Source organism: Ranitomeya imitator, chromosome 6, assembly GCF_032444005.1.
Source record: "Ranitomeya imitator isolate aRanImi1 chromosome 6, aRanImi1.pri, whole genome shotgun sequence".
Taxonomy (NCBI): Eukaryota; Metazoa; Chordata; class Amphibia; order Anura; family Dendrobatidae; genus Ranitomeya; species Ranitomeya imitator.
In genome coordinates, this window is record NC_091287.1 from 376,582,023 (window position 1) to 376,724,282 (window position 142,260).

General features: G+C 44.6%; 1 protein-coding gene across 1 annotated transcript; it reads left to right on the top strand.

The window, feature by feature from the left end:
• The first annotated feature begins 10,710 nt into the window (after nucleotides 1–10,710).
• Nucleotides 10,711–108,219, top strand: PTPN2 (protein tyrosine phosphatase non-receptor type 2). Its single transcript, XM_069731010.1, has 10 exons — nucleotides 10,711–10,950; nucleotides 51,713–51,803; nucleotides 73,105–73,205; nucleotides 74,495–74,593; nucleotides 83,712–83,849; nucleotides 83,968–84,177; nucleotides 85,198–85,341; nucleotides 86,221–86,387; nucleotides 94,116–94,217; nucleotides 107,862–108,219. Exons 1-10 carry the CDS (start codon nucleotides 10,894–10,896, stop codon nucleotides 107,881–107,883), a joined length of 1,131 nt encoding a protein of 376 aa, XP_069587111.1. The 5' UTR covers nucleotides 10,711–10,893; the 3' UTR covers nucleotides 107,884–108,219.
• The last annotated feature ends 34,041 nt before the right edge of the window (nucleotides 108,220–142,260 follow it).

Below are 142,260 nucleotides of genomic sequence, written 5' to 3' on the forward strand. Positions count from 1 at the left end.
CTGAGGAGGGTTACAAGGAATTGTCTCCTCATGGGACTTACGAGTGTCCAGTTTGCTCCGTGGAGCAAAACTACCCAAATCCAGGCTATACAGTCTTTTGAGTCCCTAGACATGCCATGAAGGACTATATTGTGGAAAGTCTTGCCAAAGGACATATCAGACCTTCCTCTTCCTCCGTTGCTACAGGTTTCTTTTTATGACAAGAAAAAAGATGGGAGTCTGCATTGTCTGGATTTTCGGGAGATAAATTGTATTACCATCCAAGACCCTTATCCCTACCGATCATTCCAGATTTGTTTAATCATAGTGTTGAAGCAAAATCGTTCTCCAAGTTGGACCTTAGAGGGGCCTATAATCTGACTAGAATCAGAGACGAGTGGAAAACAGAGTTTAACACCCCTGAAGGGCATTTCGAGAACCTCCTCATGCCATTTAGTCTGACTAATGCCCCCTCTGTTTTTCAACATTTTTTCAATGATCTTGTCGGTCATCTGGTGGGCAAATTTGTGGTGGTATATCTCAACGATATTTTCATTTACTCACCTGATTTTGGGACATGTGAGACAGGTACTAGAGATATTGCCTGTATGCTAAGCCTGAGAAATGTGAGTTCACCTTTCAAGAGGTGCAATTCCTGGGTTAGGCTACTTTCGCACTAGCGTCGTACGACGCACGTCGCAATGCGTTGTTTTGGTGAAAAACCGCATCCTGCAAAGTTGGCTGCAGGATGCATTTTTTCCCCATAGACTAACATTAGCGACGCATTGCCACACGTCACAACCGTCGTGCGATGGTTGCGTCGTGTTGTGGCGGACCATCGAAACAAAAAACGTTACATGTAACTTTTTTTGTGCATCGTGTCTGCCATTTCCGACCGCGCATGCGCTGCCGGAACTCCGCCCCATCCTCCCCGCAACTCAATGGGGCAGCGGATGCGTTGTAATAATGCATCTGCTGCCCCCGTTGTGCTGCGTTGTCACAGGATGCGTCGGTACGTAGGTAGTGTGAAAGTAGCCTTATGTGGTGTTGGCTTCAGGTTTCTGGATGGATCCTGAGAAGGTCCGCGCGGTACTGGAATGGGACCTTACAGAGAATCTTAAAACCCTGCAACGCTTTCTGGGGTTTGCTAATTATTATCAGAAGTTTATCTGGAACTTCTCGTTCATCGTCAAACCACTCACGGACATGACCAGCAAAGGGACAGATTTCTCCGATTGGTCTGACCCTGCCTGTCAGGAATTTAACTGTCTAAAAAAAGTTTTTCCTCAGCCTAAGAACTCATTGAGCCTGATGTTTCACTGCAGTTTATTGTAGAGGTAGACATGTCTGAGGTGGGGGTTGGGCCTTCTTATCACAGGGATTATCACCTGGGAAATTGCTCCCACACGCATTCTTCTGTAAGACTGGGGTCACACTAGCAACTAAAACGGACGAGTGCAATGCGATAAAAAAATCGCATTGCACTCTGAAAAATATTAAACTATGGGGCAGTTCCCAGCAGCCATTTTTTGTCGGCCGTTTTCCTCGGTCCGAGACAATCGCTGCGATTGTCACAGACACTCGCCCGACTCTTGGCTCACTCACACCCATATAAGCCTATGGGTGTGAGTGAGACAACGCACATCACTCGGATATCATCCGAGTGATGTGCGTTAAACGCTGACTCCGGCAATGGAGAAATTAGTTTCTTCGCCTCCTCTGCAGCTGTGTTCCGATCCGCTCTGTGCGAGAGGCTCGGACCACAGACACATGACACTCAGCTCCCACTCGCAGCAGAGCAGGAGCCTAGGGTCATTAGCATATTGCATCCAATGCTCTCGCATCGGCTGCAATACGCTAGTGTGACCCCGCCTAAGAAGCTGTCACCGGCAGAAATAAACTATGACATACAGGTGCTTCTCGCAAAATTAGAATATTGTCAAAAAGTTCATTTATTACAGCTCTTCAATACAAAAAGTGAAACAAGGCGGATTGTGGGCACATAGCCGCCTTTGGGAAATCCAGAGCATGACTGTGTCAAAGCCACGCGTTTCCGCAGTAGGGGGACTAGTACATACGGCACAGTCCGGCAGCAGCGGAGAATGACCGGGCGGCGCCATGTATGGTCCTCCACCTCGTATGACCGCGTCTCCTCTGGCTCTTGCCATCTACATGTGCCCATATCACAAGCTCCACCCGAGATGCATAAAGACATGGGTGGATCAGTGGCCCCTGTAAGGCTGCCGTTGCACTAGCAGTATTTGGTCAGTATTTTACATCAGTATTTGTAAGACACATCCAGGAGCGGGTGATAAATGCAGAAGTGGTGCATATGTTTTTATTATACTTTTCCTCTAATTGTTCCACTCCTGGTTTTGGCTTACAAATACTGATGTAAAATACTGACCAAATACTGCTAGTGTGACAGCAGCCTAAGGAGGAAGACCGGACCGTGGGGACCTGTACCGAGCTGGGTCCGGAACTGTTGAGGCAGCTTCCCTTGTTGCCTGAGGGAAGAAATGAGGAGCGGCACCCTCCTCAGTACCCGGGTAGGAGGGGCAGCTTAGGCTAGTTTCAAAATTTGCGTTAGAATTGCGCAGCGTTTAATCCGCATCTGCAAGTGCAGGAAAAAACGCATAGAAACACCTACAAACGCGGCGTTTTTTAGACGCATGCGGTTAAAAAAACGCCGCGTTCCACGCTTTTCCATGCGTTTTTTTCTGCGTTTGCATTTTTGGTGCGCATGGTGACAAATTTTACAGGAGAAAAATCTAGATAACCAGACACCGTGTTATGACCTGGTGGTTAGGACAATAATGGACCTAGTGTGTAAGAGCACACGGAATGACCTGATAGTTACTAATAATATAGGACGAGCTCTGAGACGTGGGAACTCTGCTGACCGCAATCCCTAATCCTATCACACACACTAGAAATAGCCGTGGATTGCTCCTAACGCTCCCTATGCAACTCGACACAGCCTAAGAAACTAGCTAGCCCTAGAGATAGAAAAATAAAGCCTACCTTGCCTCAGAGAAATTCCCCAAAGGAACAGGCAGCCCCCCACATATAATGACTGTGAGTAAAGATGAAAATTACAAACACAGAGATGAAATAGATTTAGCACAGTGAGGCCCTACTTACTGAACAGACAGAGGATAGGAAAGGTAACTTTGCGGTCAGCACAAAAACCTACAAAGACCACGCAGAGGGTGCAAAAAGACCCTCCGCACCGACTCACGGTGCGGAGGCGCTCCCTCTGCGTCCCAGAGCTTCCAGCAAGCAAGACAAAATCAAAATAGCAAGCTGGACAGAAAAATAGCAAACCAGAGAAAAACAAGCAGTAACTTAGCTTCAGCTGGGAAGACAGGTCACAAGAACGATCCAGGAGAGAGCTAGACCAATACTGGAACATTGACAAGTGGGATGGAGCAATGATCTAGGTGGAGTTAAATAGAGCAGCCAGCTAACGAATTAACCTCGTCACCTGTAGAAGGAAACTCAGAAGCCGCAGCTCCACTCACACCCACCAGAGGAAGCCCATGGACAGAACCAGCCGAAGTACCATTCATGACCACAGGAGGGAGCTTGACAACAGAATTCACAACACACCGCCAATGTGACTACAGAGGGCGTGTATTATGGGATATCTTTATATAGACCCTTGAACAGCAGAAATCTTCAGATTTTGCTCCTGTATCCTGTGTCATGATGGATCTTCGCATGGAGAGCTTTTATTTCAACCTGAATTTAAGCATCAAGCTGTTTCTTGCCTGTGCGTTTGCTTGGGAGCAAGACAGAAATCGCGAAAGATGGAGGAGACGTCTAGGCGTTTTTGGAGACACCCCATTATTGAAGTACGTGAGAGATGTGGAGCCTACCACACGCTGTATGGCGAGCTTAATGCCAACCCGGACAAATTCCGGGAATATACAAGGATGTCGCAAGACTCCTTCCGGGATTTGCTTGCTCGTGTCCAAGAAGCTATACGGAGATAGGACACCCAGCGCTCCATCGAGCGATTCCACCAGAGGTACGTCTGCTGGTTACATTAAGGTACGTAACAAATCTAAACAAATGGCAGTGCTAACTTTTGGGTGTTCTGACATGTATTTTTTTGGTATTTTCCTTTAAGTCTTTAGCATAACAACACCATACATAGAATTGATTTTATTTATTTTTTTTTTATTCCAGATTTCTGGCAACTGGAGAGTGTTTATCATCCCTCCACTTCCAATACCAGCTTGGAATTTCCACCCTGTCTGTAATAGTTGCGGACACCTGCCGGGCTTTGTAGAATGTTCTCCGGGATGAGTTTATACCCCTACACACCGCGGACATGTGGATGGCAATTGCTGAAAAATTCTGGAGTGTGTGTGATTTCACCAACTGTTTGGGAGCGGTGGATGGAAAGCACATACACATTATCAAACCAGCCAGAACAGGATCGGAGTACTTCAATTATAAAAAATATTTTTCTGTTATCCTCGTGGCAATAGCCAATGCGGACTGTCGCTTCATCGCCGTGGACATTGGAGCTTTTGGTCGTGGCAACGATTCCCAGACTTTTGAAAACTCGGATATGGGCCGCCGTTTGTATGGCAAAAATTTTAATTTTCCACGGCCACGACCTCTCCCCAACACTCAAGGTCCACCGATGCCATTTGTTATGGTTGGGGATGAGGCCTTTCAGATGTGTGAAAACCTACTGAAGCCATATTACAGTCTGGACTTGAACCACACTAAAAGGATCTTTAACTACAGACTGACCAGGGCCCGAAGAACTGTAGAGTGTACCTTTGGGATTCTAGTCTCAAAATGGCGCTTTCTTGCATCAGCCATTAATCTAAAAATGGAGACATTCGACGAGGTGGTCAAAGCCTGTGTGGTACTGCACAATTACATAATGGCTAAGGAGCGGCCCAACACTGAACTGGATGAACCAGTTGCACACCCATTGCCAGATTACCAGCATCACCCGCTGCGGTCAACTGCTGAAGTTGGCCACATGCGGGACCAATTTGCTGCCTTTTTTTAATCAGATATGGGATGTGGCAGGAGAATGTTGTGTAAATGTCCTTTTGGGATTTTATCTGTACCAGTTATTTTCTTAAATGTTACTAATATTTCTCGTTAATAAACTTTATTTTTGGTATCTTGACCGTGTCTCCTATGTAGTTCCTCTACAAACCAAGGCTGTCCTCACACTAGCAGTATTTGGTCAGTATTTAATATCAGTATTTGTAAGCCAAAACCAGGAGTGGGTGATAAATGCTGAGGTGCTAAATATGTTAATATTATACTTTTCCTCTAATTGTTCCACTCCTTGTTTTGGCTTACAAATACTGATATAAAATACTGACCACATACAGTACTGCTAGTGTGACAGCAGCCATGTAGTTTTAGTGGTAAAGTTGTTGACGTCATTGCGTCCTGATTCTGTTCTGCAGTATCCATTGGACGCAGACTGAAGAGACAATGGCTGTAATACAAAACAGATCTATACTCAAGTCAGGTGTCAGAAATAATGAATTCATGATGCACGTATAACAGCCTCATGAATTCATCATTTCTGACACATGTCCAGGTGAGCATAGATATGCCGTGTGCGACCGCCATCGTCCCTTCACTTTGTGTGAAATAGATTACGTACACAGAAGACAAAATGGAGGTTATACAAGGCAGTTCTCTACTCACCAGGTCAGGTGTCCAAACTAATGAGTTTTTGGACACCTGACCTGTTGAGTAAATATCTGCATTGTATTGCCACCATTTTCTCTTCAGTCTGCAACTCTAGTCACAGACTAAGGGTACCGTCACACTATACGATTTACCTACGATCACGACCAGCGATATGACCTGGCCGTGATCGTTGGTAAATCATAGTGTGGTCGCTGGGGAGCTGTCACACAGACAGCTCTCCAGCGACCAACGATGCCGAGGTCCCTGGGTAACCAGGGTAAACATCGGGTAACTAAGCGCAGGACCGCGCTTAGTTACCCGATGTTTACCCTGGTTACAAGCGTTAAACTAAAAAAAAACAAACAGCACATACTTACATTCTGGTGTCCGTCAGGTCCCTTGCAGTCTGCTTCCCGCACTCAGTGACTGCCGGCCGTAAAGTGAAAGCACAGCCGCTGTGCTCTGCTTTCACTTTACGGCCGGCAGTCACAGTGCGGGAAGCAGAGACGGTAAGGGACCTGACGGACACCAGAATGTAAGTATGTGCTGTTTGTTTTTTTTTAGTTTAACGCTTGTAACCAGGGTAAACATCGGGTAACTAAGCGCGGTCCTGCGCTTAGTTACCCGATGTTTACCCTGGTTACAAGCGAACGCATCGCTGGATCGCATCGCTAGATCGGTGTCACGCACACCGATCTAGCGATGACAGCGGGAGATCCAGCGATGAAAGAAAGTTCCATACGATCTGCTACGACGTACGATTCTCAGCAGGATCCCTGATCGCTGCTGCGTGTCAGACACAGCGATATCGTAACGATATCGCTGGAACGTCACGAATCGTACCGTCGTAGCGATCGAAATGTTATAGTGTGACGGTACCCTTAGCAGAACGAAGAGATATGGAGAAAATACAAGTCTTAATTGTTTTGCCAACTTCATATATCTATACTAAAGACACAGAAAGCTGCAGTTTTTTACTTGCTAAGTACAAGAGCTATGATGTGGCCAAAAAAATTGGTGTGCGGCGAACGGTGTGTATTGCCGGCAGCGAAAGACACAATTAAACCACACATAATTGAGGGCAAAAAACAATATTATTTATTTTCTTAGAAACCAAACTTTTTTAATTAACTGTGCCTGCTTGGGGTAGAGTGATCGAAATGGGAAGGGGGGGGGGGGGGGTGAAGCTGTGAGGCCTGGCTAAGTGTGGACGACACAGGGGTGGCAAAAGAAGGGGCAATGAAACTATTGGGGTCTGGTAGTTCTGGGATAGGGCTTGACACATGAGAGGCCTGAGACAAACCTGACATTACAGACACACTGGGAGGTGAGGGGGGAGGAATACTGATAGTACGCTGTTTTTTATTTTTTCTCCCTCTCTGGGATCGCCGGGTTCTGGGAAGCCTCGGTGGGCTCATGGTCGTGGTGGGTGACCTGTCAGGGTCCGGCTGCACTGTGCTCGTAGAGCGTGCAGCCATGCCAGAGTCCATAGTGCTCGTAGAGCGTGCAGCCATGCCAGAGTCCATAGTGCTCGTAGAGCGTGCAGCCATGCCAGAGTCCATAGCGCTCGTAGAGTGGAAAGCCATGCTAGGGTCCATTGTGCTCGTAGAGCGGAGGGCCATGCCTGGGTCCTGCTGCATCGTGGTGGTGGTGGAGCGGAAAGCCATGCCAGGGTCCATTGTGCTTGTAGAGCGGAAGGCTATGCCTGGGTCCTGCTGCATCGTTGAGGGGAAGGCCATGCCAGGGTCCTGCTGCTGCATCATGGTGTCAGTGGAGGAGGTCCAACCAGGAGCAGCGGTTGTCATGGTGGTGGCGGTGGGCTGTCCTACAGCACTCGGCATGGTGGTGGTGCTGTACTGGTGTCCGGCAGTGCTAGGAATAGAGGTGGCCGTGCAGTGGTATGCAGCAGAGGTCGGCATTGAGGTTAATCGTGACAGTGAAGGCACAGGTGGATATGCCGCCACTGTCTGCTGAAAATACCGACTCTGCTGCATAGCCTGCACATAAGCAGCATTGCAGGCCTGCATGACACTAAGCTGAAGATCAGGAGTAAGGTGTTCCGACATGCCCTGTTATATTTGGTTAAAAAAATTATGTGCTGGCCTCTGGAAGTCGGCTTTTACTTGGTCAAGGATTTTGGTGACCTCCTGGATGTGTATTCATGTGGCTAATGGTAATATCCATTTGGTCACCCAAAGCCTTGAGTCCATCGTGAAAAACCGAGCTCAAGTGAAAAAACTCGGGCATGAGGGATCTGTTCGATGCCCTCTGCCGCTGCCGGGAGGCGCCCCCCCAAAAAAAGGGGAAGAGGCAGAGGACTGGGAAAGGGGAACACCTGATGGACCAACTTCCTGGTCTCCAGTTAGTGTGGCAGACCCACTTGCTGCAGTGCTGCTGGATGGCTGGGATGGGTCCGTGGCTGTCTGATGAAGGACCGCTCCAGAACCTGGGCCAACAGTGCTGCTCCATGTGCTGTGAAAAAAAGGAAAAAAAAAATGAATACCAAAAATTTACCAAATGCCAACTCCTGTTGAATAGAAACATACAGATTGTGACAATACAACACAACCAAATGCACAGGAGAAATACTTACGTTCTCTGGGCAAGGACTGGTTTTAAAAATGCCAGAACGCGATGGTATTTGTACTTTCGGATCCTTGCTCCTGAACCACTGGGAACACGGTTCTCTTGACGCAGGTCCTTGTTGAAGCGGTCCTTCATCGAACAAAGTTGTAGTGAGCACGGCCAAGGTCTCTGCTGCTTCACACTGCAGTGCAATACTTACAAAATGCATTTCGGACCCTAGAAGGGGCGTTGTCCCAGCCATCCCACATCGCTTTGGCCACCTCATTCCATAGGCGCCGGATCGTCACATTGTCCGAGTGCTGTGGAACCCGGGTGTCCAACAACGAGACTCGCTCCTGGACCAGGGAGATGAGGAGGTCATTTTCTATGAGGGCTTCATCCCGTTCTGGAACCTAAAAAATAAATAAAGACATTAATGTTGGATACATTAACAAAGAAAAGAAAGAAAACAGAGGATGAGAAATGGCATGAAGAAGGAAAGTCAAGATACAAAAGGAGTGCAGAAGAAAAATGTAAAGAAAGAGTAAGGCCGGCGTCACACTAGTGTATTGCATCCGATGCAGGAGCATCGGATGCAATATGCTAATGACCCTCGGCTCCTGCTTGCAGCAGAGCAGGAGCCGAGTGTCATGCGTCTGTGCTCCGATTCTCTCGCACAGGGAGGATCGGAGCACAGCTGCGGAGGAGGCGGAGAAATGACTTTCTCCATCTCCTCCATTGCTGGGGTCCGCTTATAGCGCACATCACTCGGATGATATCCGAGTGGTGTGCGCTGTCTCACTCGCACCCATAGGCTTATATGGGTGCGAGTGAGCCGCGAGTTTTCCTTGGTCCGAGACAATCGCAGTCTGCTGTGTAGTGACCTGCAACTGTCCACTCCCTCCCTTTATCACCTTGTATGTGGGGGGTGGCTTATCAGTGTTTAGACATGTTTTTCTCTGGTGCAACGCATGCGTTCACGAACGCAAGCGAACACATGTACTTGCGGCAGCATGCGTTCACACAGACAGCAATGCGTTTTTTTGGCGCATTTCTTCCGCTAACAACCGCATACGTTTCTAGTCGGCAAATTGACGCCTCTAAAATTACTACATGTAGCGTTTACAGCGCCAAACCGCAGACGACGAAACGACGCATGCGTCGTCAAACGCGGCAAAACGCAATCAAACGCAGACACTTGCGTTCCTAATGTTAAATATAGGAAAACACAACGCATGCGGATTATTGCGGATGAAACGCTGCTGACACAACCGCAAATGTGAATCCAGCCTTAAAAAGCAAAGCGCGCGCAGCGGGGTGAGCGGCGTGCTCCGTCCTCTGAGCATCAGTGCCACGACGGGCTGTATTGTTTGGTCCCCACCGCAGAGAGAAGTGCCGTGCGCTCCGTGACTGTGAGTACCGCGTGCGTGCAGAGGAGGCCGAGGACCGGACAGACTTTCGTGGCCTAACCTGCCACATGCTTCTCACTCATTTACATGTGGCTCTGAGAGTGCCGTGGCCTTGTTACGGCCGCACGTGCTTATGGACCATTGCTTAAAGAACCCCATCTGAGGACATCGCCCGGCCGCTGCCGATTCTACAACCTTCCCTGTTGCGGGCTCAGCCGCTGCAGAGGACCATACAGGACACCATACGTTCTCTCATCAGACTGCTATTGTTTTAAGGTACCGTCACACTCAGCAACTTTGCAACAAGAACGACAACGATCCGTGACGTCGCAGCGTGTTTGACACGCAGCAGCGATCTGGATCCCGCTGTGCCATCGCTGGTCGGAGCTAGAAGGCCAGAACTTTATTTCGTCGCCAGGACGGCGTGTATCGTCATGTTTGACATCAAAAGCAAAGACGCCAGCAACAAGCGTAGGGCCCCTAGATGTGTGTCGGATCGGTACACTCCGGCTGTTTGACATGGAGCTAACAACCAGTGAGAACGAGAAGTGAGTCGCCCGTTCAGCTGTTGCCGGTGTTTGACGTCTCTACAGCGACCTAAACAGGCTCCAGCGATCGGCTCGTTGTCTATATCGCTGCAGCGTCGCTTAATGTAACGGTACCTTTACAGTTGCTACCCCATTATCTCTCCTTTAACCATTAACCCTTGCTCTGTCTCTTGTCTGTTACTGCACCCTGCTTACAGCCCCACACATTGTTCTGTCGCTGTGGCCTCCTGTGATCCTCCACATGAAAGCACTAAACTTCATCGCTAATCCGAGACATTTCTCAGCGATAGTCCCACAACACTGCGCCCCCTAACGGCCCCAGCATCGGCCAGGAGCGCGCAGGGAGCCGGCAGCAATGGCCGCTCTCTACCTGCAGCCAGAGCTAGCTCATACTTCACCCCGTACTCCAAGGGATCTCCAACTGGGCGGGGCATCAGCAGGAACCGCCCCTAATGTCACAGCGCGCTGCTCATTGGTGCAGGGCACAGCAGCCGGTTGCCAACTTAGGTGTGATGCTTGGAATGGGGCGTGGAGCTAACCGGAAGAAGGCGTGGCTTTGGAGGCCGGTGCCGCGGTTGGTGTCGCAGGTCGGGTTGTTGTTTGTTTCCTCTTCTGTTCCCGTAAATATCGCCTCAGTGACCCGGGGCCGTGCGGAGAGCAATGCGGCAGCGCGGGGAGCTGTGAGCGCGGCACCTCCGGCAGCGGGAGACATGGAGAACGAGTTCAAGAGCATTGACGAGGAGAACCGCTGGAGCCCGCTGTATGGAGTGAGTAGTGCTGTCACCGTGCGACAGTGGCCGTCACCCGGAATTGCCCTCTGTCTCCAACGCGTGCGGCCATATAGTGTGTGTGTGTGTGTGTGTGTGTGGCCATTCAGTGTGTGTGCGGCCATACAGTGTGTGTGTGCGGCCATACAGTGTGTGTGTGCGGGTGTGTGTGTGTGTGGGGCCATACAGTGTGTGTGTGCGGCCATACAGTGTGTGTGTGCGGGTGTGTGTGTGTGCGGCCATACAGTGTGTGTGTGCGGCCATACAGTGTGTGTGTGCGGGTGTGTGTGTGTGTGGCCATACAGTGTGTGTGTGCGGCCATACAGTGTGTGTGTGTGTGTGCGGCCATACAGTGTGTGTGTGTGTGTGCGGCCATACAGTGTGTGTGTGCGGGTGTGTGTGTGTGTGTGTGTGTGTGTGGCCATACAGTGTGTGTGTGTGGCCATACAGTGTGTGTGTGTGGCCATACAGTGTGTGTGTGTGTGTGTGTGCGGCCATACAGTGTGTGTGTGCGGGTGTGTGTGTGTGTGGCCATACAGTGTGTGTGTGGCCATACAGTGTGTGTGTGTGTGTGTGTGGCCATACAGTGTGTGTGTGGCCATACAGTGTGTGTGTGTGTGGCCATACAGTGTGTGTGTGTGGCCATACAGTGTGTGTGTGGCCATACAGTGTGTGTGTGTGTGTGGCCATACAGTGTGTGTGTGTGTGTGCGCGGCCATACAGTGTGTGTGTGCGGGTGTGTGTGTGTGTGTGTGGCCATACAGTGTGTGGGTCATACAGTGTGTGTGTGTGGCCATACAGTGTGTGTGTGGCCATACAGTGTGTGTGTGGCCATACAGTGTGTGTGTGGCCATACAGTGTGTGTGTGGCCATACAGTGTGTGTGTGGCCATACAGTGTGTGTGCGGCCATACAGTGTGTGTGTGTGTGTGCGGCCATACAGTGTGTGTGTGTGTGTGTGCGGCCATATAGTGTGTGTGTGTGTGGCCAAAAAGTGTGTGTGTGTGTGCGCGGCCATACAGTGCTCACATGTAGAGTGTGTGTGGCCATATAGTGTGTGTGTGTGTGGCCATATAGTGTGTGTGTGTGTGTGTGTGCGCGGCCATACAGTGCTCACATGTAGAGTGCGTGCGGCCATATAGTGTGTGTGTGCGTGGCCATACAGTGCTCACATGTAGAGTGCGTGCGGCCATATAGTGTGTGTGTGCACGGCCATATAGTGTGTGTGTGTGTGGCCATACAGTGCTCACATGTAGAGTGCGTGCGGCCATATAGTGTGTGTGTGCACGGCCATATAGTGTGTGTGTGTGTGTGTGCGGCCATACAGTGCTCACATGTAGAGTGTGTGCGCGGCCATACGCAGCGCTCGCGTGTAGCGCGTGTGTGTGTGTGCGCGCGCAGCCATACACGGCGCGCGCGGCCATACACGGCGCTCGCGTGTAGCGTGTGCGCGGCCATACACGGCGCTCGCGTGTAGCGTGTGCCCTAACCGCATATGTCCATTTAGTGCCTGCATATACAGTAAAGTGCAAAGCTTTAATCTGCTGTAAAAAGACTTTAAAAAATAGAAGTGGTAATAGTGTTTTTTTTTATCAGTGAGCAAAATAGAAGATTAATTCACAAAAGCAATGTACCGTATATACTCGAGTATAAGCCGACCCGAGTATAAGCCGACCCCCCTAATTTTGCCACAAAAAACTGGGAAAACTTATTGACTCGAGTATAAGCCTAGGGTGGAAATGCAGCATTTACCGGTGAATTTCAAAAATAAAAATAGATCATTATTTCCCCATAGCTGTGCCATATAGTGCTCTGCACCGTTCATATTTCCCCATAGGTGTGAACCATATAGTGCTCTGCACCGTTCATTGTGCCCCCTAGCTGTGCCATATACGGTGCTCTGCACCATTCATTGTGCCCCCTAGATGTGCCATATACGGTGCTCTGCACCGTTCACTGTGCCCCATAGCTGTGCCATATACGGTGCTCTGCACCGTTCACTGTGCCCCATAGCTGTGCTGTGCCATATACGGTGCTCTGCACCGTTCACTGTGCCCCATAGCTGTGCTGTGCCATATACGGTGCTCTGCACCGTTCACTGTGCCCCATAGCTGTGCTGTGCCATATACGGTGCTCTGCACCGTTCACTGTGCCCCATAGCTGTGCTGTGCCATATACGGTGCTCTGCACCGTTCACTGTGCCCCATAGCTGTGCTGTGCCATATACGGTGCTCTGCACCGTTCACTGTGCCCCATAGCTGTGCTGTGCCATATACGGTGCTCTGCACCGTTCACTGTGCCCCATAGCTGTGCTGTGCCATATACGGTGCTCTGCACCGTTCACTGTGCCCCATAGCTGTGCTGTGCCATATACGGTGCTCTGCACCGTTCACTGTGCCCCATAGCTGTGCTGTGCCATATACGGTGCTCTGCACCGTTCACTGTGCCCCATAGCTGTGCTGTGCCATATACGGTGCTCTGCACCGTTCACTGTGCCCCATAGCTGTGCTGTGCCATATACGGTGCTCTGCACCGTTCACTGTGCCCCATAGCTGTGCTGTGCCATATACGGTGCTCTGCACCGTTCACTGTGCCCCATAGCTGTGCTGTGCCATATACGGTGCTCTGCACCGTTCACTGTGCCCCATAGCTGTGCTGTGCCATATACGGTGCTCTGCACCGTTCACTGTGCCCCATAGCTGTGCTGTGCCATATACGGTGCTCTGCACCGTTCACTGTGCCCCATAGCTGTGCTGTGCCATATACGGTGCTCTGCACCGTTCACTGTGCCCCATAGCTGTGCTGTGCCATATACGGTGCTCTGCACCGTTCACTGTGCCCCATAGCTGTGCTGTGCCATATACGGTGCTCTGCACCGTTCACTGTGCCCCATAGCTGTGCTGTGCCATATACGGTGCTCTGCACCGTTCACTGTGCCCCATAGATGTTCCACATAAATTTGTGCCGCCGCTGCCGCAATAAAGAAAAAAAAACACATACTCACCTCCCTTGATTGCAGCTCCCGGCGTCTCGTTCCGGCGCCTCCATCTTCCCGGCGTCTCTGCTCTGACTGATCAGGCAGAGGGCGCCGCGCACACTGTAGGCGTCATCGCGCCCTCTGCCTGAACAGTCAGAGAGCAGAGACGCCGGGAAGATGGAGGCGCCGGCCGGGAAGATGGATCGGCGCCCGGCGGCTGGAACGAGGACAGGTGAATATGCTATACTCACCTAGTCCTGGCGATCCTCGCGCTGTCCCCTCCTGTCTTCGGTGCCGCAGCTTCTTTCTCTATCAGCGGTCACCGGCACCGCTGATTAGAGAAATGAATAAGCGGCTCCGCCCCTATGGGAGGTGGAGCCGCTTATTCATTTCTGTAATGAGCGGTCCCACGTGACCGCTGAAGAGAGGAAGAAGCTGCAGCGCCGAAGCCCGTGGGACGGCAGGGACAGCGCGAGGATCGCTGGGACTAGGTAAGTATACCTCAGCGCCCTCACCCCCTCACCTGCCGACCCCACCGCTACCGTGACTCGAGTATAAGCCGAGGGGGGCACTTTCAGCCCAAAAATTTGGGCTGAAAATCTCGGCTTATACTCGAGTATATACGGTAAATGACATCAATATTTGCCATCAGCAGTTCTTCTAGATACACTTGCTTACAAAGGAAGTGGCAGGGAGGGTGAGCTAAACATCTTGGAGCACTAACCACAGACCTGTGTACGGTATATAGACTTGTGCATATCCTTGTCTCTCCATGTAATCCTGGGCAGACTCCTTGAGGAGGTCAGGGCTCTCTGCCGTAATAACATTGGCTGTATGCTTGGGGTTGTTGTGCTGGTGCAGAATAAATTAGTCATTCGCCCCCCTGATGAGATTGCATGATGGATACCTTTCTGACAGTGTCAGTATTTCTCAACATTAACCCCTTCATGACCATGGGATTTTTCATTTTTCCGTGTTCGTTTTTCGCTCCCCTCATTCCCAGAGTCATAACTTTTTTATTTTTCCGTCAATTTGGCCATGTGAGGGCTTGTTTTTTGCGGGACGAGTTGTACTTTTGAACGACATCATTGGTTTTAGCATGTCGTGTACTAGAAAACGGGAAAAAAATTCCAAGTGCGGTGAAATTGCAAAACAAGTGCAATCCCACACTTGTTTTTTGTTTGGTTTTTTTGCTAGGTTCACTAAATGCTAAAACTGACCTGCCATTGTGATTCTCCAGGTCATTACGAGTTCATAGACACCTAACATGACTAGGTTATTTTTTATCTAAGTGGTGAAAAAAAATTCCAAACTTTGCTAAAAAAAAAAAAAAAAATTGCGCCATTTTCCAATACTCGTAGCGTCTCCATTTTTCGTGATCTGGGGTCGGTTGAGGGCTTATTTTTTGCGTGCCGAGATGACGTTTTTAATGATAGCATTTTGGTGCAGATACGTTCTTTTGATCACCCGTTATTGCATTTTAATGCAATGTCGCGGCGACCTAAAAAATGTAATTCTGGCGTTTTTTAATTTTTTTCTCGCTACGCCGTTTAGCGATCAGGTTAATGCTTTTTTTTAGTTGATAGATCGGGCGGTTCTGAGCGCGGCGATACCAAATATGTGTAGATTTTATTTTTTTTTTATTGATTTATTTTGATTGGGGCGAAAGGGGGGTGATTTAAACTTTTATATTTTTTTTATTTTTTTCACATTTTTTTTTACTTTTTTTTTTTTACTTTTGCCATGCTTCAATAGCCTCCATGGGAGGCTAGAAGCAGGCACAGCACGATCGGCTCTGCTACATAGCAGCGATCTGCTGATCGCTGCTATGTAGCAGAATTGCACGTGTGCTGTGAGCGCCGACCACAGGGTGGCGCTCACAGCGACGGGCGATCAGTAACCATAGAGGTCTCAAGGACCTCTATGGTTACAATGGAGATGCATCGCCGACCCCCGATCATGTGACGGGGGTCGGCGATGACGTCATTTCCGGCCGCCCGGCCGGATGCGGTAGTTAAATGCCGCTGTCTGCGATTGACGGCGGCATTTAACTAATTAATAGGTGCGGGCAGATCGCGATTCTGCCCGCACCTATTGCGGGCACATGTCAGCTGTTCAAAACAGCTGACATGTCCCGGCTTTGATGCGGGCTCACCGCGGAGCCCTGCATCAAAGCTGGGGATCTGACCTCGGACGTACTATCCCGTCCGAGGTCAGAAAGGGGTTAAGGACAGGATACCAAGAAATGGGCAACGTTGAGGACTATAGATGCAGTGGTCGTCAAAGAAAACTTTGTTCTGCCATCACTTTTCAAAATGTGTAGATTTCCCGCAGTGTCTTCCCCTCAGAATTGGCAGCGACCACCTTGGACCCAGGTGCACCTGTCTACTGTGGCCAGAAGTGGTCTTCATGGAAAAATTGTGGTCAAAAACCACACCTGCTATGGGGAAAAAGACCACGTGGCTTGTGTGTGCATGAAAACATAGGAACTGTGGTGCACAAAAATGGCAGCAGATGCTTGGCTGTAACAGAATGTCACCAAAGAGGTGGATAGTGGCACAATGAGTGTCTGCTGGCAACCATGAAGCATAACGGAGGTTGCAAGTTTGGGGACACATTTCAAATGGAGTTGGGCCCACCAAATATTGATGTAATTCAGCTTTGTTTTTGTTCACAAACCGCTGTCACTCCAGCTCTGTTCTCTGCTCCTGGATGCCTTTTCTTTACTTCATGCAATGGAGGCAGTAGTGAATTAGGAGGCTGGGCGTGGATAATGGAGCTGGAGTGAGAGAGGCTTTAGATCAACAAATACAGGGGCATGAAAAAGTTTCAGCACCCCTGGTCAAAATTACTGTTAGGCTGGGTTCACATTGCGTTAGTGGCAGGCCGCAAACGGAATCCGTTACATAGCGCAACTAACGCAATGTAATGGATCCGTTAGCGCACCCATTGACCGCAATGTATCTAACGCATCGCTAACGTATGCCATTTTTGGCATGCGTTAGCAATGTCCCGTTATTTTCTGACGGACCTCGAACGCTGCTTGCAGCGTTTTTGGGTCCGTTCTTGCTAGCGCAGATGGGCATCTGTGCTAGCGGGATCGCTAAACGCAATCCCTTTTTGTACATTGCGTTAGCGCATTCCGTTAGCGTATGCGCTAAACGGATTGCGCTAAACGGATTGCACTAACGCAATGTGAACCTAGGCTTATTGTGAACAGTTAATCAAGTTGAAGATTAAATGATCTCTAAAAGGCCTAAAGTTAAGGCCCCGTCACACATAGCGAGATCGCTAGCGAGATCGCTGCTGAGTCACAAGTTTTGTGACGCAACAGCGATCTCAGTAGCGATCTCGCTATGTGTGACACGTAGCAGCGATCAGGCCCCTGCTGTGAGATCGCTGCTCGTGTCGGAATGGCCTGGGCCATTTTTTGATCGTTGAGGTCCCGCTGACATCGCTGAATCGGCGTGTGTGACGCCGATTCAGCGATGTCTTCGCTGGTAACCAGGGTAAACATCGGGTTACTAAGCGCAGGGCCGCGCTTAGTAACCCGATGTTTACCCTGGTTACCATCGTTAAAGTAAAAAAAAAAAAACGCTACATACTTACCTACCGCTGTCTGTCCCCGGCGCTCTGCTTCTCTGGTCTGGCTGTGAGCGGCGGGCAGCCGGAAAGCAGAGCTGTGACATCACCGCTGTGCTTTCCGGCCGCTGTGCTCACAGCCAGACCAGAGAAGCACAGCGCCGGGGACAGACAGCGGTAGGTAAGTATGTAGCGTTTTTTTTTACTTTAACGATGGTAACCAGGGTAAACATCGGGTTACTAAGCGCGGCCCTGCGCTTAGTAACCCGATGTTTACCCTGGTTACCAGGGACCTCGGGATCATTGGTCGCTGGAGAGCTGTCTGGGCGACCAAACAGCGACGCTGCAGCGATCCGGATCGTTGTCGGTATCGCTGCAGCGTCGCTAAAGTGTGACGGTACCTTAAAAGTGAACCAGTCAGCAGGGTTCTACTAAGTAAACCACAGGCATTGTCAGGTTGGCAGTGTTAAACTGATTAAAATGATACCCGTTTTTCATCTCAGAAATGGGCTAAAAACGCTATGGAATCCGTATTCAAGCTTACTCAATGACAATCCTGAAGTGTTGTGCACATGATCAGTAAATTTCCTTGAGTATTTTCAGCGAGGTTTTTTTTTTTCTGCAGCATGTCAATTCTTTGCGTTTCTGCAGCGTTTTCCACACGGACGTCAATTGTCAGTGAAATCCGCAGCAAAAACACAGGTGTAAAAAGGCTTGCGCATTTGCTGTGGATTTGCAGAGTTTTATGCCACGGTGACAACCTTCTTGAATGCAAGATTAACGAATTGGCACAGGAGGCAGCGGGAGGAAACTGGAGGGCACCTGGTAGGGCGACTACATGACAGATGTATGGTGACTTCTCAGTGCCAGGCTGGAGAGTCGCTTTAGCTACATATAACTACGTTTCTGCTCACAATCTCTGCAAATTATCGTGTGTTCACCTGGAGCAAATACAAGTATTAATAAGCTGAAAAAGAGAATGGACCGCACCTCCAAAAATCATACATTGATCTAATGCAGCTAGGCAAAATATTAATAATAAAAAAAAGTATTAATATCCAACAAGTGTTTTCTCCAGTATTTGCAGCAGAGATCCCAGGCATCTACCACGGCTCAGCTCAGGCATTATCCCTATAAAAGGAACCTGTTACCAGTTTTGTGACATAGCAGCTAAAAAAAAATCACCTTATTCAGTGTCTGCGCTGCACTCCCTAAATTCTTATATAATCCCCTGTCTCCCCTTGTGTACTCCTGAAAAACATTTTTAATGTCTCCCGCGCTGTATGGTAATCTTAGTCCGGTCCGATGGGCGTGTTTTCCGGCTTCTACATCACTCCCATCGGCTTTTGCTTGCCGTCCTACTTCATTGATGACGCCTCTTGCACCGTGCAAAATCTCGCGCCTGCTCAGAAATATTGCGTTTTGCACCTGCACAGTATGCTTTGGCCAACTGCCGGCAAAGCAGAAAAACAGAAGTGTTATGCACCAACACACGTACTTCTGGCTCATGTACCGCAACTACGTTTGCCAGCGCCTGCGCACTTCGGTTTTTCTGCTTTGCCCACAGTTGGCCAAAGCATAATGCGCAGGAGCGAAAGGCAATATTTCTGAGCGGGCGCGAGATGTTGCACGGTGTAAGAGTCAGTGAAAAGAGGGAGACACAAAAGCGCAAATAGGGTCTTATCAAACGTTACACAAAGTTGCCCACCAAGAGAACTACTCACCTGGGGAGATTGAAGGAAGGACATATATTAATGGCGGCTGCTGCAGATCCACAGGTCAGTGCAGGACCTGATTGAAGCACACACTTAGATAGGAGAAAAAAGGATCATCCCTGCGCTGCCGCAAGAAGAATTTCAAAAATTGTAGAGGCTTTCAATGTGGTTTATTCTACGCGTTTCAGGGTTCAGGTGACCCCTTCATCAGGACATACCACAAATATTGTACCATATTTGTGGTATGTCCTGATGAAGGGGTCACATGAACCCTGAAACGCGTAGAATAAACCACATTGAAAACCTCTACAATTTTTGAAATTCTTCTTGCAGCAGCGCGGGGATGATCCTTTTTTCTCCTATCTAACGGTGTAAGAGTCGTCATCCATGAAACAAGCAAGCAATGGGAGTGATATAGAAGCCTGAAAACACGCTCATCGGACCGGACTGAGAAGATTACCATACAGCGCAGGAGACATTAAAGGTTTTTTTTCGGGAGTATACAAGGGGAGTCAGGGGGTTATATAAGGATGTAGGGAATGCAGCGCAGACGCTGAATAAGGTGGTATTTTTAGCTGCTATGTCACAAAACTGGTGACAGGTTCCCTTTAACGAAAATTGCAAATATTTTTAAAAATGCTGGATACACAGGTCATTGTTTTTTTTCTTTATAGGAATAGGCTCATTCTGCATAAATTAGTTCCTTTTTCTCTAGTCACCTTCCACGACAGCAGTATCGGAGGATGTCTCCCCGCCCTAATAAGGGACCGGAAACAAAGAGGTTAAATACCCCTCCCCTTCCTGCAACCACCAGTGTTTTTCCTGTTCCCTATGGGGCATGAAGAGGTTTTCTGATAGTGCTGCCGTGGCCGGCAATCGGGAGCGCTGTTACCTTGAAGCCGGGCAGTCGAGGTCGGGGGCTCCGCTCTCCTCCTCCTTTAGACTGCTCCCATCTCCGCATCCACCGCGCGACTTGGGACCTTCACCCGCCCTACCTGCGCCTTTTTCGGGAGGCAAAGCAGGGCGGTGTAGTGCTCCGGGGTCCTCCTGCAGCTCCCCGACTTCCTCCTTCCCCCACGCTGCTTCTGCTGCTGGTGGTGGCGCGCGCGTATCGGAAGTGACGCGCACCCAAACTTCCTGTTTTCTCGGTCCCTTACGCGGCAGCTCCTGCGCGCGCCGTCCGACGTCCCTGCCCCTAGGACATCCAGCGGCAGCCATGACTGGCGTCTCTGACACCCCCCCCCCCCCTCACGGACTCTAATGAGGAGGAGGGGCACCGAATTTGCTGGGAGCCTCGGTAAAGTATTTATTCCTGGCTGGGGAAGCCTCTAGGTAAGACCTTCTGTCTGTGACCCTCTCTATCTGGACCACTGACCATATGGACGGCGACAAACCCCTACATTCTGCTCCTGCGGAGCCCAGCGTGCCCCCCCTACTGTAAGTAGTGGGATGATGTCCCTTGCTGTCCATTTAAATTTAAGTGACTTAGTCCCCCTTTCTCTCTCGTTCTAGGGAGACAAGGTCCCTGCCCCTAGGAAAGATAAGATGCCCAGCCGCAAGTGTGCTGCATGTGCGTCCAAGCTTCTCTCCGCATATAAAAAGAACCTCTGCCAACCATGCACAGACTAAGTTCTGCGTAGTGAACAGCCCTCACTCATGGACGGCATCAGAACCCTCATCAGACAAGAGGTTCAGTCCTCCATGGCGGACTTTTCTCAGACCCCAACACCGCAGCGTCCACCTCCTAAGAAAAGGAAGATGGCTCCGGTAGTTTCGGACTCTGACTCAGGCAAGATACATACCTCGGGTTTAGAGGACATTTGGGAGAATGAGGGTTCTACTTCTCCCAAATCTGACAATAAAAAATATCTCTTCTCCGAGGATATGGAAGAGTTAGTTTCCATGCTGAGGGGCACCATGGGAGTAGAAAAGGAGGTAGAGGGCCATTCCGTACAGGATGACATGTTTGGGGGTTTGAAACCTTAGACTGTGAAGGGATTCCCCATGCACGAAAATATCGAAAACCTTATCCTCCATGAGTGGGGCCTACCGGAAAAGTTGTTAAACGTCCCATCGGAGTTTAAGAATCGTTTCCCCCTTGAGGGAGACTGTTCTCTACTGGAAATACCCAAAGTAGATGTTCAATTGTCAAGGGTAACCAAAAAAACGGACTAACCTTTGAAGATTCCTCTCAGCTGAAAGATCCCATGGATCGGAAAACTGAGAGCTTATTGAGAAAATCTTGGGTCACTTCAACTAATTTACTGAGATCTAACGTGGCCTCAACATGTGTAGCCAGATCCTTGTTTCTATGGCTACGTACCTTAGAGAATCACCTCGTACAAGGTACGTCTAGGGATGAGATTCTTAATTCTCTCCCACTGCTTCAAAAGGCGCTGTCCTCACTAATCCGGCTAGAAGGGCCTTATTGCTTAAATCCTGGGGAAGCGATATTACCTCAAAGTCCAAGCTTTGTGGTATTCCCTTCCAAGGTCATTATGTATTTGGGCCAGTCCTGGATGAAATCTTGGACAAAGCCTCAGATAGAAAGTCCTTCCGGAACAAAGGAACCCTAGGAAACGTTTTTTTTTTTCGTTCCGTGACCAAGCCCCCCAACAACATTTCAGGGGTAAGGGCAAATCGGGATGGTGGAGCTACCTCAAGGGAGGGAAAGTCAGAAATATTCTGGTCCCCCAACCTCAGCAGACCTCTGAGAAGCAATGACTGCTCTCCGGTCGGAGGATGACTCTCGGGTTTCCTCTCCCAATGGCAGACGATCACCACGGATCAGGGGGTCCTGCGTACCATATGGGAGGGCCTAAGATTAGAATTCGAGAGTTCTCCTCTTCACCGTCTAACCATCACTTCCCTACAGTCTCCAGGTATTTGGGAATCTCTGATGCCGGGTATTCTAAGCCTGCTTCAAGCAGAGGTGATTTCCCATGTACCACATCGGGAAATAGGAGGTGGTCACTATTCCCACCTTTTTCTGGTGAAAAAACCCTCTGGAAAACACCGTATCATCATAAACCTGAAACCTCTAAATCAGGTAATAAAATACCGAAGATACAAAATGGAATTGATCAGATCAGCAATCCCGCTGATTCGTCAGCACTGGGTAATGGCGACGTTGGATCTGAGGGACGCGTACTACCATGTGCAAAATACATCCTAGACCACAGCAGGTTCCTCAGATTCGCAATTTCCCAAAACAAGCGGGTCAGCCATTACCAATTCAATGTCCTTCCTTTCAGAGTCTCGTCTTCACCAAGATCATGTCAGAAGCGGTAATCTTTATCCGACAACAGGGGGTTTGTCATTCCATACTTGGACGACTTTCTCATCATCGCCCCATCCGTTTCACGCCTCAATCAGGACCTGAAGAAGGTCCTCGATATTCTAAGGTCACTCGGGTGGATCCCGAATTTGGCAAAATCAGATCTCCGGCCATCTCCACGGAAGAAATTCCTAGGAGTTCTTCTGGACTCGGCGAAAAGGATGTCCTTTCTACCCTAGAACCGTCGGATTCATCTTGTCCACAGGATCTCCAGGTTCAGAAGCCAAAAAACACTGACTCTAAGAGACTCTATGTCAATCCTGGGTTCATTAACATCCAGGCAGTCTCCTGGGCCCAAGCCCGTACGAGAATCCTTCAGTCTCACATCCTAAAGTTAACTGCTGGAAGGATTTTTTCCTGGGCGGAGAATCACCTTCTGTCCATCTCCACAGTACATATAAAGGGATTGGACAATTCCCAGGCGGATTACCTCAGCAGGAGGGACTTCCATCCAGGAGAGTGGTCTCTAAACCAGGATGTATTCCTATCCTTGGTCCGGAGGTGGGGAACTCCCGATGTGGACCTGTTCGCCAACAATCGGAATACAAAATCAAACGCCTTCTTCTCCCTGACCTCTTCAAATGAGGCGCAGGGACTGGACGCTATCTCCCACCCCTGGGAGTTTGCCCTAGCATATGCCTTCCCGCCAATCCCATTGTTACCCAGAACACTACAGAAGATCCAGATAGATCAAGTTACAACGATTCTGGTAGCCCCATTGTGGCCAGGGAGAAGCTGGTTCAGCACATTAACAGGCATGTGTCCAGAAGGCCCGATTCTGCTTCCCCAAAGACGCGACCTTCTTCAACAGGGTCCCCTTCTTCATCCGGACCTACACAAGCTGAAGTTGGCAGCCTGGTTACTGAAGCCGAGATCCTGAAAGCCAGAGGACTCTCTCAGAACGTGATTGAAACCTTACAAAAGAGTAGGAAGCCAATAACTAATGCCATTTATGGCAAAATATGGAAAAAATTCTTATCATGGTGTTCCCCGAACAAACCGGATCCATTCAACCCAAATATTGCACAGATCATTCAATTCCTCCAGAAGGGCTTGGAACTGGGGCTTTCCCCTAGTACACTAAAGGTTCAGGTGTCAGCTCTTGGGTGTTTCTTCGACCAAGATCTAGCAAACCACTGGTGGATCAAACGATTCATAACATCGGCAACTAGAATCCGTCCGAGACTTCACGTCCACACCCCTCCTTGGGACTTGAACCTTGTTTTAAAAGGTCTGACCGATGACCCCTTTGAACCCCTTTCAGCCTCCAGCTTAAAAATCCTGACCCTTAAAACCGTCTTCCTGGTAGCTATCACTACTGCCAGGCGTATAGGAGAACTACAGGCCTTGTCAGTCCAGGAGCCATTCCTGACCATAACCATGGATAGTATAATCCTCAAATTAGACCCTCCCTTTATGCCTAAGGTAGTTTCAGACTACCACAGAAATCAAGACATCATTTTACCCTCATTCTGTCCAAATCCCTCTAATCCAAAAGAGGCCTTTAACACCCTGGACATCCGACGAGTGGTCCTTTTCTACCTCCAACAGACAGAAAGTTGGAGGTTGGACCAAAACCTGTTCGTCCAGTGGTCAGGACGAAATAAGGGCAAGAAAGCAGCCAGAAGCATTATCGCTAATTAGATTAAAAAAGCAATTAGTCTTGCATACTCATCCCAGAAGTTTACACCTCCAGCTTCACTAAAAGCCAACTCCACCCATTCAGTCTCGACTTCCTGGGCAGAGAGGGGAAACGCATCATCGGAGCAGATATGCAGAGCAGCCACCTGGTCGTCAGTTCATACTTTCACCAGGCACTACAGGCTCAGCTTCAATAGGGACCTATCGTTTGGCAGATGCGTTCTCCAAGCGGTTGTCCCTCCCTTAAGAAAATAGCGGTTGGTATCACTCCGATACTGCTGTCGTGGAAGGTGACTGGAGAAAATAGAATTAGACTTACCGGTAATTCGGTTTCTAGAAACCTTCCACGACAGCACTAATTTCCCTCCCTATCTGATTTATTAGATGATTCCTGCACTTAAGTGGTAACTATACATGCTGCTGTGTCCAGAAAAAAACACTGGTGGTTGCAGGAAGGGGAGGGGTATTTAACCTCTTTGTTTCATGTCCCCTATTAGGGCGGGGAGACATCCTCCGATACTGCTGTCGTGGAAGGTTCCTAGAAACCGAATTACCGGTAAGTCTAAATCTATTTTTTTTTTTTGCTAATATACTTTGCTGTAAACAATATGAACGGGAATTATTAGGCTGATCGGGAATCTTATGCCATTAAAACGGTGAATGAAAGTCTCCTGTCTATTAGAAGCAGCACTAATACATTCATTTGTAATAAGAAAAGGGTTAATATAGTAGTACCATGTTTTACCTGGTTCCATTGCTGTTTTCCAGGTTTTTTTTCCACCCCCTTCCTGTGCGTCTTTGTATCTTTAGACTGTGTTCAGATTTCTGTTTTATTCCCTAATAAAAGGACCCAACTCTTCCAGGCTTGTGATTGAAGTCTGCAGTAACTTTGTGACTAGTGAATGATGGCAGTGCACGGTGTGGTGGGAGGGCGGACCATAAATATGCACTTTGCATACTTTAGACGTGCAAGGCCTTACACAACATAAGTGAAGTGAGCAAAGCTGAATCTGAATGTGGCCGAAGTAATCAAAGTATACTTGTGGTCACATGACCTCCTGGCGCTAGCACTGTGCGCTGTGAGGATCCGCAGGTCTGCAGTCACATAGTGCATGGACTGCCCCTTTGGATTAATGTACAGATCCACAAATACGCTTTTTTGTGCACATTTATGCACAGGTAGCCCTATCTATAGATGGGTGTGCCGTATAACAGGGCCTAATTCTCACATCCTGACAAAAGATGAATTGCATCTACTAGTCCGTGGAATCAGTCATTGTATCGGCTCCTTGCTGACTTCTAGCTTTTGAATCTGATTCATGAACCTGAGGGAGATTTTTCCAGTTCTGATTAAAAGATGGTAAATATTCCTGTAAGTTTCCTGCGTAGGAAATCTCCCATATTTCTGGTTATCGCACTGTAAGATGTCTTTAAAAGCATTATTTGTTCTCAGAAAATAGGGCACTAAAGGGAACTGGGTGCTTGTAAAACGTACGGTAACTTAATATTTAATTGCTGATGGGTCTGAGCTTCCTTCTTGAACACCGTAAAAAAGTCAGTACGGTAATATAAATGTCTCTGTAGGCCAAGATGGGCAACTCCCCAGAGCTCGTGGAAACCTGCGGCGGGCGCCTCACTTTTTGGCTTGTTTTCTGTGGAGTGACGCTTCGTTGCTGAAGCGCCAACATTTTCTTTTCTCTGATTAGTCTTTATAACCTCGGTTACTGCGCGGCTTAATATAGAGAAATAAATCTGACAAGTGACCGAAACGTTTGCACCATTTGTCAAGGACTCGCTGATGTGTGACCGAGTCCAGCTCAGGAGCCATGTCTTCCAATACAAGAACGCCCCATTGTTCACAGGTGGATGGGATTGGGCTTATTCATAGACCACAATATTTGTCACTTGTTGTCTGACAGCCAAAGATCACTGTATTTTGGATTTGTTAGAAATGGTTGACAATAAATTGCATCAGGGTGGTCTTCAGTTAAGACATTGGTAAAATTGCAAAGTGCTTGGAAATCCATGCAAGTTTTACATTTACTTATTTAAAGGCATTTTTCAATGTATAGTGTACAGTTGATTGCACCCTGCAATCGTAGAGTGACCAGTTACCTTTGTAAGGAGGGCTTCCTGGACCGCTCCAGGACTGGCCGGATCGCTGGACACAACCCATTTCGGTGCTTCTGCGTTTTTTTGCTCATTGCATAGGAAAAGGAGCGACCATGCCAGTGATCCGAAATGTCTGTCTGAGGGCTGTGTTCTGGTGCGCTCCTGAAGATGCATCTTAAAGGGGTTATGCAGAACTTTTTTTTTTTTCTTATCGGCCTGCTGACTATCTGCTTGGCTCCGATCTTTTCCGGCTCAGTGGTCACAGACCACTCCTGCTGCTTTTGATTGTGCTGCTTCTGCTGACATCTCCTCGGCAGAGCAGCTTCTTTTCCGCTCTGCTCTGTTGATGGACTGTCACTGCCGATGTCATTCTGACTTCCCACTGTCTAACTGCAGGGAGGGGCGGTTTAGGCTTTTTTTCCCCTAATGGTACCGTCACATTTAGCGACGTTCCAGCGATATAGACAACGATCCGACCTAAACTAGATTGCTGGAGCGTCGCTGTTTAGGTCGCTGTAGAGATGTCAAACACAGCAGCTCCAGAACGATGCAGGAGTGATCCAGTGACGTACTTATCGTTCTTGCTGGTTGTTCGCTCCATGTAAAACATTGCAGGCATCGTTGCTTTTGCTGTCAAACATGACGAATCACGCCGACCTGATGACCAAATAAAGTTCTGGACTTTCAGCTCCGTCCAGCCGATGTCACAGCAGGATCCTGATCGCTGCTGCGTGTCAAACACAACGAGATCGCTATCCAGGACGCTGCAACGTCACGTGTTGTCGTTCTCGTTGTAAAGTTGCTCAGTGTGAAGGTACCTTAAGTGAACCAGCTTTAAAAGACTCATCATAAAACCTTGGCACATAGCCTAACAGCAGTAACTGGTCTAGTTGTGGAGCACAGCGCTTACTAGCTCTTTGTCATGCAGCTGCTCTGAAGCTGGCTGGATCACAAGACTAGAATATATTAAAGCATTGCTGTAGAGTATGAGTTTTTGGATTTGTTTTGAAGCGGATCTGCATCAAAATGCCTTCACTTATGGAAAATCTGCTGCATTTGACAGTGCCAGCATAAGAAATCTCATGCACATGCTGCAAAATTGTATATTGCCATGATCTGCAGGAGGTCCGAAGTAATTACGCCCTGCAGTAAATATGTGAAATTTGTAGCCAAAGACTATTTTTGAAGCGATTTTTCAATGTGGATTTTGAATCTGATCTGCTTTAAAAATTCATGTAAAAATAAATCTGTGTGAACGTAGCCTGTGTATAAGCACACATTGTCTGTTTCAGGATGTTTCAGCCTGAAAAGCACGGCAAAAAATAAACAATGCAAATCCATTTCAACATGTTAAGTCTTTTTGCTATTTCTTTTAACCACTTTAGATGAACAAAAATCATGATGAGGTTAAAAGTAGTAGGATATTCAGTCTTTGGGTCACGACTATAGAAGAACGCATAGTGAAAAAAAAAAATCGATGAAACAGCTTAAGATGCATTCTGCATACGTAGCCTTGTGAATGGGATGACAAAGAGATTTTATTTTTAAAACAGAAGTGAGAGGTACCGGTAAGTAATTTAGGGGAATAACAAGGCAGGTTATATTAAGGCTTAAATAATTTTGTCTCCCCATAAATGGATAAAACTACAAAGAGCTTTTAAAGCAAGCACCTTGACAATTTACATCTACATGCTGTAGTCAGTATTGACAGCATCTAATGGGTTAAACAGTCATGGTCGGTGCCAACACTGATCATGGCTGATGCGGAAGGTTATCAGCTATATTGTACAGCGACAGCTGCCACATTTTCACCCATCAATGGGTGCCATTCACTTATCTCAGGTCGGTAAAAGACATTGTTGGTCACTAATGGGTTAAAGGGACTCTGTCTTCACAGGCACTCAGTGTATCATGGCGGGTCCAACCATTTACATACTTTCCCACCTGCTTTGTTTCCGTCTATCTCCTCCCTTCTCCGGCTCTATGGCGCCACAGCTGTCAATCAAAGAGGTGGGCAGAAATAGGTGGGAAGGTGCAGATAAATGATTGGCCCCACCGTGAAGCACTAAGCAGCGAGACTTAGTTATTTAGTCATTCTGTGCTGACAGTCTCTTGAAAGTCACCACAGTTTTGTGAAGTTTGTGGCTAAAATCATCAATAATGGACAAGCATAAGCTACATGATAGACTACTGCCTTGTATACCACTTCTTGTGCACTCTATACCCACCTGCTCCTCTTCCTCCTCTCTGTACAATGACCCCTGCACAGGATTAGAGAACACTCTTGGCAGTCGTTGGGTTGCGTTTCTGACTCTTGGCGGTCATCGGATTGCATTTCTGACTCCTGGCAGTCGTCGGGTTGCGTTTCTGACTCCTGGCAGTCGTCGGGTTGCGTTTCTGACTCCTGGCGGTCGTCGGGTTGCGTTTCTGACTCCTGGCGGTCGTCGGGTTGTGTTTCAGACTCCTGGCGGTCGTCGGGTTGCGTTTCTGACTCCTGGCGGTCATTGGGTTGTGTTTCTGACTCCTGGCGGTCATTGGGTTGTGTTTCTGACTCTTGGCGGTTGTTGGGTTGCATTCTGACTCGCACACAGCAGTTGAGGTGTGTTTTTACTGCAATCTACTGGTTTTGCAATGCAAAATGACCTTTGTAAGTGTTAATTGCGCTTTTAATAACTGAAATGCAGAACCGCATCATAACTGCTTCGTGTGAATACACCCTTGTGAATACCAGCTACTGGCTGCAGCGCTGAACTGTGCTCTGCTCTGGGCCACAGCTCGGACAAGATGGCTGCACTATCCATATTTTTCTAGTGAGATATACATTAGGAAAAATTAGTGTTTTCCATTGGAGAAAAGTGATGTATACCTTATGGTACTTTTTACTTCCATTCCGTTTCAATTGATTTATTTTTTTTTCTTATGATTCATATTTTAGTGTTTCCAAGAAAAACAAATGGATTGCTTTGGTATTTCAGTGAAAATGCCAATATCAAACATACAGAATGTCAATGTCTGCTTTGGTAGGGACTTTTTTTTTTTTTGCTATAAACCTTCAGACTCCCCTCCCCTGCTTAGACTTGGATTTTAATGCGGCCATAACTTCTTTGCCAAATACAGATCTATTCCTCCTAATGGACCTCATTTACTTGTACTAGGGGGTCTGTTCAAGTTCTAGTATTTTTTTTTTTTTTTGTTAAGATTTAAGATTTTGCTGATCCAATCTTTAAAAAAGCAGGATCCTTTGAACAGTATAGTCTTCTTTTCCTCACCCAACTACCAAATAATACCGCCCTTTGTGCATACGATATCCAGAAACTGTCCCAGTTATGATGGTAAGTTATTTGCCTTCTACTTTTTCTACATGGTTGGTTTCATCAAAATTCTACCAGCTCCCTTCCCCCTCACTTTACAACATTCAGTACAACCTGTCATTGACCAATTGCTCTGAATTGAAAGTCCACCAATGTTATGCCAGTTAGACGACAGGAGGATTTGAGGGGTAAATGCTTGGGGCTGCCCCCATGTTCCGTGATCTGGTTCAGTACCTCTGTTGACAAATTGCAGTGGACAGAAGGGAGACACCTAGTGGCTGGATCTTTTTGAGTAATTAATTTTATTTTTTTTAAAGGATGGCGGGTGTCTTTAAAACGACATAATTAGATGGGTTGGCCAAACCCACCAATTTTAGTAGGGCTGGCTAATCATCTAATGTGTATGGGGTATACCGATCCTCCCCTGACAGATATTAGGGGAGTTTAGTTCGGGCAGCTTGAATTGTAATGCCTGACGCTTTGCCTGTCCGGCAGATAAACCTGTGCCAGAGCTTCTCCATTGGCCTCTTGGGAAAATGCTCCAACGCTTGGCTGTCACTAATGTGTATGGGCAGCTGCAAGAGAGAGCCCTTGGCCAAATACACGTGTAACAGCAGCAGGCTGAATGCGTTGAACTTACCTTAAGGCTATGTGCACACGTTAAGGATTTTTCGCGTTTTTTCGTCTGTTTTCTGTGGAAAAAAAGGCAAAAAGCATACATAAGCATCCCATAATTTTCCTATCGCCACGACAGCACCCACAACGAGAGAGGGGATCCGCCCACCTTCCGGACAGGAACCTACAGGTTAAAAAGGGGCGGTCCCCCTCGCCCTCCAGTTTGGGTTCCTGTCCGGACGGCGGGAGCCTACAGGTCTCGTTCACCTACCCGGGTCCGCCAAGCCTCTGTGCGGTGTCCAGGGAGAACGGCAGAGTCGGGGGCCCGGAAGCAGCGTCGGGGGAAGTCCTGTGTCAGCTTCCCCCCTCGTCTGGCAAGGAGCGGCATGGCCGAGCGTTAGAAGTGGCGTTCCCGGGGGAAGGCACGCCGCCCTGGGTCGTCCACACGCGCGCGACGCTGCGGGAGCAGGTCGGCGCTTATGACCCGGAAGTGAACCAACGACTTCCGGAAGAGGCCGGGAGGAGGAGCGCGGGACCTTTGAAAAGAAGGCAGCGCTTGGTGAGTGGTGTGCGGCAACATGTCTTCCACAGGAGACGCCGAACACCGACAGCTAGCAGAGCAGAGGAGCAGCAGCAGATCTCATAGTGGAGATGTGGCACGCGGGCAGCAGGACCCTGGCAACCCGACGTCACGTCGCACCTCACCCCCTCAGAAACCGGTACTCTATTTTCATCAGCGGTGGTGAGTGTTATATCTGAGCCATTGGCTGATACAACTGTCTTCTATACTATGCTTTGTTATAGGGGAAGAAGGTCTCAAAGTCTAAACATAAGCAGTGTGCGTTATGCACGGAGCCACTACCTGACACCTATGTAAAGAAATTATGTCAGACGTGTATATGCCGTACGTTAGAGGAAGAGGCCCCCCTCCGTGTATCGGATTTGAGGGAAGTAATTAGGGAAGAAATAAAATCTTCCCTTAAATCTAAGCGGCATGAGAAGAGTAGTATGGAAATGGTATCCGATTCCAGCCCTTCGTTGCAAGAGGGCGAGTGCTCGGAGAGTTCATCACCATCCTCCTCAGATGAGGAGGGAAGACCTTGCTTTGCCACCGATAATATGGAAACTTTAAGGCAGTCCGTGCGACTATGGGTGTGGCGGAGAGGAAAGAACCGAAAACAACCCAGGAAATCATGTTCGCAGGGCTGAGCCAGAGAAGTCGCAAAGCTTTCCCGGTGGTAGATACCATTAAAGAGCTGGTCAAACGGGAGTGGGACAAGCTAGATAAAGGGTTCTTACCTTCGGCTGCAAAGAGAAGGTACCCCTTTGAGGATGACACCTTATCCCAGTGGATGAAGATCCCAAAAGTAGATGCGGCAGTAGCCTCTACCTCGAAAACAGCCTCGCTACCATTAGAGGATGTAGGACTTCTTAAGGATCCTTCAGACAGGAAGGCTGACATGCTCCTTAAGAAGGTGTGGGAGGCATCATCTGGAGCCTTTAAGCCCGCAATCGCAGGCACCTGTACGGCAAGATCAGTTATGGTCTGGGTAACTCAGCTGGAAGAACAGCTTAAAGCTAAAGTACCCAGGGACAAATCGTTAAACTCCCTGTCTCAGGTCAGAGAAGGAGAGGCTTATCTAGCGGATGCCTCGATTGATTCCCTGAAATTGGCTGCAAGATCGGCGGGTCTCTCAAATGCAGCCCGACGGGCACTTTGGCTAAAGACCTGGAAGGGGGATGCTCAGGCAAAAGCCAAGTTATAATGAACACCACGCACCAACCCATTTCCTCAGGTAGTGAATGGGCCACACTCCACAATTAATATAAACATAATGACCATAGAGTAATTAAACTACATTCAGTCATGAAGTGTTTAAATGCTAATCCAACCTTTATTAACACATAAACAGTACAAAACATTAAAACAGTGCCTCAAAGTCAGATCAAAACTTTAAATTTCAAGATAAGCGAACAGAGCAGCAGGTATATCCCACCTAAATAATTAAAATTCATCCTTTATGGAATACACATTGCACATATCCATATACTGCTTCAGTGGAGCCTGGGACGAGAAATCCCGCCAGCAACCAATGTCACCCAGGCACATGCTACAAAATATTCTGTCCACCGTAGGATAACTTCCCTGTCACATTACAAAAAGGCATTGCACAGGGATAAATAAGCAATCTGTTCAATACATATTACCTTGGTTGAAACCGCTGCTCTCCTGCCTCGTGGCACGCTATATCTTGACTGCCCCGACGCGCGTGAAACGTGAAACGCGCGTCGGGGCAGTCAAGATATAGCGTGCCACGAGGCAGGAGAGCAGCGGTTTCAACCAAGGTAATATGTATTGAACAGATTGCTTATTTATCCCTGTGCAATGCCTTTTTGTAATGTGACAGGGAAGTTATCCTACGGTGGACAGAATATTTTGTAGCATGTGCCTGGGTGACATTGGTTGCTGGCGGGATTTCTCGTCCCAGGCTCCACTGAAGCAGTATATGGATATGTGCAATGTGTATTCCATAAAGGATGAATTTTAATTATTTAGGTGGGATATACCTGCTGCTCTGTTCGCTTATCTTGAAATTTAAAGTTTTGATCTGACTTTGAGGCACTGTTTTAATGTTTTGTACTGTTTATGTGTTAATAAAGGTTGGATTAGCATTTAAACACTTCATGACTGAATGTAGTTTAATTACTCTATGGTCATTATGTTTATAAAAGCCAAGTTATGCTCCATTCCGTGTAGGGGTGAGTACCTATTCGGTCCGGTGCTGGATGACATCCTTGCAAAGGCAGAAGACAGAAAGAAGGGTTTTCCTAAAACATTTAATCCTACTTTTAGGAATGCCTTCCGGAGACGCATGCCCTTCAGAAAATTCCAGTCAGACCAGCAGGGATATAATCGTGACTGGGAGACGTCGGACCAAAAGAAGAAAGGTGGATACTATAAAAATCCTTCCTCTTTCTCAAGACGTAGACGTAATTACAGATAGAACAGATCTACCAGTAGGGGGAAGACTACGGTTCTTCTCAGCAGAATGGAAAAGGATAACTTCTAGCGCCTGGATAATGGGAGTAGTCGAGTCAGGATTAAAATTAGAATTTTTGAGAACTCCCCCAAAACATTTTGTTATAACATCACTGGACACTCCGACCCAACAACAGGCCTTAGAATTAGAGATTCAACAATTGCTTACAAAGCGAGTTATTGAAGAAGTACCAAAACATCAGGAGAAGACTGGCTTTTATTCTCCGCTATTCTTAATCTCTAAACCTGATGGGTCCTTTAGGACTATCATAAATTTACGTGTAATTGAATAGATATCTTCAGTACCACGCTTTTAAGATGGAATCCATTAAATCAACAACTAAGCTTTTGTTTCCTAGGTGCTACATGTCGGTCTTGGATCTAAAAGATGCGTACTACCATCTTCCAGTTCACAGAAATCACCAGCAATTCCTCAGGATGGCAGTATGGGTAAACCATCAGATTAAACATTTTCAATTTTTGGCAATGCCCTTTGGCCTGTCCATGGCACCTAGAGTTTTTACGAAGGTTGTTTCGGAAGTAATGGCCCATATCAGGGAAAAGGAAACCCTTGTAGTGCCTTATCTAGATGATTTTTTGATAGTCGGAAATTCAATTGCTCAGTGTACGTCTAGGGTAAATGCCATAATATCATCCCTACAGGAACTCGGATGGATTATCAACTGGGAGAAGTCAAAACTGGAACCCACAAGACGTCAGATGTTCCTAGGAGTTCTTCTAGACTCAGAAGATCAGTCATCCTTCCTACCAGAAGAGAAGCAGAAGATCATTCAAAGGATCACGGCCGTAAGAGAAGTTCCAAACTTAAGTTTAAGAGACGCAATGTCTCTACTGGGATCTTTGACTGCGTGTATTTCGGCGGTGAAATGGGCTCAGGCTCATACCCGAATGCTTCAATACGAGGTTCTTCAAGCAGAAAAAGATCTTCACGGTGCTCTGAGCAGAAAGTTCAGTCTATCACCCGCCACTCTTCACGATCTGAGATGGTGGCTCAATCTGGCACATTTGTCAAAAGGAGTTCTCTGGACCATCACTCCGGACAACATAATTACAACAGATGCCAGTCCGTTCGGTTGGGGAGCCCATATGGGAGACATTCTAACCCAAGGGCGATGGTCGATTCAAGAGTCCCAGAATTCCTCAAATCTAAGAGAGCTTGCTGCAGTCAAACAGGCTCTTCTTTGCTTATTGCCATCCCTGAGGAATTCACATGTACAGATACAAACCGACAATATGACTGTGGTGGCCTACATCAATCATCAGGGGGGGACAAGATCACGATCCCTAATGACCACTACAGCACAGATATTGTCTCTGGCCGAGAATCACTTACAATCCCTGTCGGCAGTTCATATAAAAGGGGAACTCAATATAGAGGCGGACTATCTCAGTCGCCATTCCCTGCGTCAGGGAGAGTGGTCCCTAAACCAACACATATTCGATCAAATAGTCAATCTGTGGGGATTACCGATAATAGATCTATTTGCTACGAGGAAGGTCAGGAGGTTCACATCCTTACACATAGCAGACCAACCATTCATAGTGGATTCCCTTCGTGTCCGTTGGGACTTCCAGCTGGCATATGCCTTTCCCCCTATGTGTCTGATTCCGATAGTTCTCAGGAAGATCCGGGAGGAAGGAGCCAGAGTGATCCTAATTGCCCCCTTCTGGCCCAGGAGGCCTTGGTTTTCTCTCCTCAGGACAATGTCTGTGACCGATCCCTGGGTGCTGCCAGTAGTTCCGGAACTCCTTTCTCAAGGTCCATTTCGTCATCCCAATTTGGAGACTCTTCACTTAACGGCTTGGAACTTGAGAGGGAGCTTCTGAAGGAGAGAGGGTTCTCTAATGCTTTAATTAATACCTTATTGAAAAGCAGGAAGGAGGTTACTACAAAGATCTATACAAAAATTTGGAAAAAATTCCTTATGTTTTATCAGCAACCATTAGGAGATAAGGCTCCGATTTCAGCTATTTTAGAATTCCTTCAGAAAGGCTGGGAATTGGGTTTAGCAGTCAACACTCTGAGAGTTCACGTTTCAGCCTTGGGGGCTCTGTATAACAGTGATATAGCTGGTAATAGATGGGTTTCTAGATTTATTAAGGCATGTCAGCGTTCTAACCCAATCCATATTGTAAGAATACCCCCTTGGGATCTAAATTTGGTGCTTGAGGCGTTGACCGAACCTCCTTTTGAGCCATTAGACTCTATTTCGATAAAAAATTTAACTTTAAAGACAGCTCTACTTTTAGCATTAACGTCTGCCAGGAGGGTCAGTGATATACATGCGTTATCAGTAGATCCTCCCTATCTAATAATTCTCCAGGATAAGATTGTCTTAAAGCCTGATCCTGCATATTTACCAAAAGTAGCAACTAAATTTCATAGAAGTCAGGAGATTTATTTACCATCTTTCTATGAAAATCCAGGTTCAGAAGAGGAGAAAAAATATCATACCCTAGATGTAAAGAGGGCGATATTAGAATACCTGGATAGGACACAAAGCTGGAGACAGAGTAGGGCTCTGTTTATTTCTTTTCAGAATCAGAAAAAGGGTTCTGGTGTCACGAAGAACTCTATCGCTAGATGGATTAGAGAAGCGATATGTCTTGCCTATTCTGCCAGGGGAGTAACACCACCAGAAGGCATCAGGGCGCACTCCACTCGGGCTATGGCATCATCCTGGGCGGAGAAGGCAGATGTCCCCATTGAAATGATATGTAAGGCGGCAACTTGGTCATCACCTTCCACCTTTTATAAGCACTATCACCTTGATCTATCTGCTAATTCCAGCTTACAGTTTGGCCGTTCAGTACTTAGTGCTGTGGTCCCTCCCAGTTAAATAGTCTTTGAAAGTCTCTCGTTGTGGGTGCTGTCGTGGCGATAGGAAAACCGGTTTTTACGTACCGGTAATAGGATTTTAGAGTCCACGACAGCACCCATACATTGCCCCCCCCCCCGTATTTAGTTACTTATTCCTGCACTCTGTTGGAAGGTGTGCCTTCGAGATCACTCTATAGAGGTGGTGGTATTTAGTAGTGTTTAAGATAATATTGTCATGTACTGATGCATTGGCGGTATCCCTTGTACTCTGGAACACAAACTGGAGGGCGAGGGGGACCGCCCCTTTTTAACCTGTAGGTTACTGTCCGGAAGGTGGGCGGATCCCCTCTCTCGTTGTGGGTGCTGTCGTGGACTCTGTAAAATCTTATTACCGGTACGTAAAAACCGGTTTTGAATGCATTCTGCAATTTTTGTGCACATGCGGTTTTTTTTTCCCACGAAAAAAACGCAGCATGTTAATTAATTTTGCGGATTTTTTGTGTTTTTGCCGCTGTACTATTGCATTGGGAAGCTCCAGGAAAAAAATGCGAAAAATCCGCCCCCTGTTAGGCTGGCGTCACACTAGGCGTAAGTAAATACGGTCCGTCTTTTTTCAGCCGTAATACGCAGTAATTATCCTAAAACACTGTTCCGTATTCAATGCGAGGATGCGATTTTTACGCACAAATTTATCCATGTCATCCGTATGGCTTCCGTACGGCGATTTTTATTTATTTATTTTTTCCTCTCGCAGGCTTGCAAAATGGACATATCATGGATCCATCGTCTCAAATATTCTTAACCCCTTAATCCCATATGACGTACTATCCCGTCAAGGTGACCTGGGACTTAATTCCCAGTGACGGGATAGTACGTCATACGCAATCGGCTGCGCTCACGGACCGCTCCCAGCACATTAACCCCCGACACACCGCAATCAAACATGATCGCGGTGTGCCGGCGGTACAGGGAAGCATCGCCGCAGGGAGGGGTCTCCCCTGCGTGCTTCCCTGAGACCCCCGCAGAAACGCGATGTGATTGCGTTGCTGCGAGGGTCTCTTACCTCTCCTCCCTGCATCAGGCCCGGATCCAAAATGGCCGCGGCATCCGGGTCCTGCAGGGAGGGAGGTGGCTTACCAAGTGCCGGCTCAGAGCAGGCGCTTGGTAAGCCTGCAGCCCTGTAAGTAAGATCGGTGATCTGACAGAGTGCTGTGCAAACTGTCAGATCAGCGTTCTGTAATGTCCCCACCAATCCCCCCCCCACCCCCGCAGGACAAAGTAAAAAAAAGTGTCCACGTGTAAAAAATAAATAAATAAAAAAAAATATTCACATAAATACATTTCTTTATCTAAATAAAAAAATAAATAAAAGTACACATTTAGTATCGCCGCGTCCGTAACGACCCAACCTATAAAACTGTCCCACTAGTTAACCCCTTCAGTAAACACTGTAAGAAAGAAAAAAAATGAGGCAAAAAACAACGCTTTATCATACCGTCAAACAAAAAGTGGAATAACACGCGATCAAAAAGACAGATATAAATAACCATGGTACCGCTGAAAACGTCATCAGCAAAAAAATAGTTATAGTCCTGAGAATAAAGCGATGCCAAAATAATTATTTTTTCTATAAAATAGTTTTTATCGTATAAAAGCGGCAAAACATAAAAAAATGATATAAATGAGGTATCGCTGTAATCGTACTGACCCGAAGAATAAAACTGCTTTATCAATTTTACCAAATGCGGAATGATATAAACGCCCCCCCCTTCCCCAAAAGAAATTCATGAATAGCTGGTCTTTGGTCATTCTGCCTCACAAAAATCGGAATAAAATGCGATCAAAAAATGTAACATGCCCATAAATGTTACCAATAAAAACGTCAACTCGTCCCGCAAAAAACAAGACCTCACATGACTCTGTGGACCAAAATATGGAAAAATTATAGGTCTCAAAATGTGGAGATGCAAAAACATTTTTGCTATAAAAAGTGTCTTTTAGTGTGTGACAGCTGCCAATCATAAAAATCAGCTATAAAAAACGCTATAAAAGTAAATCAAACCCCCCTTCATCACCCCCTTAGTTAGGGAAAAATAATATTTTAAAAAAATGTATTTATTTCCATTTTCCCGTTAGGGCTAGGGTTAGGGTTGGGGCTAGGGTTAGGGTTGGGGCTAAAGTTAGGGTTGGGGCTAAAGTTAGGGTTGGGGCTAAAGTTAGGGTTGGGCTACTTTCACACTAGCGTCGGAATCTGCCCGTCGCAATGCGTCGGGCCGAGATTCCGACGCTAGCGTTTGATGCGCCGCACAATGGGTGCAGCGGATGCCTTTCTCTGGCGCATCCGCTGCTCCATTGTAAGGTGCTGGGAGGTGGGGGCGGAGTTCCGACCGCGCATGCACGGTCGGAAAAAACTGTCTTTCGGCAACAAAAAAGTTACATTTAACATTTTTTGCTCCCAGCGGTCCACCCCAAAACTGCGCAACCGTCGCAAGACGGTTGCTACGTGTGGCAATGTGTCGCTAATGTTAATCTATGGGGCAAAAACGCATCCTGCAAACAACTTTGCAGGATGCGTTTTTTGCCATAAACGACGCATTGCGACGTATTGCAAAAAACGCCAGTGTGAAAGTAGCCTTAGGGTTTGGATTAGAGTTAGGGGTGTGTTAGGGTTAGGGGTGTGGTTAGGGTTACTGTTGGGATTAGGGTTAGGGGTATGTTTGGATTAGGGTTTGTTAGAATTGGGGTTTCCACTGTTTAGGCACATCAGGGGCTCTCCAAACGCAAAATGGCGTCCGATCTCAATTCCAGCTAATTCTGCGTTGAAAAAGTAAAACAGTGGTCCTTCCCTTCCGGGCTCTCCCATGCGCCCAAACTGGGGTTTACCCCAACATATGGGTTATCAGCGTACTCGGGACAAATTGGACAACAACTTTTGGGGGTCCAAGTTCTCTTGTTACCCTTGGGAAAATAACAATGTTGGGGGGGCTAAAAATTCTTTTTGTGGGGGGGGGGGGGGGGGGGAGATTTTTTATTTTCACGGCTCTGCGTTGTAAACTGTAGTGAAACACTTGGGGGTTCAAAGTTCTCACAACACATCTAGATAAGTTCCTTAGGGGGTCTACTTTCCAAAATGGTGTCACTTGTGGGGATTTTCAATGTTTAGGCACATCAGGGGCTCTCCAAACGCGACATTACCATCCTGACGCATCGCCGACCCCCGATCATGTGACGGGGGTCGTCGCTGACGTCATTTTCGGCCGCCCGGCCGGAAGCGGTAGTTAAATGTCGCTGTCTGCGTTTGACAGCGGCATTTAACTAGTTAATAGGTGCAGGCAGATCGCGATTCTGCCCGCGCCTATTACGGGCACATGTCAGCTGTTCAAATCAGCCGACATGTCCCGCCTTTGATGCGGGCTCACCGCGGAGCCCTGCATCAAAGCAGGGGATCTGACCTCGGACGTACTATCCCGTCTGAGGTCAGATAGGGGTTAATTAAACATTCCAAAAATTCCTGTGAAACACCTGAAGGGTTAATAAACTTATTGAATGTGGTTTTGAGCACCTTGAGGGGTGCAGTTTTTAGATTGGTGTCACACTTGGGTATTTTGTATCATATAGACCACTAAAAATAACTTCAAATGAGATGTGGTCCCTAAAAAAAAAAATGGTGTTGTAAAAATGAGAAATTGCTGGTCAACTTTTAACCCTTATAACTCCCTAACAAAAAAAAAAAATTGGTTCCAAAATCGTGCTGATGTAAAGTAGACGTGTGTGATATGTTACTTATTAAGTATTTTGTGTGACATATCTCTGTGATTTAATTGCATAAAAATTCAAAGTTGGAAAATTGCGAAATTTAGTTTTTTTTCACAAATAAACGCAGGTAATATCAAAGAAATTTTACCACTATCATGAAGTACAATATGCCACGAGAAAACAGTCAGAATCACCGGGATCCGTTGAAGCGTTAGAGTTATAACCTCATAAAGGGACAGTGGTCAGAATTGTAAAAATTGGCCTGGTCATTAACGTGCAAACCACCCTCTGGGCTTATGGGGTTAAAAACATATATACAGTATGTGTGTGTGTGTGTGTATGTATGTGTATATATATATATATATATATATATATATATATATATGTGTATACAGTGGGGCAAAAAAGTATTTAGTCAGTCAGCAATAGTGCAAGTTCCACCACTTAAAAAGATGAGAGGCGTCTGTAATTTACATCATAGGTAGACCTCAACTATGGGAGACAAACTGTCACACACTGTTGTTGGTATGTTGGCCCATTCCTCCATGCAGATCTCCTCTAGAGCAGTGATGTTTTTGGCTTTTCGCTTGGCAACACGGACTTTCAACTCCCTCCAAAGGTTTTCTATAGGGTTGAGATCTGGAGACTGGCTAGGCCACTCCAGGACCTTGAAATGCTTCTTACGAAGCCACTCCTTCGTTGCCCTGGCGGTGTGCTTTGGATCATTGTCATGTTGAAAGACCCAGCCACGTTTCATCTTCAATGCCCTTGCTGATGGAAGGAGGTTTGCACTCAAAATCTCACGATACATGACCCCATTCATTCTTTCATGTACCCGGATCAGTCGTCCTGGCCCCTTTGCAGAGAAACAGCCCCAAAGCATGATGTTTCCACCACCATGCTTTACAGTAGGTATGGTGTTTGATGGATGAAACTCAGTATTCTTTTTCCTCCAAGCACAAGTTGTGTTTCTACCAAACAGTTCCAGTTTGGTTTCATCAGACCATAGGACATTCTCCCAAAACTCCTCTGGATCATCCAAATGCTCTCTAGCAAACTTCAGACGGGCCCGGACATATGGTGGCTGGGGGCAGATGTTTTTAGCCAGGGGGGTCCTATAACCATGGTCTCTCTCTAGGCTATTAATATCTGCCCCCAGTCACTGGCTTTCCCTCTCTGGTGGAGAAAATTGCGCAGGAGCCCACGCCAATTTTTTTCTGCGATTTAACCCTTTAATTTTATAGCTAGAGCACCCAAATTTGACACAAAGACACTTCTTACATTACTAAAGAGGAATATGTAATAAAAGGGATATGAGATGGTTTACTGTATGTAAATCAAGTCCTGTCGGGATTGTGAAGGAGATAGGAAAAGCCGGCAATTGAATACCGTTTTTTCTGCTATCTAGCGCTGAATTAAAAATAAGTGTGTGTATGTATGTGTGCGTGTGTGTGTATATGCGTGTGTGTGTATATGCGTGTGTGTATGCGCGTGTGTGTATGCGCGTGTGTATGCGTGTGTATGTATGCGTGTGTGTGTGTATGTATGCGTGTGTGTGTGTATGTATGCGTGTGTGTGTGTATGTATGCGTGAGTGTGTGCGTGTGTGTGTGTGTATATATGTATATGTGTATATATGTATATATATATATATATATATATATATATATATATATATATATATATATATATATATATATATATATATATATATATATATATATATATATGTGTGTATGTATAATCTATCGATATATTACACAAACACATCTATACTATGTGTACACATTTATTCTACCTATTCTATTCTGTCAGTGTGATTTTACTGTACACCGCTCTGAATTGCCGGCTCTTCTATAGAACACCGCTGCGTATTTCTCGCAGGTCACACGCATGGTCGGTGTGTAATCTGTAATTTTCTCGGCCACATAGACTTTCATTGGCGTATTTTTTGCGCAATACGGTGCCAAACGCATGCTGCGTTTTTCTACACCCGTAACATACCGTATATTACGGATGCGTAATATACGGCAGATAGGAGCTGCCCCATAGAGAATCATTGGGCCGTGTGCAGTGCTTTTTTTTCTAGATGTATTTTCTGCGCTCATACGTCCGTAAATCTCGCTAGTGTGACGCTGGCTTTACTCCCTGCTAAAGCCTCTGGTCTTGTTGTGGCCGCTGCGGTGATGCCACATGAACATCATGTGACCGCTGCAGCCAATCACTGGACTTGGCCATCTGCCACCATCTACATCTGTATCATTGCTGAGCCCATAGATTGGTTGCAGTGGTCTCATGATGTCTGTGTGACCTCACCTCAACAGCCAGACCTACAAAGCCCGGAGATGGTGCTCTTAATATTTAAGCACAGGAAGCCAATGGAATAACAGGAAAGCCCTTTAAAATCCTCAAATATACATAGTAGGAAGTGAGCAGAAATGGGCAAAACCATGGAAAAACAAAGCCAGATAAATCAGTTTGGTCCTTCTAGTTTTTTAGTGTTTGGTCCTTCTAGTGTTTTAGTGTTCTCATCTTGGCAGAACAAATATTTAAAATTGGTTATGGAACTTGTGGTACTGTATCTCAGCTTGCCATGTGCAGATCTGGAGGACTCCTTTCTGACTGGTTCTTTCAGCTTTGAATCCAATTACATAGCCTAGGAGTTTGGATGTTATGAACATATGTTTGTTGTCCCTCTTATATTGTTTACCTTCTAGGGCTCGTTCACACAAGCGTATAACTCAGACAAGTGCTATCTGATGTTTTATCATTAACCCCTTCCCGACCTGTGACGCCACGTAGGCGTCATGAAAGCCTGTGCCAATCCGACCTGTGACACCTATGTGTCGTCATTACAGGATCGCGTTCCTGCAGATGGGGTGAAAGGGTTAACTGAAATTTCACCTGACCTGCAGGGACAGGGGGAGTGGTACTTGAGCCCAGGGGGGGTGGCTTTGCCCCTCTCCCCCCCCCCCCCCTCCGTGGCTACTATCCCTCTGATTGGCTGTTGAAAGTGATGTTTCACTTTCAGTCAGAGCAATCATAATATTTCACCCATGAAAATTGGTGAAATATTACAATCCAGCCAAGGCCGATGCTGCAATGTCATCGGCCATGGTTGGAGACCACGATCTGCTACCGCCACCGATTTCATCCCCTCCGTCTTATCCTCTGCTCCCCTCCGTCCTCCTGTCCGCTCCCCCGTTCTCCGATCCCACCCCCTTAACGACCTCCGGTGTCCGTCCATCTTCTGCATGGGCGCCGCCATCTTCCAAAATGGCGGGTTCATGCGCAGTGCACCCGCTAAATCTGCCGGCCGGCAGATTCATTCATTCATTCATTCATTCATTCATTCATTCATTCATTTTTATCACTGTGGTTTACCAAACAGTGGTTTACCCTCACATATGGGGTACCAGCATAGGACAAACTGGACAACTTTTGGGGTCCAATTTTTCCTGTCGCCATTTTGAAAACCTAAAATTGCGGGCTAAAAAATCATTTTTGAGGAAAGAAAAATGATTTTTTTATTTTCACGGCACTGCGTTATAAACTTCTGTGAAGCACTTTGAGGTTCAAAGTGCTCACTACACATCTAGATAAGTTCCTTGGGGGGTCTAGTTTCCAAAGTGGGATCACTTGTGGGGGAGCTCCAATGTTTAGGCACACACACGGTCTCTCCAAACGCGACAGTGTCCGCTAACGATTGGAGTCAAAAAGTCAAATGGCGCTCCTTCCCTTCCGAGCCCTGCTGTGCGCCCGAACAGTGGTTTACCCCAACATATGGGGTATCGGTATACTCAGGAGACATTGCCCAACAATTTTTAGGATCCATTTTAACATGTTGCCCATGTGAAAATGAAAAAAATGAGGCTAAAAGAAGATTTTTGTGAAAAAAAAAAAAAAAGTACTTCATTTTTATGGATCAATTTGTGAAGCACATGAGGGTTTAAAGTGCTCACTATACATCTAGATGTTTCTGGTTCTATAATTGTTCTCTTGTTTCTACAAGACTAGGGAGTCCACCACTCCTTATGGGTCATTTGCATCAAAGCTGTTCCATCCAGCATGTCCACATGGGATATTCCGTCTCTGAACCCTGCTTATACAGGTACTATACAGATGATCAGGTTTTAAATACATCAGATAGGGATTATATACATTAGGTAGGACTGCTCCATATGGGTATACCTTGACGATTGGTGGAGCAGCTTAGTATACATTTTTTTGCAAAAAAACGTATCGACTAAATACCCTGTTTTTTCCATCTTTTGACTAGCACTTGCTTATTACTGTGATTTTTTACAACCGTATTTTTGACCTCACTGTGCTCTTGTGTCTTCTAATGGGGCAATGCAGATCTGACTCTTTTTTTTTTTTTTTCCCCCGCAGACTGAATTTGAGTGAATGTCATCCAATTTGTGGAGCCACTCACAGCATGTTGCTACTATTTCCATTCAAGTCTATGGGTGCATGTAAAACATTGGACTGCGCGCTGATGTCATCTGAGTGCAGCCCAACATCCGTGGACTGACAGTGGAGAAGATGGAGACATTGTGCTCTATATCTTCTCCTCCCCTCATCTGAGAGGTTCTGATCACACAATGCTGAGTTTGATCGGAGTGTCTTTAGCATAATCAAGCTGGTTCTCTCGCATGAGAAAATAAACGCTCATGTGAACTCGGCCATAATACACTCTTTACGTGTATTATGCCTGATTATTATAGTGGCTGATGTTGTGCAATCTTGAAGTTGAAATCTGTTCTGCTATTATATTCCCAACACTCGTGTATATGCCAGCCCTGAAGGTGCCCATATGCTCGGGAGTCTGGTGTTGGCGCGGCATCTTTATTGTAAAGGAGCTGCTGTCTGTGTCGTCTTCTGTTTTCTTTGCTGGTAATGATCCTCTTGCATAAGGCTTCCTGTTCCTTGTTACTTCTGGAAAGTTGTAGTAATTTGATCATCTGGATGAATATGTTCTGGGAAAAATGCTGATCTTTATCTCAGAAGAAGTCAATGAGCAAAATACCCACCCACAAGATCTAAGACTTGAAAAACGTTTTTTTTTTTTACACATGTAACCTACAGTCATTTGGATTCAGATTAGTCTGTACATATGGTGTTGAGACATTCATCATACATTTATGCACTCCTACGCATTACTGGTCTATATACGTCTGCGCTATCAAAACATAAACTTAGGACTCATTCCTACATCAGTGTTTGCTTCTTTTCCAGTGACTTTTCTCACTAAGGCTATGTGCACATGTTCAGGATTTCTTGCAGAAATTTCCTGAGGAAAAACCTGAAATTTTCTGCAAGAAATCTGCATGCGTTTTTTCCGTGTTTTTGGTGTGGTTTTTGTGCAGATTTATCCGGACATTTCCCAGTGCATTATATAGTGGGAAATCCGCCAAAAATCCGCAAAATTAATGAACATGCTTTTTTACCGCTATCACAGGTTCTATCACAGCGATCAAAATAAAAAAAAATAAATAAATAATCCCCCCTTTATCACCCCCATAGGTAGGGACAAAAATAAAAGATTTTTTTTTTTTCTCGCAGGGTTAGGGTTAGTTCACACTGCGTCTAAGCAGTCCGTTAGACGGACTACGTTACACCACGGCATAAACGCGGTGTAACGTAGTCCGTTACGGCCGCCATTGACAGCAATGTCGGATGCATCACTAGCGCACGCCCACAATGGGTGTACGCTAGGGATGTGCCGTCATTGAGTGACGGACCTGGAGACGCAGGCTGCAGCGTTTCCGGGTCCGTCACTGCTAGCGCAGATAGAACTAGCAGATGCTCTATCTGCGCTAGCGCGATGCAAACGTCGGCACTTGCGCTAGCAGCAGCTCGTTAGCGTATGTGCTGAATGGGCTGCTGCTAGCGCAATGTGAACCTGGCCTTAGGGTTAGGGTTTGGGTTACGGCTAGAATTAGGGTTATAACTAGGGTTAGGGTTAGAATTAGGCTTTGTGCACACGGTGCGGATTTGGCTGCGGATTCATAGCAGTTTTCCATCAGGTTTACAGTACCATGTAAACCTATGGAAAACCAAATCCGCTGTGCCCATGGTGCAGAAAATACCGCGCGGCAACGCTGTGTTGTATTTTCGGCAGCATGTCAATTGTTTGTGCGGATTCAGCAGCGTTTTACACCTGTTCCTCAATAGGAATCCACAGGTGAAATCCGCACAAGAAACACTGGAAATCCACGGTAAATGCACAGGTAAAATGCAGTGCCTTTTACCTGCGGATTTTTTAAAAATGGTGCGGAAAAATCTCACACGAGTCCGCAATGTGGGCGCTTAGCCTTAGAGTTAGGGTTGGAATTAGGGTTAGGGGTGTGTTGGGGTTAGGGTTGAGGTTAGGGGTGTGTTGGGGTTAGGGTTGTGATTAGGGTTATGGCTAGAGTTGGGATTAGGGTTAGGGGTGTGTTGGGGTTAGTGTTGGAGTTAGAATTGAGGGGTTTCCACTGTTATGGCACATCAGGGGTCTCCAAACGCAACATGGCGCCACCATTGATTCCAGTCAATCTTGCATTCAAAAAGTCAAATGGTGCTCCCTCCCTTCCGAGCCCCGACGTGCGCCCAAACAGTGGTTTACCCCCACATAGGGAGTACCAGCATACTCGGGACAAACTCGGCAACAATGATTGGGGTCCAATTTCTCCTGTTACCCTTGTGAAAATAAAAAATTGCTTGCTAAAACATCATTTTTGAGGAAAGAAACATGATTTTTATTTTCACGGCTCTGCGTTGTAAACTTCTGTGAAGCACTTGGGGGTTCAAAGTGCTCACCACATATCTAGATAAGTTCCTTGGGGGGTCTAGTTTTGAAAGAGGGGTCACTTGTGGGGGGTTTCTACTGTTTAGGCACATCAGGGGCTCTGCAAACGCAACGTGACGCCCGCAGACCATTCCATCAAAGTCTGCATTTCAAAAGTCACTACTTCCTTTCCGAGCCCTGACGTGTGCCCAAACAGTGGTTCCCCCCCACATATGGGGTATCGGCGTACTCAGGACAAACTGGACAACAACTTTTCGGGTCCAATTTCTCCGGTTACTCATGTGAAAATAAAAAATTGCTAAAAAATAATTTTTGAGGAAAGAAAAATGATTTTTTATTTTCACGGCTCTGCGTTATAAACTTCTGTGAAGCACTTGGGGGTTTAAAGTGGTCACCACACATCTAGATTCGTTCCTTGGGAGGTCTAGTTTCCAAAATGGGGTCACATATGGGGAAGCTCCAATGTTTAGGCACACTGGGGCTCTCCAAACGCCACATGGTGTCAGCAAACGATTGGAGCTAATTTTTCATTCGAAAAGTCAAATGGCGCTCCTTCCCTTCTGAGCCCTACCGTGTGCCCAAACAGTGGTTTACCCACACATGTGAGGTATCCGTGTACTCAGGAGAAATTGCCCAATACATTTTAGGATCCATTTTATCGTGTTGCCCATGTGGAAATTAACAAATTGAGGCTAAAAGAAATTTATTGTGAAAAAAAAGTACTTTTTCATTTTTACGGATCAATTTTTGAAGCACCTGGGGGTTCAAAGTGCTCACTATGCATCTAGATAAGTTACTTGGGGGGTCTAGTTTCCAAAATGGGATCACATGTGGGGAAGCTCCAATGTTTAGGCACACAGGGGCTCTCCAAACGCGACATGGTGTCCGCTAAAGATTGGAGCCAATTTTTCATTGAAAAAGTCAAATGGTGCTCCTTCCCTTCCGAGCCCTGTTGTGCGCCCAAATAGTGGTTCCCCCCCCCCCACATATGGGGTATCGGTGTACTCAGGACAAATTGTACAATAACTTTTGGTGTCCAGTTTCTCTTTTTACCCTTGGGAAAATGAAAAAATTGTTGCTAAAACATCATTTTTGTGACTAAAAAGTTAAATGTTCATTTTTTCCTTCCATGTTGCTTCTGCTGCTGTGAAGCACCTGAAGGGTTAATAAACTTCTTGAATGTGGTTTTGAGTACCTTGAGGGGTGCAGTTTTTAGAATGGTGTCACTTTTGGGTATTTTCAGCCATATAGACCCCTAAAATTGACTTCAAATGTGAGGTGGTCCCTAAAAAAATGGTTTTGTAAATTTTGCTGTAAAAATGAGAAATCGCTGGTCAAATTTTAACCCTTATAACTTCCTAGCAAAAAAGAATTTTGGTTCCAAAATTGTGCTGATGTAAAGTAGACATGTGGGAAATGTTATTTATTAAATATTTTGTCACATAACTCTCTCGTTTAACAGAATAAAAATTCAAAATGTGAAAATGGCAAAATTTTCAAAATTTTAGCCAAATTTCCATTTTTTTCACAAATAAACGCAAAAATTATCGACCTAAATTTACCACTAACATGATGGCCAATATGTCACGAAAAAACAATCTCAGAACCGCTAGGATTCGTTGAATCGTTCCTGAGTTATTACCTCATAAAGGGACACTGGTCAGAATTGCAAAAAACGGCCAGGTCTTTAAGGTCAAAATAGGCTGGGTCATGAAGGGGTTAAACATGACAGGGCACCCCTGTGAAGTGAAAACTATTCCCAGTGACTACCTCTTGAAGCTCATCAAGAGAATGCCAAGAGTGTGCAAAACAGTCATCAAAGCAAAAGGTGGCTACTTTGAAGAACCTAGAATATAAGACATAATTTCAGTTGTTTCACACTTTTTTGTTAAGTATATAATTCCACATGTGTTAATTCATAGTTTTGATGCCTTCAGTGTAAATTTACAATTTTCATAGTCATGAAAATACAGAACATTTTTTAAATGAGAAGGTGTGTCCAAACTTTTGGTCTGTACTGTACAAGTTTAATCTGGAAAAAAAAGCCACACGAATAGAACACGTAGGAGAAAAACTGACGTCTGAGTGAGCCCTGACGAAAGGTGGACCAGTAGCCCATTGCAACTAAAGGTAGAATTTTATCTAGATTAGTTTTCAAGTGAGACTACAATGAGCAGATGTCGCTGCAGTGAAATGTACAGCGCTGCGGTGATGACTCACATTGGGCAGAAAGCCTATCAAAACAAGAGCAGGTCCAACTGCATAAATGGAGACCACTGAGATGTAATGTTGGGTGGTCTTCATACGTTTGATCAGGGGAAATGTCACATTTCCTTTTGTATAATGTGATTTCACTTCGTACGCTGTGTATGAGGAAGGAATTGTAGGTGGACTGGTTATGTAAGTTACTTAAAACTGCTAGTTTATAAACTTCTAGGGTGGTTCTGTTTCTAACTCTTAAATCAGTAAATTGCTATATAAAAGGTCGTGTTTTGATTTTCAAATTTCTCGGGATTTCTGTGGAAATTTACTGTGATTTTAAAGGGAATCGGTTAGCAGGATTTTCCGATGTAATCTGATGGCAGCATGATATAGGGACTGAGATCCTGATTGCAGTGATGTCACTTAGTTTACTGGGTGCAGCAGTTCTGATAGAATCACAGTTTAGATATCTGCTGCAGATGTAGCAAAGCTCTGAATGCTGAGCCCTTTATAACCCCTCCCACACCAGTGATTGACAGCTTTGTGTGCTATGTATATTCAGAGAGCTGCTCATCTGGGGTAGGCGTCGTTGGGGTCCCTACATCAGGGTGCTCTAATAACATAATAAAAACGCGACAAATGGCTTTTTTTTATTATACTGCTGGAGTGGTGCCACTAATCTAAGTTCCCTGCCCCTAGTATTATAGCAGCCGCCTTCTTCGGTCATCGGGGTCTGTCTTCTGCAGGTTGTGACCTCCTGGATCACTCCGCTGTTTTCTGATCGGGCCGGAGGTCACTGCTCAATGTAGGGTGTGACGCCATAGTTTCTCATATCGGAGAGCATTGGCCAAAATGAGCAGACTCGCTCTATTTTGTGCTTTATCATCTAGCATTACTTGCACAATCCCTTCTTAAATGCGATGCAGAAGGGCGTGTAAGGTTTTTTTCTTTATTTTACACTGGAAATGGTTTTAAGAATTGTTGTCCAAATAGCGGAGAATTGTTTCTATCCGTTGAAAACCATGGTTTTCTGTAACTATATGTATACATTGGCATTTGTTCTTGGATTGTGCTATGTGACTCCATATTCTGTGCCTGGCTTGGGTACTTTATCAAGACTCTATTTATGGTACCATGCATAATTTATATTGTACTATTTTGTTCCTGAACATTTCTGTATACCTTGAGGCCATTTCTTATATGTGGGGACCTGAATGTATTTGTCCGTATATTTATTTGCACCTCCCCACTGCCTGGGAGACCTCCCTCTCCATTTGCCCCCTGTTCTGTGTGTCTGTATTTGGCCCACTATGATGATCTTCCCTGTTTAAGGTTTTCCTGTCTCTTTGGCGTCCGTCCTTGGCCCACTGCGCGTGCGCTGGTTTGCGCATGCGCTCTGGGCCCGGGGCGGCCATCATCGGGACGGGTGACCTGGATCCAATGTATTCCAGTCGGCTCATTTGGGTCTGGACTGATTGCTTGTATATTGGGCTGCATTTGCTCTATATGTAGAGCCTGTCTGCCTTTTGACAGTGATTCTCTGCCCCGGTATCCTCTTTTGACTCCTCTGTCTTCTTGGTGTCCGTTCTCGGCCCACTGCGCGTGCGCGCTGGGCCCGGGGCGGACATCTTGGGACGGACGGAGGATCGGTACTTCATGCGCTCTACTGCGCAAGCGCCTATATGTCGGCCTCGGAGTCGGGTGCTTCCTATCTGTGACGCGCTGCAGTGTCTGCATTGCGCTTTCGCCGCTTGGCGCATGCGCACTTGCATCTAGATGGGCGAACCGGAGTGGGAGCCCCAGACCCTTTCCCCTCACTGCGCAGTCGCAGATTTTGCGGGCCACTTCCGGTCCTCAGCTGCACGTTCATCATTCAGATCAAGCTCGCACACCTCCTGTCTCCAGCTGACCCTACTCTGCCTATTACTGGAAAGGTATTTAACCACTGAAGTTGGACATTACTACCATTGCCCCTGAGGAAGCCAGTTCTCTGGTGATACACGTTTGGCACCCGTGCCCGGTGCCACCTTCCTACCTCATCTTCTATTGCCCCGATCCATCACGTGGGGTTGCTACCCTGGAGGCCTGGTACATTTGGTCAGGTAGTATAGGATGCCCTATGCTATTTGTTAGCCACGGGGGGACATCCACTTTTTGTTCCCTCAGGTAGCTTTTAGGGTGGTACTGTGGTTTGACCTTATTACAGGTCTGGTCTGTATTTCTTTTTTGCTATGTCTCTGCAAATTTTAAGTGTTTTTAACTGCTTTATGTAGTGTTCTAAGTGTGTGGTTTAATAAAATTTGTTACATTTTGGCAAATCTTTGTGGTGATCCCTTCAGTTTGCATGCTACTCTTTTTTTTTTTCTTTCGTTCATTGTACCAAATAGGGAGAATCTCTCAGCCACCACCACAATATGAAACTTGTTGGTGGTTCACATTGTTTGCTTGCTGATTAAAATACCAAAGTTTGCTTGACTCCATTAAAACGAGCACAGTAAATAACATCTATGTGATGCGGATGCCATGTACTACTCAAATAGGTAAAAGGAAGAATGTGTTTTTTTGTCTTTTTTTTTTTTATTTCTGCCTTATGTTCATGATACAAAAAAAAATACTCATGTCAAAAAAATGTAGATGGCATGATGTGTGTGAACCCTGGCTAGCCATAAAATTATTTTCCAGGTCTCGTGGCTCAGGGGACCATTCAACAAATGTATAAAATCTTGTAAAGTGATTAGCCAATAAAGACATCACTCTTAAAATAGTTTTGTGGTTTCTTTTTTGTTTGCATTTTAAGTATTTCTGCTCTCACAGCAAAAAATGTTTTTATTTTCTTTCTAGGAAATAAGGTTTAATTCACCTGTGTTGTCCAATAAGATAGCGAAGAACCCAGAAAATAAGAATCGGAACAGATACAGAGATGTTAATCCATGTAAGTACAGTGCTGCTATTGACTGCCTTCATTTTTTTCTTATTTTTCTTGATGATTTTCTCAAGAAAGCAGAGCTGTGATTTACATCTTAGCCCCCGCTGCATTTGCTACTCCCAGAACTTACAAACAGAAGCCCATTGGCGCTCGACACTAAAATTGGATTTAAGCCGCCTTGTTTGGTTGACAACTATCACCTGTTGTCAAATAATAAATAAGTAGTAGAAACAAGAGACCAAACGGCGCTCAGAACCAATCAATAGAAATACAGATAGAAGGCAATTATGGTCTATGTATAGCGCGCCAGAGCGAAAAACTGAGTAATAAAAGCTCACAAACCCAGTAATTTGCCAACGCTGCCCCCGGCCGGTGGCAAGCGTGAAGGGAATCACTGCCAGTTGACCTGAGCGGTAAACACCGCTTCTAATTCGGGGTAGTGATGTCACTTCCGGACCTATGGTCGGGTAAATAAAGGGTAGCAATATACGGCCGGGGCAGCGTTGGTAAATTAGAATCACTGCCTAAAACAGCCCCTCTTTTGTTTTGTGAGCTTTATTACATGGCACCCCGTCACATCTCCACATATCAGTGGGTTAATGAGCTTTATCACCCAGTTTTTCGCTCTTACAGACCGTAATTGCCTTCTATCTCCAGCACGAGGCTCCAACAGGACTCACCGCGTGTCTTCCCGTGTCTGTTGCTTCCTGACGGCTTGCGCAAGCATGTCGATACCTTAGACATACTTACCTCTACCGCGTGTATCAACGGCTACTCACACTGTCCCATTCAATGAGTCTTAAGCAAACGGTACATACCTCCTACAGCACCAATCGCCACTACTGCATCCAGCTTTCACGGCACCCGACTGCTATTACTGCACCCAGCTCTCCTGGCATCTAGCAACCATACAGAAATACAAGTAATACCTCTGTATAATTTTGCATATGGGATTGTCACTGTTACATTAACTTGTACCTTGTCTGACACCACATCTCTGGTGAGATTAACCACCCCGTGAATGGTTGCACGATCAACATTATTGGCGTATGCTGACCTGTAACATTTTTATGGTTACAATTTATTGGTTCTGAGTGCCATTAGGTCTCTTGTTTATACTCCCAGGACTTGTTCCTTTCCCATAAGTTGAACCCCTTAGATGATGCGGTCAATAGCAATCACAGCATCTGAGGAGTTAGAGGAAAGATCTCCCTCCAATAGCTCGTTTGCGCCCTTAAAGGTAATGTCACATTTGACATATCTAATCTATTATTATGGGCATACAGGTTATAGATTGCTGAACAGTAGAGTTGAGCGACCTTGACCTTTTTAGAGTCGAGCCGGGTTTTGCGAAACCCGACTATGTCCAAAGTCGGGTCGAGTGAAATCGGCCGATTATGACGTAAAGTCGGGATCGACCGAAACACGAAACCCAATGCAAGTCAATGGGGCAGCATAGTCGGCAGTGAGTGGGGGCCAGGAAAACACCTAGAGTGCCCATTTTAATGTCAAAACCATCCATTCTTCTTAATGAAGCTTGTCAAGCGTAATTTACCTTAAAATAATTGGAAGGCATTTGAAATTGGGGGTCATTTGGCTAAAGTTGTGGGGGGTAGGGCTGGTTCAAGTAATTAGTGGGCCCAGTAAATCTGGACCACGTCACGGCAGTGGAGCAGGGAGAGGTAAGTATTTCAACTTTGCAAGTGCTGTGATCCTGAGCAAGCAGGGGGGGGCCCACTCGTTGGCATTGGCACTGGCACAGGGCCCCTCAAAGTACAGCGGTGTGTTTGCACGGCGGGGGCGCCTCCCACCGGCAGCAACACTTTTGCGTACTATGAGAGGCCCTGTGCCAGTGACGTCGCCAACTAGTATTCCTCCCCCCACCTGATGAAGGAACCTGCACTTTCATCTGCACCTTCCTCTTTGTCCCCGTGTGAGGTGGTATGGTATGCGGGAAGAGCAACCTGACTTTCAGCAGGGTCACAATGTTGTTGTGTAGCGTGCACGGGGAATGTTGCGTTATGGGTCAATGTACCAGCAGACTCATCTATCACTGGCTGGGCAATGGGCACGATGAAGTGGAAACACAGATATAGGCCCAAAGAAGAAAGTGGGCTAAATGCAGTTCAAAATTGGTAACACAGGAATAACCAGGGGGCATTGCAGTGGAGGACAACTGGAATGAGAGGCTGACACAGAGAGTAGGGCCAAATCAGTAAGTAGTCGAAATGCAGTTCAAAATTGGCAACCGTAGTAAACAGGCGGCACAGCTTTGTTCAGTGGAGGAGAACAGCAAGGAGTGGCAGACACCGATAGTAGGCCCCAACCCAACTAGTAGGCCAAATGCAGTCTAACATTAACAACTACTTAACGAGAGGCTGAAAATGGAATTTCAGGACAGGAAACCAGGAGAACAGCAAGGAGTGGCAGACACCGATAGTAGGCCCCAAACCAACTAGTACGCCAAATGCAGTTGTTCCATTTAACCACAATTTAATGAGAGCCTGAAGATAGAAGCTCAGGAAAGGCAACCTGGGGAACACCTTGGAGTGTAACACACCATCTCTCTCCACCCCATACCCATTTTGTAGGCCTAATGCTGTGTACTTTTCTACAACTACTAAACGAGAGTCGGAAGACCGAAGCAATGGCAAGGAAACCTGGGGAACACCTTGGAGTGTAACACACCATCTCTCTCCACCCCATACCCAATTTGTAGGCCTAATGCAGCCTACTTTCCGACACCTACTAAACGAGAGCATGAAGATCGAAGCTCAGGAAAGGCAACCTGGGGAACACCTTGGAGTGTAACACACCATCTCTCTCCACCCCATACCCATTTTTTAGGCCTAATGCAGTGTACTTTTCTACAACTACTAAACGAGAGTCGGAAGACCGAAGCAATGGCAAGGAAACCTGGGGAACACCTTGGAGTGTAACACACCATCTCTCTCCACCCCATTCCCCATTTTTTAGGCCTAATGCAGCCTACTTTCCGACACCTACTAAACGAGAGCATGAAGATCGAAGCTCAGGAAAGGCAACCTGGGGAACACCTTGGAGTGTAACACACCATCTCTCTCCACCCCATACCCATTTTGTAGGCCTAATGCTGTGTACTTTTCTACAACTACTAAACGAGAGTCGGAAGACCGAAGCAATGGCAAGGAAACCTGGGGAACACCTTGGAGTGTAACACACCATCTCTCTCCACCCCATACCCAATTTGTAGGCCTAATGCAGCCTACTTTCCGACACCTACTAAACGAGAGCATGAAGATCGAAGCTCAGGAAAGGCAACCTGGTGAAAACCTTGGAGTGTAACACAACCTGTCTCTACACCCCATACACAATTAGTAGGCCTAATGCAGCGTAGTTTCCAACAGCTACTAAACGAGAGCCGGAAGATCGAAGCTCAGGAAAGGCAACCTGGGGAACACCTTGGAGTGTAACACAACCTCTCTCTACACCATGGAAGGGCTGATTCTTAGGAAGGAAGGCTGTTGTAAATAAGCATTGCGCGTCCGAGGGTGATTATATTCTTATTCGGTATCTACTCACCCTCGGACGCGCCATGCTTCTTGATTTGTAATTAATGTTTATTTGCAATGTGCTTTTGACTTACTCAATTATTTTTTTAATTATTGATTTTATTAAATTAATAGTTTAACATCTTATTGGAAATAATTTAAAGGAGACGCGACAGGACAACACTCGGTGGATGCCATATCTGTGTTAACAACTCCAAAAAACTTTCAGTTAACTTCTTGCAGGAGAAAGAAATTGTAGCTGTTGGACCTTTGTAGTACAGTTCCAGATATTTGTTGTGTGTTTGTTTTGATTGTTAAAATGTCTGCATTTGAGATCTCAACACGATCTTATTTTTTATAATCAAATTAATTTTTTAAATATTTTATTAGGTTGGTTCAAGGGGTACACGGGCCGCAGTAGACAGGTCAGTGGAGGCCTAGTGGAAGGAGGGACCACAGACAGGCATCGAAGGCCTAAAATAATAACACATGGCTGTAGGCAATTTTAAATTGGTTCCAGGGGTACACAGGCAGCAGTGCCCTGGTCAGTGTAGTAGTAGTTGAAAGAATGGACCGCAGACAGGCATCGAAGGCCTAAAATAAAAAAATTGGGCTGGCTGTAGGCAATTTTAAATTGGTTCCAGGGGTACACGGGCAGCAGTGGTGTGGTCAGTGGAGGCCTAGTGGAAGGAGTGACCGCAGACAGGCATCGAAGGCCTAAAATATTAACACATGGCTGTAGTCAATTTTAAATTGGTTCCAGGGGTACTTGGGCAGCAGTGCCCTGGTCAGTGTAGTAGTAGTTGAACGAATGGACCGCAGACAGGCATCGAAGGCCTAAAATAAAAAAATTGGGCTGGCTGTAGGCAATTTTAAATTGGTTCCAGGGGTACACGGGCAGCAGTGGTGTGGTCAGTGGAGGCCTAGTGGAAGGAGTGACCGCAGACAGGCATCGAAGGCCTAAAATAATCACACATGGCTGTAGGCAATTTTAAATTGGTTCCAGGGGTACACGGGCAGCAGTGGTGTGGTCAGTGGAGGCCTAGTGGAAGGAGTGACCGCAGACAGGCATCGAAGGCCTAAAATAATAACACATGGCTGTAGGCAATTTTAAATTGGTTCCAGGGGTACACGGGCAGCAGTGGTGTGGTCAGTGGAGGCCTAGTGGAAGGAGTGACCGCAGACAGGCATCGAAGGCCTAAAATAATAACACATGGCTGTAGGCAATTTTAAATTGGTTCCAGGGGTACACGGGCAGCAGTGCCCTGGTCAGTGTAATAGTAGTTGAAAGAATGGACCGCAGACAGGCATCGAAGGCCTAAAATAAAAAAATTGGGCTGGCTGTAGGCAATTTTAAATTGGTTCCAGGGGTACACGGGCAGCAGTGGTGTGGTCAGTGGAGGCCTAGTGGAAGGAGTGACCGCAGACAGGCATCGAAGGCCTAAAATAATAACACATGGCTGTAGGCAATTTTAAATTGGTTCCAGGGTTACACGGGCAGCAGTGGTGTGGTCAGTGGAGGCCTAGTGGAAGGAGTGACCGCAGACAGGCATCGAAGGCCTAAAATAATCACACATGGCTGTAGGCAATTTTAAATTGGTTCCAGGGGTACACGGGCAGCAGTGGTGTGGTCAGTGGAGGCCTAGTGGAAGGAGTGACCGCAGACAGGCATCGAAGGCCTAAAATAATCACACATGGCTGTAGGCAATTTTAAATTGGTTCCAGGGGTACACGGGCAGCAGTGGTGTGGTCAGTGGAGGCCTAGTGGAAGGAGTGACCACAGACAGGCATCGAAGGCCTAAAATATTAACACATGGCTGTAGTCAATTTTAAATTGGTTCCAGGGGTACTTGGGCAGCAGTGCCCTGGTCAGTGTAGTAGTAGTTGAAAGAATGGACCGCAGACAGGCATCGAAGGCCTAAAATAAAAAAATTGGGCTGGCTGTAGGCAATTTTAAATTGGTTCCAGGGGTACACGGGCAGCAGTGGTGTGGTCAGTGGAGGCCTAGTGGAAGGAGTGACCACAGACAGGCATCGAAGGCCTAAAATATTAACACATGGCTGTAGTCAATTTTAAATTGGTTCCAGGGGTACTTGGGCAGCAGTGCCCTGGTCAGTGTAGTAGTAGTTGAAAGAATGGACCGCAGACAGGCATCGAAGGCCTAAAATAAAAAAATTGGGCTGGCTGTAGGCAATTTTAAATTGGTTCCAGGGGTACACGGGCAGCAGTGGTGTGGTCAGTGGAGGCCTAGTGGAAGGAGTGACCGCAGACAGGCATCGAAGGCCTAAAATAATAAAACATGGCTGTAGGCAATTTTAAATTGGTTCCAGGGGTACACGGGCAGCAGTGGTCTGGTCAGTGGAAGTCTAGTGGAAGGAGTGACCGCAGACAGGCTTCGAAGGCCTAACATAACAAACTTGGGCTGGCTGTAGGCACTTTTAAATTGGTTCCAGGGGTACATGGGCAGCAGTGTATGGTCAGTGGAAGTCTAGTGGAAGGAGTGACCGCAGACAGGCTTCCAAGGCCTAACATAACAAACTTGGGCTGGCTGTAGGCACTTTTAAATTGGTTCCAGGGGTACACGGGCAGCAGTGGTCTGGTCAGTGGAAGTCTAGTGGAAGGAGTGACCGCAGACAGGCTTCCAAGGCCTAACATAACAAACTTGGGCTGGCTGTAGGCACTTTTAAATTGGTTCCAGGGGTACACGGGCAGCAGTGGTCTGGTCAGTGGAAGTCTAGTGGAAGGAGTGACCGCAGACAGGCTTCGAAGGCCTAACATAACAAACTTGGGCTGGCTGTAGGCACTTTTAAATTGGTTCCAGGGGTACATGGGCAGCAGTGTATGGTCAGTGGAAGTCTAGTGGAAGGAGTGACCGCAGACAGGCTTCCAAGGCCTAACATAACAAACTTGGGCTGGCTGTAGGCACTTTTAAATTGGTTCCAGGGGTACACGGGCAGCAGTGGTCTGGTCAGTGGAAGTCTAGTGGAAGGAGTGACCGCAGACAGGCTTCCAAGGCCTAACATAACAAACTTGGGCTGGCTGTAGGCACTTTTAAATTGGTTCCAGGGGTACACGGGCAGCAGTGGTCTGGTCAGTGGAAGTCTAGTGGAAGGAGTGACCGCAGACAGGCTTCGAAGGCCTAACATAACAAACTTGGGCTGGCTGTAGGCACTTTTAAATTGGTTCCAGGGGTACATGGGCAGCAGTGGTCTGGTCAGTGGAAGTCTAGTGGAAGGAGTGACCGCAGACAGGCTTCCAAGGCCTAACATAACAAAATTGGGCTGGCTGTAGGCACTTTAAATTGGTTCCAGGGGTACATGGGCAGCAGTGTATGGTCAGTGGAAGTCTAGTGGAAGGAGTGACGGCAGACAGTCTTCGAAGGCCTAACATAACAAAATTGGGCTGACTATAGGCACTTTTAAATTGGTTCCAGGGTAACACGGCCAGCAGTGGCCTGGTCAGTGTAGTAGTTGTAGAAAGAAGGGACCGCAGACAGGCTTCGAAGGCCTAACATAACAAAAATGTCAAAACAATGGTATTGTCAGTGCCAGGCATTGAAGGATGTCAGCGCCTAGACTACACATTGGTGAAGCTGTGAGAGATAATTTTGCTAGTGGTAGAGCACTGTTTGAGCTGGGGGGGGAACTGGCTTGTGGCCGGCGGTACAGGCACAGGGCCCTTCATATTACAACGGTGTGTCTGACGTTGGGTGCGCACCACCACCGCCAGAGACACTTTATTGTACTATGAGGGACCCAGTGGCAGTGCCGTCGACCAAAAGCGGCCACACCCACCTCTTCAGACAAACAGCACTCTCAAGGGTCCAAGCGCAAAGTGGCGATAGCACGGCCCCGTGTGGGGAGTTTGGCCATTTCGTGAGGTGGAAACATGTCGTATGCTGGACAATCAGGTGAAGAAAATTACGAGATTGGAAAAGTCATTCAGAATAGTCCACAGGCAAGACCTTTTCATAGGAAAGCTAGGTGTCAGCCGGGCAGGGTGGGGCAAAAGATTTTGAAATCCAGTTGTGGTTCATTTTAATGAAGGTTAGATCATCTACATTTTGGGTAGCCAGACGAGTCCTTTTTTCTGTTAGTATTGAACCTGCAGCACTGAATACTCTTTCTGATAGGACACTAGCTGCCGGGCAAGCAAGCTCCTGCAATGCATATTCTGCCAATTCTGGCCAGGTGTCTAATTTGGATGCCCAGTAATCAAATGGGAATGACGGTTGAGGGAGAACGTCGATAAGGGATGAAAAATAGTTTGTAACCATACTGGACAAATGTTGTCTCCTGTCACTTTGAATTGATGCTGCAGTACCTGTCCTGTCTGCGGTCATAGAAAAATCACTCCACAACCTGGTCAGAAAACCCCTCTGGCCAACGCCACTTCTGATTTCTGCCCCTCTAACACCTCTGGTCTGCTGGCCCCTGGAGCTCGTGTGAGAACGATCACGGGCGCTGTGTGCAGGGAATGCCAGAAGCAAACGGTCAACAAGAGTTGATTGTTTTGTTGCTAATATTAGTTCCAAGTTCTCATGTGGCATAATATTTTGCAATTTGCCTTTATAGCGAGGATCAAGGAGGCAGGCCAACCAGTAATCGTCATCGTTCATCATTTTTGTAATGCGTGTGTCCCTTTTGAGGATACGCAAGGCATAATCCGCCATGTGGGCCAAAGTTCCCGTTGTCAAATCTGCGGTTGTGCTTGGTTGAGGGGCAGTTGCAGGCAAATCTACGTCACTTGTGTCCCTCAAAAAACCAGAACCCGGCCTTGCCACGCCACCAATTTCCCGTGCCCCCGGGAAAGCTTCCTCATTAAAAATATACTCATCCCCATCATCCTCCTCATCCTCCACCTCCTCTTCGCCCGGTACCTCGTCATGTACACTGCCCTGACCAGACAATCGCTGACTGTCATCAAGGCTTTCCTCTTCCTCTGGTGCAGACGCCTGATCCTTTATGTGCGTCAAACTTTGCATCAGCAGACGCATTAGGGGGATGCTCATGCTTATTATGGCGTTGTCTGCACTAACCAGCCGTGTGCATTCCTCAAAACACTGAAGGACTTGACACATGTCTTGAATCTTCGACCACTGCACACCTGACAACTCCATGTCTGCCATCCTACTGCCTGCCCGTGTATGTGTATCCTCCCACAAAAACATAACAGCCCGCCTCTGTTCGCACAGTCTCTGAAGCATGTGCAGTGTTGAGTTCCACCTTGTTGCAACGTCTATGATTAGGCGATGCTGGGGAAGGTTCAAAGAACGCTGATAGGTCTGCATACGGCTGGAGTGTACAGGCGAACGGCGGATATGTGCGCAAAGTCCACGCACTTTGAGGAGCAGGTCGGATAACCCCGGATAACTTTTCAGGAAGCACTGCACCACCAGGTTTAAGGTGTGAGCCAGGCAAGGAATGTGTTTCAGTTGGGAAAGGGAGATGGCAGCCATGAAATTCCTTCCGTTATCACTCACTACCTTGCCTGCCTCAAGATCTACAGTGCCCAGCCACGACTGCGTTTCTTGCTGCAAGAACTCGGACAGAACTTCCGCGGTGTGTCTATTGTCGCCCAAACACTTCATAGCCAATACAGCCTGCTGACGTATGCCAGTAGCTGCCCCATAATGGGAGACCTGGTGTGCAACAGTGGCAGGTGCGGATGGAGTGTTTGTGCGACTGCGGTCTGTGGACGAGCTCTTGCTTCTGCAGGAGGACGAGGAGGAGGAGGAGGAGGAGGGGGTGCGAACGGCTACAGACAACTGTTTACTAGACCGTGGGCTAGGCAGAACTGTCCCAAACTTGCTGTCCCCTGTGGACCCTGAATCCACCACATTTACCCAGTGTGCCGTGATGGACACGTAACGTCCCTGGCCATGCCTACTGGTCCATGCATCTGTTGTCAGGTGCACCTTTGTGCTCACAGATTGCCTGAGTGCATGGACGATGCGCTCTTTAACATGCTGGTGGAGGGCTGGGATGGCTTTTCTGGAAAAAAAGTGTCGACTGGGTAGCTCGTAGCGTGGTACAGCGTAGTCCATCAGGTCTTTGAAAGCTTCGCTTTCAACTAACCGGTAGGGCATCATCTCTAACGAGATTAGTCTAGCTATGTGGGCGTTCAAACCCTGTGTACGCGGATGCGAGGCTAAGTACTTCCTTTTTCTAACCATAGTCTCATGTAGGGTGAGCTGGACTGGAGAGATGGAGATCGTGGAACTAGCGGGGGTGCCGGTGGACATGGCAGACTGAGAGACGGTGGGAGATGGTATTGTTGCCGCCGGTGCCCTAGATGCAGTGTTTCCTACTACGAAACTGGTGATTCCCTGACCCTGACTGCTTTGGCCTGGCAAAGATACCTGCACAGATACAGCAGGTGGTGCGCTAAATGGTGGTCCTACACTGCCGGAAGGGATGTTGCGTTGATGACTAGCTTCATTGGCCGAGGGTGCAACAACCTTAAGGGACGTTTGGTAGTTAGTCCAAGCTTTCAAATGCATGGTGGTTAAATGTCTATGCATGCAACTAGTATTGAGACTTTTCAGATTCTGACCTCTGCTTAAGGAAGTAGAACATTTTTGACAGATGACTTTGCGCTGATCAATTGGATGTTGTTTAAAAAAATGCCAGACTGCACTCTTTCTAGCATCGGATACCTTTTCAGGCATTGCAGACTGAGCTTTAACCGGATGGCCACGCTGTCCTCCACCAGGTTTTGGCTTTGCCACGCGTTTTGGGCAAGATACGGGCCCGGCAGATGGAACCTGTGGCGATGTTGATGCCTGCTGCGGCCCCTCCTCCTCCTCTGCTTCAGAACTGCTGCCGCCTGCACCCTGTTCCCCCAATGGCTGCCAATCGGGGTCAAGAACTGGGTCATCTAATAACTCTTCTTGTACCTCCTGCGCAACTTCGTCTGTGTCACCGTGTCGTTCGGTGGTATAGCGTTCGTGATGGGGCAACATAGTCTCATCAGGGTCTGATTCTTGATCAGCACCCTGCGAGGGCAATGTTGTGGTCTGAGTCAAAGGACCAGCATAGTAGTCTGGCTGTGGCTGTGCGTCAGTGCACTCCATGTCAGATTCAATTTGTAATGGGCATGGACTGTTAACTGCTTCACTTTCTAAGCCAGGGACGGTATGTGTAAAGAGCTCCATGGAGTAACCCGTTGTGTCGCCTGCTGCATTCTTCTCTGTTGTTGTTTTTGCTGAAGAGGACAAGGAAGTGACTTGTCCCTGACCGTGAACATCCACTAACGACGCGCTGCTTTTACTTTTACCAGTTTCACGAGAGGAGGCAAAAGAGCTAGAGGCTGAGTCAGCAAGATAAGCCAAAACTTGCTCTTGCTGCTCCGGCTTTAAAAGCGGTTTTCCTAATCCCAGAAAAGGGAGCGTTCGAGGCCTTGTGTAGCCGGACGACGAACCTGGCTCCACAGCTCCAGACTTAGGTGCAATATTTTTTTCCCCACGACCACCTGATGCTCCACCACTACCACTACCCTCATTACCAGCTGACAATGAACGCCCCCGGCCACGACCTCTTCCACTAGACTTCCTCATTGTTTTAAAAACGTAACCAAACTAACGTTATTTGTTGCAGTCACACAACTTACACGGTGAGCTATAACTTCAGTATGATTTAGCTACCCCTTTACAGGTTGGTGAGACCACAGCGAAAATCAGGCCCAATGTTACACACTCTTTTTTTGGTGGCTGCAAATTAGAGAGATGCCCCACACGCAGGACTGTCACTGAAGCACAAATGTTAATATTAATGTCACACTATTATTTTTTTTTTATTTTTATTTTTTTCAGGAACACTTTAGAAACCCCCCCAAAAAAAAAACATTGATTTTTGCAGGGAGAATTTAGAAAACAAATGTAACAAACTATATGCTTTCTATGGGCCACTGAGTGAGAGATGACGCACACAGGAATCAGGAGTGGCACACAAGCCCAGAGGCCAATATTTTTCTACCAATGATTGATGGAGTTATTTTCTCTGGTAGATTTTGGAACCCAAATCAAGGAAAAAAAATATAGGCTTTCTATGGACCACAATTGGAGAGAGAGAGAGAGAGAGAGATGGCACACCCAGGAGTCAAGACTGGCACACAAGCAGAAAGGCCAATATTAATCTCCCACTGTATTTTTATCAGGGAGAATTTATACACCCCACAAAAAAAAATACAGAAAAATGAAAAGGCTTTCTATGGCCCACTATGTGAGAGAGATGGCACACACAGGGATGGCACTCTAGCAGAAATGCCAAATTGCCAATCTTAATCTCCCACCAAAAAAAAAAAAAAAAAAAACACAGGGAATGTCCTACAATTACTATCTCCCTGCCTGCAGTAATCTCAGCCAGGTATGGCAGGCAGCTACTATCTCCCTGCCTGCAGTAATCTCAGCCAGGTATGGCAGGCAGCAATAAGGAGTGGACTGATGCACAAATGAAATAAAAAGTGTGGACAAACAAAAAAGATAGCTGTGCAGAAAGGAAGGAACAAGAGGATTTGTGCTTTGAAAAAAGCAGTTGGTTTGCACAGCGGCGTACACACAGCAATGCAGCTATCAGGGAGCCTTCTAGGGCAGCCCAATGAGCTACAGCGCTGAGGGGAAAAAAAAAAAAAAAACTTCCACTGTCCCTGCACACCGAGGGTGGTGTTGGACAGTGCAAATCGCTGCAGCACAAGCGGTTTTGTGGTTAATGGACCCTGCCTAACGCTATCCCTGCTTCTGACAAAGCGGCAGCAACCTCTCCCTAAGCTCAGATCAGCAGCAGTAAGATGGCGGTCGGCGGGAACGCCTCTTTATAGCCCCTGTGACGTCGCAGGCAGCAAGCCAATCACTGCAATGCCCTTCTCTAAGATGGTGGGGACCAGGACCTATGTCATCACGCTGCCCACACTCTGCGTTTACCTTCATTGGCTGAGAAATGGCGCTTTTCGCGTCATTGAAACGCGACTTTGGCGCGAAAGTCGCGTACCGCATGGCCGACCCCGCACAGGGGTCGGATCGGGTTTCATGAAACCCCGACTTAGCCAAAAGTCGGCGACTTTTGAAAATGTTCGACCCGTTTCGCTCAACCCTACTGAACAGTCCTCCATGTGTGTCTGATATCAGATTTGTTGTTGCTGAGAAATCTTCTTTTATCACTTTATGTAAATGACCACTTCCAGGCAATGGGGAGGACGCTGCCTGGATGATAACTCTGCCCCCAGAGATTATTTTATATGAAGGTGGGAGTTACCAGTGTGAGACAAGTAACAGAACAGGAGAACTGACATTTGCTTTCTTGCAAACACATTGTTTTCTTCTCTCTGAGCTCTGCTGTATTGTAACCATATTACAACTGTCTGCCTGTGAGATGGAAGCTGAAGCTGAGAGGAACCTGTAGATGTGTCAGGTATAATCACACACAGCTCTGCAGTGAGATAAGGAGAGCAGAAAGCGGCCATCACACATCACACTGGTAACTCCCATTCATGTAAAATATTCTCTGCAGGCAGTTATCTTCCGGGCAGCGTCCTCCCTATAACCTGGAAGAGGTAATTTATATAAAGTGATATAAGATTTCTTCACAACAAGGCATCTGATATGGGACACAGGGAGGACTGTTCTTAGCAGTCTATAACCTGTATGCCCATACTAAGGCTATGTGCACACGTTCAGGAATTCATGCAGAAAATTCCTGTGGAAATCCGGACATTTCTGCCAGATTTCTGCATGAAATCCGCATGCGTTTTTTTGCGCGTTTTTTGCTCGTTTTTTGCACGTTTTTTCCCGGACATTTCCCAATGCATTAGACAGTGGGAAATCCGCGAAAAAAAAAATGCAAAATTAATGAACAGGTTCATTATTTTTCCGCAATGCGTTTTTCATGCGGAAAAACGCACATCATGTGCACAGAAATTGCGGAATCCATTATAAATGATGGGATGCGTAATATATGCAGATTATTTGCGGTTTTATATCGTTTTTATAGCGCAAAAACGCTAAAAAACATCAAATAATCTGCAACGTGTGCACATAGCCTAATAGTTTATATAGGTCAAATGTGGTGACAGATTAGCTTTATTGATGTTGATGGGTTGCTATGGCTTACAGAGGACTTTCAATGACTCTTAGCTTTGTCATGTTGAAAGGCCGGCCTATTGGATCCTGCTGGTATTGCAATATATTATCTATGAAATCAAATTATCTATTGAAAGCTCATTGGAGCAAATAAACATTGCAAAAATACATGAATACTTGTTTCTAAGAGGTGTTTTGTTTTTATTTGTTTTTTTAAATGGCAAAATCCCAGCTTTCTCAACAAAGTGGCTTCATCTAAAAATTAATTTACAACAAGACACACATTTTGCATTGCAGTGTCTACACTGCATGGTGTCATCATTGCTGTTTTTGTTTGTTCTGCAAAAAAAAATAAAAAGTATTCAAAACTATGGCTACTTGCTCTGATGCAGTGTGCGACTAGTCTGAGGGATGTTTTCTTCCCCCGGATCAATCGCCCCTTAATTATGACCTCACGCGAGGGTAGCATGATTTTCTAGAGCAGTGTCACCATCAGCTTTTTGTAAAGCTCTGCATTCCTGGGCGTCCGCAGGGTCCTGATGAAGCCCCCCGCCTCTGTGTGCATTGTCAGGAAGGCAGAGGTTTGTAAAGAGGCGTCGGTGACTCAGCTCTTGCAGATCATGTTATTCATGCCCACGGGAGTGATTACATAATTAGTTGGGCGATTAGTTTAGAGAAAGAAAACGCATCCTCAACTAGTCAGCCGCTGATTTACATATTCTTGGTCAAATCGATTCTGTGAAATTAATGACACAGAAAACCAAAGTAAGGGGCTTGTCAGAAACGTTAGAGTGGGATATGGACTGGTTTGTGGGACATGGGGAAGCTGTTATAGGAACCCCAAATTATCCTGCAAAGACAGCCATTGTAGGGTTTGTGCATTAGATATTATATGTCCTTGAATTCCCTGTCTACAAAATGTAAGCTTCTTCATTACTTGTTCTGGTAATTAAAAAAGTTCTTATTTTGAAATGAACAGCGTTAAATTGAACCTGTTGTGGTCCTAAACCGCCACCAGTACTCCACGCTATTTTTTAGCATTTTTATCAGCCCCCTTCTCGTCTAGCCCCCTTCTCGTCTTTCTGATATCTATATACTTTTAAAATCATATTTTATTCAGCATTCGTATTATGCAAATGTCCTAATGTGATTTCCCCAGGCTAGTCCTGCATCTTGGAAGCATGCCCTTCTGTGCGCGATTGACATATTTGCAACAGCAAGTCAACCATCGGCTCCTTGCATATCACACCCGTGCACGGTGTTCTGCCACGCTTGTAAGGTGCAGTGAAGCCGTCTGTATGCTTCCCATCCTCCTCGCAACCTGCGCCTTCCCAGGAGGCAGAACCTCACTCAGCGCATGCATGAGATTTGCAAGTGGTTGTCGTTGCTTTTGCAAAATTGTCAGTCGTGAACAGGCAAACATAGACTGGCAGCGATGGAGAGCTGACGCTGATGTATAACGGCCACAAGTTTTCTGAACAGGGACAGCCCCTTTGTAAAGAGCCACATGGGACCCGAGTTAGAAATGAAGTGGGTGGGTAGGTGCACACAACAGCTTGGCCAGCCGTAGGAGGACTGATCGCTTGTGTGCTGACACTCACTTCAAAGAATATTTTCTCTTTTAAAATGATGTACAGAAACTGATCAAGGCTCTGGTAAAGGGAACCTGTCACCAGTTCTTAAATCTCTGAACAAATGCCGCCACCTTTATCTGCTTTTGTGCTGCATTCCACAAACGTGTCTGTCATCTCCTGACTCCCCTGTACACATCCAAAATACAATTTTAATTGCTCCCTCACTGTATGTAAATGAGGACGGTCATTTTGCTCCAACGTATCCTGCAGTCGGAATGACTTTATTTGCGCAGTAATGATTTATGCGGTGTTCGCAGTGTGGTAGAGCAAAGTGTGCCTGTGTGGGCCGGCGATGCTGCTGCACGGGTGCAACATCTTGTTTTCTATATGGATGACACAGGATGTGATATCCACATCCATCAAAGCCAGAGGACGGCGATTAGGAGCAGAGAGGAGGAACAGACGGCACAGCAAGCCCACCTGTCAGGCCGTACCATCCACTTTTATATTAAGCATGGGAGCAACTACAATTATATTTTTGGGGGTTAATAGTGGGAGTCAGGAGATGATTATTATTTTTTTTTTTTATTATTATTATACATTTTTATAGCGCCATTTATTCCATGGCGCTTTACATGTGAATACGGGGCAAATATAGACAAATACATTAAACATGAGCAGATAACAAGGCCCACGAGTACATAAGGAGGGAGGACCCTGCCCGCGAGGGCTCACAGTCTGCAGGGGGTGGGTGAGGATACACTAGGAGAGGGAAGAGCTGGCTGTGCGGCTGTTCAGTAGGTTGAGGATCACTGCAGGCTGTAGATGATGGACATGTCTGAGGAATGCAGCACCAGAGCAGATGAAGGTGGTGACATTTGTTCAAAGCCACAGACTGGTGACAGGTTTCCTTTAATGTCTGATGAAGGGGAAAATAAAATGCCGTATTTCTGTAACACATCTCATTTACAATCTGCCCTGTTTTTCAGGTCTCTATACTGCTGCGGTCCGGTCTGTGGACATCTGTAGGTCTCTATTTCAATTGTCTTGTGAATCGGCTCATTATGAGACGACCATGTGTGCCCAATAAACTTCACACATGTAATATAATGCTTGTAACCTTCTGTGCTTGATATCTGGCTCTGGGGGCAGAGTAATCCATCATTCACTGTGAGCAGAGCGGGAGTGAATGGGAGATATGGTGCAGTTCTCACAGCGGCCATTGGACAATGTCTGGAACTATGGTATATGCTGCCTTGTACATTGCTTGTTTCTGGTCAGAGCTATCAGCCTATAGGTCAAGGTGTTGGAGCCATATTGGTGACCAATCAAACACTTAGGTCATCAGTACACAAACACACATAGCTGGCAGGGATATAGATTGTCAATATCCTATTATGATAACCTGAACTAATGCGTCAGAATGAAAGCCTAATAGGCATAAAGGAGTCCCATTTTATCTTGGTCAGAGGTCAGGCAAAAAGGAGAGGTCGGTGTTTAGATTTCTCCCACACTTTCAATCTGTTATATGTACATCCGGGGACGTCCAAACTCTGACACATATACCTGCACCGTAGCCACGGTGTAACAGGGCTCCAAATTCTAATGTCCATACAGATCAGGTATAAAGAAAAGAAAGGGACAGGCAGCAGAAGGGTTGTAAGTTATAAATTACCCTGCATCTCACTTGGTGTGCAACAAGGAGGCTCAGTCCCCGACGTACGTTTCGGGTTTTTTCTTTTCCCTCCTCAGTAATAGTATTGTAGAGGGTTCCGGAAAGATGGATGTGGCCCAAAGAAAGTGCACCAAACTCACTGTACAGCTACATATTCGGGGTCAAGGATGCAATTTACCTGTAATTTGGAAATTTAACGGACTGCATCATATCCTGTCTTTGTTATGAAATATTTGGCCATAATGACTAATTTTGTATGTGTCCACATCCGTTTAATCTTAAATGTAAATATGGTGCTCATTCTTTGATTTTTGCATACAAAGACACAATACAGTAATTTTGAGATATCTCTGCCATGGGCGAGCAGTGTTTACTGCATCATTCATTTAATGAAAGCAGGGCCGTTCTAGCTCCTATTATCCTTCTCCTTTTTGTAATTGAGGTCTGTTGGTAGCCTAGGAGAAAAGTGCTAGTGTGCACAAATGCCTAAATATATGGAAATTACTAGTATAGGAAATGCTTTAAGTTCCATCCTTGAGTTATTTGTTTAGCGAGTCAATTTTATTTATCATGTAACTGCTTATACAGCGCTTACTGTAAACCCTCGGAAAACAGCTGATGAATGAATCATAAGTGTCTCTTGGATATTCCAGTAAGAAATGAATCTGTGTTTGTTCTTAAGTCGATAAAAGGCCTAGCCAAATCAAGTCACGCAGAAACCATGGAACCTTACCACAATACTATGCAGCACAGTGACAGTTTTTCTTTTGGCTGCCTTTTGTGAAATTACGGTCAGTGGAAGTTTTACTTTTTTGTATATAAAAGACCAGTTGCCTAGTAAAGGTCATTTTTCATGGGGCTGATTTCTTACTGGTAAGTGATCTTAATGATGTATCATTTCATGTACTTGTTGAGTCTTGTCTGTTTTATTCAGTTCAGTTTGACTCCCAGATCAACATTTATCCAGCATGTCGAGTCTTGTCCATTATATAGTATCAAACTGCTCCATCTCCTGTTTTATTTTTTACTTTTTAAATATTTTTATCACATTCTTTTAAACAATTTTTTTTTACTTGCTCTACTTTGCAAATGTTTTAGGCAGATGTTGATATAAAATACTGTAATGTAAGAATGCATTAAAGAATAAGTGAGCGAAAGAGAAATCTTGATAAAACCAATATTTGGTGTGACTACTATTTGTTTTCAAAAGAACATCAATTCTTCTAGATACACTTGCACACAGTTTTTGAAGGAACTCAGTAGAAAGATTGTCCTAAACTATTTGAAGAACTATCCACCAGCGTTGTGTAGTTGGAGACTGTATAAAATGGACCGATTCCAAAAATATACCATATTTTTCAGATTATAAGATGCACCTGACGCACTTCGGTTTTAGATGAGGAAAATAGAAAGAAATTGAAGCAAAAACTGGTCTATTCTGTACTAATATCTCTATCTCTATCCCTATCCATAATCAAGGCATATATGGCCCCTTCATCCACGCCCTGGTCTACATGGCCCCCTCATCACCACTCTACTTACCTTCCCAGCACTCCCTCGCAGCCTCCTGTTCTGATGCCATCAGCTGATTTATGCTTCTAAGCAGTCCATGGCGGTGACGTCATGCGCTGCTTACAAGCCAATGACAGCTGTCGGAATACTCACTGCTCCCCACGGGACTATGGGTGTGGGGAGCAGTGAATATTAAGTTCTCGTTAGCCGCATGCACACTGTTAGCCGAAGCCGCTGGCTTCCTGCTGTGGCTCGACGATCGTGTGTACCCTCTACTAAAGAGAATGAATATTCACTGCTCCCTACACCCATGGGTGTGGAGAGCAGTAAATATTCATTCTCTTGAATAGCGGGCACACGTGAACGCCCAACTGCTGCAGGAAGTTGGTGCCTGCGGCTAATGAGAAATTAATATTCACTGCTCCCACCTTTCGGTGCTGGCTTCAGTGCATAGAGATGGGACAGATTTTAGGCGTTGGGAGCAGTGCATATTCATTTCTCTGTAACAGCGGGTACAGGGGTTAGTCGCAGCAGCCAGCTCCTGCCTCCTGTGATCTGCTTCTCTTCTGCTGCCGCTCTCCAACCTCCCCCATCCACAATCACAGCAGGTGCATCCATACTTTGACACACCTCTCATTTTCCTGCAAATTTTTGGAAGAAAAATGTGCGTGTAATAGTCTGAAAAATATGGTAATACATTGGGTACAGTAGTACAATACAGGATGTGCTGTAAATACTTTCATAAGAATTTTGGAAAGTTGTGAAATGTCTGTTCTGTTCCTGTTATCAGGATCTCGGCTTTTAGTGGAGAGGAATCTGTGCTGCACTTTGTTAATGCTCAGTAGAGACGCAGGGCTGTGGAGTTATAGTGGAGAGGAATCTGTGCTGCACTTTATGTACATGCTCAGTAATGAGGGAGCGCTGTGGAGTTGGGGAAATTGATGAGTCTGAGGTCTGGCTTACTGACTGCACAGCCCTGGAAGAAAATATTGTTTAGCACTTTGGATCTTGAAACCAATTAGTGGATTGTTCTCTGATAGTGGGATGGGATGACATGGGATGGTGATGATGATGCTGTATTCTATATGCAATAATGGTATTTTTGGTGATTAATGTAGCTAACAGAAGGATGAATCATTTCTTTATACTTAAGTATAGACAATGTTTTGTAGGCACAGGGTTGAGTGGTCTAAACCTAAACTGATAGGCTTCAATCCAGCATTGCTGACACAGTTTCATACAAGCTGTGTATTATCATGCTGCATTTAGAGGAATAGGTTTTGGAAATACTTGAGTAACAAATCCTACTTTTTCCTATATTATTCTGGGCTGAAGAAAGTGACTTTATTTATTTCATTGCATCAGTCTGGCAAAATGCTAAATTCCCTACTTTTGGTGTGAGACATATGGGATAGTTGCCGTTGTATGACTTTCTATGACAAGGTTATTTAGATCACAGTATGCAAGACCTTTTAGTGCATTTCTTTTTTATGTACGCTGTATGCACAGTTATCAGGCAAGTTGTACTTTTGATGATTAGTTTTTTAATGATCAGCTATAGTGCTGTCTCTCAATCCAAAAGGTGAAATATTAAAGTGAGGTTTTGTTCCACTTGAAAGAATATCTTCACCTCCAGGAGTTGGCAAACAATGTTTGTTTTGTTTTTTTTAACTTGGCTAAAAATATTTTTTTGTTAGTTGCGCACCAAAACTGGGACAGGGGGGATTGTTTATGGTTCAACAATGTCCTTAGATAAACATGTGTGATTGATGGCAATTCTTATGTATGCACTGTGTAACGCTTTTAATTTTACCAATTTGATGTATTTTTTAGTTATTGCAATATATATAATTCATAAGCCATGGAGTCTGTCAGTTTCTTCATCTGTTGGACATCAGTTTTCCTTCAATGTAAATTTCTTTTTAAGAAAGGCCTACAAGTTCTCAATAGGGTATTGGCCAAGTGAGGAAGGCGTCGTGTCATAATTCTTTCATCTTTAAGGCCTTTACTGGCAGCCAAGCAGTGGATGACTGTGATGCATGCGATGGAGCATTGTTTTGCATAGAAATAATGTTTTTTTTTTTTTTTTTGAAAGGTGTAGACTCTTCAAGCAGTGGTACAAAAAAGTGTCTTTTACGAGCTGGCAGTAGGTTTGGTAGTTGATTTTTTGAGTCCAATTTCAACCCAAAAAGGTCCAACTAGCTCATCTTTAATAATACCAGCCATAGCGGTACCCCACCTGCACCTTGTTGGGGGCTGAGTTGAAGTTGAGGTCTGTTGCTGACCCAGCCATGGGCCCATCACACTGGCCTGTCAAGAGTCATTCTCATCTGAACAGTCCATAAAATCTTGACACATCAAGACTTGGCCAAGAAATACCTGAGGACAGATTTTTCAACTTGTGTCCTAAGTGGTGGTCTGGTTTCAGTCTGCCATGCCTCGGCCATGTCTCTGAGCACTGAACACCTTGTGCTTCTTGGCACTCCAAAGAGGTTGCAGTTCTGGAATATGACAGCACTGGAGGACAATGGCTTGCTTGTCACTTCACATTTGATTTGCATAAAATTTTTGCATAAAATTTTTGAGTTTCTCAAACGTTTGACAGAGTGCTGAATCCCTCTGGGAAACCTATAACAATTTAACTTTTTCAGAGTCAATTAAATGTCTTTTTAGCCCATTTTGCCTGAGGAAAGCAAGCTGCCTAATAATTCTGCACACCTTGATAAAGGGTGTTGTATCCTTGGGCCATACCCTCCCTCATTACACAAATACACATCACCTGATCGGCTTCATGCAATAGGCATTCAAGTTTATACAGCATGGAGCTGGAAAATCTGAATAAAAAATTATGGTTAGAATATTCACTTGCCTAATAATTCTGCACACCGTGTAATTTAATAAAAACGTGATAAATTGCCTCCATTTTTTTTTTGTCTTGCAGATGATCATAGTCGTGTCAAGCTACAAAACGTTGAAAATGATTATATCAATGCCAGTCTTGTAGTTGTGGAGGAAGCCCAGAGAAATTATATTCTAACACAGGTAACTATAGGAAAACATGAGATCAGTAGAACTGAGGAGCACAAAGCCGAATACGTGCTGCCGTCTTTGGATGTGATAAATCAGTACTTGCCTGTTGAGCTCTGGCGCGGACTCTCCCGCAGGTCTCTGTGGGTCTTTGATTGCCCGCTATCAGCAATGACCTGCTGTACTGGTACTGCTGCTGCGAGCCAAAAGTGATCTCCATGGTCACGTGCTATAAATTCTGCCACCAATGCCATTGATGTGGCACGTCATCACTGACAGCTGTCACATAGACCAGTGGGGGACGACCAATATGTCTTAGTGGGATCGTAGTGGAGGGTAAGAGGCGGCTCGCTTTTGTTGTGGTATCTGCAGTTGGGCCCATACATCTCGTATCAAAGGGTTTGTCCGTGTTATAATTCCTTTAACAAACCTTTTTAATTGCTTTTTTTTTTTTGTTGTTGTCTCGGGGCCTTCTAAATATTGCATGTGGTTCTTCTGCTTTTTTGCCTACTGCTGCTCTGTCAGGGTTCCTCAAAGTTCAGTGCTGAATTCACTTCTGCTTTCGATATACCAGTTCAGCTGGTAACCCAACTGGGGAGGAGGGGGGTTTCCAGCACCATCTGTATACCCAGTTATCAAGTTATATTATATCTTATTTTATTTATTCCTGTAATAAACACTGTTGGAGTCTGTCAGATGTAGCTGCTGTTTCTCCATTTCAGTCTTTTATTAATAGTCTTCAGTATCTGCTGTTCCTCCATTTTGTCTTTTATTATGGTAAGTCTTCAGTATCTGCCCTCTCATTTTGAGGGTCCATTCTCAAGGCTTTAATACTAATCTGTGTTACATGGATGTTTAATATGGCACGCTCGACATTCTAGTGGCCCATACTGTCCATCAAAGTGTCTACTATGGCCGTCTTCCTCCCTCTTCAAAGCCTCTGACACTGGTGTCCAGGACTTCTCCCATGCTGCACCCGTATTCTTGCATTGCTCTTTTTTTTTTTTTGGGCCATCTCTTTAGGTTCTGATAATCACAATTTCAGACTTGCAGTGAAAGCGTCTAATATTAGGAAGCTTTTCACATCTAATAAATGTGGTCCAGTAATAACCTTCATAATTACCTCCATTCCTCTGGTCCCCGAGGAGAAGGCTTCTGTAGTCCTCTCCGCTTTAGTGTCATTGATGGTAAACCTTCTTTTGTTTGCCTACTTCCCCTATAAAGAGCTGTAGAATCGGATGACCCTGTATAAATAGGAAACCGTCTGCCTGCTTTATACGTGTTTTGTTCTTTTCCTTTCATAGGGCCCTCTTCCCAATACCTGCTGTCATTTCTGGTTAATGGTCTGGCAGCAGAAAAGCAAAGCGATCGTCATGCTGAACCGAATCATTGAGAAGGATGCGGTAAGTGTGCAGCTCAATGTGTTTTTCTCAGAAATGAAGTCATGTGTTCTACCAGATGCAATCTGTTTCACATCTCCATCTGCTGCCTCTGTGTAGCAGTATTTCCTGGCTGCAGATTCTTACTGCCCTGATATTATTTCTTATTTTGATCTGCTTTGCATTGCTAGTAATTTCTGTAATTGATTCTTTTTGCTTCTAATTAATCACTTGGTATCATGCATGCATCTCACATGGTGGGGCTGCAGTGTATTAATTACTAAGTATGACCAGACTCTGGGCAGTGTGTTTCTCCGCATCAATTGGTGCAAGCGTCCATTTATTCTTGTGTATTTAACTTTTAGGCTGTGACTTTATGGCGACTTGCGTTAGATAATCTGCAACAAGTCGCATGTCATGTGTGTGTGCATTGAGGTCTATAGCAAATGTGTCACATACAACTTACACCCAGCGAAAGAAAAGCCTACATATTTGGAAAAGTTTGTGACTGTTGCAGTATGTCCCAGGTCGTAATGTGATAAGATAGGAAATATTAGTGCAGGTAAGGGTACGGAAACTAAAGGTACCGTCACACTAGACGATATCGCTAGCGATCCGTGACGTTGCAGCGTCCTCGCTAGCGATATCGTGTGACAGGCAGCAGCGATCAGGCCCCTGCTGTGCTGTCGCTGGTCGGGGAAGAAAGTCCAGAACTTTGTTTCGTCGCTGGACTCCCCGCAGACATCGCTGAATCGGCGTGTGTGACACCGATTCAGCGATGCCTTCGCTGGTAAACAGGGTAAACATCGGGTAACTAAGCGCAGGGCCGCGCTTAGTAACCCGATGTTTACCCTGGTTACCATCCTAAAAGTAAAAAAACAAACGCTACATACTTACCTACCGCTGTCTGTCCTCGGCGCTCTGCTTCTCTGGTCTGGCTGTGAGCACAGCGGCCGGAAAGCAGAGCGGTGACGTCACCGCTCTGCTTTCCGGCTGCCCGGCGCTCACAGCCAGACCAGAGAAGCAGAGCGCCGGGGACAGACAGCGGTAGGTAAGTATGTAGCGTTTGTTTTTTTACTTTTAGGATGGTAACCAGGGTAAACATCGGGTTACTAAGCGCGGCCCTGCGCTTAGTTACCCGATGTTTACCCTGGTTACCAGCGAAGGCATCGCTGAATCGGTGTCACACACGCCGATTCAGCGATGTCTGCGGGGAGTCCAGCGACGAAACAAAGTTCTGGACTTTCTTCCCCGACCAGCGACAGCACAGCAGGGGCCTGATCGCTGCTGCCTGTCACACGATATCGCTAGCGAGGACGCTGCAACGTCACGGATCGCTAGCGATATCGTCTAGTGTGACGGTACCTTTAGTTTCCGTACCCTTACCTGCACTAATATTTCCTATCTTATCACATTACGACCTGGGACATACTGCAACAGTCACAAACTAAGCGGCCCTGCGCTTAGTTACCCGATGTTTACCCTGGTTACCGGGGACCTCGGGATCGTTGGTCGCCTGCGCAAAGCAAGATTACCTTGCACAGGCGTGTACTACGGAGGACAGAGAATGAACTTCAATCCAATATTGCGGCCAGCATGCAGCCAGCGGGTAAGGAAAGGGTGAATCAAACACCTGAAAACTCTGCCCATATGACCCAAAACTGGTCCCGCCAAATTCAGGTGACAGGTTCCCTTTAAGCCAGTACATGTCCGGGCCCGTCTGAAGTTTGCTAGAGAGCATTTGGATGATCCAGAGGAGTATTGGGATAATGTCATATGATTTGATGAAACCAAAGTAGAACTGTATGCTAGAAACATAACTCGTCATGTTTGGAGGAGACAGAATGCCAAGTTGCATCCAAAGAACACCATACTTAATGTGAATCATGGGGGTGACAACATCATAATTTGGAGCTGCTTCTCTGCAAAGGGACCAGGACGACTGATCCGTGTACAAGAAAGAATGAATGATGCCATGTATTGTGAGATTTTGAGTGCAAACCTCCTTCCATCAGCAAGGGCATTGAAGATGAAACGAGGATGGGTCTTTCAGCATGATAATGATCCCAAGCACACCGCCAGGGCAACAAAGGAGTGGCTTCGTAAAAAACATATGAAGGTCCTGGAGTGGCTTAGCCAGTCTCCAGATCTCAACCCCATAGAAAACCTTTGGAGGAAGTTGAAAGTCTATGTTGACTAGCGACAGGCCAAAACATCACTGCTCTAGAGGAGATCTGCATGGAGGAATGGGCCAACATACCACCAACAGTGTGTGCCAACCTTGTGAAGACTTACAGAAAACGATTGACCTCTTTCATTGCCAACAAATGATATATAACAAAATATTGAGATGAACTTTTGTTCATGAACAAATACTTATTTTCCACCATAATTTGCAAAATAAATCTTGCCAAATCAGACAAGGTGATATTCTGGATTTGTTTTCTCATTTTGAATTTCATAGTTAAGGTCTACCTATGACGTCAATTACAGGCCTCTCTCATCTTTTTAAGTGAGAGAACTTGTACAATTGGTGGCTGACTAAATACTTTTTTTCCCCACTGTATATGCGCTATCGTGTTAACTTATTTCCTTGCAGTAGGGTATGTATTCATTGTGACTCTTAGATTTTGTCCATTTAATAGCCAGTGTGAACATGCTCTTTAATATTTTGTATGCATACTTGCTTGCACTCCAGTTCAGTTTTATCAGTTAAGTCTCAGATTAGGTTTTCAAAAACCTGGTGACAGACTCCCTCTAACTAGAGTAGGGAAAATAAGTGGTTTATACATTGTGAATTTTGCAAGTTTTCTCACCTACAAACAATGGAGAGGTCTGCACAATTAGAAAATGGAAGAAATATAAGATGACTGTCGATCTTTTACCCTTCGCCACAACAGCACCCCACATGAGAGAGAGGGATCCGCCCATAGGAACAGGAAACCTACAGAATAAAAAAAGGCGGTCCCCTCTCCTCCTCAGTTTAGGTTTCCTGTTCCTATAGGAATCCGAAGTACCTACAGTTCAAGAGGATTCCTGGGCCATGCACCCGCCTGCGTCGGTCTCCGTGGGAACGGCAGGGGCTGCGGTTCCAGAGGCAGCGGCGGGGGAGCCACTGCTTGCAGCCTCCCCCCTTGTCTGGTCAGCCACCATGGTCCGGGTCCGGTCACCGCTGGTCCGCCCGGCTTCATGAGGACGCGTGCTCATCGGCTGGCTTAATGTCCAGACGCCACATGGTGAGGAGGAGCGGCGCGTCTAACCCAGAAGTCGCTGGAGCACTTCCGGGTTTGGTCCGGGGAGGCAGGAGATTTGGCTCCAGATTTAAAAGTGCAGCGCTAGCGTCGGCCGGTGTGTGTGAGTATGGCTTCACCGGCCGACGAAGCGCACTTGCCTGTGACAGAGCGTTCTCCCAGCAAGGAGACAAGCGCCAGGAGCAGCACCAAGAATGGTGGTCGACCTCAGGAGCAATCTACTACCAAACAGAGATCTCTTATCAAAAAATCCGCCTCCAGAACCTTTACCTGTCAGCTTCACTGGGTGAGTTTTTTTAAAAAGCCTCTTCCTATATGCTGATATATGTTCCTACTGTATCCCCTTCCTCTAGACTAGGAAAAAGACACACAAATCCAAGCACAAGGAATGTGCCCTATGTGCACAGCCTCTACCGGATTCTTATACGAAAAGGTTATGCTCAGAATGCATCATGCTAACCTTGCGACAGGAGAATATAATGACTCCGTCTGATGTTAGAGCGATAATACGGGAAGAGATGCAGGGTTTGGCGCATGCAAGTAGCACCAGTACCCGCCAACCAAGCAGGTCCCCATCTCCAGCAAGCTCAGAGTCAGAGGTGGTACATAGATCCTCAGAGGAATCTGAATCTCTGCCGAGTTCATCCGAAAATGAAGGTGGGCTTTGTCTACCGAACAGCAGTGTAGACAACCTAGTAAAAGCTGTCAGAAGCACGATGGGGTGCCCAGACGAGAAGGGAAGAAAGTCAGCTCAAGACATCATGTTTGCGGGGTTAGCACAGAAAAAACGTAGATCCTTCCCCGTCATACCCACGATTAAAGATCTAATTAAAAAGGAGTGGGATAAGCAGAATACAAGAGGATTCCTGCCATCATCCTCTAAGAGACGCTATCCCTTCAGTGATGAGGAGCTGAATTCTTGGTCAAAGGTGCCAAAAGTTGATACGGCAGTAGCTTCAACTTACAATCGGTCTTGCCAGTTGAAGATTCGGGGATTCTAACTGACCCGTTAGACCGAAAAGTGGAAGCCTTACTTAAAAGATCATGGGAGGCTAACACGGGGGCATTCAGGCCAGCTATTTCTGCTACCTGCACGGCAAGGTCGCTGCTTGTGTGGATGGAACAGCTGGAGGAACAAATTAGAGGTAGAACTTCGAGAGAGTCAATCCTACCGAAAATCCCTCTAATAAAAGAGGCAATAGCGTTCCTGGCAGATGCCTCTGTGGATTCGCTACGCCTAGCAGCCAGATGAGTCGGCCTAGTGAACACAGCCCGGCGAGCACTCTGGTTGAAGAACTGGAAAGGGGACGCAAAAGCAAAACTTTGTGCGATCCCCTGCCAGGGTGAGTTCCTTTTTGGGAAAACACTGGATGAGCTCTTAAATAAAGCGGGAGAGCGAAAGAAAGGCTTCCCTAACCAATATCTTCCATCTTACAGGAGTGCCTTCACAAGATGCCCCTTTATCAGGAACAAATCGTTTGAGCAAAGGGAGCGCTGGGAGACAAAGGATCCAAAACAAAAAGGTGCTCTGTTTAGCGGATCCTATAACATAAAGCGTAGCAAGTACCGCTAGCTATGAAGTAGGCGGCAGATTAAGATTTTTCTTTTCTAAATGGGAACAACTAACATCTAGCCATTGGATTCTGGACATTATTAAATACGGATTAAAATTAGTTTAAAGAATCCCTTGGGATTCCTTTATAGTAACATCGCCAAAAGGACGGGAACAACAAGAAGCTCTAGAATCAGAAATCCTATCTCTTCTATCTAAAAAAGTCTTGATAGAGGTTCCCCAGGATCAAAAAGGGAAGGGGTTCTATTCCCCTTTGTTTTTGATCAATAAACCAGATGGTTCATTTAGAACCATCATAAATCTAAGAAAATTAAATTCCTTTTTGCGTAACCATACTTTTAAAATAAAATCCATTAGTTCTGCTATCAAGCTTTTGTTCCCTAGGTGTGTCATGGCCGGGATAGACCTAAAAGATGCCTACTATAATCTTCCCATACATGCCGAACACCAGCAGTACCTAAGGGTAGCAGTCATCCTGGCAGGACAGGTTCGTCACATTCAATATGTAGCAATGCCCTTTGGGCTTTCTATGGCTCCCCGCATCTTCACAAAGGTGATATTAGAAGTGATGGCTCATTTACGCCAGCAGGACACTTTGATAATACCCTCCATGGATGATTTTCTAGTAATAGGAGATTCCATAACTCAATGTAAAATGCGGTTATCTAATGCGATCTCATCCCTACAGGACTTGGGTCGGATCGTCAACTTCGAAAAGTCCAGGCTGAATCCAGAGACCGTTAAAATATTTCTAGGAATCCAGCTAGACTCCTTAAGTCAGAAAAGCTTCCTCCCGCATTCAAAAAAAGTGACTATACAATCAAAGGTGTCAGAGGCAATGGAAAACCCCCACATGACACTAAGGAAGGCTATGTCCTTACTAGGATCATTATCCTCATTTATGCCAGCTGTACTGTGGGCTCAATTTCATACCCGCCAATTACAGTATGAAGTATTGTCAGTCAAGGGGAAAAAACGACATCTGGAAAGTAAGCTAACTCTTTCCAGAGATGTCATAAAATCCCTATCCTGGTGGCTAGATATGGAACACCTTTCAAAGGGTGTACCATGGATGCTAGATCCTTCTAAGATAATTACCACTGACGCCAGCCCTATGGGGTGGGGTGCACATATGGAGGATAGTCTGGTCCAAGACACCTGGAATCAGGCAGAATTAACATGCTCTTCCAATTGGAAAGAATTAAGAGCGGTAGAATATGCCTTAAATCACTTTCTTCCACAGATTCAAGGAGCACATGTAAGAGTTCTGTCGGACAATTCCACCACAGTGGCATATGTAAACCGTCAAGGTGGTACACGATCAAGAAGTCTGATGACCATAGCAGCAGACATCTTCCAATTGGCAGTCTCATCTTGCATCCTTAACAGCCCTACACATCAGAGGGGTAGAAAACACCAAAGCAGACTACCTCAGTCGAAACATTCTACGCCAGGGAGAATGGACCTTAAACAGAAACGTATTCAGTATAATAACAATAGCATGGGGTATACCTCAAATAGATCTGTTTGCCACAAGAGGCAACAGACAGGTTTAAAGGTTTGCTTCCCTGCACTTCATGGATCATCCAGACATGTTGGACTCCCTTCACCACCCTTGGAAGTTCAAACTGGCATACGCCTTTCCTCCGATGTTTCTGATTCCACTAGTGATCAGGAAGATCAGGAGGGAAACAAGCAAGAGTAATCCTCATTGCACCCTTTTGGCCAAAGAGACCATGGTTCTCTTGTCTCCAGAGCATGTGTCTATGCGATCCATAGATTCTTCCAGCAGACAAGGAACTGCTGTTCCAGGGCCCGTTTTTCCACCCGCAAGTGAAAGGGCTTCACTTGACGGCGTGGAATTTGAGCGGCAGTTAAGTTCAAGGGGGTTTTCAGAAGAACTGGTAAACACCCTGTTACGAAGTAGGAAAAGATCTACCACCCTATTATATAGTAGGGTATAGAATAAATTCTTAAACTTTTATACAATACCGTTCACTAAGCAAGTTCCGGTAATACCTATTATAGAGTTCCTACAAAAAGGTAGAGAATTAGGATTATCGGTAAACACCTTAAGAGTTCAGGTCTCAGCATTAGGAGCCCTATATGGATGCAATATAGCAGCTAATGGGTGGGTCTCTAGATTTAAGTCTTGTGAACGTAGTAATCCGGTCCATATTCCCAGTCTACCTCTGTGGGATTTAAATGTAGTACTAGAGGCCTTAACTGGCTCCCCATTTGAGCCACTAGATTCCATGCCCCTAAATATTCTAACATATAAAGTAGCCCTAACCTCAGCTAGAAGGGTTAGCGACATCCAGGCCCTATCAGTAGACCCACCATTCTTACTGGTATTTCAAGATCGAATAGTCCTTAAACCTGATCCCTCATACCTCCCTAAGGTAGCATCCACCTATCACAGTTCTCAGGAAATTTTTCTCCCTTCCTTTTTTGATTCTCCTGTAACCCCAAAGCAACATAAGTTCCATACCTTAGATGTCAGAAGAGCCATCCTGACTTATATAGAAAGGTCTCAGCCATGGAGGCAGAGTAGGGCTCTGTTTATCTCCTTTCAGGGCCACAAGAAAGGACATGGGGTCACAAGAGCTACCATATCTCGGTGGATCAGAGAAGCTATCGGTTTGGCCTATACATCAAAGGGCGAAATCCCTCCAGTGGGGATAAAGGCACATTCAACACGAGCCATGGCTTCCTCCTGGGTGGAACAAGCAGATGTACCAATCAACTTAATATGTAAGGCCGCAACCTGGTCTACACCTTCTACCTTTTACAACCATTATAGACTCGATCTATCTACATCTTCTGATCTGACCTTTGGTAGAGCTGTTCTTAGTACAGTAACCCCACCCAAATAATGACTCTCTGAAAATCTCTCTGGGGTGCTGTCGTGGCGAAGGGTAAAAAGCCGGATTACTTACCGGTAATGCTCTTTTAATGAGTCCACGACAGCACCCATTTACTACCCTCCCTAAATTATGCACAGTTATTTCTTTTAAGTTCACAAATGATGGTTGTATAGAGTTTAAGAAATGTATGTGCCTAAGTAAGAATTAATACTAAAGCTTTTGCTTTTTATACTCTGTAAACTAAACTGAGGAGGAGAGGGGACCGCCTCTTTTTATTCTGTAGGTTGCCTGTTCCTATGTGCTGATCCCTCTCTCTCATATGGGGTGCTGTCGTGGACTCAATAACAGAGCATTACCGGTAAGTAATCCGGCTTTTTTCCGTCCTGTGCTCCATGCGAGATCTCACCTCGTGTGGTAAGGATGATTCTGAGAAAGGTCAAGAATGTGCCTAAAACTACATGGGAGGACCTGGTCAATAACTTGAAGAAAGCTGGGGCCACAGTCTCAAACATCACCATTAGTAACGCACTACACCGTCATGGATTAAAATCCTGCAGGTACACAAGATCCCTCTGCTCACACCAGCACATGTCCTGGCACGTTTGAAGTTTGCCAATGACCATCTGGATGATCCAAAGGAGGCATGGAATAAGGTCATGTTGTCAGATGAGACCAAAATAGAACTTCTTAGTATTATCTCCACTCTGTGTTTGGAGGGTGGATGAATACAAAAACAGTGTCCCAACCATAAAGCATGGTGGGGGAAACATCATAATTTAAGGGTACTTTTCTGCAAAGGCGACAGGAAAGGGGTCCTTTATTGAAGGGAGGATGGATCTGGTCATATATTACGAGATTTTAGTAGACTACCTCCTTCCCTCAGTAAGAGTGTTGAAGATGGGTCGTGGCTGGATCTTCTAGCACGACTATGACTCCAAACACACAGCCAGGTCAACTAAGGAGTGGCTCCATAAGAAGCATTCAAGGTTTTGGAGTGGCCTAGCCAGTCTCCAGACCTGAACACAGTAGAAAAACTTGGCAAGGAGCTGAAACTCAATGTTTCCCAGCGACAGCTGCAAAACTAGAAAAAAAGTTACTCTACCAAATATTAAGTTATGAATTGCATAAAATACTTATTTCATGCAATAATTTTTTTTTTTTTGTCGGTCTCGCACAGGTGAAGTGTACCTATGATGAAAATTAGACTTCTCTATTCTTTGTAGGTGGGAAAACTTGCAAAATCTGCAGTGTAACAAATACTACTTTTCCTCACTGTGTATGGTAATGGTATGGATGGACTCTTTACGGTCAAGCTGTTTCCATGTGTCCAAGTCGCAAATTGTGGCTGCAGATTGGCTCTGAAATACGGTCCAATAACGCTTTAAAAAGGCATAGTGATTATCATTAAATGTTTAAAGTGACAATTTTGTATTCCATTTGTGTTGTAACAGGTAAAATGTGCACAGTATTGGCCTACACCAGAAGCAGAAGTACTTCTTTTTAAGGAAACAGGGCTGTGTGTCAAACTAATATCTGAGGATGTGAAGCCCAATTATACAATTCGGGTGTTGCAGCTACAAAATATCATTGTAAGTAAGATCAAGCTCCACATTCTGTATGTAATACTTGGTAGAACACTTAATTCTGTGTGTTAGACTGGCTCGCGTACCTTGTCGTCATACTGTTATGTGCTTTCTTTTTCTTCAGACTTCGGAAACCAGAGAAATCTACCATTTCCATTACACCACGTGGCCAGATTTTGGAGTACCGGAATCCCCTGGCTCATTCCTTGACTTCTTATTTGAAGTTCGCAACTCTGGTTCCCTTGGCCCTGATTTTGGGCCTTCTGTTGTACATTGCAGCGCAGGCATAGGACGCTCAGGGACCTTTTCCTTGGTGGACACCTGTCTTATTTTGGTATGTGTTTTTTTTTTTTTTAAAGTTTTTAATGCTTCTCCGTTTTCTTAGTGTAGTTCCTTTTCAGACTTGCGCACTTTGTACACTGACTGCAATGTAGCCAGCTATTAACACATGTGATGCAGTTCTTAGACATCTGGCTTTGACAATAAGTCTTCCGTGTTTTTTTTTTTTCCCTGCCTTTTAATCGTACTACTCAAGTTAAAACACCATGTACCCTAGTAACTGTTATTTCATGAAGTCAGTGGTTGGTGTGTGCCCACTTGTTGGGACCCCCATCGTCTGCTGAAACCAATGTACATACAGTGCCTTGAAAAGTATTCGGCCCCCTGGAACTTTTCAACCTTTTGTTTGTTTGTCTTGATATAGGGATGGTCTAGCTTATATACATGGCCCTCACAAAGCCAAAGTTGTGACTAGCAGTCGCCATGTATACAGGCATGTAAACTGCTGCAAAGTTTAGAGGTGGCATATTATGGTAATAGGATTTAAAAGGGGTCTGTCAGCAGGTTTTTGCTATCTAATCTGAGAGCAGCATAATGTAGAGACATAGACCCTGATTACAGCAATATGTCAATTACTGAGCCACTCAGTGTAGTTTTGATAAAAATCACAGTTTAACAGCAGGATTAATAAACATGCTGCATGTAATCCTCCATATTCATGAGCTCTAGCACAGCTTCATGTGTACCTTATGCATATGTAGAAAGCTGTCAATCAGTGGAGTGGGCCAGGTTATACAGAGCTCAGCATTAGAGAACTGCTACATCTGCAGCAGAGAAAACAGATTTAATTGGAACCACAGCAACCAGTCCAGTAAGTGACATATATCTTGAATCAGGGTCTCTGCACTTAAATCATGCTGCTCTAAAATTGGGTAGCTAAAACCTGATGAAAGATTCCCTTTAAGTGTTTTGTGGTAGAATTCTTCCTGGACAGATTCAGTAGGTGACTCGTGTCATATTGAGGCGTCACTAATAAAAGATAATGAATAGAAGTACTTTTTTTTGTTGTTGTTAGATTGAGAAACGAAAGGATCCTTCTACTGTGGATATTAAAAAGGTGTTGCTGGACATGAGGCGTTACAGAATGGGTCTTATACAGACACCAGGTCAACTAAGATTCTCCTACATGGCTGTAATGGAGGGGACGAAGTCTATAATGGTAGGTTCATGTTTGTTGGCTTTTCCATGTGTTTTCTATGTATTTCTAAGTGTGTAGACAGATGCAGGCGTGGCAGTGTAACATCCCCGAGGTGGCACCATTTTCCTTTTATCACAACCACGACATTACTCTGCAGGTGTTGGCTGAAGCTGTACAGCACTGAGCTCATGGCCCAGGCAATTTCCAATTTAAATTGGGCATTGATATTTTTGCAGTAAATATATGCAAATGGGGTGAGCTCTGATGGCAGAGCAAAGTCCAGACAACCATCAAATGTTTCCTCAAATTTGAAGATCATTCTTTTGGGAATGTAGATAAATGAGTCTTGCACATGTCAGACAGATCGCGATGGACTTTAAGTCTTTTGAAATTAGGAAATAAAACCTAAAGCAAAGTATACTTTCATGTGTTTTTCTATATAGGTTAGTGCAGAGGGCTAGACTATTCTACCCGTATAAAGGAGTGAAGCCCATTGATGGCGAGGAAGAGAAGTGTAGAAATTTCTGGATGGGTGATAAATGCTAGATCGGGGGTGTTTCCAATTAGTGAGACGTCACCTAAATAGAAAGCCCTGTACCCACCCCCTCCCCCCTCCCGACTGTTCCACAGCTCTGAGGAGTTTGAATGGGATGGTGTGTGAGCATGCTCAGTACCATTCCAATCAGTCAGTGGCACGAACTAAAACATACAAGTTCTGTGTTTCAGTAGGCGGTGAAGACCTTGAACCAGGGTGCATGCTTGGTCGCCACCTTACATAATGGCTTGGATTAATAGGCAAAATCAAAGTTTTAAAGGAAGCATATGTTCTATGTTATACTTGTCTTGTGAAATAATTATGATCTGTCTGAGATGTAGTAACCTTGGTGTCTCTTACTTCAGATTTCATGTAAAGGACCTTCCAGAGAAGACAAGTCTCCAAAAACAGACAACAACCTGACAGATGACACTTACAATGGTAACAGGCTCTGTGCGGGAGGACTGGAGCAAAGTGAGATGAATTCAGAGTTGTATAATCTACCGCAAGTTGCAGATGGTGATACACAAAGGTAGGCAAGTGAACATAGAGCAAATTTCAGAATACGGATTTCCAAGTCTCTCCCTAACGGCCTCTCATTATGTAGATATAAAGTGGTTGCTAGTAGTCAATTAATAAAATAATTCCAATATACAGAGCCCCTATAATGCCAAAGTACAGTGCTGAAATAATGAAAAACGCCAATATACAGTGAAACCATTACTAACATACAGTGCTTAAATATGTACCAAAAATCCCATCCAATTAATACCAATGTACAGTGTTCCAAAGAATCCCAAAATACAAAAATACTATACATTTGAGATGGACGGTGGCGAACTGGACTTCAACCTACTCTGATCAATGATAACTCAAGATGCAGTCAATAGAATAGCTATGGGCAAATCCACAGTGAAGTCACTCGACAAGGTCTTCAAATGAGGAGAGTTTCATTAGCAACGAAGATGCGGCTCGTACGTAGTTTGGTTCTTTCTGTAGCATCATATGGATCCGAAACCTGGAAGATAAAGAAACGAGATGGACGTGTCTGTGAAATGTGCTGGAGAAGGATGCGATCAGTACCATGGACGGCAAGAAGGATAAACCGATTTTGGAACAAATCAAGCCAGAAATGTCACTTTAAATATTGCCAAGCTATGAATTGCCTACATTTGAATACATCATACAAAGAGCGCAATCATTGGAGGACATCATGGTGGGAATAATAAAAGGAACAAGGTGAAGAGGAAGACCAACAACTCTATGGCTGGATACAATCAAGAGAACGGTGGACAAGACCCTGTTGGGTTTTTCTAGGCTTGTACAAGATCGATCTTCCTATAGCCAAAGGCCGTTGAGTAAATAATGAAGTATTCTCCCAGTGATTCACCTTCATGACATTACATACAAATGTTACAGCCACTGTATTTATGTAAAGTTGAAGTAGGTGTTTCCAATAAATACGACTTTCAGTCGATGTTGCTTTGTTTTAAATACAATAGTTGACAGAATAGGAGATTGGTATCTGATTGCAGGAACCCCCTACAGATTGAGTACTGCGGTGCCAAATCCTCCTATTTGAAGTCTGACACTTCATGGAAATCTATTAGTTTAACATATAAATCTGGATTTTTATTTTCGACTACCACACATTCCACTTCACTTATAATTTACAGGACACATATATACACTAAATCAGGTTTTGCAGAAATAACTGATTTACAATGCTTGCCTTTCTACTTCCATCCCAAAGATATGGGTCTTGCCACGGATGAGGATTGCTTGGTGTCCCAGATCCGGTATATTCTTTGATCATCTTGTCAATTTTGGACATTTGATAACTTTGTGGAGCACTTGGTCGTTCCCATGACCAAGAAAAGGGCCTTCATTTCTCAATAATAGGACTGTCTAAACAGGCTGTCAATCACCAGACAATCAAGCTAAAATGCTCGTTCATGGGGTGAAGTTTTTTTTATCTTGCTTAAAACTGTCTCGGCACCTCATCATTCTATGGAAACTGATTGTGCTACCGAGAACAATGACCTAAAACACATTTTTCCATGGCCGAAATGTATGAAGTGTCAGAGACTCAACCAAAATAATCAAATTAAACCCAAAACGAAAAGACATGCAAAAGATGTTTCATAAAGAAAAAATACTTTATTAATAAAAAAATGTATAGTAAAATATACGGTAAATATATTTTTTCTTTATGGAGTAACTCTGTGGTTGTCTACAGACACAAGCCCATTTTTAAACTGTACAACTATTAAGCTTTAGGCATGTATACAGTATAAGTTCCTGTGGAAAGTAAAAGACCAAACTTAATTATTGAAAAAAGAAAAAAAAAAGATTTAAATTAAAAACGTGATAATGCTGCCGAGGGTGACAGATTTGCTGGTAAAATCGTTTTTTTTTGTTTTTTTTTTAAATAAGGGCTATGTGTTTAAACATCTCACAGATGTCTTCATCAGGCCAGGCATGTATGTTAACAGTGCAGCAGACAACTGAACAAAACAGGGGAAAGTCACACAGACATCATGAGTTCAAGGGTCAGTGCACATAACAAATAGGTAAACGTACATAATGCTGACACAAGTGGTGTGCAGTACAAACTAGGAGCACAATATTGAAATGAGAGCACTAACATACGGTAATTGTTAAAAACACTTGAAAAGAGCTACTGTAGTGGAGCCTTGTTGTGGTGCATCTCGGGCTCTCAACACTCGTTTCACCCAGCTTCATCAGGACACTCCCTGACAAAGCTGGGTGACACACACGTCGGGATGCTATGGCTGCACGCCATGGTAAACTGTATAGTAACACTTAATTTGAAAGTGTTCTCAACAATTGTTTGGCCTTTTACTTTAATCAGGAACTTTAACTTTAGGCATGTTTACAGTATAACAGTTGAACAGTGCAAATTGGGCTTGTCTGTAGCCCTCCATTGAGTTACACTCTCTCTCTCTCTCTCTCTCTCTATATATATCTATATCTATATATATATATATATATATATATATATATATATATATATATATATATATATATATATATATATATATATATATATATATAAATAAATATATATATTCTTTATATTTATAAAGTATTTGTTTGAGACCTCACTTGCACAAAAACAATGACATTCGTGGTCAGTTAATACCATCGTTCTGTGCACATGGATGCGCGGTTAGCTTAAACAGGCCATTAAATGACTGCCAGTTGGCTTCTATATAGCCAATTGTTGGTCAATGGCAGCACGTCTGTACATCTAAATGCACAATTGTTTCTTGTGTTTTTTTTTTTTAAAGCATGCTAATGACCTATAAATTACAAACGAACATTGGTCCCATATGCTTTATCATGTATGTATTATTTATAAAATGTGTTTAGGTAGTAATGTGGGTGTCCCTGCTCAACAATTTGATCAACAGGTCATAAAATGTATTGTCAGTAACTTTCCTTGGGGAACAATCACCCAAAAAATTAGTAAACCGAGAAGAAGTTCTAATTTAATCATCGAGACATAAAATTTTGAAAGAAAAGGCTGTGTTCACACGTTGTGTTTTTGCTGTGTGTTTTTTCTGCAGGCAAAACCTGCTCTATCTGCAGTAAATAAACTGCTTAAAAAAAAAAAAAAGCGGCTTTTGCTGCATATGATTTTTTTATTTTTTTGGGGGGGCTATGCTTTTATTGTCTCTTGTGCATGCTGATATTTAAGTGACCCCAAAAATAATGATGTAACTTTTTGTTTTTGCACCAAAAACATCGTAAATCTTGATACTTGCATTTCTTGCTGCATTTTTACATTCTCATTGTTTTCTATGGGTAAAAAAACGCTGATTGTGACATGCTTTATTTAGCAAATATGCAGCAGTTTTCTAATTGAGTCAGGAAAAAAAGTGTGTGCATGAGATTTCTCAAATCTCATGGCTTTTGCTGGTACTGTAAAACGCAGCTTAACCTCTTAACGACCGCCAATACACCTTTTAACGGCGGCAGTTAATGGTACTTATTCCTCAGCGCCGGAAATAAATGTATAGCGCCCCTAGCATCGGGGGTAGCTGAGACCCCGGAGAACATGATTCGGATCGTTTTTTACCGACCCCAGACTTGCGATCACCGTTATTCATGGAATAACAGCGACCGCAAAAAAAAAGTTGATTTTCTATTTAATTTCTTTCTACTCTGATGTGATAAATAGTAAATTAAACTTCCCTTTATCACCCCCTTAGGTAGGTAAAAACAAAATAAAACATTTTTTTTATTTCCATTAGGGTTGGTGGTAGGGTTGGGGTTAAGCTAGTGTTGGGGGTTAGGGCTGGAGTTAGAATAATATAATAATAATAATAATTTTTATTTATATAGCGCCAACATATTCCGCAGCGCTTTACAAATTATAGAGGGGACTTGTACATACAATAGACATTACAGCATAACAGAAATACAGTTCAAAACAGATATCAAGAGGAGTGAGGGCCCTGCTCGTAAGCTTACAAACTATGAGGAAAAGGGGAGACACGAGAGGTGGATGGTAACAATTGCTATAGTTATTCGGACCAGCCATAGTGTAAGGCTTGGGTGTTCATGTAAAGCTGCATGAACCAGTTAATTAATTTTTTTTTTTTTTTTTAATATAGGCCACACAGGGATCGTTAGGTTAATGCATTGAGGCGGTAGGCCAGTCTGAACAAATGAGTTTTTAGGGCACGCTTAAAACTGTGGGGATTGGGGATTAATCGTATTATCCTAGGTAGTGCATTCCAAAGAATCGGCGCAGCACGTGTAAAGTCTTGGAGACGGGAGTGGGAGGTTCTGATTATTGAGGATGCTAACCTGAGGTCATCAGCGGAGCGGAGGGCACGGGTAGGGTGGTAGACTGAGACCAGAGAGGAGATGTAGGGTGGTGCTGAGCCATGGAGTGCTTTGTGGATGAGGGTAGTAGTTTTGTACTGGATTCTTGAGTGGATGGGTAACCAGTGTAATGACTGGCACAAGGTAGAGGCATCGGTGTAACGGTTGGTGAGGAATATGATCCTGGCAGCAGCATTCAGGACAGATTGGAGCGGGGAGAGTTTGGTAAGAGGGAGGCCGATTAGTAGAGAGTTACAATAGTCCAGACGAGAATGAATAAGTGAAACAGTAAGAGTTTTTGCAGAGTCGAAAGTAAGAAAAGGGCGAATTCTAGAAATGTTTTTGAGATGCAGGTAAGAAGAGCGAGCCAGTGATCGGATGTGGGGGGTGAATGAAAGGTCAGAATCAAGGATGACCCCAAGGCAGCGGGCATGTTGCTTTGGAGTAATGGTGGAACCGCAAACGGAGATGGCAATGTCAGGCAAAGGTAGGTTAGTAGAGGGAGAAAACACGAGGAGTTCAGTTTTTGACAGGTTTAGTTTCAGATAGAGGGAGGACATGATGCTAGAGACAGCGGTAAGACAATCACTGGTGTTTTCTAATAAGGCAGGCGTGAGATCAGGAGAAGAAGTGTATAGTTGGGTGTCGTCAGCATAGAGATGGTACTGGAAGCCAAATCTACTGATTGTTTGTCCAATAGGGGCAGTATACAAAGAGAAGAGGAGGGGGCCTAGGACTGATCCTTGAGGAACCCCAACAGTAAGGGGAAGGTGAGAGGAGGAGGAACCAGCGAAACATACAGTGAAGGATCGGTCAGAGAGATAGGAGGAGAACCAGGAGAGAACGGTGTCCTTGAGGCCGATGGAGTGGAGCATAGTGAGGAGGAGCTGATGATCCACAGTATCAAATGCTGCAGAGAGATCCAAGAGAATTAGCATGGAGTAGTGACCATTAGATTTAGCTGTTAGTAGGTCATTAGAGACTTTAGTGAGGGCAGTTTCAGTAGAGTGTAAAGAGCGGAAACCAGATTGAAGAGGGTCGAGAAGAGAGTTATCTGAGAGATAGCGGGTAAGACGGGAGTGGACCAGGCGTTCGAGGAGTTTAGAGATGAAGGGAAGATTAGAGACAGGTCTATAATTAGCGGCACAGTTTTGGTCGAGGGATGGTTTTTTAAGTAATGGATGTATGATGGCATGCTTAAATGAGGAGGGAAAAATACCGGAAGTGAGGGAAAGGTTGAATATTTTTGTTAGGTGAGAGGTGACAGCCGGGGAAAGGGACTGGAGGAAATGTGACGGAATGGGGTCACTGGTGCAAGTGGTCGGGCGAGAAGATGCAAGGAGCCTGCTTACTTCTTCTTCTGTAACTGGTTCAAAGTCAGAGAGTGAACTAGATGCAGTGGGGGAGGGAGGACAGTGCATGGTATGAAGAGATTGGGAGATGATTTCCTGTCGAATATGGTCAATTTTTTCTTTGAAGTAATTGGCCAGATTGTCAGCACGGAGATCCGTGGTTGGGGCCTGCGCTCTTGGGTTGAGTAGGGACTGGAACGTGTCAAAGAGACGTTTAGGGTTATTGGACAGGGAGGTGATGAGGGTGTTGAAGTAGGTTTGTTTGGAGAGGTGAAGGGCAGAATTGTATGTCTTTAGCATGAACTTATAATGGATGAAATCTTCGGGTAGATTAGATTTTCTCCACAGACGTTCTGCGCACCTGGAGCACCGCTGCAGGAAACGTGTTTGCAGCGTGTGCCACGGTTGTTGCCGTCTGTGCCGAGTTGTTTTATGTATAGGAGGAGCAGCTTCATCCAGGGCACTTTGCAGGGTTTCATTGTAATGCTTCAGAGCAGAATCAGGACATGAGATGGAGGAGATTGGGGCCAATGAGGACTGCAAGTTCTTCATAAGTTCCTGGGTGTTAATGGCCTGTATGTTTCTATAAGTGTGGAAAGTGGGGGTGACCTGAGCGGGATGGCAGTTCTTGATAGAGAATGAAAGAAGGTGGTGGTCAGAGAGTGGGAGAGGGGAGTTTGTGAAATCATCCACTGAGCAAAGCCGGGAGAAGACCAAGTCAAGGGAGTTTCCATCTTCATGTGTTGGCGAGTTAGTATGCTGCGAGAGGCCGAAAGAGGAGGTTAGAGCCAAAAGGTGAGAAGCAGATGGGGAGAGGGGAGAGGCAATAGGGATGTTGAAATCACCCATGATAAGGGTGGGGGTGTCACAGGAAAGAAAGTGTGGAAGCCAGGTGGCAAAGTGATCCAGGAACTGATGAGAGGGGCCGGGAGGACGATACACCACCACCACTCGCATGGAGAAGGGGACGTAGAGTCTGACCACATGGGGGTTCCACTGTTTAAGTACATCAGGGGGTCTCCAAACGCAACATGGATTCCAGCCAATTTTGTGTTCAAAAAGTCAAACTGTGCTCCTTCCCTTCCGAGCCCTGCCATGCGCCCAAACAGTGGCTTTCCCCCACATATGGGGTATCGGTGTACTCTGGAGAAATTGCACCACTGATATTGTGGTTCATTTTCTCCTGATACCCTTGTGAAAATAAAAAAAAATTTGGTTCCCAAGTAAATTTTTAAGGAAAAAAGTAAAATGTTCATTTTTTTTCCTTCCACATTGCTTTGCTTCTTGTGAAGCACCTGGAGGGTTAATAAACTTCTTGAATGTGGTTTTGCGCACCTTGAGGGGTGCAGATTTTAGAATGTTGTCACTTTTAGGTATTTTCTGTTATATTGACCCCCTAAACTCACTTCAAATGTGAGGTGGTCCCTTAAAAAAAAAAATTTGTTGGAAAAATGGGAAATCGCGGTTTCCAAATTGGTACTGATGTAAAGTTGACGTGGGAAATATTATTTATTAACCATTTTGTGACACCATTCTTTCTCATTTACGGGTACAAAAATTAAAGGGTTCAAAAATTAAGTTTGAAAATTGCAAAATTTTCTACATTTTAAAGGACCTGTTAACTTTCACCACTTGTGTTTTAGAAAATACTTTCATTCTCCAAGACACATCGATTTTGGAGCATTCTTCTAGAATTGTGCATTGGGCCGTTCTTCTTTTCAATTTATTTCCAAATCAAATAAAACCGTTGTCACCATTAGAGATATTTTCTCACGGTGGACAGTGACACTAGAGAGTTACCAGAAGAGATGCATCACTGGGATCGTCCTAGTAGGGTCAGTCCAATTCTAAGCTAAGAGCGGGCAGGAGGGCAGACGGACTGACTTCCCCCGCTATAATGGCTTTGTGGTCTCTATTAAGTCAGTCGCCATGTCACTGTATTATATCATGAAAGTAGAACTTTTTTAAGCCGTGATTGTAAACTGCTGAAACTGATGTTTTGTGCAGCAGGATCTCATTTTGCATCCTGAATGTCTTCCTTTACTTTACAGTTCACTGAAGAGACGAGCCCGGGATGTTCGGAAAGCGAATACTGCAAATAAAGTGCAGAAGATGAAGCAAAAGATGCACGAAGCGGAACGAAAAAGAAAAAGGTGGTTATTCTGGAAACCTTATCTCATTCCGGTTGGGTTGGCTTCGGTCCTATTAACGGGAGCTTATTTCTGTTGGAAATTTTATGCTCTTTGACTTTTGGCATAATCAGGTGCTTGTGAAGGGTGTGAGCTATGGACACCCTAATAAACCGGTGCTGTCACTGGGACAGACGTTAATCCTGGGATATAGCTAGTGCTTAAAACTGGATACAGTCGGTGTCTGCTCCTAATGCCATTTTGGAACATTTGGGGTCATCTTGTTCCTAATTGAGGCTGCTATTATTTTTTTTTTTATTATTCTGCGCGGATGAGAAATGGTACATTGTTTGTATTTCTGTTGGTTAGGTTTCATTTCAACAAATCTTGTGAAAATGTTTGACCAGATGTTACATTGTTACTTTTATGTGGATTACTCAGGATATCCGATCTGTCAGATTGTGGTCTGATAAGGTGGTACCATCCTTTGTACAGCTGAGGGGGCGCTCTGTGGGTGCTTACTGACAATGCTCTCCCTGTGACCGTAGGACACACAAAGCGAGCCCTCATACATAACGCCAGCCTTGTCCCATGTGCAGCCGGCAACTTTCTATGTCTTATTAATAATCCTGTCATCTACAATGTGTCCAGACTTTTCGCCTTCCATCATGTGTCACCAGTAATAGATAAGATTGGAAGATAAGTTACTTTTCAGACTTTTGCTCGTGGGGTTGTTCGTGAACTCCTCTAATTGGTATATTTTGGCATGGCGTCACCTACCAAGAAATATACTTGAGCCATATTATCTAATTGAGAAATCACCAGTTAGTAGTTATGTTCCAAGAAAGGCAGAGCTGGCCTTCTCTATGGGTCCATACATAGTTGGTAAAACTCTTGCCGTCGTTTTGTTTTTTGTTTTTGTTTATCCAATTATAGAGAATAAGGTTATGTAGAAAACTGGTTGAGAATAAAGTGAGACAAATGCTTTTTTCCTACAAGATATTGCTGTAGTCTACACATGAAAGTAACTGAGTATTGTAGGGAATGTGTCAATAAGATCAGCCCTCCTAAGCCATCAATATGGGCATGTAGGTCATAGAAACCTAAATAAAATGACACAACGATATATGCAGTTCAATGTATTATTACAGATAAATCCAGTTTCTTAATATGTAACTAATTTGATAAGATCTGTTGCCCAGATATTGATCTGCATAAGAATCTGCCTCCAGAGCTTATTTTAAATGAAAGAGGGCATTACCAGTGTGACCTGCAGTGACTGACAGTCTACTCTCCTGATCTCACTGCAGAGCTGTGTGTGACTATATAATGCCCAGAGTAGAGCAATAATAAGTGTTAATACAAACACTTATTTAACATTAATTTCTAAGGCAACCAGTGTCGGGGAAGAGGCAGTACAGCAGAGCAAGCAGCACTATCGGGAGAGCTGCTGGAAGTGTTTGTAGCGAAGAGAGCACACTGTCTCATTACATTTATCACATGGGAGAGTCTTATCTTCTGATCTGACTGCAGAGCTGTGCCTTATTATAACTAAGGGTGTGTTCCCATGGTCAGTAAGTGCCGCGGGTTGGACGCTGCGTACATCTGCAGCTTCAAACCCGCAGCGGCCAGATGTTACGGCATAGTGGATGGGATTTCAGGAAATCCCATCTCCACTGTGCGTGTACAGATGCCTCCGGCTTCCCTGCGGAGACGGACATGCGGTGTCTTTCCTGACTGCAGCATGTCTATTTATTTTGCGCTCAGTCTCGGCAAAATAAAGATCCCCAGTCCAGTGTATTGGGTGTGGTGAGTCGATGAACACATGTGGATTCACCTGTGTTCAAAAGCCAGCTTGGACAGAGCGGACACATGCTGCTTCCAAACCACTGCCGATTACTGACCGTGGGGGACGTATCTTAAAGGGATTCTGTCACCTGAATTTGGCGGGACTGGTTTTGGGTCATATGGGCGGAGTTTTTGGGTGTTTGATTCACCCTTTCCTTACCCGCTGGCTGCATGCTGGCTGCAATATTGGATTGAAGTTCATTCTCTGTCCTCCATAGTACACGCCTGCGCAAAGCAATCTTGCCTTGTGCAGGCGTGTACTATGGAGGACAGAGAATGAAGTTCAATCCAATATTGCAGCCAGCATGCAGCCAGCGGGTAAGGAAAGGGTGAATCAAACACCCAAAAACCCCGCCCATATGACCCAAAACCAGTCCCGCCAAATTCAGGTGACAGGTTCCCTTTAACACTTGTTCTACTTCCACCTCACATGCAGCCAGTTTGGGGTGGAAGAGCAGTACAGCATAGCTGTGTTTCTTTACAAAGACATGTCTAGCTTTTCTCTTAAAGTTCAGCTCTGCTGTGCTTTGTTCGTTATCACACACCGCTTTACAGGGAGATCAGGAGAGTAGACTCAGTCATTACATGTCACATGTCTCGCACTGGTAACGCCCACTTTTCATTTAAAATAAGCTCTGGAGGCAGATTATCAGGGAGATCCATGTCCAGTTTATAGTTTTTAACAGCTCATTTACATATCAAAGAAATATTGTGGGTTTCTTTAGAATAAGACATTGGATCTCAAATATCAAGGTATCGTTTTATTCAACTTTCCGGTTTGCCCATATAGACTACTACTGACAGATTCCCCTTACGTTGTGCCCAGATAGGTCAGATCACTTTTTTTTTTCTTTTACATTTTTGGTTGGGTCTGACCAATGGGATCGTTACTAATCATAAGAATTGTAGTTCAGGTCTCACATTCCCATCATCAGAAGCTGACGCATGTGCGTGGTCACTCTACATTATAGCCAAATGACTGATCACTCCTATTTTTCGTATTGGAAAAATTCCAAACACAGGGATCAATAAATATGCCGAAAATACAGATGTGCTTTTCTAAATAGCCTTCCTGCAGGTTTTTTCACATGTGAAGTATCAGATCAGTGTGAAAAATGTAGTTTGAGTTCATTCTATCCACATGAACCCAATACTTTACAGAAAATGGTTGTAGGTCTACATTAACATAGTGTCTGGGCCAGATGTGCAGACATGAGTGATCTCTCCCAAGATACCAATCTGTCTGGATGCCTACCTAGATGCGGAGGTTGGCACCCTAAGACAAATGAGAATGGTACCCCCGCTAGTGCGATGGCTTTCCCTGATGTCCTAATTGCATTCTATAAGATATTAGTCAGAAACAGGGCCAGGCTGCCTGTGTCAACCATATAATGATGTGTTTTAAATAGTATATGCACTGAAAATAGATGTATAAAACCAACAAGGGGTCACGATATATAGATGTGGAAGAGAAGGAGGACAGTATATTCAATCTTTACCACTCCAGTGCACATACAAATAATCAATATGTGGACACACAGATTGTGGGTATCTAGGTACTATAGCAACATAATAACATAATAATTTTAACTATATCATCATCCTCAAACCAAAAAATAGGGATTACATGGTACTAACATGGAACAACATACGTAACCGGTAATATATACATAATCCAATGGGTGTAATTGCACACCAAAGCCACCACATAGAAAGCTTTCAAAAAATATATGATTAAATAGCCAATAGGGCCACAAATGTCCCAATGATATAGATGTCCCAATAATACATCTATACTTCTCTCACATGAAGGAAATAGACTCTCGACACGTTTCCCCCACACACATGGGTTCATCAGGAGATAATCGCATCATGTGAGGAGTCATAGGATCATGGCACTCAGCCGCCTGTATACAGCACCACATGTTAGCAGATATGTATAGATGTATCCAAAGTCCAAAAGAAAAGCAAAGTATCACACAATCAGTCAAAATTGCCGATTCATACCCCACAGTAGAAAAGAGCAGTTATCCCATACAGTTTCTGGGTGCAACCTCAGAAAATCACAAGAATATCCATAGAAAAATATAAAAAGAAATGCGAGGGCACTCACCACCTGCTGTGATCGTCCTTACTTTATTGTGGCAGTAATATACACATTAAAACAGGCGGCAGGGAAAGAATGTGTTTCCTGAAGACTACGGCCGTTGAAGCGCCGCCAGCGCGAAACGGCCGTAGTCTTCAGGAAACACATTCTTTCCCTGCCGCCTGTTTTAATGTGTATATTACTGCCACAATAAAGTAAGGACGATCACAGCAGTTGGTGAGTGCCCTCGCTTTTCTTTTTATATTTTTCTATGTATAGATGTATTATCTGGACATCTGTATCACTGGGACGTTTGTGGCCCTATTGGCTATTTAATCATATATTTTTAAAGCTTTCTATGTGGTGACTTTAATGTGCAATTAGATCTATTGGATTATGTATATTATACTGGCGATACTTGGAGGCTAGAGAGGGTTATTGGCTGTCTCCTTTTAGTATCTTACAGCCCAGATTATTGAGGCATTTCTTTTTAAGGGGTATCCAGATCATGTGTTTCTAATTTTATACATAATAAAGGTTATTTTTTAACATGGTTTTTCTAGTAAGCTGTTGCATTTGCCCTTGATATTTAATTTTGTAAGAGGAATTATAAGTGAATGGAAAACCAACGTCCATTGTAATAAGGCCGAGGTCACACTTGTGAGTGCAAGGTAAGAAACTCGCACGAGTCTCTTGCCTCAATACCCGGCACTCAGGACCGGAGCGTTCAGCTGTATAGAAATACATGCAGCTGCCCACTCCAGTCCCGAGTGCCGGCGGCAGTGCCAGCTATTGAGGCGAGAGACTCGTTTGAGTTTCTTACAATGCACTCACAAGTGTGACCTTGGCCTACGGGAAATGATTGACTTTGCTAACGACTTGTATATGAAGTCTTCTTTCAGTCCATTGTCCTTTGTTTTTCTCAAGTTCTTCTGTGGCCAAATGGATGAACCAAGGAGCAATCTATCAATTCATTCCCATATAGAACAGCTCCGTACTACCGTGAACATTAATGTTTTAGTTGCCCCCAAAAAAGTCCTCTACGAAAAACAAAAGACCCAACGGCTAGTACCTGTGGGTACGTAAGCAAGTCTTGGCTCTTAAATATTCACCATCCTAATTTTTGTCTTGGGTGTTTTATATTCTGCTCATTTTGGACCAAAGTTAGGCAATATACATTTTTTATGTTTAGAAGAGTTAGTGTAATCCTATAAAGTTGTGTGTGTTTGTGTGTGTGTGACACACTATATAGAAGTCGAGTTAGCTCATCCCCTATTTTGTTAACATGTTTCTTTAAGCAGCATGCAGAACTGTACATAAATCAGTTTACTCCTACTTTTATTTGTAATTGTATTAGACTATTATATTGCAGTGTATAATGGTGCTTGAAAGTATGTGAACCCTTCAGAAATTTCCATATTACTGCACACATGCTAGCCACCTTAGGGAGAGACCCAAGTTGGGCTAAATGTAGCGGGACGAAAGAGACCGAAAAGCCCTCTACTTAAAGGAAATACATAAGTGGATGCTTTCCGCCTACTGCAAAGGATTCTGGGTAAACCTGCTATTCTTTGTATTATGCTGCTTGCAAGTACTTTCCGTTTCAGGAAAGCATCCACTACATATTACTGCATAAATTTGACCTAAACTACATGAGACAGTCACACAAATCCTAAAATTAGATTGAGAACAGAATCAAATGGGTCAAAAGTATTAGGCCATGTTCACACAGTGCGTTTTTTACTGCGGAACCGCCGCGATTTTGCCGCTGCGGCTCCGCAGCTGTTTTCCATGCAGGGTACAGTACACTGTACCCTATGGAAAACAGGAACCACTGTGCATATGATGCGGGAATCGGGAAAAAAAGCCGCGCTGAATAGCCGCGGTAAAAAAGAAGTACCATGTCACTTCTTTTTGCGGAACTGCAGCGGTTCTGCACCCATAGACCTCCATTGTGAGGTCAAACCCGCAGTAAAACCCGCAGATGAAAAATATATCTGCGGGTTTTACTGCGGTTTGTGGTGCAGAACCGCTGCAGTGTGGCTGCCCCCCGTGCTCCAATCCCACCCCCCCATGCTCCGATGCCACCCCCCCGTGCTCCGACGCCCCCACCGTGCCCTCATCTCCCCCCCTTATACTTAACCGGCCTCCCGGTGTCCGTCCGGCCGTCTTCTCCCTGGGCGCCGCCATCTTGCAAAATGGCGGGCGCATGCGCAGGGCGCCCGCCGAATCGGCCGGCAGATTCGTTCCATTGCATTTTGAGGTTATATCTCAGTGATCAAAATAAAAAAAATAGTAAATGACCCCCCCCCCCCCTTTGTCACCCCCATAGGTAGGGACAATAAAAAAATTAAGAATTTTTTTTTTTTTTTCCCCCACTAAGGTTAGAATAGGGGTAGGGTTAGGGTATTTTCAGCCATTTTAACCCTAAAAAACTTCCTAGAAAACACACAGACTCTGCATAGAAAACTGCATAAAAAAAGCATCAAAAAACGCACCAAAAAATCACCAAAAAAGCACCAAAAAAAGGACCTGCGTTTTCTGCAAAGAGCTGCGGTTTCAGTCCTGAAAAAAAGAGGGAAATCAGGAACGTGTGAACATACCCTTAGTCTTCGCTTCAGCTGTTGTGTCCTCCCATGAATTGCCCACTTCAGGTTCTTCACAACATTTCTATTCGATTAAGGTCAGGACTTTGACTTGACCATTCTAAAACTTTATTCTTGATTTATCCATTCTCTTATTGGCCTGTGTGCTTTGGGTCGTTGTTTTGCTGCATCCAAGCAAAAAAAGGGAGTGTATCCAGCGAGCGTAGAAGGAACATTGATAGACATTTATGCAAAGAACTTCTCGATATTTAATGAATCCAAAAATGTTACGTGTATAGACAGGAGGTTTTAAAGGTATCACTCCTAGAATACTTCTGTCATTGGGCAGAATAATTTTCTCATGTATAGACAAAAATTTAACCCTTCACCCCCCCTAAAACTACGCATTTTGGCAGATGCCTTTTCCAAGTTATCTGGCATCTTGCAATCTCAGAATAAATAGTATGTCCATTCAGTTTGAAAGGGGAAACGCTCCACTCCACACATCTATCTATATATAATTGTCTAAGGGGTACTTCCGTCTTTCTGTCGGCAACTTCCGTAACGGAAATCCTGCGTCGCTGACTGGTCTCGCCAGCTGCCTGTCATGGCTGCCGTGACCAATCAGCGACGGGCACGGTCCGATTAGTCCCTCCCCTACTCCCCTGCAGTCAGTGCCCGGCGCCCGCTCCGTAAACCCCTCTAGTCACCGCTCATACAGGGTTAATGCCAGCGGTAACGGGCCGCGGGTACCGCACTCCGTTACCGCTGCTGTTAACCCTGCGTCCCCAACTTTTTTTTTTTTTTTTTTTTTACTATTGATGCTGCCTTCGCAGCATCAATAGTAAAAAGATGTAATGTTAAAAGTAATTTAAAAAAAAAAAAAAAAACCTGCTATTCTCACCGTCCGTCGTCAGACGATGCGCTCGCGCCAGCCGCCATCTTCCGTTCCCAGAGATGCATTGCGAAATTACCCAGAAGACTTAGCGGTCTCGCGAGACCGCTAAGTAATCTGGGTAATTTCGCAATGCATCCTGGGAACGGAAGATGGCGGCAGCCGCGCGCGCATCGCCAGAGTTTCGCTGGATCCCAGGGGGTGAGTATATAACTTTTTTTTATTTTTATTATTTTTTTTTTTTTTAACCGGGATATGTGCCCACACTGCTAAATACTGCGTGGGCAGTGTTATATACCGAGTGGCTGCTATATACTACATGGGCTGTGTTATATGCTCCGTCGGCTGTGTGATATACTGCGTGGGCTGTGTTATGTTACGTGGGCTGTTATATACTGTTGCCTGTTATATACTGCGTGGCTGCTATATACTGCGTGGCCTGTGTTATATACTGCATGGCCTGTGTGATATACTGCATGGCCTGTGTGATATTCTGCGTGGCCTGTGTGATATACTGCGTGGCCTGTGTTATATACTACGAGCCCTGTGTTATATACTGCGTCGCCTGTGTTATATACTGTTTGGGCTGTGTTATATACTGCGTGGCCTGTATTAACGCATCGGGTATTCTACAATATGGATGTATGTATATAGCATCCACATAGTATATAGCAGAGGCCACGTAGTATTTGCTATATACTACGTGGCCTCTGCTATATACTATGTGGCTGCTATATACATACATACATACATAGTCAAAAGTATGGACACCCCTGCAATTCTGTCAGATAATACTCATTTCCTTCCTGAAAATGATTGCAAACACAAATTATTTGGTATTATCTTCATTTAATTTGTCTTAAATTAAAAAACACAAAAGAGAATGAAGCAAAAAGCAAAACATTGATCATTTCACACAAAACTCCAAAAATGGGCCAGACAAAAGTATTGGCACCCTCAGCCTAATACTTGGTTGCACAACCTTTAGCCAAAATAACTGCAACCAACCGCTTCCGGTAACCATCAATGAGTTTCTTACAATGCTCTGCTGGAATTTTAGACCATTCTTCTTTGGCAAACTGCTCCAGGTCCCTGATATTTGAAGGGTGCCTTCTCCAAACTGCCATTTTTAGATCTCTGCACAGGTGTTCTATGGGATTCGGGTCTGGACTCATTGCTGGCCACCTTAGAAGTCTCCAGTGCTTTCTCTCAAACCATTTTCTAGTGCTTTTTGAAGTGTGTTTTGGGTCATTGTCCTGCTGGAAGACCCATGACCTCTGAGGGAGACCCAGCTTTCTCACACTGGGCCCTACATTATGCTGCAAAATTTGTTGGTAGTCTTCAGACTTAATAAAGCCATGCACACGGTCAAGCAGTCCAGTGCCAGAGGCAGCAAAGCAACCCCAAAACATCAGGGAACCTCCGCCATGTTTGACTGTAGGGACCGTGTTCTTTTCTTTGAAAGCCTTTTTTTTCTCCTGTAAACTGTTGATGCCTTTGCCCAAAAAGCTCTTTTGTCTCATCTGACCAGAGAACATTCTTCCAAAATGTTTTAGGCTTTTCAGATAAGTTTTGGCAAAATCCAGCCTGGCTTTTTTATGTCTCGGGGTAAGAAGTGGGGTCATCCTGGGTCTCCTACCATACAGTCCCTTTTCATTCAGACGCCGACGGATAGTACGGGTTGACACTGTTGTACCCTCGGACTGCAGGGCAGCTTGAACTTGTTTGGATGTTAGTCGAGGTTCTTTATCCAACATCTGCACAATCTTGCATTGAAATCTCTTGTCAATTTTTCTTTTCCGTCCACATCTAGGGAAGTTTGCCACAGTGCCATGGGCTTTAAACTTCTTGATGACACTGCGCACGGTAGACACAGGAACATTCAGGTCTTTGGAGATGGATTTGTAGCCTTGAGATTGCTCATGCTTCCTCACAATTTGGTTTCTCAAGTCCTCAGACAGTTCTTTGGTCTTCTTTCTTTTCTCCATGCTCAATGTGGTACACACAAGGACACAGGACAGAGTCAACTTTAATCCATGTCAACTGGCTGCAAGGGTGATTTAGTTATTGCCAACACCTGTTAGGTGCCACAGGTAAGTTACAAGTGCTGTTAATTACACAAATTAGAGAAGCATCAAATGATTTTTTGAACAGTGCCAATACTTTTGCCCACCCTTTTTTGTTTGGTGTGGAATTATATCCAATTTGGCTTTAGGACAATTCTTTGTGTTTTTTCATTTAAGACAAATTAAATGAAGATAATACCAAATAATTTGCGTTTGCAATGATTTTCAGAAAGAAAATGAGTATTATCTGACAGAATTGCAGGGGTGTCAATACTTTTGGCCATGACTGTACGTACATACGTACATACATACATACATACATACATACATACATACATACATACATACATACATACATACATACATACATACATACATACTCTAGAATACCCGATGCGTTAGAATCGGGCCACCATCTAGTGTACAAATAATTAGGCTGATGCAGATCAGTCCACCTCCCGGATGTATCTTTCCTGAAAAAATAGTTTTAATACAGAAATATAAACTGTTTCTTGCTATCAGTAAATAATCAAAAAACACATGTAATGAGGTCACAAGGATTTCCATTATAAGTAAACTACGTAGTATTGTTAGTATTTGTGTTTTGCAACCAAGATATACTGCAGATAAAACCATTATAGGAACAAAAACGCAAGCAATATTGAATTATATAAAAAAAAAAAAAGCACACATACTCTTGAATCTCGGCTCATGGACAGATGTCCTGACATTTTCCTTTTAGAAGGTGCTAATAAAAATCTAAATTATTTGTTCCATAAAGGATTACGAGCTGTCCTGGTTGAATGCAGCAAAACAGCCTTAACCCACTACCACCACTGTTTCACAGATGGTGAGAGGTTTTATTTTGTATTGCAGTGGTGTTTTTCAAAACCTAAAACATTTAACCCCTTAAAGCTTCATTTTGGTCTCCTCTGTTCAGAAAGCATTGTTCCAATAACCATTTGGCTTCCCCTTGCAATCCTGCTATGCACAGTATTAATGTTCAGTGTCATCCTGATGGTGGACTCATTAACATTAGTCAATGTGAGAGAGGTTAGTTGCTGAAAGGTAACCTTCAGTTCCTTTGTGATCTCATGGACTTAGAAGTTCTTGGAGTGATCTTTATTGGTTGACTACTCCTAGGGAGGGTAATCATAGTCTTGAATTTCCTCCAAACTAGCTGGATTGGTGGAGTCCAAACTCTAGACATGGCTTCACAATCTTATCCAGCCTAATAAACACCAATAACTCACATTCTTATTCTGAGGTCCTCCGAAATCTCCTTTGTTCATGCATAATACACTTCCACAAAGATCAGACTTTGATGGATCTGTTCTTCAAGTGTGAGTGGCTGACTAGTTTTACTTAATTATCCCATTGACTGAAAACACCTTTAGCTTATTTGCAATTCCTATAGGTTCACATACTTTTTCCATAGGGACATCTTGTATTGGATCATTTAATCCCTCCCCCCCCTCCCCCCAAAAAAGGACTTGTGTATTTGACTTTATTCTTTTTATCTGTAGGGTTTGTGTTAAAATCTGATAACGTTTAACATCAAATTTATGCAGAAATGGAGAATTCTGAAAGGTTAACCAATTTTCAAGCACTAATGTAATTGCCTTTGTGTTTCTCCTACTGTTTGGTATTGAACAGTGAATGGAGAGAAATATTAAGATTCAATCGTGATTTGACCCGGGAAAAATGACTTTTTTTCTTTTTTACAATGGATGTAGCACCAGAGTAGTGCGATAAAGCTGTGTCTATACAGCCACTTTTGCTGTGCCGCATGTCGCGTGGCCTAAGTTTACAAGGTGTCGTAGCTGTATCGCAGCACAACAGAAGTGAGTGGGTGCGCCTTGTGACCCCGAGAGGACTGTGACAAGCAAGTCGCTAAATAGCCACCTAGTTGGATGTTTGGAGGCCTTGTAAGGTTAGTAGTACGCTTGGGGTTGTATGGAACGTCACTTGTAATGTGCTGATGTAGCAGCCAAATGTTGTGTGTAGCCCTAGCTTTAGATGGACTGCTCTGAATCCTGTCACATAAAGCAGTTTATTGGGGCGTTCTTTGGCCAGAGTGAAGAGCAGGGCCCTGTATTGCATCGGCAACCCTTTGATATTTTTGGGAACTGTTCCTGATGTTGGTACTGCTGATAAACTAAAAACTTTGGGTATGTCCACTTGGGGTGGAAATGTTGCAATTTTCCTTTCCTCTGTTCTAATGAGAAGTCCACAGTGGTGGCAGAGTTGATATTTTGAATAATAAACGAACGCTGTGGAAATTATTCTCATAGATACTGACTGGTGTTATGGATTTTAAACCACAGCGTGACATCTTCTACTGCAGAAAAAATCCTTAATCAGATGAGCTTAAATGTAAAAGGACTATAGTCTCCTTGGTGCTTCAATGGCTCACTGGTCTTCACACAATTGACTGTAGCATCCACATATGACGGCACCGGAGGCCGAGTAACCTGGGGAGCATGGTCATATTCAATATTATTAGTAAGCCAAAACCAGGAGTGGGGTGATAAACGCGTCACCTTGTCTGTGTTTATCACCCCACTCCTGGTTTTGGCTTACAAATACTGAGGTAAAATACTGAGCAAATACTGAACATGGGCTTAGAGTCCTCTACAGTTTCCTATTGATTGTTACAGGCCCCAAAGGGAACACTTCAGCATCTGCTAAATGTCAAGGGATTCCCAAATAGATTGTCCAAAGCCGAAGGCTCCAGAGCAGTTTGTGGTTAGCCGGACAAGCATTGACTAATGATTGATATATACAAACCATTCCCGGCCAATACTCCTGTACGTCTTCCTCTATGAATGTCTGGACCATGTTATATTTTTCCACTTTATTTTGTATTCCGAAATAATAAATGTCTTACAAGCACATGAGCTGTCTGTGTTGTTTGTCTTCGGTTATATTGGTTCCTGGCCCGTATGTAACCACTGCATGTACTAAGATGCACCGTGTCGTGTCAGTAGGTGTTGGATACAATTCAGCATGTCCGAACAATTTCTAGTTTAGAAAAAAAAAAGTAAACGTATGCGTGGGCTTATTATTTTTGTACTGTGCAACCCAAGTCATGCCACAGGCGAGCAGTCACATGAATTTCTGGAAGTCTCCCACTCTTTTGGTTCAGTTTTGTTTAGTTCTGTCTTGAGCCTAAACTCTAGTAACCTGACAAACTATTGTATTTTATTTTTGTTCTTGCCTTTCATTTTGCAAAGTTGACCTAACTGCTATTTCTTCCAACTGCACCATAAAACGTATGCTTAATGTAAGAGAGCATCCATGTTTATTTTAAAAGGGAGAGGGGGAAAAGCTGACGGCCTCTTTTGTTCGTGTTTTTTTCCCTATGGTAACAGATTGGTGCATATTGAAATGAAACATACCTACCCAAAACATAAGACTGTTGGGCAAATCAGCCAGTATCACATTGTGATCATTTAGCTAATGTGTATGGCTACTTACAGATATGGGGAAAAAAACGTTCACCTTTTTAAAATGCTATGAAATATTGAAAAACAAGACCTTTTATCCTTATAAAAAATTTGCAGATTCTTAATTCAGTGTATTACGGGTAGATCTCCAGGCAAAATATGAAAAATAGGGGGAAAAAAAATTTAAGGAATCTACCGTATATATAAAATGAATAAAGAAATTTTGCAAAAAGTCTTGATTCAATTATATCTTGGGGGGGGGGAGGGGTATTTTTTGTCCACAGCGCCTATACAGATCTATACGTATCTATGGTGACAGACTACAAGCATGTAGTCTGATCCTGCTAGAACACTCCCCACTTTTTGGCTACTGAGTGAGTGAATGTTCAGGACTAGTGGAAATCATTATTACAGCGTGACCAGACTATACAGTGGATGGAGTATAAAATATTTGGCATAAAATCCATAAAAACAAGTGGTTACAAAGAACAGTAAATTGTTGTAAAACAGAAAACAATTGCTGTAAAATGATTGGTCAGATCCAGTTTAGTATTTACTGTGCAAAATATAAAGTTTATATATAGTAGCGTATTATATGGTTTTGTGCACTGAGCTTGTTACATGTAATAACTACTTTTACGTTTTATCCCAGGAAGAACATGGATTTTGTTTTGCAGCTTTTTTCATTTTATTTTTCATATGTCACTGAACTGGTCATTTTTGTTTTACATTGTCATAGGCCAAGGCTCCTCGACACCTAAATATGTGACTATTCTACAGCAATTATTCTGCGAAACCATTGACATGCAAAGCAAGACATGATCCCCTCATCAGGAGCAAATGTGAGGTTTATCTAATGAGCTGACCTCATTGCGTTATCTGTTTACCGCGTAAACGACTCCATCTGGAGGGTCAAGAACATCACCAGCATGAAACCTTACAGAACCAAGTCCACTTCATTAGCTGTCGGGTGTTTTTCTATTGCATGTACTTTACAAACCTATGTAAGATACATCAGAAATGTACTTTGTATCATTCTGCCATTCACATTGTATTTTTATACTTTTTTGGCAGCATTAAATATTTTTTTAAAATTACGAAGTGTTTTTTTAATTATTGGTGGATTTTAAAATGACTGTGCATTAATGAGCCTACTAATGTTAATCTGTCAGTTTAACAGCATGGTGCAGATTTTTTTTTCCCCATTTTTATATTGCTTAGAAAATTGAGAAAGGAAAATAGAATAATGGTACTTGATGCTCCATGCTTGTGGCTGTAATCTCCGTTTATAACCTGTCCTCCTCCAGTAATTATTTTATAGTACCCCTATGTTCAGGGTGCTGTATATTCAAAAAAACAGGGTTTACAATGTTATCAGTTACCAATATATAACAAGGTACAAATCATATAACTAAACATGGCTAAGTAAGTGACACTGTGGCAGAGAGGACCCTGCCTGCAACCGAGCCACTTTGCTAGAATTTTGATGCATTTCCACTGAGCTTATTTTTTAATTGTTCAATTTTCTTTTTATAACATTTGAACAAAAACAAAGTCTTTATCTGTGAGGATATTACTTTACATGTATGGATCCTGGATGCCGGTAAATTTCACAATGTCGTAGAAAAATCAAAATCCATAGAAATATCACCGACATTATTGAACATATGGGATTAATTCTAACTGGGGAAGGGAGCAAGAATGGAAACATCAACCTCTATGAAGTAGGACTTCCTGCACTGACCAGGTAATTGCAACAGGAGATCTGCTCTGAGAACCAGACACCACTTCCAAGGCAAGAGCTTCCTCTGTTCAAAGCGCTGAGCCAAGATTTTCTGGAGACAGTGGTGGTAAGTGATTAATATATTGGTTTGCAGGGATCCGATATTTAGGGGAGATATGTTTGTCATATTAGCGAAGGGACGAATGTAACTCATTCACTCACATTACTGTAAGGCCAGCAGAACACCTCTGACTTAATATTGGACAGACGAATGATGTTATCCATGCTATGCTCCTTTTTTTTTTTTTTTTTTAAAGAAAGGTAAAATAGTGATGGGAAACATGATGACAATGTCTCCCGCCTGGGAGCCTTAGGGACAAAGATGTCTTGAAAGTTGGGGGATTTCATAATTCTATATATAAAAAAAAACAACCTATCACATCCCACACTCAGCCCCAATATGAGCTCACCAAGGGCAGGTATGAAGGTGTAACCTTGATCTACTAAAAATCTAAGTTTTGGTTTCTGTCATTCTTCACTTTCTGAAAGACGTAGATCATTGTGAGTATTCCATTTTCTTAGTCTGAGTGCACTGAAGGCTATTGGAAACAGATCTGAATGGATGGTCAATGATGGATTCATTTTTATCACTGTGCATGCTTAGGATATTAGAGGTGATCAAAGACATCTTTAGTAAGATTTGAAAAAACAAAACAAATGTATTTTTCTAATGAATCTGCTGCCAGGTTTTTGCAAACCCATTTGAGGGCAGCTATTTGTAGAGGATGAGGCCCTGATTCTGCTAGAGGTGGGAAACAGAAGTTAGTCCCTTATCCTGGCTCCAGCGCCACTCTCTGCACTCCCTGCGCAGTTGTCTCCCTCTACTACTGTGTGCATCAAGTTACTATATCCCAACATTCACTTCTAATGTTGCGTCCCTAGGACCCTTTAGGCCGGCTCAGGCTGTGACATGCAAGAGAATTCTAGTTTGATGGCGGTTGCTGATACCTCTCCAATGGGGTCTACTGTGACTCGTGTGTCTCATGACAAAGCCAGTTATGCTTTACTGCTGAGCTCCGCTACATAAACATTTGAGTGCCATCCATTATATCCAGCTTTACTTTTCCACGTTGCTATAAGTCAGTGTTCCCCAGCTCCGGTCCTCAAGAGCCACCAACAGGTCATGGTTTGAGGATTTCCTTAGTATTGCACAGGTCATTGAATGCTTGCCTGTCTGTGCAGATGATGCAACTATCACCTGTGCAATACTAAGGAAATCCTGAAAACATGACCTGTTGGTGGCTCTTGAGGACCGAACTTGGGGAACACTGCTATAAGTGCTGTCCAGTTCATCTATTCCCACTGTTCCATGCTTCTTTAGCATTTCAATCTCCACTTTACCAAAGCCTCTAGTCTGTGCTGCACTTTAAGACTGGAGTCACACTAAATGTATAAAAAAAACAGTCCGATTCTCACTGCCGAGAGTCATGCGTTTATACATGTACAATCAGATTTTTCACACCTAACATTCCATTTTATCCAATTGCAATGCAATTTTAACATGAGCTTTTGCATTGAAAATGACGTGTAAATGACAGAATTGCTCTAAGGAAATATTATTCAAAACACTTTTATATCTATAAATTAATAGAGATGAAAAGCTGGCAGTTCAGCAGCCACATACTATAAAATCATAGCAGGACCCGACAGGATAGAAGAGATGGATTACATACAGTAAATACAATTAGAATAAATAGATATGTCAGTGACATTTAGTGCCGTGTGTGCAGCTTACTGTGCATGTATTAAGAAAATTAAGCGGGAGCCTTTGCCATTTTTTTTTTTTTTAAGGCCGGTTTCACACGTCAGTGGCTCCGGTTCGTGAGGTGACAGTTTCCTCACGTACCGGAGACACTGACTCACGTAGACACATTAAAATCAATGTGCCTCTGCACATGTCAGTGTGTTTTCACAGACCGTGTGTCCGTTTGAAAAACACGGAGACATGTCAGTGTTTGTCGGAACGCACGGATCACACGGACCCATTAAAGTCAATGGGTCTGTGCAAAACGCGTACCACACACTGATGCAGTCCGTGTGCCCTGCAGGAGACGGCGCTACTGTAAGCGCTGTCCCCCCCCGCTTGTGGTGCTGAAGCCGGAATTCATACCTTCTTCCCAGCAGCGTACGCTGGAGAGAAGGAATGAATCTTTTTTTTTTTTTTTTTTTTCTTTCCCTTAAAAATAGTTTGTGCGTCCCCTCCCACCTCCCATCCCCTGTGCGCCCCCGCTTGCCAGGAAATACTCACCGACACCCAGCTCCAGTGATGTCTCCTCTCAGCGCCGGCAGCAGGCCCTGTGTGAGCGGTCACGTAGTCCCGCTCATTACAGTGAGGACTATGCGCATATTCCTCACTGTAATGAGCGGGACCACGTGACCGCTCACACAGGGCCTGCTGCCGGCGCTGAGAGGAGACCGCTGGAGCTGGGTGTCGGTGAGTATTTCCTGGCAAGCGGGGGGCGCACAGGGGATGGGAGGCGGGAGGGGACGCACAAACTTTTATTTTTAAGGGAAAAAAAATAATTATTATTCATTCCTTCTCTCCAGCGAGCGCTGCTGGGAAGAAGGGATTAATACCGGCTTCAGCACCGCACGCAGGGGACATCGCTTAACTGTAGCGCTGTCTCCTGCACGGTCCGTGTGGTCCTCAGTCGGCACACTGCTGCCACACGTGTGCCACACTGATGTGCTACGTAAGCACACGGACACAGATAATTCCGGTACTGGAATTATCTGGACGTGTGGGACAGGCCTAACCAGCAGAGGAAAGGCCTACAGCTGGGGGCCAATGTTTATAACCTGCGAAGTAGGATAATACCCATGGAGCTTCCCAGGCTGTTAATCAGCTCACAACTGTATACTCAGCCTTTTGTGGCTATAAAAATGCTCCCTCCCCCCAAAAAAAGTGATGTAGGGTTTTCCTATAATTAATAACCAGCAAAGGCTAGTCAGACAGCTGCAGACTGATATTAATAGCCTAGGAAGGGGCCATGGATACTGAACCCCCAGGATAAAACCAGAAAAGCTGCATCTATAAGATGTGCCAATTCTGGCACTTTGCATCACTCTTCCCACTTACCCAGATATGGTGACACGTGGGGTTGATGCTATCTTTGTATTGTCAGGTGACATCAAGCCCAGACGTTAGTAATAGAGAGGCATTAATAACCCCATAGTCTTATTGTATAAATAAATAATCACACACACACACACACACACACACAATAAGGTCGTTTTAATTTAGTAACATAGAAAAGCCAAAAAAAGACATTTGTCCATCCAGTTCAGCCTATATTCTGTCAGAATAAATCCCCAGATCTATATCCTTCTAAAGAATCTAATAACTGTAAAATACAATATTGTTACGCTCCAGGAAGCCATCCAGGCCTCTCTTGAACCCCTTGACTGAGTTCGCCATCACCACCTCATCAGGCAAGGAATTCCAGATTCTTACTGCCCTAACAGTAAAGAATCCTCTTCTATGTTGGTGGAAAAACCTTCTCTCCTCCAGATGCAGAGAATGCCCCCTTGTGACTGTCACATTCCTTGGTATAAACAGATCCTCTGAGAGAGATTTGTATTGTCCCCTTATACATGGTTATTAGATCGCCTATCAGATGTCTTTTTTCTTGACTAAATAATTCTAATTTTGCTAATCTCTCTGGGTATTGTAGTTCCCCCATCACCTTTATTAGTCTTGTTGCCCTCCTTTGTACTCGCTCTAGTTCCATTATAACCTTCATTGAAAGAATGACAGACTACATTAATACATCTTAATTAAACCATGCTTACAACATCAAAGCAAAAGAGGGGAGAAGCCAGTGTTGCCTATGGTTAAAACGCAATACATAAAGTGCAAATGCACATATTTATTTCTAACTGTATTTTCAAAGTGAGACATTTAGCAAACAATTGATCAATTCTTTGAGCTACCCCGCCACTTCACGGCATTCTCATAATGGGGCAGTCCTACTCTACGTTTTTTATATTCGCTGTGCCATAAAGGCCTCCTAAACGAGTTAAAAGCAAGACCACATTAAATGCAAGCTGTACCTGGAGCATTACTGAATCACTCCCATGGTGCCAGAGGGGCAAGCGAGGATAAAGCTTTTGGAACCAAAATTTTTTTTTTGTTAGGGAGTTATAAGGGTTAAAAGTTGACCAGCAATTTCTCATTTTTACAACACCATTTTTTTTAGGGACCATATCACATTTGAAGTCATTTTGAGGGGTCTATATGATAAAAAAAATGACCAAGTGTGACACCATTCTAAAAACTGCACCCTTCAGGTGTTTCACAGGAATTTTTGGAATGTTTAAAAAAAAAAAAATGAACATTTAACTTTTTTCAAATTTTTTTTTACTTCAGCTCCAATTTATTTTATTTCACCAAGGGTAACAGGAGAAAATGGACCCCAAAAGTTGTTGTACAATTGGGCCTGAGTACGCCGATACTCCATATGTGGGGGTAAACAACTGTTTGGGCGCATGGCAGAGCTCGGAAGGGAAGGAGCTCCATTTGACTTTTCAATGCAAAATTAACTGGAATTGAGATGGGACGCCATGTTGCGTTTGGAGAGCCCCTGATGTGCCTAAACATTGAAACCCCCACCAGTGACACCATTTTGGAAAGTAGACCCCCTAAGGAACTTCTCTAGATGTGTGGTGAGCACTTTGACCCACCAAGTGCTTCACAGAAGTTTATAATGCAGAGCCATAAAAATAAATTATATTTTTACACAAAAATGAGCTTTTCGCCCCCAATTTTTTATTTTCCCAAGGGTAAGAGAAGAAATTGGACCTCAAAATTTGTTGTGCAATTTGGCCTGAGTACGACGATACCCTATATGTGGGGGTAAACCACTGTTTGGGCGCATGGCAGAGCTCCGAAGGGAAGGAGCGCCATTTGACTTTTCAATGTAAAATTGACTGGAATTGAGATGGGACACCATGTTGCATTTGGAGAGCCACTGCTGTGCCTAAACGTTGAAACCCCCCAAAAGTGACACCATTTCGGAAAGTAGACCCCCTAAGGAACTTATCTAGAGGTGTTGTGAGAGCTTTGACCCACCAAGTGCTTCACAGAAGTTTATAACGCAGAGCCGTAAAAATTATTTTTTTTCTTCCACAAAAATTATTTTTTAGCCCCCAGTCTTGTATTTTCCCAAGGGTAACAGGAGAAATTGGACCCCAAAAGTTGTTGTCCAATTTGTCCTGAGTACGCGGATACCCCATATCTGGGGGGGACCACAGTTTGTGTGCCTGGCAGAGCTCGGAAGGGAAGGAGCGCCATTTGGAATGCAGACTTAGATGGATTGGTCTGCAGGCATCACGTTGCATTTGCAAAGCCCCTGATGCACCTAAACAGTAGATACCCCCCATAAGTGACACCATTTTGGAAACTAGACCCCCCCCCAAGGAACTTATCTAGATGTATTGTGAGAACATTGAACCACCAAGTGTTTCACTACAGTTTAACGCAGAGCCGTGAAAATAAAAAATCATTTTTTCCCACAAAAATGTTTTTTAGCCCCCAAATTTTTATTTTCCCAAGGGTAACGAGAGAAATTGGACCCCAAAAGTTGTTGTCCAATTTGTCCTGAGTACGCTGATACCCCATATGTTGGAGTAAACCCCTGTTTGGGCGCACGGGAGAGATCGGAAGGGAAGGAGCACTGTTTTACTTTTTCAATGCAGAATTGGCTGGAATGGAGATCGGACGCCATGCCGCGTTTGGAGAACCCCTGATGTGCCTAAACAGTGGAAACCCCCCAATTATAACTGAAACCCTAATCCAAACACATCCCTATTCCCAACCCTAACCACACCCCTAACTTTATACTGTTCCACGTTTGGTAAAATTGATAAAGCAGCTGTATTCTTCGGGTCAGTACGATTACAGCGATACTTCATTTATATCATTTTTTTTATGTTTTGGCACTTTTGTACGATAAAAACAATTTTATAGAAAAAATAATTATTTTTGCTTCGCTTTATTCTGAGGACTAACTTTTATTTTTTCTTTGATGCTGTATTGCAGCTCATTTTTTGCAGGACAAGATGACGTTTTCAGCGGGACCATGGTTATTTATACGTGTCTTTTTGTTCAGCGGTATGATAATTAAGCGTTGTTTTTTGCCTCTTTTTTTTTTTTACGGCGTTCACTGAAGGGGTTAACTAGTGGGACAGTTTTATAGGTTGGGTCGTTACGGATGCGGCGATACTAAATGTGTACTTTTTTTTTATTATTTAGATAAAGAAATGTATTTATGGGAACAATATTTTTTTTCTAGTATTAAGGATTTTTTTTTTTTTTTACACATCTAAATATATATTTTTTTTTTTACTTTATAACGTTGTCCCGGGGGGGACATCACACTATAGGGTCAGATCACTGATCTGACACTTCGCACAGCACTGTCAGATCAGCGATCTGATAAGCAGGGCTGCAGGCTTACCAGCGACTGCTTTGAGCAGGCGCTTGTAAGCCACCTCCCTGCAGGACCTGGAAGTAGCCCCGCGGCCATTTTGGATCCGGGGCCTGCAGGGAGGAGACTGTCGGTACAAGGTGAGCACATCACCTTGTACTGAGGGTCTCAGGGAAGCTTCCCTTTGCCCACGGAATGCTGCGATCATGTTTGATCACAGAGTGCCGGGGGTTAATGTGCCGGGGGGCGGTCTGTGACTGCTCCTGGCACATATGCCGGATGTCAGCTGCGATAGCTGACACCCGGCTGCGCTCCCCCTGTGAGCGCAGCCGATTGCATATGACGTACTATCCCGTCACTGGAAATTAAGTCCCAGGTCACCTCAACGGGATAGTACCTCCCATATGCAATCTCTTGCCCGCTCGTGCCGCTTACACCTAAAGAACATCTGTAATGACTGGCAAAGAGCGGACGCGTCTGAGTAACAATTAGCCAGATGGACAACCCTGGCTGCTGCATTAAGGATGGACTGGAGAGGGGAAAGACGTGTGAGAGGGAGGTCAATTAATAGAGCATTACAGTAGTCCAGGCGGGAGTGGATCAGGGCGACAGTGAGGGTTTTTGTTGTTTCCATGCTGAGAAAAGGGCGGATTCTAAAGATGTTCTTTAGGTGTAAGCGGCACGAGCGGGCAAGAGATTGCATATGGGAGGTACTATCCCGTTGAGGTGACCTGGGACTTAATTTCCAGTGACGGGATAGTACGTCATATGCAATCGGCTGCGCTCACGGGGGGAGCGCAGCCGATTGCATATGACGTACTATGCCGTCACTGGAAATTAAGTCCCAGGTCACCTCAACGGGATAGTACCTCCCATATGCAATCTCTTGCCCGCTCGTGCCGCTTACACCTAAAGAACATCTTTAGAATCCGCCCTTTTCTCAGCATGGAAACAACAAAAACCCTCACTGTCGCCCTGATCCACTCCCGCCTGGACTACTGTAATGCTCTATTAATTGACCTCCCTCTCACACGTCTTTCCCCTCTCCAGTCCATCCTTAATGCAGCAGCCAGGGTTGTCCATCTGGCTAATTGTTACTCAGACGCGTCCGCTCTTTGCCAGTCATTACACTGGGGGGGACCCACGCCGCCACACTAGGTCGTATACCCTTCTATATCTCTCATTTAGACTGATTTCATATGTGGTTACAACTACTGTTATTTGGGAGACGTTTGCTCCGGCATTGCTGGCTGTATACTGTGTCTGTGTGTGTCATTTAGTGGCTATATTTGGGCACTTGCCCTGACTTTGAACACAGTAGGCATTGTCTATGGTCAGCTGCAATCTTGTGATTGCCACGTTATAAATGGATGAGAGTTGTGTTACCCTGCTATATTTGATATACGAGCTGTGACAGCCCTTATACCTTTACTATGCACTTTATCTTGTGGTAACCGGTTTTTCAGTAATCATTTCTTGAATACTGTCAGCATCACACATGGAGTGCTCCCTTTTAGCCTCCGTAAAAATCCAATTACGTTGTGGTTTATACAGCTAGGAGTGTATAATATTTGTTGTGTTTAGCCAAATGGGCGTTAACCTATTATGACAGTTAGGATATTTAAGGGGCGTGCCACCTAGAAAAGCGGTTGTATTGTGCAGTTGTATCTTCAATTTTAATTCATATTTTTGTGATTTATTTGTGTTTACAATAAAGTTTTGAAATTTTATATTGGCTTTTGCTCCCGTATATTCGGATTGGTTTATATATTGTTGTGGGAAGTGCCACTAATTAAGCCTTCCTTTGTGTATGGGTGAACAGTCATTACACTGGCTGCCCATTCATTACAGGATACAATTCAAAGTACTTGTTCTCACCCACAAAGCTCTCCACAGTGCGGCACCCCCTTACATCTCCTCCCTCATTTCTGTCTATCGGCCTAACCGACCGCTTCGCTCTGCAAATGACTGTCGACTAACCTCTGCACTTATCTGTACCTCCCACTCCCGACTCCAAGGCTTCTCCCGTGCTGCACCAATCTTCTGGAATGCTCTACCCCAAGATATTAGGACCATCCACAATTTGCATAGTTTTAGGCGCTCGCTCAAAACACATTTGTTCAGAGCGGCCGACCACGTTAACTAATGAAACTTTTATGTTTGTGTGTGTAGCCCATTCACTATCTCCATCTACCCCCCCCCCCCACCCCCCACCCCCTGAAGATGGCTGGACCATCATTGTAAATACATCATTGTAAATACACACCTGTACTTTGTATCTCCCCCACCTCATTGTAGATTGTAAGCTCTCACGAGCAGGGTCGTCTTATTTTGCTTTAATTACTGTATTATTGTTACTTATGACTGTTTGATACTGTTAAACTGTAAAGCGCTGCGGAATATGTTGGCGCTATATAAAGATTATTATTATTGTTATATGTGATTAAGGGGTTAAAGGAGTCTGTCTTTTAATTGAAGAACTTTATTCTGGGTGTGTGTGTTTATATACAATAAGACTATGGGGTTATTAATGGGGGCATCTTATTGATGCCTCTCCATTACGATCCTCTGGGCTTGATGTCACCTGACAATACTAAGCTGGCATCAACGCTCCCAACTATTACCCCACTCGCCACCGCTATAGGGCAAGTGGGAAATACGAGGCTAAGTGCCAGAATTGGCACATCTTATAGATGTGCCTTTTCTGGGGCAGCTGAGAGCTGATGTTTTTACCATGGGGGAGGTGGGAGCAGTATCCATGGCCCCTTCCTAGGCTACTAATAACAGCCCACAGCTGTCTGCCTAGCCTTTGCTGGTTATTAATTATAGGGGGACCCTACGTTATTTTATTTGGGGGGGGGGGGAATCTCCCATTTTAATAGCCACTAAAGGCTAAGTCTACAGTTGTCAGCTGATAGTAATAGCCTGGGAAGCTCCATGGGCATTACACGCACGCTGAATATGCCTGAGAAAAAAAATACACTGATAGGAATGCCGCGGCTTCCTGGATTATTGAAAGGGCCCCCAGAATTAACTTCCGAGATGTTCCCTCCTTTAGCTGAGTCTCAAGCTGGTCCAACCAGACCATCATTGATCTAGCCGTGCAGGTGGATGCGACTGCTGGTCTATGGGATCCGGCCGCCATCTCCCAAGTTCCTTTAAGGAAGACATCCGCCTTTCCGTCTAGGGGATCTTTCAGGATCCCCATGTCCTCAAAGGGTAGAGAAGATTTCTTTGATGCCTTGGATACTGCTGCATCTAACCTAGGGGCTTTATCCCAAGAATGAATTGCTGGGTCATCAAAGGGGTATCGCTGCTTGAGGGCTGGAGGTAAGGAGCCCTTTTTTTAAGGCCTCTTCCATTCTCGGAGAATCAGTCCCTGAATTTTTTCATTCAAGGGAAAGGATTTACGTTTCTTTTGATCCAAATCCTTGAACATGACGTCCTGTAAGGATAGATCTGTCCTGGTCTCTGCTATCCCCATTGTTCCTCTAACCACCTTTACAAGTTTGTTCACGTGGTCTAGGGGCAGGCAGAAGCAGACCCGAGTCTTCCTCTGGTGAAGAAGCAGAGCGGGATGAATCAGAGGAATTCTCAAATTCCTTTTCACCTACCCATGAATCCGATTCTGGAGGATCCGTCCGCCTGGAACTTTCCCCTTGAGTCAGGGATTTTATGGACTACCTCACTTCTGACCTGGTGATGTCCTTCAAACTTGCGGTGAAATTAGGAGTCTCTTCTGCCACCTGAGGGGGAATAGTCAGGTGCAATATAGTCTACCTAGAGGCTAATGCTGCTCCCTCCTCCCGAGACCCCATCTTCTGCTGGATACAGGGGGCATAACTTTTTTGGACAAGAGTCCCGTAGGGGGCATCCACGGAGGGTGCATTCCCTGTGCTTTGCCTTACTCGTATATTTTTTTTCCCCTAAAAACGAAACAAGGGGGAAGCTGCATCACTGAGTGAACATTCACAAATATCACTTACAGTCATGGACAAAAATTTTGAGAATGAGACAAATATTAATTTTTCCAAAGTCTACTGCTTCTTTTTTTCTAATGGCAATTTGCATATACTCCTGAATGTCAGAGCGATCAGCTTAACAGCAATTACTGTACTTGCAAAGTCAATATTTGCCCAGAAAATGAACTTTAACCCCCAATACACATTTCAACGTCATTGCAGTCCTGCCTTAAAAGGAGCAGCTAACATCGTTTTAGTGATTGATCCATTAACACAGGTGTGGGTGTTGATGAGGACAGGGCTGGCGATCAATCAGTCATGATTAAGTAAGAATGACATCACTGGACACTTTAAAAGGAGGCTGGTGCTTGGTATCATTGTTTCTCTTCAGTTAACCATGGTTATCTCTAAAGAAACAGTGCAGCCATCATTGCACTGCACAAAAATGGCCTAACAGGGAAGAGTATCGCAGCTACAAAGATTGCACCTCAGTCAACAATCTATCGCATCATCAAGAACTTCAAGGAGAGAGCTTCTATTGTTGTCAAAAAGGCTCCAGGGCGCCCAAGAAAGACCAGCAAGCGCCAGGACCGTATATTAAAACTGTTTCAGCTGCGGGATCGGACTACCAGCAGTGCCGAGCTTGCTCAGGAATGGCAGCAGGCTGGTGTGAGTGCTTCTGCACGCACTGTGAGGCGGAGACTTTTTGAGCAAGGCCTGGTTTCAAGGAGGGCAGCAAAGAAGCCACTTCTCTCCAGAAAAAACATCAGGGACCGGCAGATATTCTGCAAAAGGTACAGGGAGTGGACTGCTGAGGACTGGGGCAAAGTCATTTTCGCTGATGAATCCCCTTTTCGATTGTTTGGGACATCTGGAAAACAGCTTATTTGGAGAAGAAGAGGTGAGCACTACCACCAGTCTTGTCTCATGCCAACTGTAAAGCATCCTGAAACCATTCATGTGTGGGGTTGCTTCTCAGCCAAGGGAATCGGCTCACTCACAGTCTTACCTAAAAACACAGCCATGAATAAAGAATGGTAAAAGAATGTCCTCCAAGAGCAACTTCTCCCAACCGTCCAAGAGCAGTTTGGTGCCCAACAATGCCTTTTCCAGCATGATGGAGCACCTTGCCATAAAGCAAAGGTGATAACTAAATGGCTCATGGAACAAAACATAGAGATTTTGGGTCCATGGCCTGGAAACTCCCCAGATCTTAATCCCATTGAGAACTTGTGGTCAATCAGCAAGAGACGGGTGGACAAACAAAAACCAACAAATTCTGGCAAAATGCAAGCATTGATTATGCAAGAATGGACTGCTATCAGTCAGGATTTGGTACAGAAGTTGATTGAGAGTATGCCAGGGAGAATTTCATAGGTCTTGAAGAAGAAGGGTCAACACTGCAAATATTGACTTGCTGCATTAACTTATTCTAACTGTCAATATAACCTATTGGTACTCATAATATGATTGCAATTATATTTCTGTATGTAATATAAACATAAGACAAACACTAATAAAAACCAGAGGGCAGCAGATCACGTGAAAATATAATTTTGGTGTCATTCTCAAAATTTTTGGCCATGACTGTACTAGTGTCTGCAGAAATAGGTACCGGATCACTAGGGGGGAATTTCTCAGCTGATGCTACTGACTCCCGTCTGGAAGAACTCCTGCAGCTGGATCGTTCACTCATCTGGCCACGACTTGCACCATCCCGTGCTTTCTGCCGGGCCCGAGGTTTCTGTGTGGCGTGCTGGCTAGCAGCCTCCCCTGGTTGTGGTAGTTGCTGCTGCTGCTCCCCCTCCATTGTGGCAAAAAATGGGCCAGAAGCATGATTCTCTTTGCATGCTGGCCATATATACCTCCCTCCCCCCCCCCCCCCTCCGGTCTCCGGGTCAGCAGGTGATGAGGCGCCCCTCGCCAGCATCCCCCGCAGGCGTCGAGGTCATAGCAACAGAGACCCGAAAACAGGACTCCTGTCTCCAGAGATGGCAGCCGCCATTTTCCCGGTGTCCACGCATGCGCAGAAAAGATGCCAGCAGTGGTGACTCGGAAGAGTCTGCCGACTCCGCCTCCCAATGTCACCCAGCGACCCCCGATGCAGAATGTGCCAGAGGCCACCCCAGAACGCCAAGAAGAGCCATGATGCGCCACGCCACCCGCCGGACACGGAAACTGCAGCTAGAGCCCATTTCCACAAGATGGGGAGCCGCAGGGACCTAAAGAGCATACTCACCCCAGCGCCGATCACTTCCGAGACGGCGATCCTCCAGACTCTGCTCCCCGCACACAGTTGAGCCGTCCAGGACTACTGTGGAGCTTCCAGCACCCCCGTACCGGTCGAGGTAGGAGACCCCCCCCCCCCCCCCCCCCCCGCTACCTGAGTCGACCAGCCGGGCCTGGGATCCGTCGTCCTGTAGTCTGTAGGAACCAGTCCCATTAGGAACAGGAAACCAACTGATGCGTGGGAGAGGTGCCGCCCTTTTTGTAGCTGTAAGTTTCCTGTTCCTGGAGGGCGCATCCCCTCTCTCGTGGTGCTGTTATGGGAGTCCGAATAAATAGCAATTATAGAAAAATACACACACAAACAGAGGGAGACACTGGGGAGTGAAGGATGGGAAAAACTAAAGTAGGAGGAGAGGATTTGCACACAATGAATCAAAACCTAACAAGTCTTAGATAAATCCACCAATTGCCTTGCGTTCACGTGGACGCCGCTTTGGTGTGAGCAGGACCACAGCAATTCCTTAACTTCTTTTTTGGGACCCTATATAGGACCTATAATTATGTTTACTAGTCTATTATTTCAGGCCTGCAGCTAAAATCTACTATATACTTACCTTTAGAACATCTCAATACCACACTAGAATAGACTGTGTATTCAAAGAATACACAGAATGCGGCACAACTCCTCCTCCTTTAACCCCTTAATCCCATATGACGTACTTTCCCGTCAAGGTGCCCTGGGACTTAATTCCCAGTGACGGGATAGTACGTCATATGCGATCGGCCACGCTCACGGGGGGAGCGCGGCCGATCGCGGCTGGGTTTCAGCTGCCTATCGCAGCTGACATCCGTCACTATGTGCCAGGAGCGGTCACGGACCGCCCCCGGCACATTAACCACCGGCACACCGCGATCAAACATGATCGCGATGTGCCGGCAGTATAGGGAAGCATCCCGCAGGGAGGGGGCTCCCTGCGGGCTTCCCTGAGACCCCCGCAGCAACGCGATGTGATCGCGTTGCTGCCAGGGTCTCCTTACCTCCCTCCCTGCAGCAGGCCCGGATCCAAAATGGCCACGGCATCCGGGTCCTGCAGGGAGGGAGGTGGCTTACCAAGTGCCTGCTCAGAGTAGGAGCTTGGTAAGCCTGCAGCACTGCAAGTCAGATCGCTGATCTGACAGAGTGCTGTGCAAACTGTCAGATCAGTGATCTGTGATGTCCCCCAAAGTCAAAAAGTTAAAAAACAAAATTCCACATGTATTAAAAAAAATTCTAAATAAAGAAAAATATATATATATTATTCCCATAAATACATTTCTTTATCTAAATTTAAAAAAAAAAGTACACATATTTAGTATCGCCGCGTCCGTAACGACCCAATCTATAAAACTGTCCCACTAGTTAACCCCTTCAGTGAACACCGTAAGGAAAAAAAAAACGAGGCAAAAAACACTTTATTATCATACCGCCAAACAAAAAGTGGAATAACAAGCGATCAAAAAGACAGATATAAATAACCATGGTACCGCTGAAAACGTCATCTTGTCCCGCAAAAAACGAGCTGCCATACAGCATCATCAGCAAAAAAATAAAAAAGTTATAGTCCTGAGAATAAAGCGATGCCAAAATAATTATTTTTTCTATAAAAGTTTTTATCGTATAAAAGTGCCAAAACATTAAAAAAATGATATAAATGGGGTATCGCTGTAAACGTACTGACCCGAAGAATAAAACTGCTTTATCCATTTTACCAAATGCGGAACGGTATAAACGCCTCCCCCAAAAGAAATTCATGAATAGCTGGTTTTTGGTCATTCTGCCTCACAAAAATCGGAATAAAAAGCGATTAAAAAATGTCACGTGTCAGAAAATGTTACCAATAAAAACGTCAACTCGTCCCGCAAAAAACAAGACCTCACATGACTCTGGACCAAAATATGGAAAAATTATAGGTCTCAAAATGTGGAGACGCAAAAACTTTTTTGCTATAAAAAGCCTCTTTTAGTGTGACAGCTGCCAATCATAAAAATCCGGTATAAAAAAAAACGCTATAAAAGTAAATCAAACCCCCCTTCATCACCCCCTTAGGGTTAGGTTTAGGGTTAGGGTTGGGGCTAGGGTTGGAGCTAAAGTCAGGGTTAGGGTTGGAGCTAAAGTTAGGGTTAGGATTACATTTACGGTTGGGATTAGGGTTTGGATTAGAGTTAGGGGTGTGTCAGGGTTAGGAGTGTGGTTAGGGTTACTGTTGGGATTAGGGTTAGGGGTATGTTTGGATTAGGGTTTTAGTTAGAATTAGGGGTTTCCACTGTTTAGGCATATCTCCAAATGCGGCATGGCGTCCGATCTCAATTCCAGCCAATTCTGCGTTGAAAAAGTAAAACAGTGCTCCTTCCCTTCCGAGCTCTCCCATGCGCCCAAACAGGGGTTTACCCCTACATATGGGGTATCAGCGTACTCAGAACAAATTGGACAACAACTTTTGGGGTCCAAGATCTCTTTTTACCCTTGGGAAAATAAAAATTTGGGGGGCTAAAAATCATTTTTGTAGGAAATTTTTTTTTTATTTTCACGGCTCTGCGTTGTAAACTGTAGGGAAACACTTGGGGGTTCAAAGTTCTCACAACACATCTAGATAAGTTCCTTGGGAGGTCTAGTTTCCAATATAGGGTCACTTGTGGGGGGTTTCTACTGTTTGGGTACATCAGGGGCTCTGCAAATGCAACGTGACGCCTGCAGACCAATCCATCTAAGTCTGCATTCCAAATGGCGCTCCTTCCCTTCCGAGCTCTGCCATGCACCCAAACAGTGGTTCCCCCCAATATATGGGGTATCGGCGTATTCAGGACAAATTGCACAACAACTTGTGGGGTCTAATTTCTTCTCTTACCCTTGGCAAAATAAAAAATTGGGGGCGAAAAGATCATTTTTGTGAAAAAAATATGATTTTTTATTTTTACGGCTCTGCATTATAAACTTCTGTGAAGCACTTGTTGGGTCAAAGTGCTCACCACACATCTAGATAAGTTCCTTAGGGGGTCTACTTTCCAAAATGGTGTCACTTGTGGGGGTTTCAACATTTAGGCACATCAGGGGCTCTCCAAACGCAACATGGCATCCCATCTCAATTCCAGTCAATCTTGCATTCAAAGTCAAATGGCGCTCCTTCCCTTCCGGGCTCTGCCATGCGCCCAAACAGTGGTTTACCCCCACATATGGGGAATCAGCGTACTCAGGACAAATTTTACAACAAATTTTGGGGTCCATTTTCTCCTGTTACCCTTGGTCAAATAAAACAAATTGGAGCTGAAGTAAATTGTTTATGAAAAAAAGTTGAATGTTCATTTTTATTTAAACATTCCAAAAATTCCTGTAAAACACCTGAAGGGTTAATAAACTTCTTGAATGTGGTTTTGAGCACCTTGAGGGGTGCAGTTTTTAGAATGGTGTCACACTTGGTTATTTTCTATCATGTAGACCCTAAAAAATATTGGTGTTGTAAAAATGAGAAATTGCTGGTCAACTTTTAACCCTTATAACTCCCTAACAAAAAAAAATTTTGGTTCCAAAATTGTGCTGATGTAAAGTATACATGTGGGAAATGTTACTTACTAATTATTTTGTGTGACATATCTCTGTGATTAAAGGGCATAAAAATTCAAAGTTGGAAAATTGCAAAATTTTTGCAAAATTTCCGTTTTTTTCACAAATAAACGCACGTTATATCGAAGATGTTTTACAACTATCATGAAGTACAATATATCACGAGAAAACAATGTCAGAATCGCCAAGATCCGTTGAAGCGTTCCAGAGTTATAACCTCATAAAGGGACAGTGGTCAGAATTGTAAAAATTGGCCCTGTCATTAACGTGCAAACCACCCTCGGGGCTTAAGGGGTTAATCCTATTGTCCACCCGAGTATATAAGACCTATGATGCCCATCGTATAGACACACCCCCAGGAAGAAGCACACGTGAAACGTGCGTCGGGGCTGCAAGGTTCAGCGTGCCATTTGGCCAAGCAGTTTGGGAGAGTGTCATGATCCCAATGGCAGGGGATCACTAAAGGACAAGCACAGATACAAACAAGCTCTAGGGCGATGGAACCTGAGCTGACCGCGACCCTGAACCTAACACACAAATAAAAGTAGCCGGGGAACGTGCCTACGATGATCCTAGACGTCTCGCTCCAGCCGAAGATCTAACTTCCCCTATTAGAAGAAACACAGACCTCTCTTGCCTCCAGAGAAATCCCCCACAGAAATAGCAGCCCCCCACATATAATGACGGTGAAATGAGAGGAAAGCACATACGCAGTATGAAAACAGTTTCAGCAAAATGAGGCCCGCTAAAGCTAGATAGCAGAGGATACAAAAGTGAACTGCGCGGTCAGCGAAAAACCCTTCAAAAAACCATCCTGAAATTACTTGAACTCATGTGCCAACTCATGGTACATGAGGAGCAATTTCAGCCCACTAGAGCAACCAGCAGCAAGAATCACATATCTGCAGGCTGGACTAAAAACCAAATAAAGCAAAACACCAAAACAGGAAAATCCAAACTTAGCTTGACCAGAAGGTTCTAGGAGCAGGGAGCAGAGGTAACAAGACACACTGGATACATTGATAACCGGCGAGGAAATGCCAGCAAAGCCAGGTTAAATAGGAAACTCCCATATCCTGATGGAACAGGTGGAACCCAGAGACCCAGGAAAGACAAGTCACCCAGTACCATCAGTAACCACCAGAGGGAGCCCAAAAACAGAACTCACAACAGTACCCCCCCCTTGAGGAGGGGTCACCGAACCCTCACGAGAACCACCAGGGCGACCAGGATGAGCCCTATGAAAAGCGCGAACCAAATCATCAGCATGAACATCCGAGGCAACCACCCAAGAATTATCCTCCTGACCATAACCCTTCCACTTGACCAAATACTGGAGTTTCCGTCTGGAAACACGAGAATCCAAGATCTTCTCCACAACATACTCCAATTCTCCCTCCACCAGCACTGGAGCAGGAGGCTCAAGCGAAGGAACAACAGGTACCTCATACTTCCGCAACAACGACTGATGGAACACATTATGAATAGCAAACGATGCCGGGAGATCCAAACGAAACGACACAGGGTTAAGAATTTCCAAGATCCTATAGGGACCGATGAACCGAGGCTTGAACTTAGGAGAAGAGACCTTCATAGGAACAAAACGAGAAGACAACCACACCAAGTCACCAACAAGAAGTCGAGGACCCACGCGGCGACGGCGATTAGCAAACTGCTGAGCCTTCTCCTGGGACAACTTCAAATTGTCCACCACATGACTCCAAATCCGATGCAACCTATCCACCACTATGTCCACTCCAGGACAATCAGAAGGTTCCACCTGACCAGAGGAAAAACGAGGATGAAACCCCGAATTACAAAAGAAAGGAGAAACCAAGGTAGCAGAACTAGCCCGATTATTAAGGGCAAACTCGGCCAGCGGCAAAAAGGTAACCCAGTCATCCTGATCAGCAGAAACAAAACACCTTAAATAAGTTTCCAAGGTCTGATTAGTTCGTTCAGTCTGGCCATTCGTCTGAGGATGGAATGCAGACGAAAAGGACAAATCAATGCCCATCTTAGCACAGAACGTCCGCCAAAATCTAGACACAAACTGGGATCCCCTGTCAGAAACGATGTTCTCAGGAATCCCATGCAAACGAACCACATTCTGAAAAAACAGAGGGACCAACTCAGAGGAGGAAGGCAACTTAGGCAAGGGTACCAGATGAACCATTTTAGAAAAGCGATCACACACAACCCAGATGACGGACATTTTTTGAGAGACAGGGAGATCCGAAATAAAGTCCATGGAAATGTGCGTCCAAGGCCTCTTCGGGATAGGCAAAGGTGACAACAATCCACTGGCCCGAGAACAGCAAGGCTTAGCCCGAGCACAAACCTCACAAGACTGCACAAAAGAACGCACATCCCTCGACAAGGAAGGCCACCAAAAAGACCTGGCCACCAAGTCTCTAGTACCAAATATTCCAGGATGACCTGCCAACGCAGAAGAATGGACCTCGGAGATGACTCTACTGGTCCAATTATCCGGAACAAACAGTCTCTCAGGCGGACAACGATCAGGTTTACCCGCCTGAAACTCCTGCAAAGCACGTCGCAAGTCTGGGGAGACAGCAGACAAAATCACCCCATCCCTAAGGATACCAGAGGGCTCAGAATTTCCAAGGGAGTCAGGCACAAAACTCCTAGAAAGAGCATCCGCCTTCACATTCTTTGAACCTGGCAGGTATGAAACCACAAAATTGAAACGAGAGAAAAATAGTGACCAACGAGCCTGTCTAGGATTCAGACGCCTGGCAGACTCAAGGTAAATCAAATTTTTGTGATCAGTCAAGACCACCACACGATGTCTAGCACCCTCTAGCCAATGACGCCACTCCTCAAATGCCCACTTCATGGCCAAAAGTTCCCGATTACCAACATCATAATTCCGCTCAGCCGGCGAAAACTTTCTAGAAAAAAACGCGCATGGCTTCATCACTGAACCATCGGAGCTTCTCTGTGACAAAACCGCCCCCGCTCCAATCTCGGAAGCATCAACCTCAACCTGAAAAGGGAGCGAAACATCTGGCTGACACAACACAGGAGCAGAAGAAAACCGGCGCTTAAGTTCCTGAAAGGCCTCCACAGCCGCAGGAGACCAATTAGCAACATCAGCACCCTTCTTAGTCAAATCCGTCAAAGGCTTAACAACACTAGAAAAATTAGTTATAAAACGACGATAGAAATTAGCAAAGCCCAAGAACTTCTGTAGACTCTTAAGAGATGTAGGCTGCGTCCAGTCACAAATAGCCTGAACCTTGACGGGATCCATCTCAATAGTAGAAGAGGAAAAAATATACCCCAAGAAAGAAATCTTCTGGACTCCAAAGAGACACTTTGAGCCTTTTACAAACAAGGAATTGGCCCGCAGAACCTGAAACACCTTCCTGACCTGCTGAACATGAGACTCCCAGTCATCAGAAAAAAACAAAATATTATCCAAATACACAATCATAAATTTATCCAGATATTCACGGAAAATATCGTGCATAAAGGACTGGAAGACTGAAGGAGCATTAGAAAGTCCAAAAGGCATTACCAAATACTCAAAATGGCCCTCAGGCGTAGTAAATGCGGTTTTCCACTCATCACCTTGCTTTATTCGTATAAGATTATATGCACCCCGAAGATCAATCTTAGTGAACCATTTAGCCCCCTTAATGCGAGCAAACAAATCAGTCAACAATGGCAAAGGATACTGATATTTTACGGTAATCTTATTCAAAAGACGATAATCTATACAAGGCCTCAAGGAACCATCTTTTTTGGCCACGAAAAAAAAACCTGCTCCCAAAGGGGACAAAGATGGACGGATATGTCCCTTTTCCAAGGACTCCTTAACATAATCCCGCATAGCAGTATGCTCTGGCACTGACAGATTGAACAAACGACCTTTAGGAAATTTACTGCCTGGAATTAAATTTATAGCACAATCGCAATCCCTGTGAGGAGGAAGCGAACTGAGCTTAGGCTCCTCAAAAACATCCCGATAGTCAGACAAAAACACAGGAATCTCAGAAGGAATAGATGAAGCGATAGAAATCGGAGGTGCATCATCATGAACCCCCTGATAACCCCAGCTTAACACAGACATTGATTTCCAGTCAAGGACTGGATTATGAGTTTGTACCATGGCAGACCAAGTACTAGAACATCATGCAAATTATACAGTACCAGGAAGCGAATCACCTCCTGATGAACGGGAGTCATACGCATGGTCACTTGTGTCCAGTACTGAGGTTTATTCATAGCCAAAGGTGTAGAGTCAATTCCTTTCAAAGGAATAGGAACTTCCAGAGGCTCCAGACTAAACCCACAGCGATTGGCAAATGACCAATCCATAAGACTCAGGGCAGCGCCTGAATCCACATAGGCATCGACGGAAATGGCTGATAATGAACAAATCAGAGTCACAGACAGAATGAACTTAGACTGTAAAGTACTAATGGCAACAGACTTATCAACCTTTTTTGTGCGTTTAGAGCATGCTGATATAACATGAGCTGAATCACCACAATAAAAGCACAACCCTTTTTTCCGCCTATAGTTTTGCCGTTCACTTCTGGACTGAATTCTATCACATTGCATTATCTCAGGTGACGGTTCAGACGACACCGCCAAATGATGCACAGGTTTGCGCTCCCGTAATAGATCAATCTGAACAGCCATAGTCATAGACTCATTCAGACCAGCAGGCGCAGGGAACCCCACCATAACATCTTTAATGGCCTCAGAAAGGCCATCTCTGAACTTTGCAGCCAGAGCGCACTCATTCCACTGAGTAAGTACCGACCACTTTCGAAATTTTTGACAATAAATTTCTGCTTCATCTTGCCCCTGAGAGAGGGCCAACAAAGCTTTTTCAGCCTGAATCTCCTGGTTAGGTTCCTCATAGAGCAAACCCAATGCCAGAAAAAACGCATCCGCATTAAGCAACGCAGGGTCCCCTGGTGCCAATGCAAATGCCCAATCCTGAGGGTCACCCCGCAGGAAAGATATAATTATCTTGACTTGCTGAGCAGGGTCTCCAGAGGAGCGAGATTTCAAAGAAAGAAACAACTTGCAATTGTTCCTAAAATTCAGAAAACGAGATCTATCTCCAGAAAAAAACTCTGGGACAGGAATTCTAGGTTCAGACATAGGAGCATGTACAACAAAATCCTGTATATTTTGAACCTTAGTGGCAAGATTATTCAGGCTGGAAGCCAAACTCTGGACGTCCATGATAAACAGCTGGGATCCGAGCCATTCAAAGATTAAGAGGAGGAGGAAGTAGCCAGGCTGCAATAAGGCTAGGCAGCAAACTCTGAGGGAAAGAGAAAGAAAAAAAAAAAAAAACTTCCTCAGACTACTTATCCTCCTACTTCAGCCAATACAATTAACACTTTGTGGGCCGGTTATACTGTCATGATCCCAATGGCAGGGGATCACTAAAGGACAAGCACAGATACAAACAAGCTCTAGGGCGATGGAACCTGAGCTGACCGCGACCCTGAACCTAACACACAAATAAAAGTAGCCGGGGAACGTGCCTACGATGATCCTAGACGTCTCGCTCCAGCCGAAGATCTAACTTCCCCTATTAGAAGAAACACAGACCTCTCTTGCCTCCAGAGAAATCCCCCACAGAAATAGCAGCCCCCCACATATAATGACGGTGAAATGAGAGGAAAGCACATACGCAGTATGAAAACAGTTTCAGCAAAATGAGGCCCGCTAAAGCTAGATAGCAGAGGATACAAAAGTGAACTGCGCGGTCAGCGAAAAACCCTTCAAAAAACCATCCTGAAATTACTTGAACTCATGTGCCAACTCATGGTACATGAGGAGCAATTTCAGCCCACTAGAGCAACCAGCAGCAAGAATCACATATCTGCAGGCTGGACTAAAAACCAAATAAAGCAAAACACCAAAACAGGAAAATCCAAACTTAGCTTGACCAGAAGGTTCTAGGAGCAGGGAGCAGAGGTAACAAGACACACTGGATACATTGATAACCGGCGAGGAAATGCCAGCAAAGCCAGGTTAAATAGGAAACTCCCATATCCTGATGGAACAGGTGGAACCCAGAGACCCAGGAAAGACAAGTCACCCAGTACCATCAGTAACCACCAGAGGGAGCCCAAAAACAGAACTCACAACAGGAGAGACACGGACCAGATAATATGTATAGGGAGTGGGATATGCTGCTAATTATGTCTGGTGTTCACAGTAATAGCGTGAGTGATGGAGTACATTGGGATCTGATCGATCCATGGCTTAGGTTCCTGGCTGAGCTCTGCCATTGCATCTCAAGGACTGCACTAAATTAGGTGCATCCTTGAATAGCTTACCATGTCCATTACTGATAGTTATATTCCTGGTCAAATTCTAGCGTGTCCTGCTCTAGCTGACCTTATTTGTTGGTCTGTTTGAGGCACCGTACTTAATGTTTGTGTTTGTTTATGTGTTTTAAGTATTTATAATAAAGATTTTCAGTTTTATATATTGGTGTTACACTTCTTTGAATACACAGTCTATTTTACTGTGTTATTGATATGTTCTAATGTTATGTGAAGTGTTGCCCATTCCTAAAGGGAATATGGGCTTGGGTATTATGCTTACAATATATACTTACCTTCTGTACATCCCCCTCTTAATGCAGTCGGACCGAGGAAGGCCCTTGCAGGACCGAAACGTCTCTTGTCAATTTGTTGGACGGACTGACATAAATAGTTCCTTTGGATTCTCTTGTCACACAGCTGCGCCACATGCAGCTCGGAACAACTGATTATCGGGATCGCTCCAGTTAGTCGGGTTCCCGATGCAGCTTATTTGGTAAGCGCTATAGCTTGCAAAATAAGGAGGGAGCTGAAGATATTCGCTCATCTCTAAATGCCACCCATACATTTCTTATAGTCTGTTATACAGACCAATTGCTGGTGGCGCTCCGACTGCAGCATGGTCAGCGTTCAGCGTGTTGTTATTTCGCTCATTCCAATTCACTGCAAGAAGTTGGTCACTTGCTGTTAAGTCCTTCTCAGTCCCTGGCTTACTAGAGGTAGGGATCCTGAGTAAATGACACGCAAACAAGGTATTGTGTGATCATATACAAGGGAAGCCCAGGAGCACATCTCTCTCTCTGGGCTTTGCCCTCCCTTTATATAGAAAGAATTATTCTTTTACAGACATGCGCACAAGCGCTCATATTTCACTATCTCTTACATAAACAATCTATACCAGTCTTTATCAGTAGAAAGTTACATCATCTGGAAGGTGAATGAAAGGCTGCTATTGAAAGAAGGAATGCACACATGATTACTTCCATAAAAGGAAATGTCAAGTCAGCAGAAATGTATCTTGTTGTAAGCGAGATTTCTCAGGAAGAAGATAAGATGGATTCCTTTAGTTCAGTCTGATCTCCACAATTCCCCCCTTTGACATTTTCTTTTATTTATTTTATTACCACAGGGCCAAAGACAAAGCCTTTATTTGGTATTACACATGTACATGCTTGTATTCAATAAGAGAATCAAATCTAGTATTAATTCTTCCGTTTAACTCTCGCAACCTTTTCTTTGTTTTGCAATAAGTACAGATATTACAAAGGGATAGCAAAATAAGCGCAATAATCAGTATTAGCAAAGGATAACATAAGAGAAGAAGGAAAAAAAACTTTATACTCTTGCATCTATTACACAAAGTTTATCTGTGCATACTGAGATACTCTTGAGCACAATCTGGAATAGTACGTATATGACTACAATAATCATAACTATATGTATTATGCTCTGCATAATCCCAGCAACCCACCCACCGATTCCTCTGAACCAGTTGGCTGGGTTAAGAAAAGAAAAGGTATCTGACCACCAGCTATCCTTATTCTGGTCATTGTCTTTGTCATACTGATCTCTGAGTCGTTGTACGTCCTTTAATTTAAATGTCATACTCATAGTACTATTCGGGTCTATATAATGACAGCAGGTGGGTCCGATGATTTGACACATACCCCCTTGTGAGGCAGTTAGGTAATCCAATACCAGGGTATGTTGGTTAGTGACTATTATAAGCTGATTCTGTACAGCTATACTAGTGTTTAGTATATCCAATATATCCCAGATCTGATCATCTAGATAATCCGTGGCTCTAACTAATTTATCCCACATCTGTGTTAACATAGGATAAATAAAAATGGTACTAGCAATTTTGTTAGGAATTCCCATTTGTACTATATGTGGCCTCCCCGAGGGACGTGGTGAGTTATCTGCAGCTCTTTTATACAGTGTGTGCTTGGGCACGGCTTGCATATTCACTTGTTTATTTGAAATTATGAATGTAGCCGGGGTTAGGCGTCCTAATGTACAAGTACCCTTTATACCTACGGGAAGCCATTTATATGCTCCTTCTCCGCATATCCAAAATGTACCTTCAGGCAGATCCCATAGAGCTGAGTGCTGCAATACCAATCTGTGAGCCAAGTCCACAAATCTAGATACATTCTGAAGCATACACCAAGAGGGTTTTTGTCCCAAGGGGCTACAGTACCCGGCTGCGGGATTCCCACATACAGGCATTCCTTTGATATACTCATCGGATTTATTACAAACCAGGTTCCCCAGCTTACTTGTACAACTGTTTGCATCACCTTGGGGGAACAATTTAGAATGTTTCCATTTTCTATTATGTATGTATCTTTCCAATACTACAGGTTTGAAAGCATCAGAGGGGGGGACGGTTGTACTGAAACTAAGCTGTAGATTTTCTGTGGGGACCTGTCCTAAATTAGTTAATCCAGTCTTATTTCTAGGTACCCATTTTCCTCCCCTAAATGCTAAATATTGTAGATGTGTGTTACTCCCTGAGAGATTACCCTGCCACCAAGGAAATTCTACCCATCCCACAATTGGTATGGCGATTGTAGTATTCCACAGCCTAGCATTACCAATTTGGTTGTTGGCCAGGTTGTCTGAACAATTAGGCCAAGCGAATATTTCTTCTGCTAATACGGGAACTGCTAGAAAAGGTATACTTGTGGCTGATACCAGCGAATGGGTACAGATCCAACAATCCGTCAGGGTTTGTGTATTGTTTAACAAGTCATGCACTAATTTTCTATGATGTTGTACGAATCTATTGTTCAAAGGGGCTAGAGAATTCAGTCTATCCCACGCCTCCGTTGAGGTTATCATTATTAACATCAATATCATGAGTTTATACTGCTTTTCTTGCAATGGCTTGCATGTATCCATGATGCCTTTCCTTCAAGCTTGACTGATGTAGGTGTTGTCAACAGGACTTGGAAGGGTCCGTCAAACCTTGGTTCTAGAGCCTTTCTGGTGTGTCTTTTTACATAGACTTGATCACCTGGTTCCAACTTGTGACTTCCTTCTGTGTTGTCAGGATCTGGAAGGGAAGCAAAAACTTGTGCATGCACCTTAGTTAATTGTTTCTGAAGATTTTGCACATAAGAAGTCAATGACTCAATATTTAACACAAGTTGCTGTGGAAAATAACATCCTAAATTGGCAGTCCTGCCAAACAAAATTTCATATGGAGACAGTTTAGCCTTACCCCTTGGGGTATTGCGTATTGAGTAAAGGGCCAGTGGAAGGCATTCTGTCCAAGGCTTTCCTGTTTCAGCCATGGCTTTCTGTATTTTTAATTTTAAAGTTCCATTCATGCGTTCCACCTTACCAGAACTTTGAGGATGGTACGGAGTGTGTAACTGACTTTCAACACCCAACATTTTCAGTACATTTTGAAATATTTCTCCAGTGAAATGAGTACCCCTATCTGACTCGATCACTTCAGGGAGACCGTAACGGGGTATCAGTTCGGCAACTAGCTTTACAGCAGTGTTTTTAGCTGAAGCCTTCCGAACTGGATAGGCCTCTGGCCACCCCGAGAACATGTCCACACATACCAACACATACTCATACCCATTACTTTTTGGCAGCTGGATAAAGTCTATTTGTAATCGCTGAAACGGGTAGAGAGGTCGGACGTGGTGCTTCATAGGGGTCTTTGCTGTCTGTCCGGGATTATGTGTCAGGCATATAGCGCATGCAGCACAATAGTCTCTTGCATAGTTGCCAAAACCTGGAGCCAACCAGACTTGCTTTGCCAGTAGTGTCATTGCATTTGCAGACACATGAGTAGGGTGGTGCAGTCCACCAACTACAATCGGATACCAGGCTCTAGGTAGACATATTAGTCCATCTTTCTTCCAAATTCCCGCTTGTTCTTCTGCCCCTTCCTTTTTCCACCTGTCCCTCTCCTCTTCTCCTGCATCTTCCTGTGCTTGTCTCAGTCTATCTTCAGTATTTTCTGTGGGGTTTACAGTATGAACCTGTTGTAAGGGTTTGACAGCTGCTGCTTTGGCTGCTTTATCAGCCCTATCATTTCCCCTAGATTCCCTAGTGTCGAGTCTCACATGTGCAGCTACCTTGATTACTGCTACTTCTTTTGTTTCTTGTGCAGCCTCTAAGATCTGTTTGATCAGAGAAGCATGTTTTACAGGTTGTCCTGACGCTGTCATGTAACCTCTAGCTCTCCAGATTACTCCAAAATCAAACACAATACCATGTGCATACCTAGAATCAGTGTATATATTAGCTGTCTGGTTCTCAGCTATTTTAAAAGCTTCAATCAATGCTGTTAGTTCTGCTTCTTGTGCAGACTGTTTCGGTGGAAGTGGTTCTGCTTTGAGAGTTTCAGATTCTGACACAACTGCATACCCTGTATGGAAGTTACCTGTGTCATCTGCAAACCTACTACCATCTATAAACAGCTCTAAATCTGGATTTTGAAGTGGTGTTTCGGATACATTGGGTAAGCCTACCGTTTCTTGTAAAATGAGCTCTGTACAATCATGTGTGTCTGTAGGGAAAAAATTTGCGTGTGGATCAGTGTCCTTATTCCCCCCTTCAGACTCGAGAGGTAGCAGTGTAGCTATATTGAGAGTCTGAAGCCTAGCAAATGTGATAGTAGAGGGGAGCAACAAAGAACACTGTAGCCGCAAATGTCTGGCCATGGAAATGTGTTTTGGTTGGACCTGGTTTAATATCCCATAAACATCATGTGTAGTTTGAACTGTGAGTGGATACTCTAGGACAATTTCTGATGCTTTGTCCAACAATAGTGAGACAGCAACAACTACACGTACACAGGTTGGCGCTGCTCTAGCTACGGGATCTAACCTTGCTGAAAGATATGCAATTGGTCTTTGTTTCCCTGCATGCTTCTGGGTAAGAACTCCTGTAGCATGGGAATCAACTTCTGCAGCCATAAGCTGAAACGGTTTGGTGTAGTCTGGTAGCCCTAACGCTGGAGCTGAAACAAGGGCATCTTTTAATTGTTGGAACGAAATCTGACCTTCTTTTGTCAACAAATAAGGTTCACTTTTTACACAGTCATACAGTGGTTGCATTAGTTGACTGGCATGTATAATCCATTGTCTACAATGAGACACTATTCCTAAAAATGCTCGTAGCTGTTTATGATTTCTAGGCTCATTCATCTGTCTTATTGCTTCAGTTCTTTGAGGTGTAAGATGCTTTTTACCTTGAGAAATGCAATGACCTAGAAAGACCACTTTGGTCTGACAAACTTGTAGCTTTTGTCTATTCACTTTACACCCTTCTTTTTCTAAAAAACATAGTAAACTCACAGTGGACCTTTCTGCAGTTTCTAGATCTGGGCAGCAAAGTAGTAGGTCATCCACATACTGCAAAATTACTACCTGTGGTTCGGGTTCAAACCTCTGAAGGACTGTTTGTAGGGCATTTGAATAAAGAGTAGGGGAGTGTATCATTCCCTGTGGAAGGCGTGTCCACGCCAACTGTTTGCCCTTAAATGTAAATGCAAACAAATGCCAACTATCTTGGTGTAAAGGAACCGAGAAAAATGCATTTGAAAGATCTATTACAGTAAATACTTGAGAACTGGCTGGTATCTGTGATAGTAACGTATGAGGATTGGGTACAACTGGGGTGATTGGATCTAGAACTTTGTTTATTTCTCTTAAATCATGTACCATACGATATTTGGGCATAGAACTCTTATCAAGAGTTCTCTTTTTGACTGGATACAGAGGAGTGTTAGCAGATGATTGTATCTCTACCAAAACCCCTTTCTCTCTATATCCCTCTATCTGTTTTGTAATCGCTAGTTCCTGCTGGGCACTCACAGGGTATTGTCTGAGCTGTGGGAGAACAGTTCCTGGTTGCACAGATAGTTTTACAGGAGAGATATGCAATAATCCCACATCGGTGTCACCCTGTGCCCACAGTGTTTCTGGGACCATTGAGAGGTCTAGATCTGTGGTGTACTCTTTTTCTTCAGCATAATCCTCAAAAGCCTGAATTCTAACATATTGTTCTAATGTTTCTGCATCATCAGGGATAGTCAGTATAACTGTGCCATCTTCCCTAAAATTGATGTTAGCTTCTAATTTCTTTAGGACATCAGTTCCTAACAAACATGTTGGGGCACCTCTGGCATACAAAAATCTGGATGCAAAACATTTAGGTCCTAATGAGACCTCTAGGGGCACAGTATATGGCAGTGTTCGAATTACCCCATCATAACCCTCAGCAAAAGTTGTTTGTTCTGAAATATCTTCCGGATTCGGAAGAAAATCTTGATTCAAAATTGAGGACGTTGCACCTGTATCTATCAAAAATGGAATCTCTCTCCCCCCCACATTCACCTGTATCATAGGTCTTCTAGCTGGTAGGGAAGTTTGTAACACATCGAGTCAATCTGAATCTGGTATGGGACCATCTATGATGGTAGATTTCTGCTGGTTGTCCGTTTGGGGAGGGTTATTTCTGGGAACAAATTTGCCTGACTTTATATCTGCCAACTTCTTCCTGCACTCTCTTTGGAAATGACCTGGCTTTTTACAGTAGTGGCAAGGAAAGTTGTGTCTCACTCTTCCTCCTGTATTAGCTTGTGCTATTCTAACAGGCTTACGATTCTCTCTCATATCCATGACTATTCCTAAACATCGTTGTTTCACAATATTTGGTTGTTCAATTGTTCTCCAATCTGGAGTAGAGGATTTAAATTTTTCTCTGATTTTCGGATCTAGCCCCTCTATTAATTGTATTGTAAAAAGTCTCCTTACTGAAGCATCAGTCAAATCCAATCCTTCATCCCTAAAGCTATTTTCTAATTCTTGACTATATTCTTCAATACTTTGCCCAAATTTCTGCATAATCACACCCGTAGATCCCCTTTCCCTCTGTTTTTCTCTCATGAAAATTATTAATGCCTCTGTGAACTGGGTACCTGATGCTTCTGTCTGTAAGGCACCCCCTTCTGCCACTGGTCTATTGGGCTGTAGGTGTGTCAATAATTCCTGAAAAAGTCCGGGGGACATTTTCATTCTACATAATTCTTCCCCGTCCGCCCAGACCCCAGCATGAGTCTGCATGATTTGTTGTATGTATTGTGCAAATCGGATGGGATATTGAGTGGGATCAGGCGCATTATGCAGGAGGGACATACCTTCAGCAGGGGACCAAGGAAAATACTGTCGGGTCTGGTGATATCTAGTTCCCATTACCCCGTCAGCACCAGGTTCCCTAAAGGGTCTTGGTACTACCCTAACAGGGGCAAGTACAGCGCCATGTCTAGGTGTACCACAGACTAGGCAATCATTTCTCCAATCTGGATTTTGTTGTCCACAGTGTGAACATACCCATCCTCCTACCCCACCAAGATTGGGATACAAGGCTGGAAATTGTTTTCCTCCTTCTGCTCCTCCAGATGGTACAAATGATTGGGCTTTTGGATCTAGGTAAGGTGGTGGGATTATGTCACAACTTTTTCCCTTCCCCATAATCTATTTGGAAGTGTCTGGATCATACTTCCAATTCTCCTCTTTAGCTGTTTTTGAGACCTCTATCATACAGTGTATGATTTCTTCCCACCCATTGTCTTTGATAATTCCACCTCGTTCTTTACTCAGTTTTTCCCATTCTGTACTGAACATAAGTGCTTCTGAAATTCCCAATTTTTCTCTTACCCTTCTAATCTGACTTCTGACTGTCTTCCCACATCTTTCCTGTATGATATCTGCTGCTTCCACTTGTCCTAAGACGGTTTTTGTCTGTTTATTTCCCATTTTTCTTTCTTTTTTTTTTTTTTTTTTCAATATTAGCTATTTCTACCCCAGGTGACGTTTGGACAATCACTTATCCTAGGTGATGTCTCGTTGCCTTCTCTCCTAGGGAGCTAAAATATTGAAGGGCTGATCTGCTCCATTCTTTCTAATGTGCAGAATGTACTTAAGTGCTATTATGCACGCAAACAGACCCAGCAACACCATACAGATCACAAAACCTTCTGTGTCAGTTAGCATACTTGTCCCAGGCTCATGGACCCGCGTCCTGGGCTCATTCTATCAAACCTTATCCAGAAATGAAGGAGGTTAAGCACTTAAATGAGAGTCAAGCATGGGCGGAGGTCTCCCCGAAAGGACGCAACCACATGACCCAGTTAGGCTGACTTCCGTGTATAAGGCTTATACCCCAACTATTTCGGCCTATTTTTCTACGCACTTTTGCTCTTCTTTCACAACATACCACAACCTTCACACTGTTCACACACTGCCAGGGACAGGACTCATAAATCTATACAATATAGTAACCCGAGTTTTATAGGTATCTACTCACTACTAGACTAACCCAGCGTGACACGGCTCATAGAGATCTTTCGGATAATACAAGGCAGATAAAAGAGAACTAATAATGTCTCTTACCTGGCCAGGTTTTTCAGTTCATTTGCCGTCCATTATCCCAGATCTCCATTGTCCGTATCTGCAGGTGAATCTCGAGCAAATACTCTCATCTCGGGTCCCTGTTCGGTGCGCCAAAGAAATGTTAAGTCCTTCTCAGTCCCTGGCTTACTAGAGGTAGGGATCCTGAGTAAATGACACGCAAACAAGGTATTGTGTGATCATATACAAGGGAAGCCCAGGAGCACATCTCTCTCTCTGGGCTTTGCCCTCCCTTTATATAGAAAGAATTATTCTTTTACAGACATGCGCACAAGCGCTCATATTTCACTATCTCTTACATAAACAATCTATACCAGTCTTTATCAGTAGAAAGTTACATCATCTGGAAGGTGAATGAAAGGCTGCTATTGAAAGAAGGAATGCACACATGATTACTTCCATAAAAGGAAATGTCAAGTCAGCAGAAATGTATCTTGTTGTAAGCGAGATTTCTCAGGAAGAAGATAAGATGGATTCCTTTAGTTCAGTCTGATCTCCACACTTGCCAGTAAGAATGATGCCTCCTTCTCCAAATGTCTGGACACCAACTATGATAGAAAACATACTCTTGCTTTTCCTAACTGCCTCACAGACCCCTGTATTTGTAGTGTGGAAGGATTTTTACAGGGGGCGTTGGTGTAATAATTATTGGTATACATGTGGTACCCTTGATCTAAAAATAGCTGTGTTAGCTCCCAATTTTACCTGGGATGCCTATTGTCCAGAGGCACTTTGGTGGGTTTATTTGGAGGCTCCTACCTTCATATATTAGAAAGGTGCACGTGTACCCTGTTGTGCGCTCGCATGTTTTATATAATTTGATGCCGTATATGGCGCTTGGAGAGGATGAACTGGCGGAATGACACACAGCCCTTGAAAACTCATATGGGCCTCATCAACTACAACATTTTGTTTAGGGTATAGGAACTTAAAAATGAATTCTTTAGGAGGGAAATTAGGGGTCTCAGTTTTTTCAGGCGATCATAGTTGTGGCAATTTCTTGGGGAAGGGGGGCTTGAGAATCTCATTAGGGTTTCATAACAGGCTCTGATCATGACAGCAGCAAATACAGGGGTGCTGTGGACAGAATTTGTTGCCCAGTAGAAACGGAGAATGTTTTTTTTTTTTACTAAACCCATGTTGAGGGTAAGGCCCATTATTTTTTTTATTTTTTTTTTAATTTCAGGGACATTTGTGGGGATCCATAAATAAGAATGAAGGACTTGTTTTGGGGAAATGTATTGTTGGGCATAAAAAAGTTGGGTTTTTTTGGACAATTCATTGTAGGACTTCAGGAGAGACAAAAATCTGGCAAAATTCAAAAGGGAGTAATAATGGTGACATCTACTTTTATTTATTCCAGGGGTTGCAAGAACCGGAAAATGCATTGTTGGGATACCACAATGGAGAGGGTACTGCGGAACTTGTCCCAAATCACCCATATCAATTATTATATATATATATATATATATATATATATATATATATATATATATATATATATATATATATATATATATATATATATATATATATTGAAGAAACCCTATACCCTAACCCTAGCCATCAGCAAAGAAAGAAAAATTATAAGAAAAATAAATGTAATCTTACTATGGGCGGTGTGTAGGAGATTGGGGAAGGATTGACAAACTGACCTAAAAATGTTATTCTTTATTCTCTGATAGAACAGCACTTGAGTGTAATGTATCTCTCTTCTGTCCAAGAACAAGTACAAGTGGGAGGGGAAAAAAAGGCACGGCCCCAGTGCTGTGGTTTTTGATAAACCTTTTGGAGTTTTGATCACTGTGATACAACCTATCCAGCTTGGTCTACTACCCAATATTCACCATACATGTGGTGTCAGGTGTGGTGAGCAGCCAAGACCTTCCTGTTACAGCAGCGATCTTAGTTAGCCCCTTAAATTCTGCTGTCAATCTGATAATGTTATTTAAGGCGAGCAGCACTGGGGAACACTATTCTGTTCATTCATCACACAGCTTCCCACTCAATGTGATCGTGGGTGTTGATAGGTTGCTGTTAGTGTTGAGCGAGCATATTCAGTGTGCTCGAATATGTTCGAGTCCCCGCGGCTGCTTGTCTCATGGCTGTTCAACAGCCGCAACACATGAAAGGATTGCCAAACAGACAGGTAATCCCTGCATGTGTTACGGCTGTCAAACAGTCACAGGACACACAGGTGCAGGGATTAGAACATAGTATTTGAGCACGTCGTCGACACTCTGCTAGTACCCGAGCAGATAACACCTTCGCACAACACTAGTTGCCGTGTCTGTACTGCAGCGAAGTCCAGCAACAGGGTTCTCGGGTCACACAACTCAGCAAAAAAAAAGAAAAAAATACAATTAAA

Coding starts and splice junctions, on each gene's coding strand:
- PTPN2 (XM_069731010.1), top strand. CDS start 10,894: ATGGAGAACGAGTTCAAGAGCATTGACGAGGAGAACCGCTGGAGCCCG. Junction 73,206..74,494: donor GAAATTATATTCTAACACAG/GTAACTATAGGA, acceptor TTCCTTTCATAG/GGCCCTCTTCCCAATACCTG. Junction 94,218..107,861: donor GCGGAACGAAAAAGAAAAAG/GTGGTTATTCTG, acceptor ACATTGTCATAG/GCCAAGGCTCCTCGACACCT.